The sequence below is a fragment of the Adiantum capillus-veneris genome, chromosome 29 (assembly GCF_014529385.1).
Source record: "Adiantum capillus-veneris isolate H3 chromosome 29, ASM1452938v2, whole genome shotgun sequence".
Lineage (NCBI taxonomy): Eukaryota > Viridiplantae > Streptophyta > Polypodiopsida > Polypodiales > Pteridaceae > Adiantum > Adiantum capillus-veneris.
Genome location: NC_140959.1, coordinates 26,757,062 through 26,901,240, shown reverse-complemented (window position 1 = coordinate 26,901,240; position 144,179 = coordinate 26,757,062). Strand labels below are relative to the sequence as shown.

The window sequence follows — 144,179 nt, the reverse complement described above, 5'->3', positions numbered from 1 at the left end:
TCTGCATGCACCCCATAGAGAGTAGTAGCTTGATGCTCGTCTGGCACCACCTCAGCGGCTTCTAACAGAGCATCCTCTCCGATCTCCTCCATGGGTGCCGCTGTGATTGGCACATGGTAGCCCTCATACGTCCGTGCACTACGAGGGGCTACCTCTATGACGTACCACCAGTTTGATGCAAACTTTGTAGGATGAAATATCACCTGCCAGAGCCACCATAACTTACATAAGTGCTTCCAGGCACATAACTTCTAAAATTGAATGTTAAATATTTACAGACTTACTTGTTCACAATGCTCGGGTAGTACGAAAGTGTCTCTCAGGTTGGTCCATTTTTTAGTTGAATCTACCTCAAGGAAACCAGACTCTCCTCTACGCACAGTAGGGTTGCAACCCTCCATGTTTATCTTGAACCATTGCACGTCAAACAAGTCAACAAAAAATCCTCTATAATTGATCCTCAAAATATCTTCAAGCATGCCGAAGTAAGTGAGTTCCGCCACCACAGGATCTGCATCAGAGGACCGTCGTCGACTAGACTATTCAAATTTTGCCATGATTCCACAATCTTGTGTAAAATGCTTTTTGTCGATCCGTTCCACCCTAAAATGTTGACCTTTACACCATGCTGCTGTGTACGACTTATACTACAACCAACAAAGATTATGAGTGGTCGTTCAAACATCTAGAAAGTCTCTAGTCGTACATTGCAAACTTACCTTAGTCACGCAACCTCATTGGAATGTGGTCTGCATGATCATCCTCCGAGCTGTCAGAGGCTACATCTTGTGGCCTCACGTATACTGCTTGACCAAAGCGCCTGCGAACACGTCTATTGGGTTGCAAGATTGCTGCCTATTGGCCAACGTCAGAGTCCAACGAGTTATAATTGGCAACAACTCGATCTATAATAGATGGATCAAACTCACCAAATTTGCGAACATGCTGCAAAGAAACACGTCTTGTCCGTCGCACAACATGTTTGCATTGATTACAAGGACATAAGATCCTTGTTGAGCGATAGGTGTTTCGGTTGGACGGCCCCACATCGTCGTCACTACTCATAATGAATGTAAAAACCTTATGACCTGGACATAAATTTAATCTTCTATTGGCATCCTCCATCTTATCTCTCTCTCTCTCTCTCTCTCTCTCTCTCTCTCTCTCTCTCTCTCTCTCTCTCTCTCTCTCTCTCTCTCTCTCTCTCTCTGTTCACACTATAAACTACCTCACATTCTCTAGTCATGTTCGATCCCCACACACCTCGGTCTAGAGGTGCATGGAGATCAAAAACATTGGGCTATAATCTCATCTTTATTGGTCAATGGGTACAAGAAATCTACACACCCATGTCTACATGACAGTGCATGTAGTGGACAAAACCCCTTTGCCTCTTCTCTAGCTATAGCAATTCACCACAGTAAATCCTTCTTTAAGGGATTACTTAGCACATTACATGTTGGCCTCCAATCTGATTATCATGCTGTTGAAAGCTTTCCAACTTAAGGTCGCATCCATAGAGAGGAAGAGAGGGATCACCATTCGCCTAACTCTATTTTTTTTTTCGTAATCCTGAAGGTAGACTTTAATATAATAACTAAATCCAAAATCTAATCTTAAATCTAACCTAATTGAACATATGGTGATTCTGAGCTAATTGAACATGGTTAGTGGGTGAGTTAATAGGTGTCAGATTCGGATGGGAATATACATATTGTTGTGTACCTAGTGTTTGCTCTTTGGGCCTTCATTGACATGCCCTAAAATCTAACTTAAATCTAATCTTATCTAATCTTAAATCTAGATCTAATCTAATCTTAAACTCAACATAAACCTAAATCTAATCTAATCTTAAAAACTCACAAGCACATATATGTACACACACATACATACACTACACGCATAAGTGCACGCACACAGTCACACACGCACCAACAATGTACACACACAGCACGCACAGGAAGCAGAAAAAGCTAAAAGAATGGACATCAACGCATCGACAAACGGACCCAAAACACGCAATGGCGACAACAAATCAAAGAATGACGCCGAAGGCATGCCTCAGACGGCATGGAAATCGACGGTGAGCGCGCTACACCAACGCCCAGTAAAGCCTGCGATTCGTCAACATCTCATCCATGACGCATTTCCTCAGTAAAAATTCATAGGGTAATATATTTTCCGTTTTCCCAGCCAAACTTTGTAAAAAAACCTTTTGTATATTCCACCTCTTTAGGTGATGGTCACAAAGGCCCACCTAGGAGAATATCATTTCTTATTTCTCCCAAAACAAAGCACCAGTCAACCATCCGAGACGCGGCTCCTTGCTTTGTCTCTCCAACTTAGGGCCCTAAACCTAATCACTTTATACTAAACTAATGCATCCTGCACGTATAAAAGAGCACTAAGAGGTCACTATCAAGGGAGAGCACTTGAAAGAGAAGTCATGCACACACGCTGACTCCAATGGTCAGTATGCACAGGAGTAGGATCTCCGTCCACATGAGGTTTCCCTGGAGAACGCACTATAGGATCTCTCTCTCTCTCTCTCTCTCTCTCTCTCTCTCTCTCTCTCTCTCTCTCTCTCTCTCTCTCTCTCTCTCTCTCTCTCTCACCGCGGTCTCCATATCACTGAGACAAGGGGTCTTGTAAATACCATCTTGAATCAAGTTTATCCGCACATTCCAAAGGGTCTTCATCTCCTCCGTCTACACCTCCATCTCTCTCTCTCTCTCTCTCTCTCTCTCTCTCTCTCTCTCTCTCTCTCTCTCTCTCTCTCTCTCTCTCTCTCTCTCTCTCTCTCTCTCTCTCTCTCTCTCTCTCTCTCTCTCTCTATGATGCATTTTGTTGTTGTCTTTCAAATGTCTGTTGTACGTGTCCTAGTCGCTCGAAGCTAGGTGGTCCCCTGTTCAGTTCCCATGTGACGAGTTCTGTGTGAACGGGACCAAGGTAGAGACCGGGGTAGAGACCGTTGAGGTTCGTTTTGCACTTACGCTTGTCATTCGGTGCCCCCACTGAGGAGGGCTACTCAAAATCCTTTAGTCGATGCACGTCATCGACCATGGACGAGTGGCTATGAGAATTATCCAATTGGAGGACGGAGGAGGAAGAAATTGAAGAAACACTAAGAGCCTTCATTGAAGTGCTGCTGTCGGAATACACCATCGTCAAAATCTAGGAAGTAAGTTCTCCATCTCGCATCTCTCAATCTAACTGTGAATCAAGAGCCACGCGAGGGAGGACAGCAGGCTGCTCTCATTGCCGTCACCCATCGCACTCTATCAATGAGTGCCATCAACGGAAGTAAAGGAGAAGAAAAAATTCTCTACAGCGTTGTCTACCACGAAGAAATCATCCATATGAAGGAAGGAAAGAGATTAGTAAAGCATCTCTTCCCCAAGGAATTTGAAAATAGAAGTGTAGCCTCTACTCCTAAGTGGCCCAAAGGGGCTGCTCGTGCCAAGGAAAAATGAGGGCTAGGCCAATTCTAAATCACATGACCCCCAAGGAAGGAGAAACACCTGCCCACGCGAGCGCTTCAAGTTTGAAAAGTAGAATTGTGCCTAGGTTGCCAAAAAGAAAGTCATCCAAGGCAAAGTGGCGAAAGATTGCCTATCTGTTTGCAGCGCACATACGAGTGCTGCCAGCTCACTTTGACAACACCAAAGCAGAGGTGATAAGGAGGTTCCCATGCCCTAGACAGCAGTGGTTTGGCTATTGTCCTCACGCTGTTTTGGAAGGGGAGTAGAGGGACTTCCTCCTCTCCCCATACAACTCATACTAAAGAAACTGTCTACCACGGGTGAAACCCAGTGGGCCAAAGATGAGCTACAATTAAATGGTGTGGAATCCATGCAACGAGCCGATTATGGTAACTACTTGCAATTGTTTCTAGCTAAAAGGCTAGGAGTGGTCAAACACGTCGCCATCACTCCATACGTGCTGAGCAATGAAGGGAAGGTGGAGCCTATGAAGGGCGATGACCTCCTGTGGATGTGCTGACTTGTCAACACCGGTATGGTAAGGGTATAAGTGAGTACTCTACACTCTGGGTATCATGGATAAAGGACCAGCTTCTTTTTCCTTTAGATATTTGCAACACATACACGTACATATATATGTAGATAGAAATATCTTCTATCAGCAAAAGATTGTGTTTTTGTTTGGTGTTGCAGTGCTAAGAGAGATCCTTAGCTCTCCAAATCCCATTATCCTTCCCATGTTGGATTACCATCACTCCTTTAATGTTTCAATTTTCATCCTGTTTTGATCTATCCACCCAACCTTGTAAGAAGCCGCTATAAGCTACTTGTGTTTTTTTTTTTTTTAGAGTTTGAAAATCGTGTTTTGTAATGGCAAACGTTCCCTTCCCAACCTTCATGGGTAAGGTGGGAGAAGATGCTTCGGATTTCCTAATCTTGAAATAGCATGTGAGATTTCCCTAGAGAATGCACTATAGGCTCTCTCTCTCTCTCTCTCTCTCTCTCTCTCTCTCTCTCTCTCTCTCTCTCTCTCTCTCTCTCTCTCTCACACACACACACACACACACACACACACACACCACGGTCTCTCACCGCGGTCTCCATCTTGCCGAGACGAGGGGTCTTGTAAATACCATCTTGAATCAAGTTTACCCGCACATTCCAAAGGGTCTTCATCTCCTCCGTCTACGTCTACATCTCTCTCTCTCTCTCTCTCTCTCTCTCTCTCTCTCTCTCTCTCTCTCTCTCTCTCTCTCTCTCTCTCTCTCTCTCTCTCTCTCTCTCTCTCTCTCTCTCTCTCTCTCTCTCTCTCTCTCTGATGCACTATGTTGTTATCATTCGAATCGCAGATGTCCACGTCCTAGCCCCTCAAATCTAGGTGGTGCCCCCTGTTCACTTCCCATGATGAGTTCTGCATGAACGGGTCTGGTGTAGAGGCCGCTAAGGTTTTTTTTGCGCTTGCGCTTGTCAGCATGTATATCCTCCCTTGCTATTTTTGAACTCACCTTAGCTTGATTTTGCATGTGCGAGCACCCACTTCTATATATTGTTGCCTTCGGGCTCAAACCTGGCGTAGAGGCCGCTAAGGTCCTTTTTGCGCTTGTGCTTGTCAGCATGTATATCCTCCCCTGCTATTTTTGGACTCACCTTAGCTTGCTTTTGCATGTGCGAGCACCCACTTCTATATATTGTTGCCTTCGGGCTCAAGTCTCATATGAGAGTCCCCTAGACGGTTTCCACGGTGCCGTAATAACCCCTCATGGGTTTCGACTCCTCAATAAAAGGGATGGCCTATTTTGGCTTGCGTGGGAACAGCCCCGTAGGGTGCTCAATTGCCACGTCAACATCGCAGTCAAGGGCATGCCGTCAACGGCCAATGCCACCATTAACGCCTGCAACAACAACTCCAATATCACACCGCGGACAATGTTGCTAACAACAACCACCCGCCATAGCCACGAGAGCTCCAAAGCTCTTCTCAACTCGCTGACTTTTGAGTGTCTCTCACGCAGCATATATATACCAAATTCCTTTAATCGTTTTTTCCATGTGGGATTTTATCCCCCCCTTTTCCGCCACATGGCTTCCTTGGCCCTTAAAGGCCTTGAAAAAAATCTCCCAGATTATTACTAAAAAAACCCAATTTCCTCCCCACTTCACTGCCTTTTGTTCGATTGCCTTAAAGTCGGTTCACCGAGCCGTCGATTTTCATTGAAAGCTCCACAAACCGACTTTAGACCATGCCGACCCTACCGTTGTTGGACATTGTCAAGCCCTCCAACCGAGGTGACAATACCCAAAAAAGTCATCTGATGCATCCCCATCGATAACTAACATCAACTTCTAATAGCACATTAACCAAGGCAACCAATCTAGTGCAGAATTGGCCCTCGATGAAAATTAAACTCGCAGTATCTTGGCAACCAGAACTCCGCTTGTCAATCTAAAAAGATTGACGTGCTCCACAAGACGAGCACTTCAGGCCCATGCACTTATTTCATCCCTGATCCCTCATGTGCAGTTTCTCAATCCGGTACATATCCCCAAACCGCTTAAATTTCAAACTGGCATAACTTCCTCACCGTATCTCCAATCAACGAGCCATAAAGACAATCCCGTAGAGCACCTCTAGTACTACAAGTCTAATCTATAAACTCCCATTTATGATCACTTCAAGAATACTCTCTTTTAGCATTAACAAAATAACTTTTGGCCCTTTAAAGCCGCAACTGGCATACATTTAGTATAAAATTAGCTTGCTATAAAGCCCTGACCACTGATCAACAATCATGTAGACTTCAATAAAGCACAATGTGCATCCTTCTAATCTTTTTTCCATCATGGAAGCAGAGTTGCACGACGTCCACCCCCTCTGAACCTACACAGCCTCTGGCTTCTGCCAATTGCACTTAATCAGCATTACCAAAAGCATCATCAAACACATCGTCCGATGCATAAAAATCATTGTCTTCTAAAGGTTGATCTCAAATGAGATATTCAAGAACAATCTCTCCTTCTTTCTTCTTGAACAACCTAATCGTTTTTCCTGCAATAGGCACCTTAAGCACAATGTCATCAAGCTCACATAACTTATATGCCACATTATCATAAGCATAAAGTACCATATATAGTCCAAACCATCGTTTGCATAGCAGAATATTGAGTCTCCAGGCTAGTGTCATAAACAAGTACCCAATCCCCATCTTTAATAGCATGAGGTCGTAGTATGTGCTTTCCATTTAATGCTGCTTTATTCTTCAACCTTGCCTCCTTAAGCTTCACTTTAGCTTGCTCGATATCTTCTTGACGCCTCTCAAGTTGGTGAATACATAGAGCAAGTAAATCTTCTATAGACATACCCTCTTCCCATGTGGATTTATAGTCCAAGACATAAATGCCTCCTGGCATAATGGGTTTTTGCCCATACATCAACTCAAACGACATAAAGCCTGTAACAAAAGTGTGTGTAGTGCGATCAACCCATAAAGCAAATGGTAGGAGTTTAGGCCAATCACCAATATGTCCTTGGCATGCCTTTGCTAAAGCTTCAACAATAGGCATATGCCCTCTTTCACTTTTTTGTTACCCTCTGGATTGTATGTTGTAGTAAGAGCCTTTTTAATGCCCAAACGAGCAAAGAAATCACGAGCTTCATCTGCAAAGCTCTACCTTCAACCTGATTAGTAAGATCTTCTCTGGCAAGAACAATGTATCTTATTTTGCCAAACACCTACTGGCATTGCAATTAGGTCCACCACCCACTTGTAGTCCATAGCCAATGGAATAGGTAGGATGCAATCCATCTCAATGTCGCACATTAGAATATTGTTGGCATACTAAGCAGGTCTCCAAAAATTGAGCCACATCTTTATACATACCTTTCCATCAGTATCGGGGTCCTTGATCTTGACAAAGGTTGCCCACACTCCTTTGTGTCTAGCCCATAAGCTCTCATGAAACTCTTTTATAACCTGTTGTTGAGTCGCTTTGTCACAAAAAACTTGATGTGGTACGCCTCTTGGACGATCTGACTGCTTCCATAGATGCCCATCCTTTAGAAAATAGCCGTAGGCCTTTTTCCTGATCCTGTTATAATCTTGGTCACTCCATCCTTCTTGTCTAGTGAGAGTGCTAAGGTAGCAGCCAATCATAAGCCACTATCCCTTCTAGAATTGTTCAAAAAATACTTCCAAAACATGAGCAGTAACACCACAATCTACATGTAAATAAGATGAAGTATGGAACATCAAGCCAACGTCATCACTCATGGTAAGCATCTCTTCTTCATCCTCAAACTTGGACCTTGATAACATATCTAAAACACGATTATCTCTACCTACAATATGACAAAGTTCAGGGTTAAGAGACTTAATATAAGCTATCCATCATAGCATGGCAATGTCCAAAGTAGAGCAGTTTGCAATCATCCCTATCATTGGCAAGCAATGTGTCTCTACCAATACTGAAGCTCCAATAAAATATTCTTTATCAAACCTTAGAGCACTAGCAATGTCCCAAAGTTCTCTCTTAAGTTGTGGGTAACCTCGTTGATGAGCATTGAGCACCTTTGCTCCAAATCGAATTGCATACCTGTGTCCTTCTGCATCATCTTGACCTATAGCCCACCCAATACTTGTCGGGCTAGTTTCAACTATTAAGATTACTGGCCTTCCACATTTGTAATCAACCTTCCTCAAGGTAGGAGCCTCCAAAAGCATCTTCTTTAGCTTCTTGATACCCTTCATGTGAACTTCTTCCCAAACAACCCTCTTTCCTTTCCTTAGCAATTGATAAAGCACCTCTACAACATGAGCAAAATGTGGCAACCAAATAAGGTAGAATACACACGCACCCAAAAACGAACAAACTTTTATAATTGAACAAGATGTTTCCTTCATCTTTGGATAGCTTCAATTTTAGTTGGACTTGGCCTTCTGCCCTCTGAACTGCACATATGCCCCACAATTAGAACCTCTTTAGCACCAAAAGTTAACTTATTCAAGCCTGCATAAAATAGCATCACAAACAACAATATGTTGAGCAACAAACCACCCGCACCCCCTCTGATCTTTTACCTCCCTTTGGAAGCTTCTTCACATCCTTTAATTGGTAGATCATCAATGAAAGGCATAGTCATGTGAGGGATAAAGTCCCTTAATACCTTATTCATGTCGTTCATCATATGAGCTACTGAATTAGTTGCACCATGTGGCAAGGTGCACATCCTTACCAAACCAAGAGGAGTGCACATTGTAGTAAGATCCCTACTCTCCAAAGCTAACTGAAATTGATTGTATCCAGAGTAAAGATCACCCATGGAGTAAATACATCTACCTGCAAAGGCCTCAACAAATCGATAAGCTTTGGCAAGTGAGCTTTAGGAACTGGAATGGGATGTAAGCTCCATGGCATGTAAGGAACAATGAATATAACCATAGGTGAAACAACACTTGGATCCACACACCCAATCTCACCCGAATCAAAAGAAAAAGATTTATCGTGTTTTTTGAGCATACCTTGAAAGCAATTTGATCTCATCTTCATTGAGGAAACCATCTTCCTCAATCTTCAGTTGTGCGTGCGACACCTTGCTTCCCCCCCACATTCCGCAGATAGCAATGTCTCTGTTGTGCAACAAAAAGAAGACAAGAGCAATTTTCTGTGCGAGCAGTGTTGCATGGACAAACAACAATAGCCGACCGCGGCCGCCCCATCTACGCCCTCCACAACAGGCGACCAAGGCAAACTCGACCGACAACTCGACGGAGCCGAGGCTCCGAAGGCTTCCGTTGGCACCGTTGGTTGCACGTGTAGGAAGGCCCGGTTAACCCTTGCGTAAAGGAGGGTTGAACCCACCCCATGAGGGTAAGAGGCCAACACTTTACCATCAAGCTATTGGCCCTTGTTGTGTATAACAAGGAAAGATAGTCTACTTGTGTTGAAAGGAAAACTAGAAGAAAAGGGAAAGCTTCAAACTTCAAGGAAGTAGCTTTACCCTTCTTTTTCACTTCTTGGAGTAAGGCAAGTTTTCCTCCAAAAATTCTTTTTTCTTCAAAGAGATAGCTTCAAAGTGAAGAAAAGCCTTCACAAAAACAACGAGTTTTTGTGAAGAATCATCAAAGGTGTTCTTACAAGGAATAACAAGTGAAGCGCTCAACTTCCCACAAGGCGAGGTTCGCATGCAACGCAAATCGCGGAGCATACAAAACACAAAGACTTCAATTTCTCAAGGTACAAGTTGTCGTTTCTTTTTCTCTCTTTGCATTAGTGTGTGTTTACCATGGCCAGTGAAGATATCCCACCTACACACACGTTTGATTTTGAGCACGTAGATCAAAATCAGGGCACCACGGGTGCTGCTGACACTAATATGCATGATGAAGATGATCTAGGAGATCATGGGCTTGTAGACATAGCTTCTTTCAAGACTTTGGAACATCGCCAAAGCGTACTTAAAAGAAACCTCTCTGCACTCAATGCAAATGTTACCAATCTTACAGAGTTACTTGTGAAATTTATGAATTCACAGACAACTGAAGGAGCCACAAGTGGCACGGTTCAAGGGAACCAAGCTCGCACGACTCGAGGAGTCCAAGAGACAAGTGCTGTAGAAGATGCAGAAGGTAGCAATGCATTACTTAAGAATATCACCATTCTTGAGTTTCACAGGGAAGAGCGTGATCGCAACAAGGATGCGATCAATACGTTCTTACACAAATGGAGTGATATTCATAAATTGAGACACACCCCGGATATAAAGACGGCTGTGGAAACAAGTCTATCTCTTAAAGGCAAGGTCTATAAGTGGTGGATGACATTTCCAATAGATGCTCATCCTCCGTGTTGGGCTGCGTTCCAAGCTTCTTTCTCCAAAGAGTTTTTGGACTCTAATGAAGAAGATAAGAATAATTGGTTAGCATGGGATGCATGCCGCATTTCTGGCCTCTCTCTCACACAGTACCTTTCAAAGTATTGGGAAATCATATTAAAACTAGAAGGTCTAGATGAATTCCAAAAGATACGGGGTTTTAATAGGGGTCTTGACAAAGACTATCGTCTTCATATTAAGACCGAACATCCAAAAACTTTGGAAGAAGCCATTAGTCATGCACAAAGATATGATGATGACCAAGAGAGGAAAGGAAATCTTCCCTACTCTAGGAATACTTTTGCTAAGAGCAATGTGGCTAAGAGCCAATAGCGAGGTAGATTTCCCACACGTTCCAAGAGAAATAAGAGATAATCTACCTCTCCATGCCCACAAGAGGCTAAGAAGCCTAAGCAATCACGAGATACTCCACGTGGGTCTCTCAGCACTGCTGATTTTGAGCATGCAAAGAAACACAATTTGTGTTTAAGATGTCTTTCGGACCAACATAACAAGAAAGGCTGTCCTCTTAAGCAAGGCAAAGAAAAGGCCATGCACACTATGCAACGCCTCACATTAGATTCATCTCCTAAATATTGTGATGTAGAGGTTCTTCATATGGAAGAAAAGCACAAGTGTTGTGTGTCTGCTTCAATGTGGAAGCCCACCTTTGGCCCCCATGATTTGATTCGCATGCATGGCACTATTAACGGACAACGTGTTCGTATTTTAGTGGAATGGTGGAGTTTATAACTTCTTGAACTATAAGCTAGTCAAGAAATTGAAGCTTACACGGACTCCCTGCTCTCACAAGTATGCGGTGGAGCAGATGTCTGGGAATGATGAATAAGTATGGGACGCGGTAGTTCAAGGGGTTGAGCTTATTGTTCAAGATCATACGATGACCCTTGACTTCCAAGTTATGAACATGGACCGTGCTGATGTAGTTTTAGGACGGGAGTGGCTGCATGGTTTAGGAAACACATTGCAAACTAGTTATGAACATAACTCCTTATCCTTTATGGCCAATGGTAAACATGTTCTTTTGCTTGGTGAGAAAAATATACCATCTGCACCTCTTATATGTACAGCCGAGCTTTCTATTTTGCAAAAAGCAAATTTAATAAATGAAGTTTTTTTGTGTTACTGCTTGTCTCCAAGTCTTGTGAATTCTCAAGAGCAAAGTGCACTGAATTCTAGTAATGGTATGCAAAGTGCAATGAATTCTATTGATAAACAAAGTGTTAACAAATCTAACGAGCAAAGTGCTCTCAATTTTAACTCTATAGAGCAACGTGCAACTGTTGTAAAACAAACATTACAGGAATTACAAGATTCTCCATCCCAGCATAACTTTAGTTTACTTTCTCCTTTTGCACGGCAAAAGTTGACTCACTTACTCACGGAGTATAGTGATGTGTTCTCAAGTGATTTACCACCGGGTTTACCCCCTATACGTGATATGCAGCATGGCATACATGTCTTGCCAAGCACTAAACCGGTGAGTAAACCACCTTATCGTATGAGTGCTAAAGAAGCCAAGGAGGTTGAGATTCAGTTGGCTGACTACCTCGCTCGTGGTTTCATTAGACCTAGCACTTCGCCTTGGGCATCACCAATTCTATTGGTAAAAAAGAAAGATGGTACTATGCGCATGTGCGTAGATTATCGCGGATTAAATGCGATAACCATCAAGAACAAGTATCCTTTGCCTCGAGTGGATGAGTTATTTGATCAACTCCACGAGGCAAGATACTATACAAAGATAGATCTTCGTTCAGGATACCACCAGGTACGTATCCTACTGCAAGATATCTCCAAAACTGCCTTTAGAACACGGTTCGGGCATTTTGAATTTTTGGTTATGCTTTTTGGTCTAGCCAATGCTCCAACTACATTTATGACACTCATGGATAGTGTCTTACGTCCCTATCTTGGAAAATTTGTTGTGGTTTTCCTTGATGATATTCTCATTTACAGTAAGACTGAAGATGAACACATAGAATACTTACGATTAGTGTTTGAACAGCTACGAGCTCACGCACTGTATGCTAAGCAAAGCAAGTGCGATTTCTTTAAAACAAAGATACATTACCTCGGTCATGTGATCTCTTATTCTGGCATCAAGATGGACACTGACAAGGTCGCTGCCATTCTTCGATGGCCACATCCCAACACGGTTGAGGAGCTTCAAATATTTTTAGGCATGGCTAGATTTTACCGACATTATATCCGTGACTATGCCAAAATCACTGTTCCTATGACAGATTAACTTAAAGCAAAAGGTAAGACCTTTTCTTGGAAAGAAGCCCAAAAACGCAGTTTCAAACAGCTCAAGGTAGCTATAGTCATTGCTCCCATCCTAGCAATCGTCGACCCACTTAAGCCGTTTGTGGTAGAGACTGATGCTAGTGATAAAGCCATTGGTGTGGTACTTCTCTAGGAGGGAAGACCTGTAGCCTTTGAAAATAAAAAGTTACATAGAGCTCAAGAATTATTATGTCTATGAGAGAGAGCTCTATGCCATAATTCACGCTTTACGAAAGTGGCGACACTATTTATATGGTGTCGAGTTTGAAGTAGTTTTTGACCATGAGAGTATCAAATGGTTTACTACTCAAACAGACTTGAAGGGCCGTAAAGCTATATAGGCAAAAATTCTTCAATATTATGATTGTAAGCTACGATATTGCAAGGGGCGATATAATGTAGTAGCGGATGCACTAAATCGGATGCCTCATATTAATTCACTTGCTTTCACGGAACTAAAGAGTGGATATTTGGAGTCATTACGTGGCAAGTGTGCACAAGATCACTCATATGCTAAAGTGTGGAGTGTAGTTTTAAAAAGGGATCCCTCACACTCACATGTCTCTGAACAGCCAGACCAACATGTCTCTGCACGTGCAGATAGAAACTCCAACACACAGAGCTCCACCCCTACTCAGGAAGAGCTTAAGCGATGGAAGAATTTTTCCATTGATGATGGCTACTTACTCCACAAAGGTAGAGTATGTGTGCCAAAGGACTCAGACACTAGGCGCCAAATCTTATTTGAGTGTCACGATAGTCCAAGTGCTGGTCATCCTAGTATCCGTAAGACGTATGCCTTAGTTCGACGGCAATTTTATTGGTCGGGCTTACATCATGATGTTCAAGAGTACGTACTAAACTGCCAACAGTGCCAAGTTAATAAGGCAGAGCGCCTCAAGGTAGGTGGCCTTTTACATCCTTTAGAGATTCGACAAGGTAAGTGGGAGAGTATCTCTATGGATTTTATAGTAGGACTACCTACTACAAATCATGGCCATGATGCCATTTGGGTAATTGTAGACCGTCTCACAAACATGGGTCGATTCATTCCCACTAAGACTACGATTAAGACACCGAAATTAGCACGGCTATTTGTAGAGTATATATATAGACTCTATGGTCTTCCAGCTAGTATCATTAGGGACAGAGATCGAAAGTTTGATAATAACTCATGGAGAGCTGTGTTCCAAAAGTTGGAAACTAAACTTAATCTAAGTATGACTGATCATCCAGAAATGGATGGTCAAACAGAAAGAGTTAATCAAGTGCTAGAGGATATGCTACGAGCATACGTTAGCAAGAAGCAAACCAATTGGGAATACTTCTTACCTATATTGGAATTTGCTTATAATAGTTCAAAGCATGTGACTACAGGGTTTAGTCCATTTATGCTTTTGTATGGATTTCAAACTAGATCACCCGTTACGGTGGGGTTGGCTAAGGAGAAGATACAACAAGCGAAGGATTTTCTCCAACACCATTTTGACATGCTTCGAGTTGCTTGAGAGAATGTTAAGCAAGCTCAAGATCGATATAAGAAGTACGCAGATGAGCATCGACGTCTTGCTACTTTCGAAGAAGGAGACAAGGTTTTCCTCAAAGTTTCGGAGCATTCAAAAAGTCTGAAGATGTGAAAAGTTGCTAAACTTTCACCATGCTATTGTGGACCGTTTACCATTCTCAAACGTATAGGTCAAGTGGCCTATAAGTTAGCTCTTCCAGAGCACTCACGAGTTCATCCTGTTTTCCATGTTAGCCGTTTACGAAAATAGCTAGGACAGAATGATAATGTCATTAACACAGGTGTGTTGGTTGACCTTATCGAACCACTAAGCATTCCTCATGAGCCCGAATAGATTCTCATGAGCTTCGCACCAGACATCATGTCAGACGACAGGTGTTGGTAAAATGGCTAGATAGACCTGAAGAAGGTTCTACATGGGAGAATGTCTCCGCACTTAAGAAACGTTTTCCTATGTTCGTTTTCGAGGACAAAAACGATTCTCCAAGGGGGGTAATGTAAGGACATGGGTCCTATGGGCAAGGCCACCGGCATGGCCGGATAGTGTGTACACTAGGGGGAGGCTATAAGATAGCACGGTTGGGTGGGGACTAGCACACGCATTACCACCGCCCTTTCAGTTTCTCTTTGTGACAACTTCTCCTCACTTGTACCACCATAGTTCTGCTTTATTGTGGCACCCCAAGAAAATCCTTTGCAAACCTATGTTCTTTGAATTCTTTGCATATCTTTGGCATTGGACGATCACCTAAATTGTCCTTGTTCCTGGCATGGTCAACACATATAGTCAAAAATTGAACCGTTTTCTTACCATCTCAGCTACGAACCCTTACATAGTCCGATCCATCATCTAGCACCTTGGTTTACATTCACACAGTTGTACTGTAGGGTTGTCCCAAAATCAATGGGTAGGAGGAATGCTCCTGTATAAAAAAGTTTTGCTCATCACAGACATCCCCATCAGATACCTTGACACTTGCACATGCACCATAAAGATCGCCTGGAAGCATGTTGGCAACTTGTATCTGCCAACCGTGGTTCACATCACTAGACCACTTCCCCTTTTGGTGCAAGATCTTTGCCAAAAGATTGATTTATGAACCATGCTACAACCGGCTTCTCAATTTTGCCAAGATTTACCACAGTTTCAGTCATCAATCTTGCCCAATGAGTCCTTGAAAAATGACTCCTGGGTATAATTTCACTATCTCCCTCATCATTAAAACGTACGTTTCTTACCTCGGGTACAATTAGGTTTGAAACCACAACAAGCCTTGACTCTTCATCTTCAAGGTCTTCAAATGCTTCTTCTAATCATCCAAAATTGCTTCAATGTGTTGAATCATCTGGCTCTTAGCTGATTCTAGCTCTTGTTCACTTGGTATATGTTGCTTCCTCTTGATAAGATCAATGATCTCCTCATGGAACTCACACTTGGAAATTCCCAGAATATCACCCAATGTGAGCTCCACTTTACTATTCAGGATGCACTCTCCAAAAACCTTCTTTAGCTCTGTAGCCAATTCAATAACAGATTTAAGCTTATACAAGGGTCCCCTGAGCTTACCTTGATTTTTGTCCTTTGGTGCCTCCTCCACAACCACTCTAGGAACGAGCTTAGGAGAAGGCCCTTCCTCTTTCTTGCTGTTGGATCTCGTTGCCCTTTTTGATGTCCCTGCAACTTCTTCATCCCTTTTTCGCTTTTCTTCCACCATAGCCTCATTAGCTTGAGACCTAGCAGTAAATGCATATAATGAGAGAGAATCCATTGGATTAGTCCACCCTATGGTTTCTCAAATAGAATTCCCTATTTGTCATAGTTTCCCATAAGTTACCTTACCTGCTTCTGTTGTCTTCAAAACATAAGGCCACAGTTGGCCCTTTGCACCTGCACCATCATCATCTCCCTTTTTGTAAACCTGCAGCCCATATGTAGCTGCTTCCATAAGAGAAACATTATGTTTTATTTCTTCTCCTAGATTTTTCGTGCCACCCCTACCAAAGTTCAAGCGGAGCATCTCACATGTTGCCCTGAGGTGAATCTTCTTGTCTTTCTAGAAAATCACATTCCTTTTATAAGCTTCATCAAACTCAGCACACTCCTTAACATATCTATGGTCTTGACTATCGCACCACATGCATCGATCCCAATTTTTGCGTGGAGGTTGCTGCTTAGGCTCATAAGTAGACCCCTTTGCAGCTAATCCTTCAAATTTTACAGTTTTGAAATTCAAATTTAACACTTTAATACCTTTCACCAGTTCGTTGAGAACCGGCTCCTCCACTTTGGGTATTGTTGAGGATGAATTCTCCTTAGTTTCCTCTTCCACAACATCCATGACATCGGGCACAATCAACTTGTCAACCCTCATCTGCCATTTCACGATCATATTCACCACTTCAGTGTGACTATCTTCCAATCAGATGCTAATCCCAATTCACTTGTTGAATCCTCCAACAGTTGTACCAAACTCTTCTAAAATTGTGGATCAACAGCCTGAATAAACAAATCAACCTTTTGATCCTTCCTTTAATTCGAGCCCTAAGTTCAGGCACTGCAATTATGTGAAACCCTTCAATCGCATTTTGATCCTCGATCCCATTACCTTCCATAGATTGCTCATAGGGATTGCAAAATTTTGAAATATCTCGACCTTCAAACCGTTGCAATTTATCTGTAACCGTTTGTCGAGCTTTACAAATCCGCTCTTGCAGATTATATTATTGTTGGGTAGCGTATTGTTGTTGCATGTACGCTGCAAACTGCTACATCATTTGTTGCATGGCTGCCTCCTGTGGTGTAGACATCTTCTTCAACAAAAATTTCCCCTCGACTCGACGGGTTCACCAAGTTGTCGAGGAATATAGGTATGAAAAGGCTAACCCAGGCTTATGCTTCTCCACCATTGCACACGTTTCTGGCTTCACAAAAAGAAAGCTCTATCCGCTCGAGAGCGCTCTTCCCTTTTCTTCTACTTTCAACCTTGCTCTTCTTGTCCGCAAAAACTCCCTTGATCGCCAAAAGAAACCCCCCCCCCCCCCCCCCCCCCCCCCCCCCCCCCCCTTTGCTCTAGAGAGGGACACCTCCTTTCCTCCCAAATTATTGTTCCCAAAAAAAAAACTCAAAATTTTTCCTTCTTCTCTCCTCTCCGGCGTGTATATCCTCCCTTGCTATTTTTGCAATCACCTTAGCTTGCTTTTTCATGTGCAAGCACTCACTTCTATATATGGTTTCCTTTTGGGCTCAAGTCTCATATGAGAGTCCCCTAGAGGGTTGTCACATGGTGCCGTGACAACCCCTCATGGGTTTCGACTTCTCAATAAAAAGGGCTCCACAAGGAGATCAATTGCCACGTCAACATCCCAGCCAAGGGCACATTGTCGATGATCAACGCCGTCGTTAACACCTACAACAACAAGTCCAATATCACACCGTGGCCAATGTTTTCAAAACGACTTCCTACGCGCAAGCAAGCCCTGTAGGGACACCCGCTGTTATGAGTTTTTTATAAGAAGTGATTGCGCATATGTACATACCCATGAATCAGATGGCATCCAGTGGTGTCAAGAGGTCGAATGGGGTCAATACTTGCACGTGGATAAGTACGGACACATCGTGGGTGTTTTCTTGTGATAATTATGTAGAAAGGTCATCATGAGGACTATATTTGGGGGCCACTTCAAGTGGTTGCGGGATGCATTATTGGAAAAAGTTGAGTGCCAGGTGTGTGGATGATGCAAAAAAGGTAACAAAAATGTACTGCGTGGCCAGTTTTTGCCTGTTCGGGGTCCGTTTGAGGTCAACTAAGGCCAAAGGTGCCCAAGGGATAAAGTGAAGTGTGGACATTGAAAAACCTGAGAGAAGACCAGAAAAAATGTGGAGAGAAGAGGAGGAACGGCCGCAACTGTGTTTTTGCTGTTTTTGGAGCCTATTTTGGCCATAAACTACTCATCCGAGGTTGGATTTGAGCACTGTGATATTGTAGACTAGGGCTTTTGGCCGCTCCGGACGCAATGCGCTGTCCATTTTGCCAAATTTCTCACTTTTTCGTGCTATTTTGGCTTTGTAAGTTTCTCCTGTGAGCAAAGTCTCTGCTCCAATTTGTGATTGTATCTGGCATATTTCATCCATATTGTGTTAGCTATTTGCCCCATTGGTGTTGGCCCAAGCTCAATTGTATCTAAACATAAAAAATTCTCCTCTTTTGAGCTGAGTTTTTTGGGTGTGTGTGTGTGTGTGTGTGTGTGTGTCTGTGTTGAGTGGGTAAATGGATAGTCTCTCTCCTCTCACTCCATCGATGTGTTCCCTGTCTCGGCCAGGTGGGTTGTGTAAGCCGAGTGGTTCCCCATAGTGTGTGCGTGTATCATCCCAAGAGTGTGTGTCAGGTGATTATAGAGGCGTTGTGTGTGTTTCCATCCCGCTCACATTCTTTTGGTGCCCCCACTGAGGATCTTCTTTCGTACCTTCAGCTTCAGGATTACAGGTTGCAGATTACAGGTTATAGGTACATGTGTTTCACACAGGTACAGGTAGCTGGAGTAGAGTGTTATACTGGCAAGTGGAAGTCACTTGCACTTGTCATGGGTATGCATCATTTGACGCCTGTTTGAGCGCATTGTCTGCTTGTATTGTATGTTACTTGTGGAAATTTCCATTGTACGCCTTTGTGGATCCATACTTAGTTTTATTTGGTAGTCGCAGCCATTTTTGAGACTTGGTCTGGAAGATAGTCATTTTTGAGACTTGACTATACGAGATTTGCATAAGATTTTGTGAGAGGATAGATAGCGTGAGGTTTTATTGAGCTGGGGGATTCTCAAATGTGAGATCCTTTCGGTGATACAGGTGGCTGGAGCACCCTTTTTGTGACCTCCCCATAGTCTTTGTACTACTGATTCCTACTTGATGCTCGAGTTCTATTGTTGGCAGGGTATGCATACATATATAGTCTATATTTTGCATTAATCTTATTACTCTACTTCTGGGAAAACTCTGCCAAAATTTTTCCAAGTTGTGATGGCTGGTTTTTTGGTCTTTTGAGCCATTTATGCTATTATGCTACTGAAATTCTGGCAAAATCAGAGGATAAGTCAGGTGTGCCTTCTTGGGAGCTGCATGGTTGGCTTTAATGGATGATTAAAATGGACCTCAATTCAGTCCTTTTCATTTAACACAAAGAATTTAAATAAATGTTCATGTGTCCAGGAAGATTTTTTTCCAGCTGCGCATAGTCGTTATGTTCGGGCCAAGAAGATTAAGAGAGATACTGGAATGCCTTTTGCCTGTTGTAATTCTAATGATTAACTATGAAAACTCATTTGATGTGCAGGTCTTTGTCCTTATCTAAAGTCGATCTCCGTTGAAGTTTTTGGGGATTGAGTCAATCAAAAGTTTTGGATTCTTGCTCGTGTGTTTGAAGGGGTTCTCAAAGCATCAAAACTTGAGTAGCCATGGCTTTCTCTTATCCGGTTTCATGGAAGAAGTGATGAAGATGTGGAAGAATTTTTGGAAAAGATGGAGGTTGCCTGCATTAGCAATCAGATTCATGATCCTGCATAGATGTTACGTCTTCTCCATATCTGTTTGAAGAGTGATGCATGAGTTTGGTCCAAAGCATTTGATTGCGTGCGGCGGATCCACCTGTGAGATTAAGTTGGGGAAATCTAAGGCATGGATTGCAAGTGGAGTTTGTGAAGATAGAAGATCCTGACAAAGTGTGGCAAGAAGTACAGGGTTTGGTGCAAAGGGAAGGTGAGCCAGTAGATGCTTACATACGTAAGTTTTCAATGGCATGGGAGAGGATGTGCAAGGCCTTAGCACCACAAGTACACGCACCTGACATAATGAAGAAGGATAGGTTCTAGGGTGGTCTTTGGGAGAATATACATTGGAGATTGGAGCTAAATAAGCCTAGGACATATGAAGATACACTAGAGGTAGCGAGGAACAAAGAGTGGAAGCTGGGAAGAATGAGTCAGCTAGGAGTAGAGTCTTTGCCAATGAGGTCTGAATTTCAGCCTATGGATTCTTTGCAAGGTCGCATACCAGGGGTTCATCATGAACCAGTGGTTTCTGTTACTCCTCAAGTTATGCCAACAGTGGTCACTACAGTAGTGCAAGATGATGCGCTAAGGCAAGACATGAAGCAAGTGGTAGATTAACTGAAGAATCTCAGCCTAAACATGTTAGGTAATGTGGGAAATAATCAAGGTCGAGGGAGGTTTGCAAATCAACCAGGACGTGAAAAAAGACCCAGGAATGGTGTTGGACAAAGCAATGGTAGAGTCTGGAGGCAGACGCCCACGTGTTATAATTGTGGAGAGTTGGGCCACATCTGCCCACAATGTGATAAGCCACTGATAGCCGTTTTTCGGCTCTCTGTAATTGCCATAGTGAGTTATCTCACCCTATCAAATCACTCAAACACTGTGGTTACCCTCACCCTTTCACTGTATATAGGTGCGTGTGAGTTAGGGGACTTTTCCCATATCTCCTTACTGAAATAAAAAACCCTCAATTAGCTAGTCATTGGGCTAGTTGAGCCAAAAAAAATAAAAAATATAAAAAATATAAGTATATTATGGCCCATGCGTATGTAAATATTTCTTTGTATATAGGGCCTAAATAAAAGATTTTTTCATAATTATTTTGGTATTTATTTAAATATTTCTACCTAGGTGTGTGTTATTTATGCTCTGTACATTGCCTCACCATTACCACAATTTTTCTTACCATTTTTCATACTCTTTATTCCATATAGAAATATTTTCATGTAAGCTTCTCTTATATTTGGTGTAACTCCACCCCAACAAAAATCCAAAAAAACTAGTTTTATTTATGTGTATATTTTTTCACTATTGTGATTTTTCCCTTCCTACATCTATTTTGTTTTTTTTCTAAAAAATTAGAACACCAAAAATATTTATCTTTTTATGATAGCCTCATAATGAGAGAGATTTCTTTTGACCCCTTTATATTTTTTCCACTTATATTATTTATATTTGACATGTACATATTTTTTAGACCCCTCAATATTTGATTTTCTTAGTTGTACTATTCACTTATATCATGATCTCAACAATATCTTCAATTATAGACCTACCAAATAAGGTCAAGGGTAGGTGGCATGCATACATGCACTATGGAAGGCTCACTCTTGGAGGTATTCAAAAGAGTCATCCAAAGAAGGACCCCACAAGGACCTTGTGCAGTGGAAAAAAACGGTCGGTTTTGCTGAATTTGAAAAGGTGATACAAACAAAAGTTGTAGCTTGTGGGCTGAACTTTTGCCTCAAATTTTTTCATATTTTTTTGAGCTACGAGCTGTGAGCTATGATTTTATTAGTGGACCCCAGTTTTCCCATGCTATGCAGCCACACTCTCTCTCCCACTTTATCATTTTCCTCTTTCACACACACTTCTCCACTCATCATCCCCACCTCTCTCACCACTCCTCTCTGCACCCTACTCACCTTCTCCTCAACCTTGAAGAATAAGAGAAACCATGGTGAACTCATACCTCCCACACACAATTCCATTCCAAAATTGACCACCTAGTCTCATTTTTCCTCCTCCAAATTACCCATATCTATCAAAAAACCACAAAATTCAGCCTCTTCTCTTAAAAGACAGCATCATGATGGTTGATTACTCAGCTTCAATTATCTTGTCTCTCAAGGAAGGTCAAGAGTGGAGAAAAAATGTACCGTCAAAGCTAGTGGACCGTCAACAAGCGTCAAAATTGGCCCTACTCAAGACACTTGGAGCATCAACCTTGTAAGAAATCCACCTTTTCTTACCTCTTAAGAGTTTTTCTTCCTTATTTGTATCCTACATGGATACTCCCATTGTAAATATCAAATTCCATTTGTAAATTAATACTAACTCTACTAACACTAACCCACTATGAAAAGTCCTATCACCTCCATTTCTCTCCTCTCTCTTTCCCCACCAACTTCTTGATAATTCCAAGCAAAAGAAATTAGATAAATTGCTAAAAATCTAACCCAACCATGGTTAGAGGAGTAACCCTAGCCTTCAAAATTGCTATAAAAGGAGGGTGTAGCTAGCACAAAAAGGGGGGAGAAGAAAGAGCACTATGCTATAGCTTGAGAAGCCAAGCTCAACCACTTGAGAAGGAGCTCTTGAGTGGAATCTCATTGGCATTAGGCATATGTATGTGTTGTATTAGGGGTGATTAGCAAGGGAACTCTATGCCATTGTAAGAGAGAGTGATCATTAAATTGAGAGTAGGAAATCTATCATTTCTCCTACTAGAGTAAGCCCAACATTTGCTGAATCAAGGAGGGTGAATTTGGACTAAGCATGGATACCTTGTCTCCCTTCCAACGTGAAGTCATGGACGATAATGATGTGTAAGTGTCTTGGTGTTTTATTTAAGTTCTTGATAGCTTGTCTCCGGGTATTGTTATCAATTTAGCCATAAATCCCACATGCTGTAAGAGGGCGACAGGGTGGAGAGGACTCCCCTGGCCTTAAGACAGTGATTGGGGTGGCTTTTTTTCTTGTGATGTGTTGTGGTGTAATTTACTCAGGCTATGTTGAACAAATACTAATCTCACTTTGATTGGTCATGACAGATTTGTAAGAAGGCATTAGTGCAACAAGCACCCCCTTCCCCCTTCTCTCTCTTTCTTACATATATATATTTATGTTTGCTTGATCATTAACGATACACTTCAAAGCAGCCCGAGCACCATCTCTCTCTCTCTCTCTCTCTCTCTCTCTCTCTCTCTCTCTCTCTCTCTCTCTCTCTCTCTCTCTCTCTCTCTCGTATTTTAGTGTATGAGAGTGTTCCATTGGTATTAGGGTTAGTGTAAATTCCTTGCTTGTTTGTGGGTTGCTCTAACGATTCTCCTCTTTTGCGTCCTAGTTCGCTCTTAAACTAGGTGGTGCCCCTTGTGTAGTTGGGATTTGGTTGGGGGTTTGTTGTTTTTGTTTGTGTTGTGTTGTGCCCCAGCCCCATTGAGCAGCACGGGAGCCTTGAAGGGTGTCTAGAGGTTGCTCTTCTTGTTGCCCGCCCCGGACCGCTTCACCACCAAGGATGGGGGGAAACATGTATCCATTTCCAAGGTAGGTGCTCACTAGGTCCAATGAATATGGCATTGAAATTAAGGGAGGAGAAGGAACCAGTGGATTAACCCAGGAGGAAAAGGGAAAGACAAAAGTGATAAGTGTGGGCACTTTGGAGAAGGCAGCAAAGCTTTAGGATACATTAGTGATGCCTATTGGGAAGAGGACCACACAGGATAAGGAAGGAAGAAAGGCCCCAAGTCCTAGTAAGAAGAAGGGAAAGAGCCATGAAGACGAGGATGTCAAGGCCAAAAGGAAAAGAAGGGCTCGTCACAAGTTTCATGTTTTAGATTTTCCACTAGGGAATGGGCAATTAAGCTATGACTTGAATTAGGATTTGACAAGTAGGAAAGCAGATGTTACTTTTGGGCAGCTTATAGAGATGGTGCCTAAGCTAAAGTGACAGTGGAAGAGGATGGTTAACCCAATGGAGAAAGAACTAGAGAGAGGTTCAGTGAATGTGTTCGCAATGGATGAGCTACCAGACATTTGTCCATTAGTACTGTGTGGCATAAAAGAAAAAATATGGGACAAGGTTATGTGGATAGTGGAGCCCAAATATGTGTCATAACACACTCATGTGTTGAGAAGATGGGTCTTACAATGACTGGGGTGTCAGGCTTTTGTATCAGATTGGCAAACCATCAAAAAGTAAAATGTTTGGGTGTTGTAAAGAGCTTAGAAGTGGAGGCGTATGATGCAAAGGCGGTGGTTGATTTTCATGTGATGCCAACGGGGTTGGGAGCATATCATATTATACTGGGTAGACCATGGTTACGTGTAGTGGGAGCTCTTCAAGATTGGAGACGTGGTACGATTAGCCTCTATGGAAGGACAGGTGCCAAGAAGCTATATAATATGGACACAAGGAAAGTATTGGAAGAGATTTATGAAGATGAATACGAGTCTAGTGATGAAGACTATTCCACAATGACTGATGAGGACAGTGATAGTACTACCATCAGTGATGAGGATGTTGATGTTGCATTCTTTTGATGGACAAAGAAATCCAAGAGTCTGGTCTAGTTGCATTTGCAAATGAGATTGAAGATAAAAGTGAAGTGCCTTATGAAGTGATTGAAGGGCTGATGCAAACCAAGGTTGAATTGTCAAAGAAGCAGGAATTGATGACACAAATGATCATTGGAAACCTCTCAGCTATGGAGAAGGAGATATATTTGCACATGCTGGCTAGTTTTCCTGATTTGTTCATTACTTCATATGAAGAGATCAGAGGGTTCAAGGGTGAAGAGATGCATATAGAGCTAAAAGAAGGTGCTAAGCCAGTACGGCAAAGGCTAAGAAGATGGGTCAAGAGCAAATGGAAGCCTTGCGGGAAGAGGTGGACAAGTTATTGAAGGAAGGGTTCATAGTCCTAGTGGAAACCATAGAATGGGTGAGTCCAGTAGTAGTCAGCCCAAAGAAGGATGAAAAGTGGAGGATTTGTGTAGATTTTAAACCCTTAAATGCAGCCACTAAGAAGAACCCATATCCTCTTCCATTCATCGATCAAATCTTGGATTCAATGAACAGGTTATGAGAGGTACAATGTGTGTCATGGTTTTCAGGCTATTTCAATTGAAGATTGCTCTTAAAGACCGAACAAAGATAACTTTCATTACACCATGGGGCTGTTATTGCTACACGGTATTGCCAATTGGGTTATCAAATGGACCATCTTTCTATCAAGAGAGAGCAAATTGGGTATTGGAACCATTCACTGGTAGTTGTGTTAAAGTTTATGGACGACTTCTGTGTCTACCAGCAATAGGACTGAACACCATGAGAAGTTGCAGATGGTATTGGCTCGATATGATGAATGTGGAGGAAAACTAAATCCAAAGAAATGTCATCTAGCACAGCCAAGGGTGAAGTTATTGGGCCACATGGTGTCAGAAAATGGCATTGAGGCTGATCCAGACAAGGTCAAGTCTATTATTCTTCTTCCATCACCTACGTGTACAAAGCAATTGGCAACCTTTATACACAAAGTAAAGTAATGGTGTGGTTTATTCCATTGTCTTCACAGCTTCTTTATCCAGTACAACAAGTGGCAAAGCATGATTCATTGCAATGGGATGACAAGTGTGAAGAAGTGTTTCAAGAGGTGAAAGAAGTGTAAGGGGGGTTGTCAGCCATGCAGGCTCCTGATTGGGAGAAATTTTTTTATGTAAATCCATCAGTAGGGGATGATGCCATTGGAGCCATGTTATTGCAAAAGGGGAAGGGCAGCCATTATATGAGGCCAGTGTATTGTGCAAGCCAAGTGAAGTTGGTAGCAAAGAGAAAATTCTCGGAAGTAGAGCTAGTGATGGCGAGTGTAATATTTGCTTGCGATTTCGTCATTACTTGCTACCACGACCTTTTGTTTTCTTAATGGGTTACGCATTTTTGCCACAGTTAATTAATGGCACTAGCATGTCAAATGTGGTCAAGAAATGGGTAATTGAGCTACAAGAGTTTGAGTTCTCTTTTTTAGTGGAAGACAGTACAAGAGATACCCTAGCTGATTTGTTGACTTACAAGGAGAATCCCCTTCTTGTTAAGGAAGAGGTGGTGAGGAGGGTAGTTGAAGAAGTGCCACATATCAGCAATGCACATGTGTTGTTCTTTGATGGCTCATACAGAAAGAGCCATGATGCGGCTTCAGGGGGTATAGCACTTTATGATCCAAAGGGGAAGCTAGTATGCAAGAGAGGGTTCAAATTGGATGCACATAGTAACAATGAGGTTGAATATGCTACTTTGGAAGCCAAATTACACACTTGTTTGAAGCATGGGATTAGAAGGTTGAGCATAAAAGGTGATGCCTTGTTAGTTGTGAAGCAAGTGTGTTGGGTGTGAGGAAGAGAAAGAACACCTCATTGAAGGAAATGTGTTTCAGAATTAAAGGCCTGTTAAAAAAGTTCGAAGCATGGAGCATTAGACACATTGAATGTTCTCTAAATGGAGAGGCACATGAAGCAGCTCAAAGCATGATTGGGGAGCTATTTGTGTTGAGGACCAATTTACCTCTTTATCATGGCCAGGAAAGTTTGGCTCAAGAAGAGGAGTTTTTGCTAACAGGAATCATTCCAAAGGACATTCACAAGTCTAAGAAGTATGGTTTTATGCGTAGAGCATCCAGGTACAAATTGATTGGTGATGTCTTGTACATGAAAGGGGCTGATCTCGTGTTAAGACATGTACCTTGGCGGGAGGAGCTTTATAGAATGTTGGAAGAGAATCATGAAGGCGCATATGGCGGACATTTTGCTCTAAAGATCACCTTGCATAAGATCTTGCAAGAGGGGTATGTATGGCCTAGTTTTCACAGGGATGTTCACCATTGGTGTAGGTCTTGCAATAGGTGTCAAGCATTTGGGAAGAGAGTGTTGAAGCCAGAGCTACCAAAAACCATTATGGCGTTTGATGTGTTTGAAAAGTGGGGGATTGATGCAATAGGCCCGCTACCTATCACAAGTAGGGGCAAAAGCTATATTTTGACTGCAATGGACTATCTCTCTAGATGGGCAGAGGCTATAGCAGTAAAACAAATCACTGCAAAGGATGTGGCAAAATTTGTGTATGATGAAATATGTTGCAAGTTTGGGGTGCCATTGGAGCTACTTTCAGATAAGGGGCCAGGATTTAGCGCTAAACTGCTAGACTTTTTATGCGCAAAGATGAAGATTAGGCACCAGCATACCACTCCTTATTATCCCCAATGTAATGGCTTAAATCAAAGATTCAATGTTGAGTTGGTACAAATTCTTTCAAAAGTGACAGAGCACCAAGGAAAGAATTGGGATTTGGAATTTCCTAGTGCATTATGGGCTTACCGTACTTCGGTAAAGATAGGTACAGGGTTTACTCCATTTCATTTGGTATATGGAAAGGAAGCACTATTGCCTATGGAAGTAGAGTTTCCTACGGTCAAGATGTTAGAGAAGTTGCCTCGGCAGCCCAATGATGCATTCAAAGAGAGGCTCTTACAATTACAAGAGGTTTAGCTGGATAAGATGAGCGCATTGGAGCATTAGGGGCAGATGCAAGATAGGGCTTTAGCAAAGATAAATGAAAAGGTCAAAAATAAGGGTATCAAGAAACATGACTTGGTTTTGTGCTACAATAGTAAGTTGGACAAGACATTCCAAAAGAAGTTTCAAATTAAGTGGGAAGGCCCTTTCAAGGTAGTGGAGTGTTTTCCGAATGGTACATATCAGCAGGCTAACCTGAATGGGATTTTACATAAGTCAAGGGTAAATGGATTGCGTCTTAAATTGTATCATGCTAGATTGATGATGGTGGAGCAAGATGAGCTGTCTGCAGAACAAGTAATGTATGTGACGGATGAGGAGACCTGTGACACGGCGAGTCTCATATCTCTTTTTGCTGCTGTTGATCATGAATGATCTAGCAGGCTAGGGGATGGGCAAATTATGTTAGGAGTTTTTTGGAAGAAGTGATTGCACATATGTACATACCCATGCATGGTGCATCGAATAAAGAATTGCCCATTTTCCAGAGCTAGGTGGTTACGTGGGGCCCACATGTGTACAGGTAGGACATCATGTACATAGTGCATCGATTTTCACTATCACCAGTACCAATGTGTTTTTTCTATAATAATGAGCAGTTGGTAGCGCGTAAAACTTCTCGAGGAAGCTATCCACGGGTCGAAGACATGAGGTAAGCAGGTGCGTCAGATGGCATCTAGTGGCGTCAGGAGGTCGAATGGGGTCAATACTTGCACGTGGATAAGTATGGACACAACGTGGGTGTTGTGATAATTATGCAGAAAGGTCATCATGAGGACTATATTTGGGGGCCACTTCACGTGGTTGTGGGATGCATGATTGGAAAAAGTTGAGTGCCAGGTGTGTGGATGATGCAAAAAGGTAACAAAAATGTATTGTGTGGCCAGTTTTTGGCATGTTCGGGGTCCGTTTGAGGTCATAAAAGGCCAAAGGTGCCCGAGGAATAAAGTGAAGTGTGGACACACTGAAAAACCTGAGAGAAGAATAGAAAGAACATGGAGAGAAGAAGAGGAATAGCTGCAACTGTGTTTTTGCTGTTTTTGGAGCTTGTTTCGGCCATAAACTGCTCATATCCGAGGTCGGATTTGAGCACTGTGATATTGTAGACTAGGGTTTTTGGCCACTCTGGACGAAATGGCGCTGTCCATTTTGCCAAATTCCTCACTTTTTCCTGCTGTTTTGGCTGTGTAAGTTTCTCTTGTGATGAGCGAAGTCTCTGCTCCAATTTGTGGTTGTATCTGGCATATTTCATCCATATTGTGTGAGCTATTTGCCCCATTGGTGCTGGCCCAAGATCAATGGTATCTAAACATTAAAATTTCTCCTCTTTTGAGCTGAGTTTTTTGGGTGTGTGTGTGTCTGTGTGTGTGTCTCTGTGTTGAGTGGGTAAATGGATAGTCTCTCTCCTCTCACTCCATTGGTGTGTTCCCTGTCTCGGCCAGGTGGGTTGTGTAAGCCGAGTGGTGCCCCATAGTGTGTGCGTGTATCATCCCAAGAGTGTGTGTCGGGTGATTATATAGGTGTTGTATGTGTTTCCATCCCACTCACACCGCCATAGTCACGAGAGCTCCAAAGCTCTTCTCAACTTGCTAACTTTTGAGTGTCTCTCATGCAGCATATGTATACCGAATTCCTTAAACCATTTTTTCCATGTGGGATTTTATCCCACCCTTTTTTGCCATGTGGTGGCCTGGCTTCCTTGGCCCTCAAAGGCCTTGAAAGAAAATCTCTCAAAGTATTATAAAAAACCCAATTTCCTCTCCACTTCACTGCCTTTTGTTCAATTGCCTAAAAGTTGGTTCACCGAGCCATTGATTTTCATTGAAAGCTCCACTAACCGGCTTTAGACCGTGTTGACCCTACCGCTGTTGGACATTTTCGAGCCCTCCAATGAAGGTGACAATACCGAGAAAAGTTGTATGATGCATCCTCATCGGTAACTAACGTCGACTTCAACCTTCATTATCTTGCCGATCCGCACTCCGATTGAGAAGCCGTAAATTCCTATGGCCTTCACTTTCCACATACTTTGCATACAAACTGTGAAGTGGCTACAAAACCTTCAAATGGCACATTAGCCGAGGTGATCATTCTCGTGCAGAGTTGGCCCCCGATGAAAATTAAACTGGTAGTAGCTTGGCAACCAGAACTCCGATTGTCAAACTAAAAAGACCGACGTGCTCCACAAGATGAGCACTTCAGACCCATGCACTTACTTCATCCCTGATCCCTCATCTGCAGTTGCTCAATCCGATACAAATTTTCAAACTACTTTTATTTCAGACTGGCATAACTTCCTCACCATGGCTCCAATCAACAAGCTGTAAAGACATGCTCGTAGAGCACCTCTAGTACTGCAATTCTAGTCTATAAACTCCCATCTATGATCTCTTCAAGGGTACTCTCTTGTAGCATAACAAAACAACTTTTGGCCCTTTAAAGCAGCATCTGCTGGCATACATCTAGCTTGCTATCAAGCCCTGACCACTGATCAATAATCATGTAGACTTCAATCAAGCACAATGTGCATCCTTCTTATCTTTTTCCCATCATGGAAGCGAAGCTACACACGACAAAGTGTTTGACTACCTTCCGTGTTGGAGGTTAAACGGCTTAAATTTCTTCTGCAATTGATACCTCCGCTTGAGCTACGATTGGAGTAGTTGATACCTTCCTTTGCACCTTTCTTGGGTGCCGAACGGCAGGAGCATCCTTGGAGCTTTGTGTCACTTGCTTTGGGGCCATAACGGAAGAGAGGAGGGGGAGAGAAAAAGAGAGCTATAAATTTCGAGGGACAGCACGATGGCGGTAGAGAAGGAGTTGGAGATGGAGATGGAGATGGGTTGAGGGTAAGATCTTGAGAGAGAGAGGTTAAGGGGGGTTGAGGGTGAGAGCTTGAGGGAGAGAAGATACCTCAGATGTCAAGGCAAGAGAGCTTCCACTTCTAAGAACTTGTGTGTGTGTGTGTGTGTGTGTGTGTGTGTGTGTTCTTGAAAGTGAGATGAGAGGGGTCTTTATGCAAGAGCTAAAAATATAAAAAAGCCATTTGTGGCTATTAAAAAAAAATTAAAAAATTATTTATTTATGTGGCTTTGCTAGCACGATCTCGATGTGCAATTTTTGAGACTCTAGTTTTAGGAGAAGCTTGGCTTCCAAGAAAAGAAGCTCCAATCTTGACTTACTTATTTAAAACACTCTTTCTTTCAACTCTTTCTTTCAGAAAACTACTCCTCCTTTTCTAAAACTACTCCTTGTTTCCTAAAACTTAGCCAAAAAATTATCCTTCTTCCTTAAGGTCAACTCTCATCTTTGATCCCATAGCAACATATTGTTTCCACGTAAGTAAGGGCCATAATTAATAGTCCAAGAGTCTATTTTTTGATCCAATCATTCCGTTGAAGTACTCTATGACTTAACAAAAATGTGAAACTTAAATACTTTTGCAAAGTAATTGAAATAGTTTTTATTAAAGAATAGTGGGTACATTACAATTTTCTTCACAGCTAGTTTGCCTCTTTCAAGTGATGGAGTGATTAGATGGAAAAACTTTTCCATTGAAGATGGGCACCTATTCCACAAGTGCAGAGTTTGTGTACCAATAAACGTAGAAATTAGGCATCAGATTCTTTATGAATGTGATGATAGTCCACATGCTGGACACCCAAGCATAAAGAAGACTTATGCACTTGTTTAACAATAGTTTTACTGGCCAAGATTACATGGGCACGCTCAAAACTATGTCTTACATTGCCAAAAAATGTTGACAGAGTAGAGCGCCTACAGGTAAGAGGTCTCTTGAATTCTTTGGACATTCTTGATGGCAAACGAGAAAGTATCTCTATGGATATTACTGTGGGTCTACCAACCATCGTATGAGAGGTAATAAGTCGGTACGGGTGATAGTAGATAGGTTGAGTAAACTTTGTAAGTTTATTCCAATCAAGTCCACCATCAAAACTAATGAGTTATCCAAGATATTTGTTAACAATATTTATAGAGTATATGGATTGTGTAGCAATAATTTTAGTGATCGTGATCCCAAGTTTAACAGCTGCTTCTAAAGGACCATCTTTAAATAGTTGGGAACATAATTCAATCTCAATACTACAGATCATCTAGACATGGATCGTCAAATTGAACTATAAATTTTGTAATGCACCCCCTTCTTCTGTTGTAGAAGCTGAGTACTCTTGTCCTTGATACTTTTTCTTGTTTGTATAGGGTTGATACTATCTAAGATCCAACTATGTCATGGCAAGCACTCTGAGAGAAGCCTTAACAAACAATATAGCCCTTTTGTGAGTCAATAAAAGCCTACTTCTTGCAACAAACAATGAGGACATTAGATTTTGGGCCTATTATTAGAGCTCAAAGTACCTTCATTGCATTTAACTACTTATTCTCTGCTTGAAACCATGAACTGAGGTGCTTTTTATGCTATCGCTTCCTTTACTTAGTCTTTTTCTTTTGTGTGGAGGTGCGGGGGGGGGGGGGGTAAGGAGGAGGATGTACTTTAAATATGGCTAAGGAAATACTACAAAGCACAAAGGCAACAGTTTCTTACTCTCAAGGTAAACAAAAATATGTAAAAGGGTCATTTGTTGGAGAGACTCAAGGAGAGAGTTCCCCCTAGTACTGCAAACATGATAAGAGTAATCAATGAGGGTACATATAGAACAACCATGTATAGAGCTTGCACACCTTTTAAAGGAGACAAAAAAACTATTTGGCAAAAGCGAGGGCCATCAATTGTGATTGATGTTGAGGATGACTCCATGCATAGACCAGAGTACAATGCAAAAACACGTGATCGTACGTTCCATGGAATGCTGAGGAAGATCAATTTTAGGGAGGATTCAAGGATTGGAGATGGAGTGAGAGTTCTAAAGACAGTGTAATGCTTTGTGTTTTGTAACAAAAGGTCAATGAAGCTATGTGGAAATCTCCTCTCGATAGTTATGTAACATGTAGTGGCACACCAAGTGGTTGAAAAAGACGTGGACAAAGTATAGTGGCATGTAGCAAAGGGACTCCTATACCACCATTTGAGGGATATAGAAAACATCCAAATAGTCTACTTAGGCAATGGTATTGCCAACCATGGTATTCATTGTTGTGTGGGGGACCATAACATAGAACCAAGGCCAACTCCTCCACTGACAATTTGACCAACATGCAAGCACTTGTAATAAATTTTCTTGAGAGTTCTTGGAATGAGTCAAAATTAAAACATGTTCATACATTAGCCAATGCTAATAAGCAAGGTGGATGTTTACAATGCTCTTAGCTGTGAACACACATATCCAAACTTAGAGTAAAGCCAATGACGGGATAATTTTTGACTCCTTTTTTCTCTATGTATTGACTCTGGAGAAGTTGGTTTGGATTATTTTGGTTTTCAAACCCTTCTCTTTTTCTTGTTTATGAATAGTAATCTTGGTGTTAAATGATTTGGGTGTATCCTTGTCCTTATGTATGAGTGTGCACGAGAGAGAGAGAGAGAGAGAGAGAGAGAGAGAGAGAGAGAGAGAGAATTCAAAAAAAGGAAGGTTTGCAAAAGAGAGAGAGGGAGAGAGAGTCATTTATTGCTCAAGGGATCACAATATTTGAGAGAGATGTGTTGGATTTCTTGCTAATGCTCTCCTCTTTTTTCTTGATTGTCTCCTTTCTATTTAGCAAAAACTGGACCCAATGTTGACCTACTACCATATCCCAACTTATTTCAGGCCATGTTTGACAAGACGCTGCAACATAATTGCATTTCTTAGCATGTCCCTTTTTTTAAAACTAGCCTATGGTGGTTGTCTAACTAGATTCCCCTTTGTCCTTGGATTCATTCAGGGGCTCGCCCCTAGCTTCCCCATATTGGTCATCTCCCTGAGCAGCTACACCTATGCTTATTTCTCCTAAGAGCCCCTTGTCCCAACACCATTGGCATCATTGCCCTCCTCATCGTCCCATGCTCGATCATCCTCACTTTTCTCTTCCTCCTTATCTTGCTTCCCTTATCCTTCATCACCCTCTATGGTGCTATTGCCTTTATCCTCTTCAAACCAACTTGCATGATCTTGAGCTTGGAGCTTGCAATAGCCCTTACCATGCCATATAGAAGAACTACAGCATGTTCTTGGAAAAAAAAGGCTCTATGTCCTTGCATGCCATCTCTATCTCATCGGCATTCATGACTTGGGTGTCTCCTCTATGTTGATTGAAGAGGCTCTATATGGCCCTAGTAACTACAACCTAATTAACGATGGTGTGATAGGATGTTATGCGGTCTTAGAGGGCTTCATTGTTGGCTTGGAGACTTCATACTTGCTCCTCCAAGTGCAAGACTTGCTTCTTGCCTCCTTTTGGGTTGTAGCTATGACCATTTGTGTGTTGCAATGCAATGGTCATCGTCTTCAAGTTGTGCGAGACAATATTCAAGATAATCATGGCTGACTATGATTTCTACTTTAGGCATTTCTTAAGGTGATCAACATGTGCAATGGGCCATAAAATAGGAACTTCTATGAATGGCACCTTGACTTGAGAGAATTCCAATGCCTGTGGAATGGGTTCGCATTTAGATCGTGTGACAAGTTGTCATTTGTTTCCTCCAAGCCACTACTAAAGGGAGTGCGGAATGTAGCTTGTCCAATGTATAGTCTTTCTTTTCCCTTGATCATGTTTAAAGCTTGTTCCCTTTTGGGTGACATCCCCTAAGTGATCAAGGTACAATCTTGACCAATGTGCCTATTTTTGTTGAGGTATCTGTCTTATATGATTTGAGTGTCGTTAGTAATAGATTTATGCTTTCAAAATGACCCTCTTGGGTGAAAATGGTCTTCAAAGACTCAATCACATCTGAAGTTTGAATCATGCTTGTAGATCTAGGCTTGTGTTGTTATGATGCACGCTTAGATTGCTCCTCACTACATCTTCTTGGGTGTTTGCTAGACATAGCTAGTTTGGCTAAGGCATTGGCTCCACTAGTTGGCCAATGTAAGGCTTTGAAGATATGTCCCCCACTATAGATGCATTGGCCCTTTAGAACTCCTAGCTTACGATTGTGAAAATTCTTTGCCAAAGTGTGTGCCACATCCCACTTATTTCCATTGATAAGCTTGGACATCTTCATGAATTGATCATATGAAATGTGCTTGTCATGATTTTTCAAGGCAATGGCATGAGCAAAAAATGATGCCAACCACCCAAAATTGTTCAAGTTGTTTACATATTCCCCTCTACAACCTTCTTGCAAGCATCCAGGTCGTCCTCAGCCTCTCCCAAGAAGGCATTCATATGATACTTAGGCGAAGTGGAGCCTATGTTTTCCTATAAGAGAGAGAGCTCTTACTAAGTTCTCTTTGTCAACCTTGATGATGGATCCTCAGATGGAGGTTTTCTCTTCATTGGAAGACACATAGTCATGCAATGCCTATCGAGCCAGACTTGCATCCAAAGGTTGTTGCAAGGTTGCATAGAGTGTGTGAAGCAAGAATGATGTATCACGAGTGCACAAGGGAATTCATAAGATGATGGTAATATGGTCCAAAGAATCATTAACACTAGTAGTGTAATGATAGAAATTAGTGGGTGGTGAAAAGCATTTGATGCGGGACTATTTCTTGATGCAAATGTGACTACTACTGATGGGGTTACTCAAATGCATGTATGATGAGTGGTTGTTGATTTAGAGGTTTGCGGTGGGAATTTTACTAACTTAGCTTTGGCATTGATTTGTGGCAAGGTGTAATGGCTTGTCATGAGGGTCTACTTGACCTCTAGTTTCTATGTTATGAATTTCCACTGGGGTGCTATAAAGTTTTGACTTGGATCCATTAACCATTTTATCTCCTAGCCTCACGAATCCTGTATATGCACTAATCAATACGGGACACTTGATGCACTTTGTAGGGACCTTCCCATTCAATTGTGAGGTTGGGTTTCTTATACTTCCATTTTCATGTGTATCATAGAACTAAATCTCCTTTGTTAAAAGTATTTTTCAGCCCATGATCATGATGCTTCTTGGTCTTCTACTACATGATTTTGTATGCCCAAATTACATATCGGTGTGCCTCTTCCTCTTGGCTTAATTTATCTAGATATTCTATGACCATGTGAGTGCTAGGCTTGGTTGTTGTATTAAATTACAGATCTCGGATTGGGCACATATAATTCAATAGAGACAATGGCTTCTTGCTAACCTAACTCAAGGGGCGTAACTATATGTAAGCCTATATATCACGTGTGCTCAAGGAATTTTATAGAACCTCTTAACTAAGAAATTTTCACTAATAAAAGGGACCCTTCTCTTATACAATGTTTTTTCAAGATCATTTTGTCAACACCTCTTTGTATGTGAAAATGTGAGAAAATATAGAAAAAAATAATCCCTATTAATAAATCAAAGTGGTATGCATTTGTTTTATTGCAATGACCCCCTGAAAGGTGTCTGTTCGGTGGAAGTGGTCCTAAAAGCCCATAGTGCTAATGGTAGACATGTATCTAAGGTGGTTCCCTTCTTTCGCACCTTAGAATCTAGTTTGTGTTTCACTATTTTGTTGGAGCTTTCAACCTGGCCATTACCTTTGGGGTAGTACGTAGTGGATTGTTGATGCTTGATAGAAAATTCATCATTGAACTGCTCAATCACGTCATCAATGAATTCAAAACCATTAGTAAAAACCAATTCCAATGGGCATCTTTACTTGGTTATGATATTTTTGTATAGGAATTTTGTGGTGCATCTTGCTATCTTGTCTAGTAATGCCCAAGCCACGAACCATTGGGTGACATAATTTGTTGCAACAACAATGTCCTTGTTCTTTCCTCTAGTTGTTTTGAAAGTGCCCACAAAGTCCATGCCCTATTCATGAAATGTTCTAAGAGTTCCACTGAGTGAAGTGGCATCATGTCGTTGGTACTTGGTCAACTTAAACATTGGCAAGCATCACATTTCTTGGCTACCTTTGTGGCATCTTTAAATAAAGAGTCCCACCATAACCCACCTTGAAGGATTTTCAACCAGATGTCTTTCTTGAGTAGTTCCCACCCGAATCTCCTTCATGAGCTACTAAGAGAATGTTGGCCCTTTGAGCTTTGTAGATGCATCTTCTAAGTACCCTTGTCTTTGCCTAGTCAATATAATTGGGCATCAATTAGGGATAATTTCAAGGATAGTAGCACGAGGACCTTTCTTTTGGCTGATGGCCATCCCTTGGGGCATGTGAAAGATTTCAAGAGGTTAACAATGTTGTCCCATGGAATGTTCCCATAGATAATGAATAGGATAGCATTCAAAAATAGATATTGAGTGCCGAAGACACCATTGATTGATTCAAGAGTGGCCCTCGACAAGAAATTTGTCCCAATTTAATGTTTGTTTCCTAGGTTGTGCTTAATTTGGAAGTCAATGTCTTGGGGAAAGAGCGTCCATCATAGTAACAACCCCTTGATTTCCATTTTGTTTATTAAAAATAGAAGGGCATGTTGATCTACAAAGAATATGAATTTACTGCCCAACACAATGGAAAAAATTTTATCCACAGCATACACCATGCCCAATGCTTCTCATTCTATGGTAGTATAACATTTTCTACATCTAAAAATTGCATGCTAATGTAGTAGAACTGTAGTAGATGGGGATCCTCAAATGTATTCTCTAGTGGGGTGTCTTTTGCTTTTGTTTGTTTGGGTGTTGCTAATTGTCTGACCCCCTCCAAGCATTCTGTGAAATGAGCTAGAAATCTCTATTATTGATTCTCCAGCTTCAAATGAGTAGCTATTGATATAAATCCAATGTAGCCATTGGATATATGTTCAGTGCCCCGAGCTCTTTAAGAGCTTGCTTGGTGGACTTGGTTGAGAAGACTTATTTAGGTCACTTTACTTGTCATAAAATCTAATATCTACCTTTATCCAAATGATTTTCTCATGTTAAACTAATCATTTAATATGGGAAGGAAAAAGGGAAACAAGAGCTAGAACATAGATATGTGTTTTTAGACCAAGCTCAGCACGAGATTCCACACATATCGACAAGCCTAAGCATGGCTTGTGCGACCATAAGTTTTTACCATCAGCCACATCATTTCTCTTTTTCTAGCTTGGAAAACACTAAATGCGACTCCATGACAAAATTAGTTTTGAAAATTTGAAAAAGTTCTAGAAACTAACCTTATGTGAAATCAAACTTGAATAGGATTTTAGTTGTGTTCCTTTACTTGTAAGCCTTTTGAAGCCTTATACAAGCAAGCCACCCAAAGATTTAGTGATTGAAGATCCACACAAGTTTGAAGGTCGACAAGAGATCCTGCAGCTCGAAAGCATCCTACGACATGAAGACAAGGTTTTAAGAAGTGGTAAGACTATACAACAATATTTTATAATCATCCTTTTAAAGATGCAAGGTGGCAAGGCATCCAATTAAAGGATATTTCAAACCTTGTAAATGCTTACAATGACTCGTATCAAAGGTAAAAACCGAGTATGAAAAAATATTTTTTATAAAGAGTTTTCTCTTGTTTTGACTCTAGGTAAGATTTCTTTTAAATGTTCATAAGTTTTCAAGTGTATGCATACAATGAATCATGCTTGTGATAGCATAGTCCAAGTAGACTTTGCCAATATACTCTAGAAGATGGCAGGGCTACGTAAAAACAATCTTGCAATATCGAAGTCTTCCAAAGCACCAAGTGGAATTAGTCACCACTGTGGAAGGATGTCGATGGGTAAAAATGGATCGTCTCCCCAAAGTAAAAGGACTAGCTATGACTTTATTTTCCTTGCTCCATAATTGAATATGACTATGATTTCAAGGGAGAGGTAAAAATGTTATGAAAATTCATTTCTAACCTTTTATAAGTATTTTCCATCTTAAATTGGCCACTTAAGTTTGGGGAAAATAAAAGAGAACACGATGAATTGATTAAAGTGCTTATAGACTTATTTAGGTCGAAGGCTTGGGACCAAAGGAAAGAAGTCTATAAAAGAGAAAGGATGATTGCTATTCAATTATCTCAAGTCAAAGGTACAAATCGAGGAAAAATAAACCTATCCCAAGAAACCTTGATCAAAGGCTTCTGACAAAGGAGGTTATTTAGAGCAATTATAGGAGTCTAAAGAAAAGAAACTAGCTATGTGAATTCAAGTAAGAAAATTACTCAGTGGACTCCAAGTATGAAGTCTAGGAAGCCTTAGGATAAATTTTAAATTTACAAGAAAAAGTATGAATTTAGCAAGTCTAAATTTAACAAGTTTTGGGACCAGCTTCGTGGTACTTCCAAGGACAATGCTAAGGTTTTGCACAAGAGGTGAAGCTTTAAAGCCCAAAGGAAAGTTTAAACTTACTAAAATCCATCGTAATTTAGCAGGTCCTCAATTGGCAGGTAGATTGTAGCCCGGGTCAACTTCATAAAGGCTCCAAAGGATACTGCAAAGGTCTTTTTTTAATAAAAGGGAAAAGCAAAGGACTAAGGTTAGATCAACCCTATCAAATTTAGAAAGCTATTTGTTGTCATTCCCTTCTAAGTTTGGCTAGGTCACATGTCCAAAGTAGCTTGCACTTGCTTTATGGGAATTTGGGTAAGAGTGTGTGTGTGTGTGTGTGTGTGTGTGTGTGTGTGTGTGTGTGTGTGTGTGTGTGTGTGTGTGTGTGTGTGTGTGTGTGTGTCCTTGCCAAATTCAAGGCAAAAGGGAAGACGGGGCTAGTTATACAAGATTAGCAAGGAAGGGAGGGGACATGTGTTAGCATATGCACTTAATTGCATTTTTAAATGTTCACTTGTCATTGGTCCATGCAATAGCATTCCACTTAGTCTAAAATAAGATTTTGAAATTAAATTTTAAATTTAAATTTAAAGGTGGAAAAAGTGGACCCTTGAGCACTGGGGACGAGAAAAAAGGAAGGGGGCTCGTGGAACTCTCTCTCTCTCTCCCCCCCCCCCCCCCCCCCTCCCCCCCAAATTCTCACACACATTCTCAAGAACTTGGCTATGGTTGCAAATCCAATCATGTGAAAGTACTTCTTCTCCTTCTCTATTATGCTAGATATTCTAAGAACTTGCTTATGGAGTAAGCATATAAGTATTACTAGCTCTTTGCTTGCAAAATACTTCTTTCTCATCACCCTCATCTACCTCCATCCCCGCAGTTCTTTCTTCCCAATGAGATGTTTAGGGCTTGGGAAGGAGGGTTACACCATCAAATCATGAATTTCATCATCTTCTTGGTTCAAGGAAAGATCCATAGTAGCACAAACTTGTATTATAGTCAAATCTCTCATTGAGAGAATTATAATACAAAGCCCTTTTGCATGGGGACCTAACTCCAAGAAAACCCGGTCCTCAATAACTTGTCAATCTTAATTGTGTGATTATCTTCAAGTTATTTGCATGAACTAATGCTCTATTGTGTAAAATGTGCAATACAAATAGCCTAGCACAATCTAAAGTTTTTATCTAACGAATCCTCTTAAAGAAAAACTCCCCTTTCATAATTTAACTATGTTGTGTTTGTAAGAAAGTACTAGATTCTCTGACACCTCCTCCTCGGTGACTCTTGTATACACCTATTGAATGCCTTTGTCTTGTTCCCATCCTTCCCTCCTCAAGTCTCGTTCATTTGCCTGATCCAACATTTCCTGGTCATCAGCCTAAAAAATTCAACATTAATAACCAATTCAAATGTGTACCTTGTTGAAGTTCCCCTTTGCTTATGAACCAATATGATCGCCAAATGTTGACTCCAGGTCGTGTACATGAAGGAATCAACCCAGGGGAGTTCATAATTGACTCAAACGCTGACACAAAATCTTGTGAAGCATGGGAAAATGAAAAAACTTCTAGCGATCTAGGATAAGTGCACACAATTATCTACCATTTGAGATTGTGTAGTGCTTCAAGACTAATATAAACCACAAAGTAGATCATAAGGTACTTTGAGACATAAAACATAGCAAGTAAAGGAGATGAAAAACATGATACAACAAAGATTAGATATTGTATTCATCACGTACAAATTTCCAATGTCTTCTCACGTATGAGTTAAGTACATAAGCAATCCATACAAGTGGTGAACAAACCTTTTTCCCTCAAATCCTCCCTATTTATCGTCATTCCACCGTTATATTGGCCCCTTTGCCTTGCCTTCCATTTCATGGAACCAGCCTTCAAGTGGCCAATAGATACGGATCATGGATAGAAACTAGGGACTACTAATGCTATACTAGGAGATCTGTATGGTGCATGTTTGAATGTTAGAGTTACAATAGGATATCTTAGTTATAAACATGATTTCTTTCTATAGGAACACTTTTCTACCATCCTCTTATTTTGGGACAACACTTTATTATGGTGCTGTAAATAGAAACTAAGGTTTTAGATGGCAGATCTACTTATGCAAGGATTTGGAGTAAGGATGATAAGGGAGAAGTTCAATTTTGAATCGTATGTGTAGATCATGTGAGAAACAAAGACATTCTTTAGGGTCAACCATCATCACAATTGATAAGTGAATATAAAGAGTACATAGACATAAACTAATTTTTTTAGTGCCATTATAAAGTGGGACTATGATTGTACTAAAAAGAAAATTTCTCACTGATTGTTGATGGACAAGATGCTTTTTCTTCACAATTTTTGGAGTTAACTTTTAAAGGTTTGGTAACTTTGACGATTTATGTGAATGGGAAAACTAGTATGTGTGCAATGTTCAAAGATAGTTTCAAAATGTGAAGTGTTGGATCTAGATGAACTTATCTTATGAGTTTTCACATAAATTTTTCTTTTTTGTGGATTTGATTGAAGAACTTGTAGCTATTGCTCACTTGAGCACTTAGACTAGGATTGATTATGTGAAGATAAATTTAGTGGACATGTACTGTTGGGGTTAAGGCCTATATGCCTTGACCGGTCGCCCAGGTCATGGGCGCCCGCCCACTATTACCCTATACTTATAGCGAGTATACTGTATAGGGGGAGCTGCCACTTCACAGTCTCCCCACCCACATCGTGTGTGTCTCCTTCTCTCTCTCTCTCACTCTCCGTCTGTGGTGCTCCCCGATCCCCTTCAATTGGTATCAGAGCTATGGTGACCGCGGAGAGCACGACGGTTTTGAGAGCTTCGAGGCGATAGCTCGCTCGCTCTCGACGGTGGAGTTCGATCGCGGAGTTTCACGGAGAGCGATTTTAGCTTGAGGATCATTGTCTTTGGAGCTTAGGAGCTTGGTGTGGTCAAGCTTGGTCGAGGAGGCGGTTGCGGCTTCCTTGGTGAGAGGAGCTTTTGAGCTCAGTGGAGCTCGTTAGATAAGTGCTCGGCAGAGGAGAGCTTGACATTCGAGTGCTTGGATGCTGTTGTGGCAGAGCTCTTGCGTTGGAGCTTGCATTTAGAGGACATTGCATCACGCAGAGTGGAGCAGAGGAGGTTCAAGACTGTGTGCAGCTCGTTTTTGCCATTTTCGGGCTCTAAAACGCAGTTTTTTGCGTAGCTCCGTCATACAGAGTCAGATCTACATGATCCAGGAGTCTAGGTCAGGGTTTTGGCACGCTCCGGACGCGATGGTGATGACTATTTTCTAAAATTCTGCTTTGAATTATAGCAGGTACAGCAGCAGGTTTATTTGTGCATTTTCGGGTCCCAAAAACACTGTTTTTGGTATATCTCACACACGGAGTATTTACTGCAACAACCAGCAAATTCATAGGTGTACACAGGTTTTTGGATATGCATTTGTCCAGAGAGACACTCATGCGAGAGTGAGCTATGTTGCCATGGTCTTGGCGGTCTATGTATGCCATATATGGATTTGTGTATTTGTTTGTGGCTGAGATTATTTGAGATTTGGCTCAATTTATAGAAGAAACTCTGTTGGATTTTATCCAGGTTCTCGCCATAGCTTCTACGTATCCGTAGGTTGCTCTTTGACAGTTTAGTGGTTGAGTTTACTCCCACTTTGACAGGTGATTTTCAGTCATCATTTGGTTGGAGTTTGGAGTCACTTGTGTATGCCCTTGTGTGCGGTATTTCGCATTGCGCATAGCGACAGATCTTGCAAGGTTTTGCGAAATGTTGCTATAGTTATCTGGCAGACATTTGGTCATCGATTGAAAGGTATTTTGGCAGCAATCATCACTCACATGTATGTCATTTGAGGTGCCGTTGAGTGGTACTCCGACAAGAGCGGGTATGCTCATATGTATGACTTTGTGAGGTGATTCCGGTCGAGTTTATTCCCAGATTGGCCATTGTGGCATGTATTATTGTCTCTTTGAGGTTTACTGTTGAGATTTTGCTCCAGTTACAAAGGAGACTCTGCCAAAATTTTGTCAGCTATTTATGCGCGATTGAGTCATATTGACTTGTGATTTTGTGCAAGGTTTTGCACGGTTATTGGTGCAACTTTGCATCAGGTTTTGAGCCATATTTGCAGACTTTTGTTGATGCGATTCGAGCCAGTTTAGGGCTGACTTGTATTGACATTGCGGGAGCTCTATTTTGGAGTGTGTCTCACAGGTTTTACATTGTGTTTCTGGCCATATTGGTAGACAATTTCCAGGTGTTGTTGGTGAGGTGGTTTTGCTTTCTAGTTTGCTACATTGTGCTCATGGCAGAGACAGGTGATCGATCAGATTGTGACCTCTCACAGATGCGCGTGTTTGATGGGTCAGACTTTGCGGCATGGAGAGAGTGTATGCTTGACGCATTGACACAGCGAGGGTTGCATGGACCATTGAGTGGTGATGCAGGTAGACCTTCATGCTTGTCTGACGATCAGTGGCAGGAGCTAGAGGAGATGGCACTATCTACACTCTCTTTGCACCTTGCGGAATCTGTATATGCTCTTGTTATGTATGAGACTACTTCGAGAGCACTTTGGCGCAGATTACATGATATGTATGATAGATATGAGTCATCACGGACTCGTGTGAGACATGTACATTCACGAGCACGCCGACAGGTGACATGTTGGTATTGTGGTCATTCTGGAAACGTTAGACGGCGTTGTTTTAGTCGTATGCGACATCGTAGGAGACATAGGAGTCTCAGAGATGTATGTAGTGATGCCATGGACTCAGTTGCTTTGACAGTTGAGGCAGATGTAGTGTCGGAGTATACTAGTGACGGGGATGTCACTTTTACCTCGAGCTATGCACGAGATGCTATACATGTGGATAGTGCACTCCCTTCGTAGTGGTTGCTAGACGCAGATGCTATGTTTCATGTCACGCCGCATCGTGCATGGTTTTGTAGCTATTCTAGCGGGATGCTTGGCAGTGTACGTTTGACCGATGGATCGGTGCATGCGATAGCAGGTGCAGGAGATGTGAGACTGTCATTATCGATTGGTGCATCTTACTTGTTATGACATGTGCGCTATGTACTAGATTTGACAGTGAGTTTGATCTTAATTGGTCAGCTTAGAGATTGTGGATGTCAAATTTCGCTATGAGAGCGAGATTTTGTGATGCATTTGGGTTCGCTAGTGATCGCGAGAGGTGCCAAGAGTGGTACAAGTTACCCATTGCATGTGGATCACGCGAGAGATGGTGTTGTCTCTGTGATCATGCAGCCAGGTAGAGAGCGAGAGAGCAAGCGAGTCTCTTTTGCTTGTGGGTTGCAGGATGCTTTGCATGGAGTGCAGAGCAGTGACCTTGTTGTGCAGGTTGCGTCTACGGATGCACAGGTAGAGCGGGATAGCTCTAGTGAGTCACAGCAGGATGAGTCATCAGAGGTGATGACAGAGATGACTCACATGGATGCTGAGATGTCGACTATTGTGGAGTCATTTCTTGATATGCTTATGCCAGAGCTTGATGCAGATTCAGGACAGATGGATACTCTTGGTACACATGTGATATGTGGTGGGCACGAGGAGTCACTCCAGAGCTCGGAGTCAGAGTGCCATGGTCTCTATGATAGGGGACAGGATTGCCATGAGTTGAGTTCTGAGTTGGAGGTGGCAGATGTTGCCAGGGTTGCATCAACGTTTGGTGTCCTCATGTACAAGATGCTGATCTCGAGGCCCGACATAGCAGCTGCAGTGGGAGCATTTGCAGCAGGGTTGATTAGTTGTTCGATGACTGATCTCGGCATAGAGCATAGGGGAGGTTTGCAGGTATTGGACCGATACTTGCAGGAGTGCATGAGCTCTTGTAGACTCTTTGCAGAGCTTGGAGCTAGCTCTGTGTGGCTTCCGCAGCGAGATGTTTGTCTATCAGTAGAGCCGGATGCACTAGCTCATCGAGAGTCAGTGGGCATAGGTTGAGAGAATATCTCACCTTCTATTAGTTGTACACTAGTAGATCTTGCTTAAAGGCACATTGGCCTTTAAGTGGGAGGTTGTTGGGGTTAAGGCCTATGTGCCTTGACCGGTCGCCCAGGTCATGGGCGCCCGCCCACTGTTACCCTATACTTATAGTGAGTATACTGTATAGGGGGAGCCGCCACTTCACAGTCTCCCCACCCACATCGTGTGTGTCTCCTTCTCTCTCTCTCACTCTCCGTCTGTGGTGCTCCCCGATCCCCTTCATGTACAAAGTCCTTATGAAATTCAAGAAGATGTGGAAGATGTAGATGAGGTGCATTATTACAAGACACAAAATGGTAGCAAAGAAGGTCAGACCTGTAGCATCTCCTCTACCAAAGAAAAGTGACAAGATATTATGGAGAAGGCTTCTCAATAGCTTACTCTTAGATATCCAAGGAAACAGCACACAAATTTACCAAAAAGACAATTCAAGAATGGAAGATTAGAGATGAGGATTCTCTACCATAGGAGGAAATAAATTGTTTTCAAGATATGTTACAAAGGTATGGGAAAGCTTTTGATTTCCAACTAGGTGAGATTGGATTGCATATCCTCATATTGTAGCACCAATGGATATTTTCATTTTTTTGCACATATCTTGAAATATATAGCCTACTCCAATGATAAAGGCTCATCTTTCAAAGTGAATTGATTTTCTTAATGAAAAGATTAGGATGGATTTTGGACGTATCTTGTGTATCTTATTCTAACAGGTGGTTTCCATTTCTTAAAAGAATGGTGCATTGAGGTTCTTTTGGGTGGATAGTACTATGATAAAGTATATGCCAATCAAGTTGATGTATTGTCAAAAGCCAATAATACCTACTCAAGAAGAATTTTAAACTTGGAGTAATTTAACCTTGGGATGTAGGTTTGAGCAACGAGGATCTACTTGTTTTGAGAATATGGCAATTGGAGAGAAGGGATGAAGCCCACGGGATCCACTTTTTATAGAAAAGGACACATGCCACTTGCGAGCGGAGAGTCTTAGAAATCTCTAATTTATGATCAATATATTTTTATTATAACACCTCTTCTTATTCTTATAAGAGCTATAGTAAACAAAATTATTAACCCTATCTTATGTATAAGGTTTAGTATGGTTCTTTGAAAACACACTATGGCTAAATCTTTTTAATTTGTAAGACTCTCTTTGGTGTCTTTTTGGTATTACTTTACATCAATATACCTTGATTGGGATTCTCCTTATTCTTAAGCCGTGACTTACCCTAACACCATAAGAAAGAAGAAAAACAAAGAGTGCTCCATTAGGTAACCCTCGATGATTGCATGTAAGTATTGATAACCTTGAGTTAATTTTTCTAAAAAATATTCTTGTGATATCAAAGAGTAACTTACAATTGACATTAGATGGGAATTACAATCCTTGTGCTAGTAATGTTGGTGTCTAATGTCATCATCAAACTCTATATCTATACATCTCAATGGAGATATAAGTTATCAATAAAATCCATAGAGAGAAGATATGTTTCTTTCCTTCCAATACATCTCTATCTCTTTTTGTTGAGTGAAAAATCAAGGAGCATTTGACAAGAAACATAGATTAAAACTGAGTGGTGCAAGTAAAGAGGGAGATTGCGTGGTAGTTTATGACACCACTCCTCATAATCAGTATACAACTTTGTGTAAATTTATGATTAAGTGAAGGTTTGGTCCTTATATGGTCAAATATGCTCATGGAAATGTTACTCATTTATTCTACGAGCTCGATGGTTTGGAAATAAAGATGTGTATTGCTAGAAAAAGGGTGAAACTATTAAAGAAGCAGAATTCAAACATGCAGGTCGAGGATGAAACCTTGGAATCATATGATGATCAGGAATTAGATGATGGAGACGATGCATCTAGTGATATTGTTGATTTGGACTAATTGTTAGATTGGTACATGCCAGAGGTTATGCATGTTTAGAGGGTGAATGTAGTGCCATATTGTGTGCACAAGGAGAAAATCAAAAAAAGAAATTTAGTGTTTTAATGTTTTTTTGTGCTATTTCATTGGTCTCTTGGAATTGGTGGTGTTATGATTGATATACATGCCACATATTATTGGACGGGATTTTGTTTGAGTTCAAGACCAAAATTGTTTGATAGTTATGCCGAACGTGGTACTTTTTGTGGAACGCATTTATGAAAAGGTGATGGATCAATTTCTATTGTATGCTAAATGTTGATAGGTTTGATTTCATGCAGCACCGGCGTTGAGGTTCCGGGGCTTAGGGCTCAATTGGCTCCAAAAAGAGCCAAAAATCAAGCTTTTTGTGAAGTTTTTTAAGCCCGGGGGGGGGGGGGAGGGGCGAAGGCTTGGGAGGTTGCCACATGGTAGAGCATTGAGCCCATATGCAATGTGGAAATCTAGAGAGGGAGGGTATATATACACGAGGAAAACCCTTTTGTTGGTATCAAAGGGAAGATGCATGACCCCTCTTGGGGAAGATCCCTCATTGGGTAGCTATGGTTTGCTGCTTGTGGTGACCACACAAGCATGGGGACCGCTTTATGTGGGTGATGGTTGGTTGCTCTTCGTCGTCGTCGACATTGTGCTGGTTATTGGAATTGTTGGTTTCATATTGGGTGACTGCCTTAGACGACCATTATAGTTGGCCATATTGTAAGAGGGTTCGCCCAACCTACTAGGGGAACATTTATGGTGTTATTGCTATTCGATTGAGGCTGGGTTGGGGATGTTGCATGCAAGATTTGGAGCATGCTAAAATTATAGAAGTAGAATTTTGTTTTGTTATTCTTGGAAAAAAGAAGGGAACGTGTGGAGAAAGAGAGGAGGATAAGTTTTTTTGGGGGGTATTCATAACTTGTGTGTGCAAAGAGAAGAAGAGGAGAGAGGAAGAAGAAGAGGGTTTTGTAGAGCCAAAAAAAATGCTTGGTCATTAGCATCTTTGCTATGAGCTCTTAGAGAAACTTTGCAAGATGGACTTCATCAAGCATCTCATCATCTTCCTCAGTTAGCATAGGTGGATAGAGTTAGAGGAAGAGTCAACATCTATTAGATTTTTTGAAACTTAGTTCAAGTTGTCCAAGCTTGTCAATTATTTTTGCTACAGCCGGAGACGTGGAGTTTCCTGCAAAATACCTGAAATAGCATACCACAAACCATAAAATAGACTAATCAACATACCTGGCAATCATATAAACACATAATCGCAAGATACATGAACAGAGAGTGACAGAGTGCGAGAGAGAGCAATAGCGCGCGTGCAAACGCACCTCCTAGAATGGAGTACTACGCCGGCATGGCAAGAGAGAAGAGAGAAGAGGTGAGAAGAATAATGCAGACACCGGGTGCAATCTCCCCCGTGCATGAGTGACCATTTCCCTCTTGCACGTATTTCATTTATAGATTTCTTGAATGGTCAAAAATGAGTGCAAATTGGCCGGCCATACATAAATGGCCAAAGCTCCTAAAGAGCACTTGAAAACATAATTTATAATATCCTTTTTGCAATAGCCTAGCTCGATCAAGTCTTTTCCACCTCTCAGCTGCAATAAATTGTAAAATATGAATTCCATAACATACCGCTCCATTGGAAAGCAACTATCTCAATTGCGAAGAGAAAAATCCGCAAACAATACTTATAAAAAACAATGATTAGAAAACTTTATCAAATATTAAAAGAAAAATCCATAACATTAAACACATTGGTTATGCCTGCCGTCATCCATATACTACCTATCCTAGTGTCCCATACCACTAGAATAAGCAGTATATGTCATACCCTGATGAATCAGGATATCATTGGTCACACTCATCATTAATCACATAATGGTAAGTCTCATCACATAAACACTTCCGTGATAAAATAATCATCAGATACCAAATCCCAATCCAAGTCCAATTCCGCAATATAAGTTCAAATCCAAATCACTTTCATTATGTACCCGGGTAGCAAAATCATACCAGTTGCAGTGGTGGCTAGCCATTGCAGCATGATTTTGTGATTGGTGTTGCCTCATCCAGCAAGTCTACACCAATAAAGCGTGCTGCCTAAATCGGCGAATCTGCACTAATGTTGCCTAAATCGGCAAATCTACATTGGATATTGTTTAAAAATCATAAACCTAAAGTTTATCAATGTGCTGCCTAAATCGGTGGATCTGCACCAAGATGAGTATTTTCACACTGCCTAAATCGGCGAATCTGTGTGTTGGTGACCAATGGACTAGGCTAGACATTTTTTTTTTTAAAAAAAAAATATATATATATATATATACCTGTGTCCAACCACATTGGAGTAAGTTGAGTAGCAGAGTATTTTCAAATTGTTGTTCACGAAGTCAAAGCACCGTAGCTCATATGAGTAGTTGCATAGCTTAATGCAAAATCGTCTCAATAGAAATTACATGCAGTGCAAGCACAAGCCAGAACTTTAGGGATGGTTAATTTCATATCCTTAAGAAAATGCAAAGAAGCAAAAGATGTATTCCCTTTCAAATTTTCCAAAGATATTATCTCTATTGAAAACTGCTTTTGTTTCCTTAAATATATGCACCAACAAAAAAGATAAACTTCCAAGGAAGTAGAGAAAGTGAGTATTATCCTAATAGTGTATTAAGAGAGTATATTTGAGTATAGGCAGATGAGATACGGTTGTGTAATTGATAAGATCTTATGAAATATGATAGCCATAGATATATATAGTAATGGATTCATTAAGGAGAATTAAAATACCATGGAAAACAACAATAAATTACGTACCTAGAGGTGGTTTGAAGAAATAACTAGTATCCAAATCATCAAATGCTAAACAATTTTTTGAAGCAAGGGTCAACAGCAAAATTCATCATTTGAGTAATGTTATGCAAGTTAGAACAAACCAAGTGTTGGGGTATAAAGCCCAATGTGGTCGCCCAGGTAAGTGGGCGGGCCGCCAGGTATGTACACATATTCTTTTGTAAAAACCTAATAAGAACTCACTATGCTCTACACATTACAGTAGAGCGAGTTCACCATATCGTCGTGCTCTTCTTCTCGCACTCTCTCTCGCGTCGCACTTCCGCTCGTACTCCTTCAATTGGTATCAGAGCTCAGATCGAGGCTCGGGGCAGCACTACAGGAGGCTAGAGTCACCAACTCAGATTGGAGTGCAATTCGACAGGCGAAGACACGGCCCCAAATCTCGTGGGCAAGGCCGAAGGGCTTGGTGTTGTCAGAATTTCATTCTGAGGTCATCTCGGTCACCGTTCGGCTTCGACAAAGGTCTGCGCAGGCCATTTTCGACTACGTGGTCTCGACGCGTGCAGATCCGACTCTGCAAATTTGGGGTTTTCGACCTACGACTGCAGGTGTTGAGGATATCGACACTCCCAGAGTGTTGATTTGTGGCTGTCTACACATCGAAGGATGGCTCACAGTTCTTGGAGGCGTGTCACATACGACACGGGCGCATCTACACACAAACTGTAGGCGACATCCACTAGTTCATCAGGTAGCTTGTGTTTGTTGCTTGATATTCCAGATTTCATCCTGACATTGCAGGTTCTTCCACATAGGATGTATTGTCAGAGATGATGTATGTATGTTGAGGGTTTGCTGGCTATGAGTCACGCAGCAAACAACCGCCGCAGCGGTTACAGCATACAGTGGGAAATTTGTGGATGTATGACTTTGTGGGAAGTCTATGTACTGTCAGATTTATTGCAGCCTTTGTCGAGGGTCGAGGGTCGAGTGAGGTTTTATTAAGCTGGGGGATTCTCGAATGTTGAGATCCTTTCGGTGATACAGGTCTTGGAGTGATCCCTCGAGCACCCTTAGATAGGCAGCTAGGATGTATTGAATGTGAGTTAGACAGTTGGGATTGCATCTTTGCTTTACTGCCATTGAGGCATTGTCGCAGTCTATGCTTATAGGACAGTGACAGGACAGTGAGAGACAGTACAGGTGCAGGACAGGTTTACCCGCAGCTTACAGTGTCAGAGAGACGGTGTTTTTTGAGCTGTTTTTTGGTCTGTTTTTAGTACACCAGAGCCATTTTACAAAGGAGACTCTACCAAAATTTCTGCAGAATCTGAAGCTTTCTTGGTTCATTTGACAGGTTGATATTGGTTCAGAGGTCAGTTTACAGGGGAAACTCTGCCGAATTTTTCCCAGAAAAGTAAACTACTGTGAAGCGTAGCTATGGCTGGATCACAGGACACTGCTCTTTACAATATCAAGAAGCTGGATGGAACCAATTTCCCATTGTGGAAGAAGTAGATTTGGCACGTGTTGGTACAAAAGAAGCAGATAAAACCTATAAAGCTCAAGGGGATAAAACCAGAAGATATGGACGAAGATGAATGGAGCGAAATGGATGAATTGGCACTTTCTACCATTATGATGACTTTGGCAGAAAGAGTTTACTTCAATGTAGCAGACGAGATGTCGGCTTATCAAGCATGGTTAAAGCTGAGTGATCTTTATGAGAAGCAGAGTGCAGCTTCACAAGTATATTGGCTTAAGAAGCTTGTTCACTTGAAGATGAAAGAAGGGACACCTATGTCCAATCATCTGAATGAATTCAACACAATCTATAGTCAGTTGTCAGCTCAAGGTGTCAAGTTTGATGAACCTGTTAGAGCTATGTTCCTAGTGATCACATTGCCGGAAAGTTGGGACACTTTTCGCACAGCTTTGAGTAATTCTGCACCTCCAGATGGTTTGAACATAGCAGGTGTAGAAGGAAGTCTGCTTACTGAAGAAACCAATAGAAAGACAATGGACAAAGGCAAAGGAACAGCCTTAGTTGTCAGGGGAAGGACCAAAGAAAAGTACAAAGGTGGAAAGAGGAATTAGTCTCGTAGCAAGTCCCCCAGTGCTAAAGGCAAGAGTGACATAGAATGCTACCATTGTGGCAAGAAGGGTCACATGAAAAGAGACTGTAGAGAATGGAAAGCAGAAAAAGGCAAAGAGAAAGCTGAAGACCATGGTGAGAAGAATAAGTCCTCAGTGAAGATTCAAGAAATAAATGTGAGAAACACTATTGCAGAGGATGACAGTCTAGTGTCAGGAGACATGTACTTCTTGAAGAATACAATGGACTCAGCTCTTCTTACATCATCTGATGGAAATGCACTGAGTGACTGGATTATAGACTCAGGGGCATCACTTCATGTGTCTCCAAACAAGGAGTGGTTTACTTCTTATGTGACCACTAAAGATCATGTTCGGCTAGGCAATGGGCAGACATGTGAGATCTTAGGTGTTGGAGATGTTCAATTGAAGTTTCAGAATGGCTCTTCTTTCACGCTGAAGAATGTGAGACATGTTTTCGCAATTACAAAGAGCTTGATCAGCACAGGTTTACTTGATGATGCTGGCTACGTCACCATTTTTGGACAGAACATGTGGAAGATATCCAAGGGTTCTATGACAGTAGCACATGGAGTAAAGTCTGGAGGACTTTACATGATCTATGTATCAATGTCTCTAAAAATGTAATCAATGTAACCGAGCAGCCAAATGTTTCTTTGTGGCATAGCCAGTTAGGACATATGTCCAAGAAGGGAATGGAAATCTTGTCTCGTTCTGGTTATTTGCCTGGATTTTCATTTAATGATTTTGAATTCCGTGAACATTGTCTGTATGGTAAGCAAACACAGCAGCCACATAAGCATAGACGCAGTAGAAGAGATACACAGTTGGCACTTGTTCATAGTGATTTGTGTGGACCTATGCCTAGCCTATCTCTAGGGGGAGCTTCTTACTTTATGACATTTATAGATGATTACTCGAGGAAAGTATGGGTTTACTTTCTCAAGCACAAGGATGAAGCGTTTAGTGTTTTCAAAACGTTTGTGACACTTGTGGAGAATCAGAGTGGCAAGAAGCTTAAATGCTTACGCACTGACAATGGTGGAGAGTATGTTTCAAAGGCCTTTCAGGACTTTTGTGAGTCAAAAGGTATACAACGTGAACTTACTGCTCCTTACAATCCTCCTCAAAATGGTGTTGCTGAGAGGATGAATAGGACCATACAAGAGAAGGTCAGAAGTATGTTGTCTAATGCACAGCTGCCAAATGGGTTTTGGGCTGAAGCTGTATCAACAGCTGTTCATCTTGTAAATAGATCTCCTAGCAAGGTTTTGATGAAGGATTCAGTGCCAGAGATGGTATGGTCAGGCAAAATGCCCTCATACAAGCATCTCAGAGTCTTTGGCTGTGAGGCATATACTCACGTTCCAAAGGAATTTAGGAACAAACTTGAGCCAAAGAGTAGAAAGTGCATCTTTCTAGGCTATGGTAATTCTGGTGAGATGGGGTACAGACTTTGGGATCCCGAATCCAGAAAGGTTGTCCGCAACAATGATGTTCACTTTAATGAATCCAAATATCATTCTAAACCAGAGAGGGTTGAGGAGATTAGAAGAGTTGTCTTCCAAGAAGATGGACCTGCACGTGCAAGACAAAATGTCAGGGCTCAAGAGGAGCAAGGACAGGATAGAGTGGAACCACAGGTTGTGGCTGAGCCTGAGCCACCTATTGTGCGTAGATCTGGACTTGTCACGCGACCTCCTGATAGGTTTGTTCCATCTATGAACTATGTCATGTTGACTGATTTTAATGAGCCTTCATGTTACAAGGAAGCAGTGCAAATGAAGGACTCCGGGAATTGGCAATTGGCCATGCAGTCAGAGATGACAGCTCTGCATAAAAACCAGACATGGAAGCTAGTTAAATTACCACGGGGCAAAAAGGCTCTACCCTGTAAATGGGTTTACAGGTATAAGATCACCGCTCATGATAGTCAGCCAAAGTACAAAGCAAGGCTTGTTGCCAAGGGCTTTAAGCAAGAACAAGGCATTGACTTTGATGAAGTCTTCTCTCCGGTGGTCAAGATGACTACATTGAGATGCTTTCTTGCATTGGTTGCCATATTAGATTTGGTGTTGCACCATATGGATGTCAAGACAGAGTTCTTGCATGGTGATTTAGATGTGGAAATTTACATGCAGCAGCCAGAAGGGTTTGTTGAGAAAGGCAAGGAAGATTGGGTATGCCATTTGTTAAAGAGTCTTTATGGCTTAAAACAATCACCGAGGGCATGGTACCATAAATTCCACAAGTTTATGATTTCTCAAGGCTACAAACGTAGTGAGTTCGATCACTGTCTATATACAAAGAAGGCTAAGGATGGCAGTTGGCTGATCCTTATTTTGTATGTGGATGACATGTTGATTGCTGGCAAGCACTTGGAAGAAATTTCAGCTTTGAAGTCAAAGATGGCAAAATCATTTGACATGAAAGACATGGGTGAGGCAAGTCATATACTTGGTATGCGCATTGAGAGAGACAGATCAAAGAAGTTGATTTGGTTATCTCAAACAGAGTATATTGACAAGGTTTTGCAACGTTTCAATATGGAGAAGGGAAAGGCATTGAGTGTTCCATTTCCACCATATGTGAAACTTAGCAAACAAGATTGTCCTGTGTCTGAGGAAGAACAGGCTGAAATGGATAAGATTCCATATGCGTCTGCAGTGGGTAGTTTGATGTATGCAATGATTGCTACTCGCCCAGACATTGCATTTGCAGTGGGAGTAGTAAGTCGATACATGTCAAACCCAGGCAAGAAACATTGGGAGGCAGTGAAAGGAATATTGAGATACCTGAAAGCTACAAAGAGTATGCGTATACGCTATGGGAGTCAGGAGCTAAGTGTAAAGGGTTTTACAGACTCAGATTATGCAAGTGACTTAGACAACAGAAGGTCTACGTCAGGGTATGTCTTTACATTGGCTGGTGGAGCAGTATCATGGCGTTCTAGATTACAAGATTGTGTTACTCAGTCTACTACAGAGGCTGAATATGTTGTAGCATCAGAGGCATGCAAAGAATCAATTTGGCTTAATCGACTAGTAACAGATTTGGGAATCAAAGAAGAGATGCCTGTGTTATATTGTGATAGTCAAAGTGCTATACAATTGGCTCGCAATCCAGTTTATCACTCAAAGACAAAGCATGTGGATGTGAAGTATCATTTCATCAGGGAAATGCTCGAGGATAAGCAACTTCAGCTTGTCAAAGTTCACACCACAGAAAATCCTGTTGATCTACTTACAAAAGGACTTCCCTCAGAGAGCTTTGTGCATTTTCGCAAGCAGTTAGGTGTAGGGTAGTACATCACTTCTCTACATCTCTTGTATATTAGCTTGTATAGTAGCTTCTCTCACACTTAAAGTACCACATTGGACTTTAAGTGGGAGGTTGTTGGGGTATAAAGCCCAATGTGGTTGCCCAAGTAAGTGGGCGGGCCGCCAGGTATGTACACATATTCTTTTGTAAAAACCTAATAAGAACTCACTATGCTCTACACATTACAGTAGAGCGAGTTCACCATATCGTCGTGCTCTTCTTTTCGCACTCTCTCTCTCTCTCGCGTCGCACTTCCGCTCGTACTCCTTCACCAAGTACAGATGCCATAAAGTTCAAATCGTACAGATGGGTGGTAGATATTGGTGAGGTGGATTGTATATGTGAGTAAGTTTTTAAACCATTGATTGTTGTCACAAGAAAATTAGAAGCTAGTAAAAATTTCACCAGTGGTATTGAAACTAGCTAAAATAGCAAAACATCGGCTAGATTCCATGCTTTCCTTAAGTAAATCGGCAAAGTTGTAACAAGTTCTGGTGTGAATACTTGAAAATATATGAGGTTTGACCTAAAAACAAAAGAGCTTTAGGTGTGCCCTTATTGTCTGCAGTTAGGAAAAATGTTTGGCAAGCCCTAACTCAATTAACTCAGTTGGGGACAATCGAATACAAAGATAGGGTCCGCAACGTGGTTGTATTATTGATGTCAATGAAGGTCCAAAAGGGAAGGGGAAGAGGGGGGAGAAAGAGAGAGAGAAATGAAATGAAAAGTTATGTTAAACGTCTTCAAAATGCAAAAAATTTATATAGGAGACCAAATTGATGCAATCCTGGTAGATCTAAACTAATGCCTAGCTATAAAATGAGGTAAAATAAAGGTTAAAATGAACTCAATGTCTGAGGATGGTTGGCATCGGGCGTTGTGTGTGAAAGTATTGCCATGGCACTGCAGAGCTTCGTCAATGTGCGCTTATGTACGCAGTGATACTGGGGGATAATAATAATAATAATACTTTGGTTCCAGTCGCTGAAGAAGGTAGTGTAACTGGGAGGGGGAGAGACAATACAAAGTAGAGCTACCGAAGTTCGCTATACAGGGATGAACAAACATTGGGGATCATCCTTACAGTTTTAAACAACAACTTTGTTCACAATACAAAATAGAGCTACCCAAAGGGATGAACAAACATTGGAGCCTTATGGATAGGCTGAGATCAATTGTTACACAAATGGTTTGTTTACTATGGAGTCATACAAAAGTTCTCTTATGTCCAAAACATGCAGAGGTGCTATTAACACAACTCAATGCAAAGTTCTAAGTTCATGTCATGCATGCGTTACATCAATGTTGTAATCTACAGATTGTGCATGCTAATTGTAAATTCTGAAAATGATGCTCACGAATTGAAACGACATCAATAGAACAAGTAGCTATATTCAGTCAATATATAGGTGCGCTGAGAAAATTGAGCACATTCAGGGCTTATTAGTAGTCTCAACTCTGCAACCGATAACGACATATATATACCCTACCTCTATCTTTATATTCTAGCAACAATGCCTAAAACAGTCAAGTTTGAACACTGCCAAAGTTTTTTGTATCTAAAGGTGCACAAGTTGTATGGTTGTCTTCCTTGTAAACAATATTCTCGGCATGCTAAAACATGCCTTTCAGGAGAAGCGAGAAATGCATACAAACTTTTGTGTGCCTCTTTTAGATAGTGAATGGGACCCTTCATTTAAGGGCCTGCCATCGTTTTTATTTTGTTTTAGAATGCCCATGTCAAGAAGAACAAAGTGTAATAATGATGATGAAGGGCTACTGATATGAACATACAGCTACCCGTAAGTAGAGAATTGGGTCGGTCTTCTCTTGCTTTGAAAAATTGACAAGAATTGTACAAGGCTAATTGCATCATGAAAAGAGCACTATATTGCAAGTGGCCATGGCTTTGCCCGCCATAACTGCCTCAACATCATCAATCTCACGCAGACAATTTGTCCAGTGTGTCAAGTTTGTCCGCTGTAACCATCTGTAAGGAGATCAAATATGCATTTTCCAATATGGAGGCCCCAGTTACAAGCATGATAAATATTCATCCTCAGTGTAGATAGACACACGTTAGAGAGAGAGAGAGAGAGAGATTGTTGGTAGCGGCCCTGGGGGAGAGGGAAAAAAAAAGAAAAAAAAAAGAGGGATTATGGATCGAGAGCCTGAAGCGCTGCTTCAATGTATGTCTCTGCAAATAGCCGTACTGAGAGAGGCGCCACTGGTGTGTGGGTAGCAGAAGCAGTAGACGAGGGGGTGCAGTTTCACAGGACCATAGAGAGAGAGAGGGATGACGGCTTCGTACTGAACTGAGAGAGTGGGGGTTTGGTTGCAGGTAGAGTACTGAACTTATACTGATGATAACGCCACGTGATGAGAGAGATAGAGAGTGGCAATGGGCGACTGGCAATTAGCCGGGACGGGGAAGAGAGAGAGAGAGAGAGAGATAAACTGGGACTGTTTTGCATTGGAGTGAAGTTTGATTAGTTGATGGTGGGTGTAAGAGAGGGTTGACAACTGTTAAGAGTGGCTTGGAACAGTGGGTGCAGCGATGCATGCACAGGTGAGTAGTGAGGGCGGCTCGGGTAAGAGGGGACAGTCAAAGACTACATGTTCAACTAGAAAGAGAGAGAAAGGTGGTTGAAGCCCTGGGAGGCTGAAAATGCATGCTGCGGGCTTGTGAGGGAGAGAATGTCACTGGTTTGTGTGTGTGGACTAGAAGAAGTCGCTCGTTAAGTGGGAGTAGAGGAGAAAAGCGAGAGAGAGAGGGAGTTTGATGGCGGTCCGCCACAGCATGAGAGAGAGAGAGAGAAAAAAAAAACTGGTTGGCTCTTTGAGTCTAGCAATTGTGCAACCTGCATATGGGGATAGCGAATCGAGTAGGGTTCCCTACATGCTACTATGGTCTACAACACCTAGTTGTCTCTGCCACCACAGAATCGCCAAGTGGGCCTGGACAATGTCTACCATTGATAGGCAATGTCTGCCATCAAGTGATGCTCCAATTTGGTGGTCACCGACTATACGGCATGCAGGTGCTACTCAGAAATCATCAACTGCGGAGATAACCATCGTTTGGAAATCACCATATATATATATATATATATATATATAATTATTTTTTTTCTGAGTGGGTTGTTTCCCACACGAATTAAGAATACTCATCTCGACTCACGCCTGTTTGTGAGAGATGAACCTCTTCTTTGTATGAGTATTCCCATGACGTTAAGTTTTAATATGTTATTAAGTTTAATTATCATAATTATATTGCTAATCACGATATTATGACAACGAAGAAGGGATTCTCTTTCATTTCCAAGACCCTTAGCTGTCTTGTTCAATCACACTAATTACTACAAATGAAAGCAAATAACAAACTCTACAAACATTAAAAAAAAACAAGGTACTTAGCTGTTGATTATCTTTAATCTTTGGAGCATAGCCTACGGGCTGATACCACTGCTACAGCCAGAGATGTGGAGTTTCGTGCAAAATACCTGAAATAGCATACCACAAACCATAAAATAGACTAATCGACATACCTGGCAATCATATAGACGCATAATCGCGAGATACACGAACAGAGAGAGACAGAGTGCAAGAGAGAGCAATAGCGCGCGTGCAGGCGCACCTCCTAGAATGGAGTGCTACGTTGGCACGGTGAGGGAGAAGAGAGAAGAGGTGAGAAGAATAACGCAGACACTAAGTGCAATCTCCCCCCGTGCAAGAGTGACCATTTCCCTCTTGCACGTATTTCATTTATAGATTTCTTGAATGGTCAAAAATGAGTACAAACTAACCGGCCAGACATAAATGGCCAAGGCTCCTAAAGAGCACTTGAATACATAAAATATAATATCCTTTTTTCAATAGCCTAGCTCGGTCAAGCCTTTTCCACCTGCCAGCTGCAATAAATAGTAAAATATGAATTCCATAACAATTTTGGGTGGTCCACTCAAGGTGTATGCCAACTGAATTTTGACCATACAGTTGATTGGAAATTTGGATTGTGGTTTGAATTACTCTGCATCTTTGGTTTCCAAATTTTTCTCAACTCAACTGCAATAATTTATAGCTAGTTAAACTCTACTCAAAATATCATCTTTTATACTCTTAATTATTCTAGCTTAACTTCTTTCATAGCCAGAGGCCCGATTGTTTCTTTACCTTTCCTTGAGCAACAACTTTCATGGCATTGCAAAAAGACACTTGGCTTTGAGCATGTGTGCTCATCTTCACTTGTTGTTGCACTAGATAATTATGCCCCCACACTTGTCCCAAATTGTGGCATCTAAAAGCTACTATTGTTATTAGCTACTAGCAACTCCAACTTGTACTATACGAAACTCATCCAAGATAAATTTTTGGTTTCTACAATATCGAGTTTACAATCCTCCATATCATGTGCTCAAGATGGATTCCCCTAATGCATGCAAATAGCCGACTTTCTCTCCATAGAGCATAGTTTCTTCAAAGACAATAAAGTTCACGGTGGCCCCAATGTGGGTTTGTCTAGGGAAGGAGAAGCTCAAAAATCCAGTCTCACAACAAGAGACATCTCTCAAGATACAAATACTGAAAAACTTTTGAACTCCAAAATAGGTTACAAAGATTTTGAGGCACCCAATACCTCTCTTGATTTTACACATAAACTAAAGCAAAATTTATTTGTTATGATTGGCCACTCAGGCATACTAGCCTTCTTTATCGCTTTCATTTCTATAGTGTGAAGGTGACAAGAATTGATGGCATGCTTGGAGCTTTTCAATCCCATGGGGGAAACAACATGATGGGACAATTGCTGTTTTTGAGTGCCACCTAATGTCCTTGGATCTGATTACATGTGCTTTTTATTATGTCCACTGCTTCCAAAAGATCAGCAAACATGTGTTGTTTGATGAAACAATATCAAGGAAGCTCCAAGAAAGCAAAGGAATCCATCATGATCATGGTCTCTAGTGGATTGAAAAGGCACCTATCCAACATAATAGTAAAAATGAAGAAATTTCCTTGCTCATTAACAATTAGATAAGTAGATCTTCTTAGCATTTTCTTAAAAATTTTAAGATGCACAAACACATTGTCACACAAAAACAAGGACAAAGATTGGAAAAGCATGGACATTTGGCTTTCCTAGGGGTCATATGCCAATTATAATGCGTCGAAGACTACTCCAACAAAATTCACAGTTGAGCAAAACAAAGAGAAAAAAAACTTGTCTAGCCTTGAGTGATGGAATCCCGTGTATGTAATCATTTCAAGAATGGCTAAATGATTTGAAAATAACCTGGAAAGAGTACACTTTACATCTTTGAACAATGATAAGCACACCGATTCTTTTTCTACCACGAATTCCAAGCAACATAAAAACAAAGAACTTCCAAGCTTACAATTTGTAAATACAGACATCGAACTCATTCACACCATGATGCAAGCTATTGCACATCTTTTATAACAAAGCTGCACAATATATTGGCACGATTAATTAAGCAAGAATTCCAATGGTGCTTTGAAAATAAAATTAGCGATGCAAAGCAACTCAAAAAATTTGACTCAGTAAATTTGAATAACAATTAAGTTCACAACAAGCTATCTACATAGCTTGTGAATGCCTCTTAGCACCCCTTTTAGGGATTGTTTGTTTGTCAATAAAGCGCTTGCAAAAGAGCAAACACTAGTCTTAAATTGTCCACAAACTTTGAACGCTTGCCAAAAAATAGTTTAAATATTCTTTTTCTCCAACTCCATCAAATTACTAAGCGATCTTTTTGTGATATCTGATATCTCAAACAAAGCTATCAAAGAAAGAAAAAAGACATAAATCTCACGCTTTATAGGTTACAAGAAATAAAAAAATTGCAAAAAATCACAATTATGAGCAATGTTTGTTGTCTTCTACATACCAAGAAAGTGAGGTTTTGAGTTTTGTTGTATGAGTCTTGGCGACATGATGTTTACAATGCAATGCCATTTTAAGAAATGTGAAAAAAAGTAACAAATTAACAATAGCATAAACCAAAAAAAACTTGAATCCATCTATCTCAATCAAGTTGTTCCCACTTAAGTTGTGTCCAAACTAATCTTGAGCGAGATAGAAGAAACGATTTTGACATTTCAATTGACGTCTCTATCAATGCAAAGAAAGATAAATCTCCCATGCCTAACACTACATTTTACAATGAGTTTGAAAAATTGAATGAAGAGCAACATCTAATCTTCAATGATACCATGCTTCCCAAGAGACTCAACCAATAAATCACTCAATCTTTTTTTGACTACTGATGTAGACAAAAGAAAAACATTCACCTTCATGCTCATTGTCCAAGGCCTCCTTTTCAACTATTCTAGCTACGATGATGTGGTCCAATTGTTAATAGCTCTTCTCATGGCATACAATAGTAAGGAAGTAGTCAACACAGGTGGTGCAACAACCCATTCAGCATTGCACTACTATTGCTCATAGATGCACCAACAAGCTTGTCATTAAAAAAAAAATGGAAACACTTTTAAGCCATTACAAGAATCTTACATTGGTCTTTTTAATGAGATTTTGTGGATTAAAGCAAAAATAATTATGAGCTAGGTTCAAATCATGGCACATGTACATATAAGTAGCACATCATCGATGGGTACCATATGCATAGTAGCAAAAAGAATTACAAAGAGGTAAATATTCACTAAATACAATGACACAAAAGCAATTTCAAATTCAACCTACTTCATATATGAACAATGAACAATACATAGGTCATAAATATTCACTAAATACAATGACACAAAAGCAATTTGAAATACAACCTACTTCGTATATGAACAATGAACAATAGATAGGTCATAAAGATTAACCAAGAAAAGCCTCACTTTTAGTTGAAAAAAGATTCATGGCCATGGTTTGGTGTACATAGCTCTATCCCAGAATTAGAGGTCCTACAAACTTATTATTGTTGCAACCCATACAAGACTCGCATATTAGAATGGACTCAAGCGTTCTCTTGGAGTCCCAATGTTTGCAAATAGAGAAAAAATTGGATATTCTTGCGAAAATCAATTGCAACGTCTTATTGGCTAACACAAAATTATTCAATACTTGAGAGCATACATATAGAGAATCATGACTAAAAAATGCTTGATGTTACACATTCTGTGCTTCCAAGAAACAAGATTACATGAACATGAGCATATCACCCGTGTAAACTTTTTTATTCTTGGATCACAAGGAAGCACACCCTTGCAATCTACTATATTCCCACTTTGAGAACCAAAAACACTACAACCACATATAGGATAATGATGAGCTCTTAGTAGCTCATTTCATTGGTGCCAAGAACAAAATCACTCCTCATACACATTGAGTAGAATATTTTGCACTCAATTTCTTTCACTCCATGAGTAAATCTATCATCTTGGTAGGAATCATCAGCTATTTCAGTTAGCAAGAAGTAACCACTACGAAACCTCTTCAATAGAAGCCAAGTGTAGAACTACTTGCTTTACAACTTGTGAAGTAGCTTAGCCCAAGATATTTCTCATAGACTTGGGGGTTCTAGAAAAGAAAAACATATCACTTCAATGCCACAACAAAGTTTTATCACCATAATCAAAAACTTGTCTTTGATGCACACACAAAGAACATCAATGCCTAAAAGTTTAAGAGCGTTTCACGAATGGGATTGTAGAGATTAAGGATGGATCTACTAAAATATTGTGCAATATTTTTATCCTAAAAATATTTGTGCAAATATGTTCTCTAATGGTATCCAAGTCCATCTACTGTGACACCATCATTAACATGAAGGTGACCCTAAGCCAACATAATACATCTAAACATAATCATTTTTAGTGTGTACTTAGTTACCACCTCTTAGCTTTGCCTACCTTGACCGTATATGGTTAGAAGATGCCTTCAATTGATTTTGGCACTTGCTAAGCATGATCATGGGGAATGCAGCTTAAGAAAACTCATCTTAACTTGTCGGCCTCAATTATGGGGACAACAAGTGGGAGAAAGAATCTTGCGTGGTTACTGTAACTTGCAGGATCAATGAATCTTGGGTGGCTACTATAAGTTTAATGGTGTTGGTTACTATGGTTTGAAAATGTAGGCAATGCATAAATCCATTGTGGTTTAAACACGCGAGTGGTGGGTGAATTCAACATTGATTCAATGCGCCAAGGATACAAGGTAAATGCAACATGTTGAGTTCTGAACATGCTTTCTATACACTTTGCACACTACGCTCAAAACTATATACATATGCCACCACTATTAGTGAAGCAATCAATTGCTAATGTGTAAAAGTTGCACCTTGCTTCTTATTGGTTATGAGTTATTAAATTCTCACTAGTGTGCACTTTGCTAAGTTTCTCTACTACCCAATATATCTAAATCCTCACTTAGATATGAACAAGATGTTGCATAAAATAATTAAAAATTGTATCAATATCCATTAAGGACATCTACATTGCATACTTTTAAAATATGTTAATGTACCATTAAGTCTCCCCAATCTCAAAAAATTAAAGAAACTTTCAAAACATATTAAGTGTATAAGTAAAGGGTGAGAGATCAGGAAATGAAAAGACAGATGAAAGTGAAAAGTCAAAAGACAGATGAAGGTGGAAAGTCAAAAGACCTTTTGTGTCCATATAAAGAGGTGTTTCTCTTTTCCCTTTAGCGTTTTCTTCCCTTTAAATTTCTCTCTCTCTCTCTCTCTCTCTCTCTCTCTCTATGTTATATCCGTCCTTCCCAACTAATACTATTGCAAATCTACGTGTCTTGTCATTGCCCGTTGCTACGTGCTATAGACAAGCGCATCGTTTTTGTTGTTGTCGAGAGAATCTTTGAATTAGGAAAGAAAAAAGAATACCTTTAGGTCTCCCTAATCTTGAAAATTAAAAGTCCTTTCAGATCTTCTTGAGTGAATAAGTGAAGGATGAGTTTAGGAAACGAAAGACCATGGAGGTGGAAAGTCAAAAACCGTTTCGTGTACATATATATAGAGGAGTTGGTTGAATGTACCTTATACATTTGTGTTATTCTCGCCGATTTTCTTTCCTCTAACGTTTTCAACCATTAGTAAAGATTTTTTTTAAAGAGCCATTAGAAAAGCTTTATAATCATTAGTAATACCTTTTAAGTTTTTTGAAGCCATTAGTAATACCTTTTAATGTTTTTTGAAGCCATATGGATTCACCAAGAGGGGATACTTTATCCAGAAGTAAGAGACTAACGTTCACAAGAGGGATTTTTTTTTTTGTTGGAAAATGTTTATAGTTTATATAGAAAGAGGGGTTAATTCATGACCATGTGTAGTTTTTTTTTTGGGAAGAAGGGGGGGGGGGGGGGGGGGGGCTGTTTGGACACTGGCTTATAATATCCCATGATATAGACAATGTGTTAATAGTCGATCCCTCAGAAGGGCATCCTCACTACTCCTTTGTTGATTGAAAAGAGAAACAAACCAAGCTGTTTTGTCACAAGGGGGTGTTTCTTGCATACTTTAGTTTATTTTTTGCAAAGGGTATGTTTCACATGCATACACGTGAAAAATCATAGGACAAGAATTAAATCATACTACATTTAAGGCATACCACATCTTTGCGTTGGGGTATGACCACGTTGAAATTAGTTATTTATAATGGATAACTATGGTGAACTATGCATGCCAAACAGAACTATGCATTGCGATGCCACTGTTTATGGTCATGTGAAGCCATCGTGCAATGGAAACGAGACGGTGGATAGTTAGACGACAGCCAATGATGCCATGGAGAGATGAGAGAGAGTGTGTGTACCCTCACGTTGGGGGTAGTGAAAGAGGTACATAACTACCATCACATTGTGCCAAAAGACATAGTAGTCGCTCAATTCCAAACATACCGCCAAAACGGCTAATTTCGTGTAATGGTGTTCCCTTGCATAGTTGTGCAGCCATGCCAAAATTGACATATTTGCAAAAGGGTCTACATAGTTCTATTGTGGTACCTTTCATACTTCATGTGACCATGAGTCTAGCATAGTCATCTTTCAGCATTACTGAGAGCTATGCACCGTGTGACCACCACCTTAAGGCTTAGTCCTTGGTGTATTTCCCTGGTTACAATGTGAACTTTGAAGACAGCCAGACTTTCAACTGAAGAAAACCGTTTTGTCTTTCTTTCTTGGGTGCTCACCCACCCATGCAGCCCCTTCACTCTGCTGTGCGGACGACGATGGCAAACGCCCTCTTCGCCTTGGAGGCCCCTGGCTGATAGAGTTCTTTGCACGAAGCACTCACAGAGAAATAGCCGGTAGAGGGGCTGATTGTCTCCTCTGACTTTTGAAGAATGGGGCCTACGTTTCTCGCCTTTAGCGTGAGTTCTTGACCGTCTTTTGTCCAGGGATGTCTAAAGACGCAGACGCAGAAGCTCTGGCTATGGATTACTCTCCCAGAGCTTTCAACAGGGGTGCGGATGTGCACGGGTCAGATGCACAACCTGAAGCTCTGGCTATGGGTATACAGCGAGCTCCAGGTCTGCCTGACCAACCTACTACTGTGGCTGCAGCGGGGGCAGTATCTTTTAAGAATAACTTGCCTGTGCTGGACCTTCTTCATTGGTCAGATTCTCCCTCCCCCAACCCAAGTCGAGCTCGCATCTCTGCAACAAACGATAGCAGTGCCTTTATCAATGCATCAGATGAAAGCCCCCTTATCCAGCGCCCTATCCGTTCTGAGGTTCGCACAAGCCAGGTACCTTTCTACTTGCCATTTGGATTTTGTTGTTTGCTATTTTTAACGTCCACAACTGTGGTATTTGACAATCGAAGTTCCGTGACTATTCAAAGGTGCTCACATGCAAACGCAATCAAGTTGAATGGAGTGACAACATTGTGTCACTCTCTGTCTGAATGATTCTTCATCATCTGGTGTTTAGGGTATTTTGGGATTACTTATCACGTTGTGCATTGACAATTTTGTTCCGAAAAGCAATGCTGTTAAGCAGTACTTTAAAAAAAACCTTCTTTACTGCAGGCAATGTTATGAAGCACTATTTGTAAAGAAGCTTTCTTTGCTGAAACTTCTCTATAATGAAATCTCTGAAAACTTAATTAAAATTACAATACTAAGTTACAAACCACCAATCTTTACATTTGTTTCCAAACTAAGCAATTTTGATTTGCTCTTCCTTCGTAAGCTTTTCTACAGGTTGTTATGGCATGATTACCATGAGTGGCCTGCATATGAAGCCAAATTAAAATCTATTTAGTTCACTAGGGTGATAGAATGATGAACGAATCCGTTGAGATAACCATTTTTCTAATATCTTGATTGTCTAGTAAATGAGTTAAGTAATTCTCTTGTGGTGCTCTAATTTTATTAACCATTATGTTTCTTAAGATCTTACCAGTAGCAGTTTGAATTATAAGGCCCTATAAGGGTTAGTTTAGATTACAGTGATAGATTAAGCTCTCCACATTTCAGAACCTAAGAAACTAATCTGGGGTTTTTTTGCAGTATATTAACATAAGCCCAACCCAACAATCCTCTGGCCTTCGAATTTAACTTTACAGGAGACTCACATTGTATACACCGTATTCCATGAGGTCAACCTTATTTCTTAAACTACCTCAAGATGACCTGGGCTACGGTAGCTATTGTGGCTATACTCTTATTGCTTTAGTGTGATCATTATTTGCCGTAAGGCAATTCATTTGAGTGATGTTCTTAAATTGGTTCAAGGTGACCTGGGCTATGCTCTCATGGCTGTAGGCTGTAGCTAGTGGGGCTCTTTCTTAGACAAAAAAATTGGACTGCCTTTGGTAGATGAATTTTCTCATTTACTGCCTTCTCATTGGTGCTTGCCCAGACTTGAACCTTAAGTTATGCATTGGGCTAGGTACCCTTTCCCAATCTATAAACGAGATACCCTTGCGAAGTGACCATATGGACTGCAGTATCTTCTTTTAGAATGACTAGAAGGTAAAACATCTTACATTACATGCGTTCCTTGCGGTATTTCTTTTTGTGTTAAGGGTAAAGTTTATTGTGTACTATCGCTCAGTGAACCCACTCACATAATTTGAGGTACGATTTGTTGGTTCCTCGCCGGATCCATCGTGTACACATGACATGACACAAGCCACACTCACGCATAGAGAGCGGACATCAGGCTCACCTCCCAGCCATAGAGCCAATATGGGCTCACTCCGAAGCCTGGGAGCTTGTAGCCAACAGGCTAGCCTCTACCACAAGGGCGGCAGATTTCCATAAAGCGCGCTGGGCTGCTGATGTGGCAGTACGTACAGATCTCCGCAAATTATGCTGGCTGAATTTGACAGCTTTTGGGAATAAAGCTTTTGAGTTTGAGAAGCTTTTGAGTTTAAAAGATTTTTGGAGCTTTGCTTTTGGGCATCCCTTGTAAGAATAAATAAGCCTCAGGGGCCGAGTTCTCTCGGCATCTGGACGCAGAGATTGAGAGTGAGCACCCGCGGGCTCTTGTACTTTGCACATAGATTAATATAGAAAGAAATTCCGAAAGGGGCGCCAGTCTTTGGGGCCAATACCTCTTGGCACGGAACTATGCCGGGCCGAGTTGTCGTTTGTGAACCGTTTCAAAGTGAATCTCTGCTCTGTCGCGGTAGAAGTTGGGGTGTTCAAGATTGTTACAACTCACACACACTGAAGTTCACTTAATGAAGAAGAAACAGCCTCCTCTCTCATTTTTGGACGCCCTCAGTTGAGGTGTACTTCCAGATTAGCTTGGTGTCCACTTTGCCTCTTTTGAGTTAATTTCCTAGTACCCACCAACTTTTAAGTGTCGCGTGGGGCCTAAATGACTTTGCAATGAGCCTCTAGATACACTTTTACTACTCGGATTTCAGAGCCGACTGGCCCGACCATCTCGTGGCGACCTGCCCTTCACTGTTGCGGGTGAAATTCTTGGGCGTCGCCCGTTTCACACTAGCCATACCATGTCCGGTCATTCGTGACTTCAAAAAGAGGGTCCCAAAAATCAAATGGAAAGAAACCAACAACTAAGGTTAGTGGTTGCCACAACCTCGTGACATACCACTCTTTTGAAATTGCAAACGTCCTCGATTGCACATGTATCCGCAAGAAAGGTTATGTAACATAAATACAAATGACTTAATGAAACCTTCATACTTTTTTCCATTTCTATCTATGATAGAAGTTAACATTATACGTTTAGTATTTTAGAGCAGTGTCCACTTCTATTGCGTTGAATCCGTACGTACATTTGATGTACTAGCTCCATTATTACCCCTCTTTCGAACACATTGAGTTGGGGCATATGTAGGTCGTAACCCAAAGGCCTCAAGGTAAAGCTGCAATACATTCGGTGACTCTAGCAGTTCATACTCTTCCATCCACTTTGCATCCATAGGTGGATAGTTCCTGAACTTCACCAAATACCGTCGTGCAACTTTTCCCTTAACCTTTCTTTCCTTATGTGCCAAAATCTGCTCAGGTACCAAGATCTCATGTAGTTCCTCAACTTCTGGTTGATCCTCATCTGGCATATCTCCCACGAAGGGTCTTGGAGGACTCACGTGAAACACATTATGAATCTTCCAAGTATCAGGTATAGCAAGGTTGCATCCGGCTGTACTGTATGGATCCGTACATACGGATAGGATCCATACACTTTTTTTTTTTTGGGGGGGGGGGGGCGGGGGCTGGGTGGGCTGCTCTATTTCAGCCGATTAGGCCTCTCTTTGCAAGAAATACCTTGCTGCAGCAGAGAGCGACTGGTTTTAGCAGAGAAACAGGTATAGTGCAGTGTGTGCTCCTCTCTTGCAGGTGCCAGCTTTGAGTGCAACGTGTGGTTTGTATTAGTTACTACTTATAAGAGTCAGGACTTCAGACTTCAGTCTTGGATTATCATGATTCATTATGTATTTATTTTGATGCTCTTAGTTTCATGCGACCATGGCAGCAGACATCTGATACTATTTGGTTAGCTAAGCTCACGTTTGTGTTTTCATTGTTCGGTTAGAGTCGTGGACTCTAGTTTTTGGCATTTGCAATGGTCTATTGTTGATTTGCTATGCTTTATGTAAGGTGCAACGGAATGAATGTTTGCGCTTTGCTCAAGATGAGAGCTCCGAACTGTGCTCAAGGTTCCTTTTGTTCTTATGGAAGGTAGAGCCTTCCGTTCTTAATGAGATAATGCTATGATCACAAACAATGTGAATGGACATTGTGCGTGCAAGTGTATGAGACTGAGAGATAGAGAGAGAAGAGAGATACGACACCAGAGACGTTGTCAAACCCTCCTCCGAAGGCCCCACTCTTGTCGGCGAGAGTGGTCTACTTATGATTGCACAAAATGGTACAATCTGTATGCATGAGACTGATGCAAGTCTAAGCTATGTCGACGATGATGACGGGGATGACGAAGTCGACCTAAGGGCTGAAATTTGCAATCTTTCTACTGCTGTCCAAAAACACTATGGGCTGAAATTTGCTGCGGGTCCAAAAACGTTGATTTTTGGGGCTGTTTCTATGGGTCCTTGTCGCTGAAATTCTGCAGGTTTTGGGCTGAAAACAGAGACTTCTTAAGGCTGAAAACTGAGGTTCTTACCGGGCTGAATCTGCTACACTTTAGGGCTGATCGTGCAGGTCTGCTAATGCTGAAAAACGCTGCCTTGCTGAATCTGAAAACGCTGAATCTGGGACCAAAAACGCTAGGCTGATGTTTCTGCTGGTGAGGATGCTGATGCAAAAACGCTATATGCCGTGACTTGCTGGCGATGGTGTTGATGCAAAACGCCAGGCTAGTGCAGTTCCAAAAACGCTAGTGGAAGGGGGTTTCTAGCGATGGTCTTCTTGCTTGGTGGAGGAAACCGCCAAGGTCTTGATGAGAAGTTGCTTGCTGAGCTTGGCTCCTGTTGCCTCTTCTGCCAAATAGTGCTAGCTCTAGTCTGCTTATATACAAACTTAGCAAAATTGCCCTATCTACTTTTGTTGGAAAGTCATTTAAATTAATAAGTGAAAAATGCCAAAAATAGGTAAAATAGGCTAAATGCACTGGAAAATTCCTCTGACTGATTCTGATGGGAATGCTTATGATCATGCTGTGTGCAATCAGAGGATATGCATCTACACTAAGTGACTGGGCATGTATGGTCTACGAATAGACTCACAAAAAGTGCAAGATCACTTCTAATCTAGACTGACTGGACTGACTGAACCCTTGTCGTGCTGTAGCTTGTCCACGGATACACAGGGTTGGATGTGTCACGTGACATCCCCTCCTTTTCAAAGTGAGGTACTGGTACCGAACTGTATGGTGTCGAGGGAGATTGCCAATAGCATCCGGAATTCTGGAAGGGACTCTTCGCTGGCCCACTGTGATGTGTGGGTCGTGCGGTACTTGAACTTCATAAAGGTCTGCAACGCTTGCTTCTTTGGGCCACGCCGAAAGCGACACAAAGTTATCTTCAATGCTTCAACTTCGTCGAGAGTCATGCTTCTTTCTTCGTCAAGAATCTCCATGGCTGAAAATTCATGAACCCATTTCCAACACAAAACCATGAACATACCTATTCCATGTAAAGTGAGTGGAAAAAATCTTGTCGTCCTAATAGACTGTGCATGCAATGTGGATGAACAAAGAGACGGAGTGCCAAACTGTTCACCACACACACGCAAACAATGAGATCGAATCTTTCTCTTATGATCTAAATCAATCAACTGTGGCAATTCACAACGGAAATGCCCATGCTTTGTGCTCATACTTTCATGTGCTCGTTCTATGAATGTGTTATGCCAAGGAAGAGACATGGAATGTGACTCCCTTACATGCATACTTTTCAGCTTTTCATGAACAATCCGCATATATTCGTGCTCATTCATGAGTGAAACGTGCTCAACGTACAATATGTCATGCCTAGGAAAAGGGATCACATAAAGATGCTGACTAAAATATAGGAAACGATCACGAATGAAACACTCGAACAATGCGTGCGTATCAATCATGCAAACACATAATACTTCCTGTGAGGGTTCTTTGGACCTAGGCTCTAGAGCCAAGATCGATCCTTCGTGATTGATCGAATATGCAACGTGGTTAGCTTCGCTAGAAAAAGCATCAACTAACACATCATCCTTGTGAACAATCGCATCTTCTTCATGCAACTCTTTATGCTTGTGAGAAATCACATCTTGATCATGCAAATCATCATGCTTGTATTTATCATCCAAATCATCATGCTGATCATTGTTAATCAAATCGTCATCATGCAAATCATTGTCATTCAAATCATCATGTTGCTCACAATCATGCAAATCCTCTGTGTCATGCTTTGGAGAAAAAGAGACTGAGAGAGTCCCCTTCTCATGAATCCGTTCAATCTTGTCCTGCATATTAGCAATGAGAGATATAGAATGAACAATGTCCTCTCCATTAATGACAATGGGAGAATCACTTTTGGCATTGAGAGTGAAAGTGTTAGCCTCCCAATCAATGAGAGGGTTAGCATCACGAAACCATCGAATGCCCAAAATCATATCACATTTTGAGAGAGGAGAGACAACAAATCTTCTAGTGAAGGCAGCTTGTTGAATTGCAAACAACACATCAAGGCACTCCTCCGTGATGAGAGCGTCCATATCGGGAACAAAGCCAGAGACCTCGATAGGAGATCTCTGACTAACTTCTAGGCGGGATCTCTCAACAAGAGAGGGACTGATCACATCATGCATACTACTTGGGTCAAACAATGTGACAAAACGCTACCCCATCATATGACCATAACATTTAATGAGAGAATTATCAATGGGAGGGTCATGAGAGACTTGGGGCACACTCGTGTTATCATTAATTGCATTGATAGAGGAAGTGGGTTCTGTGGATTCTTTAGATTCATTCGATTCAAGCTTAGGACATGTTCTTTTTATGTGACTCTTAATGTGACAATGAAAACAACGACCTTCCTTAGAATAAGTGCTTTGCTCTTCCGACGTGATGTATCCTCCTACAATTTCTTGTGCTACCTTTTCATCTGAAGTAAGCTTAGGTTTAGCAATTGTGTTAGCCTTACCCTTAGATTCATTGGAAGAATTCTTTTCTGAGAGACTGTTGGAAGATTGGTTAGAAGAGTTACCATTCTTACCAATCTTACCGTTCTTACCGTTTTGAGGGTTCTGAGAAGTCTGCGAGGGACTTGTGGAAGTCTTGCTCTCCTTAGGCTTTCCCTTGTTGTGCTTCATGTCCTGTGCGAGAGCAATCGCTACCGCCTTGTTGAGATCGATTGGGTTGAAGACTTCTACATCAAACTTGATATAGTCGTCTAACCCAAAAAGGAATGCCTCTTTGCGTTCATCATCCGACTTGCGTAATTGGGTACCTAGCTGCAAAACACGATTAGAAAAAGACATAACCGGCATACCATTTTGCTTGAGAGCGCGCCAATCGTCCTTCAATCGTGCGAGGTACTGAGGTGGCATAAACCGTGCCTTGAGCTTGTCTTGGAAATTAGCCCAATTGAAGGAAAGGGGCGTTAGTTCGTCGGCTTCCTCTAGGTGCACGGCTAACTGTGCCTCTTGCCATGCGTGGTACCAATTAATGGCATCACCGACAAGGTACATGGATGCCGTCAAAACTTTGCTATTTCCTGTCTTCTTAGTTGTCGCAAAATAAGCATTAAATTGATGCAACCAAGAATGAATAACCGTAGCATCCATCTTACCATCATACTTACTGAAAGTCAACTTCTCTGTGACTGGATGGTTGGAATCCGCATCATGGCTTGCACCACTTGAGGAACTCCCACGATCTTTGGCTGGTTAGGACTTCGAGGCAAGCACTTGTCGAACCAATTCTTGAGTGCGTAGTTCTCTTTGAGCCTCACGCTCGATCTCCAAGGCCACTCTTTGAGCTTCACGCTCGGCCTTTCTTTCTGTTTTTCTTTCGTTTCGTTCATCGCGCTCGCGTTCTAAAGCAAGGCGATTCGCTTCTTGTTGTGCGGCAATTCTTTCGTTTCTTTCCTCGCGCTCGCGGTCCTTAGCTGCCTGTTGTGCGGCAATTCTTTCGTTTCTTTCGTCGCGCTCGCGGTCCTTAGGTTCTTGTTGTTCTGCTTTTCTTGCTAGTTGTGCCAACGCAACTCGATTCGTTTCTTGTTGTTGTGCCATCATTTCCAACATCGACTTGACCATCTCCTCCATAGAAGTTGGTACAACTTGTGGCGTAGATGGCGAAGGGGGAGGGTCGGAATAATCTCTTGGTGGGGAAAATTCTTCGTCGCCTCTCTCATGCTCATCACCTGTATGCGAAGTATCCATTCTGCTTTGGGTGACGACCATGCACTAGGGTCTTGGGTTCTTGGGTTCTTGAGGGTCTTGAGGTTTTCTTTCGCTTGCAAACCGCGTTTGAGAAGGATCTTCTCTTTACCCAAGTTCTACTCTTTTCCACGGACACACCCCTTGGCGGCCTTGCGCTCACACCAAGGTTGCTTTTTCCCACCTCACGTCGATTGGCCGGCCGCTAAGTGCACGGTCCGCTCTCAATGAGTGAAAAGAGACACAAGGGGAGGCTAGACAAGCCCTTCTTTCTTGGGATTCCTGTCACTCTTCAAAACACAATTAGGAATCGACACGCCCAAGTGAACTTGGGTTTGTGCGACCCCAACAAGCAAAAAAAATTCTTGTGATTCTTGTGGTTCTTTCCTTGAGTGATACAGAACACTGCCAAAGCTCTGATACCAATGTTAGGTGCAGCGGAATGAATGTTTGCGCTTTCCTCAAGATGAGTGCTCCGAACTGTGCTCAAGGCTCCTTTTGTTCTTATGGAAGGTAGAGCCTTCCGTTCTTAATGAGATAATGCTATGATCACAAACAAAGTGAATGGACACTGTGCGTGCAAGTGTATGAGACTGAGAGATAGAGAGAGAAGAGAGATACGACACCAGAGACGTTGTCAAACCCTCCTCCGAAGGCCCCACTCTCGTTGGCGAGAGTGGTCTACTTATGATTGCACAAACTGGTACGATATGTATGCATGAGACTGATGCAAGTCTAGGCTATGTTGACGATGACGACGGGGATGATGAAGTGGACGTAAGGGCTGAAATCTGCAATCTTTCTACTGCTGTCGAAAAATGCTATGGGCTGAAATCTGCTGCGGGTCCAAAAACGCTGATTTTTGGGGCTGTTTCTGTGGGTCCTTGTCGCTGAAATTCTGCAGGTTTAGGGCTGAAAACAAAGACTTCTTAAGGCTGAAAACTGAGGTTCTTACCGGGCTGAATTTGCTACACTTTAGGGCTGATCTTGCAGGTCTACTAATGCTGAAAAACGCTGCCTTATTGAATCTGAAAACGCTGAATCTGGGACCAAAAACGCTAGGCTGATGTTTTTGCTGGCGAGGATGCTGATGCAAAAACGCTATATGCTATGACTTGCTGGCGATGGTGCTGATGTTTTTGCTGCCGAGGATGCTGATGCAAAAACGCTATATGCTATGACTTGCTGGCGATGGTGCTGATGCAAAACGCCAGGCTGGTGCAGTTTCAAAAACGCTAGTGGAAGGGGGTTTCTGGCGATGGTCTTCTTGCTTGCTGGGGGAAACTGTCAAGGTCTTGATGAGAAGTTGCCTGCTGAGCTTGGCTCCTGTTACCTCTTCTGCCAAATAGTGCTAGCTCTAGTTTGCTTATATATAAACTTAGCAAAATTGCCCTACCTACTTTTGTTGGAAAGTCACTTAAATTAATAAGTGAAAAATGCCAAAAATAGGCTAAATGCACTGAAAATTCCTCTGATTGATTCTGATGGATTCTGATGGGAATGCTTATGATCATGCTGTGTGCAATCAGAGGATATGCATCTACACTAAGTGACTGGGCATGCACGGTCGACGAATAGACTCACAACAAGTGCCAGATCAATTCTAATCTAGATTGATTGGACTGACTGAACCCTTGTTGTGCTGTAGCTTGTCCACGGACACACAGGGTTGGATGTGTCACGTGACACTTTATTAGAAGTCTTGGTGAATGATACATAAATGTATGAAGTACTCTCAGTTTTAGGCTTTGTGAAAAAAAGTATGAATTTTTACGTACGTAAAAACTCAATCCATTTTGTACTACTTACCTTACGAACCGAATTTGTACCGAACACTACGTACCTAACTACCTTGGGCAATAGTCTATAAGCAACATTGTTGATCTTGTCAAGTATTTGAAAAGGCCCATAGTAACACATGCTGAGCTTGGGAAATAACCTTGCCGTTCATCTTCTTGCCTGCCGACGAATACAGTGTATTATTGTAAGCATACTCAAGCATGGGTAGATATTGATCCCAGTTGCCCTTATATCTGACACATAGCTTTTCAGCAGATCTAAGACAATAGAATTTGCTTCTTCTGACTGTCCATCAGTTTGTGGATGAAATGAGGAGGAAAACTTGAGCGTGATGCCCATGTTTTCAAATAAGCCTCTCCATACCATGGTACTTGAAAGCATTGTACATAAACAATCGTGCCATCTGATCAAATTTTATCTTCTTCCTGACAAGAATAAATGCACCTGTTTGCTGAACCTGCAAATAATGGTCCATATACCATCATTCCTCGTCAGCATACGTGGAAGATCAAAGATAAAATCCATAGCAATACTTTTTCATGGCTTATTTGGAATAGGCAGTGGCTATAACAACCCTGATGTCTTTTGCCTGTCAAACTTGACCTTTTAGCAAATCAGCATGCTCGCACAAAGGCATCTACATCTCTCCTCAAAGTAGGCCAATAAAAGAATGTCTCGACCGCTTTCACTATTGCATCTATATCCCACGATGCCTTGCATACGGTGGGACATGGCTGAATATGCAGACGCAGCTTTCCAATGATAGGTGTAGCACACTCTTGAGTGGCCAAGACATGCCAACCCTGCCTTTGCTGTGTACTCCATCTCTTCAGCTTTGATGCCCAACTTGAGGGCCAACTCTGGTGAGATAAAGTTTGCTTTAGCACCTGGATCAAGGAAGATAAGTGTTGTTTGGTCTCTGACTTTACCCCACACTTTGCATAACTCACCGGCATCTAAGTTTGGCCTATCGCCCACCATATCTGACACTAACCCAGCTTTGGGTTTGGGCTTCTTCCCTTTCCTGTGTCACAAAGTGATGACGTGGCTACCGACAGCAGAAACCCTAATTTCTGCCAAAAACCCTAAAAATCCTGCAAACCCTAATTTCTACCAAAAACCCTAATTTTGCAAAAACCCTAATTTCTGGAAACCCTAACCCTAACTGTTGGCTGAAACCCTAAGTGGCTGGAAACCCTAAAAGCTGGCGCCAGTGCCACATGGCAACAGTGTACGGATATTTTCGGAAATCACGAAAGTGGAAAAAAGTAGCTAGTGATGCAAATTGGCTAATTTTTGGCTACGCAAGGGAATTTGAGAGAGAGAATTTGCTTTATTTTGGCTCTCATTGAGAGAGAGAGAGAGAGAAATTGCTTTTGAACTGAAAGCTTTTGGGGCTCTGCTTTTGGGCATCCCTTTTAATCTTTATATACGCGGTGAGGGCCTCACTTCTCAGAGCATCTGGATGCAGAGTCTGAGAGTGAAACCCTAACCGCTCTTTGTACTTTGACATTAATTTAATGCATAGCGAGTCTTTGGAGCCAATATCTCTGGGCATGTAACTCTGCCTGGCCAGTGCAAATCTATTGTGATCTGTGAATTGTTTTGAAGTGGTTATTTGGTGCTGTCGCGATCGATTCTTGACTTGGAGTGTCCAAGTCTGTTATAGTGGTATCAGAGCACGACCGATTTCTCTTCTACGAGAAATCCGATCCCCAATTGTTTTTCGGCGGCACCTATGGCTTCACGCAAGGACCAGTCGACTCCCTCTGCATCTGGAGATGCGGGCAGGGATAACAACGAAGATTCCGGCAAAGAGTATTGTCCGCCTCGGCCTACTCAAGCGGAGCAAAGAGAGATGAAGCGTCGTCAATTGATCGGCGATGCAACAAAGATGATACTCAGTTTTGCGAAGGATCCGAAATTGGCAAAATATATGAGCGAGACTTCTTTTCGGGAAGTGCATGCGCAGTGGTAGAAAACCACTACACCACCCCTGAAACCCGCTCTCAAGAAACCTTCTGATCACAAACAGTATTCAGAGAAGAAATTACAAGAGGTGGTTGATGCACGGTGTCAGGAGTTTTTTGGAGCAAGTGATTGCGCATATGTACATACCCATGCATGGTGCATAAAATAAAGAATTGCCCATTCTCCAGAGCCAGGTGGTTACGTGGGGCCCACATGTGTACAGGTAGGACATCATGTACATAGTGCATCGATTTTCACTATCACCAGTACCAATGTGTTTTTTCTATAATAATGAGCAGTTGGTAGCGCGTAAAACTTCTCGAGGAAGCTATCCGCGGGTCGAAGACATGAGGTAAGCAGGTGCGTCAGATGGCATCTAGTGGCGTCAGGAGGTCGAATGGGGTCAATATTTACACGTGGATAAGTACGGACACAACGTCAGTGTTTTCTTGTGATAATTATGCAGAAAGGTCATCATGAGAACTGTATCTGGGGGCCACTTCACGTGATTGCGGGATGCATTATTGGAAAAAGTTGAGTGCCAGGTGTGCGGATGGATACAGCAGGGTGACAACTATGCACTGTGAGGCCACTTTTTGGCATGTTAGGGGTCCGCTTGAGGTCAACTAAAAGGCCAAGGGTGCCCAAGTAATAAAGCTAAGTGTGGGAACTGAAAAAATTGAGAGAAGACCAGAAAAAACGTGGAGAGAAGAGGAGAAACAGCCGCAACTGTGTTTTTGCTGTTTTTGGAGTCTGTTTTGGCCGTAAATTGCTCATTCGAGGTCGGATTTGAGCACTTTGACATTGTCGACTGGGGATTTGGGCCGTTCCGGACGCGATGGCGCTGTTCATTTTGCCAAATTCCTCACTGTTTTTCTGTTGTTTTTGTTGTGTAAGTTTCTCTTGTGAGCGAAGCTTCTGCTCCAATTTGTGATTGTATCTGGCATATTTTACCCATATTGTGTGAGCTATTTGCCCCATTGGTGCTGGGCCAAGCTCAATCGTATATAAACATCAGAAATTCTCCTCTTTTGAGCTAATTTTTTTGGGTGTGTGTGTGTGGGTGTGTCTCTCTGTGTGGAGTGGGTAAATGGGTAGTCTCTCTCCTCTCACTCCATAGGTGTGTTCCCTGTCTCGGCCAGGTGGGTTGTGTAAGCCGAGTGGTGCCCCATAGTGTGTATATATATCATCCCAAGAGTGTGTGTCGGGTCATTATAGAGGCGTTCTGTGTGTTTCCATCCCGCTCAAGGGTCCAATTTACCACAACACTCATATGGCACAAGGTTTAGACTGGGAGGAAGTTTGCTGCAAGGGGAAGACAGGAAGAATAGTCGAGTAGTGATGACCACTCAATCAGGTTTGATACTTTTTCAGGATACTCAAATGCTTCGAAGGCTTTGTCTTTTATACAGCAGTTTGACATCGCTTTCGCGAGAGGACGCTATTCAGAGCACTCCAAGATTCAGAGAGCTGCCTCTTACTTTAAGGGGAATGCTCGCACTTGGGTCCACGCTTCTTTTAAACAAGACTGCGCCAGTTAAATGGCTGAAATTTAAGAAGCTTTTTATTTCTTCTTGGTTGATGCAAGAGTATGAATGAGATATACGAGCTACTTGGAACTATCTTCGGATGACCAAGAAAGATACAATCAATGCTAACTGTGAGAGATTCTGAAGCTCTTTTCTACCCGCCTCTTTATTCAAGATCTCGCTCAGAGAACAGATTGAGCGGTTCACCTACAGAGATCCGAGATCACTGCTTGGAACAAAAGTCAGCTTCTATTCAGGAGTTGATGAGTCATGCGAAGCGGGGCTTTGCCATTCACTTTGGCAGTCTGACCTACCCCACAGATGAGGCCATGACACAACGAGCCGAACAGACTTCTGGGAATGAAAGTGGAAAGAAAAAGAGCAACCCAGAGAAAAAGGATGCAAGACCCAAGCTTACTCCTGAGGAGAGAGCTTGCTTCATCAGAGAGGGGAAGTGCTTTGGATGCGGAGTGACGTTCTACTCGGAATCTCTTGGTACCACAAGAACTATGCCGTGGTTGACTACCAGGCCGAGAAAGCGACTTTGATAAATGAAGCGCTGAGAGATTGTACTTGATGAACTTCAATTTCTTTACTCATTCTTTTGGGAGAGAACTGAACGATGGATAAAGGTTGAATATGTTTTGACCTGAACAAAAGAACGCCAAGATTTTCTGCACACTCATACCGATTGCTTTTTAGAGGGCCTGAAGATCATACCATTGATCTAATACCTGGAAGCACACCACCGAATCGGCCACCTTACCGTGTGAGCCGAGTACAGAATGAAAAGATTATGAACCAAGTGAAAGACCTCTTGGAAAAGGTTCTTGTCCAGCCTAGTACTTCACCGTATTGCTCTCCAGTGTTGTTGGTTTTGAAGAAAGACGGATCTTGGAGAATGTGCATCGATTATAGAGCTCTCAAGAAAATCACCATGAAGAACAGATTTTCGATTCCTAGAATCGATGATATACTCGACAAGTTACAGGGATCCTCGTGCTTTAGCAGGATTGACTTGAAGAGTGGATATCATCAGATCCGAATCGCGCCGGGAGACGCCTACAAGACAGCCTTTCGGACTACTTTGGGTTATTTGAGTTTTTGGTGATGCCTTTTGGCTTAACCAATGCCCCTGCGACATTTAACTAGATGATGGACAAGATTTTTCGAGAGTACAGGCTATTTGTTGGCATTTTCTTTGACGTCATTGTTTTCTCCAAGAATGAGGCAAAACACAGAGATCATCTGCTTCAGGTCTTTCGGGCATTACGAGATCACAAGTTAGTGATTAATGCAAAGAAAAGTGAATTTTTCCTACCAGAGATCTTTTGCTTCAGAGATACACTTTTTGGGACACTTTGTCTCAGCAGCAGGAGTGCAAATGGATCCGGCCAAGATAGACGCTATTAGTGATTGGCGTGATTTGAAGAATGTCCATGAAGTTGAAAGCTTCTTGGGACTGTGTTCGTAGTACAGACGGTTCATTCGAAAGTTTGCAGAGGTTGCTTCCCCTTTGCATATCTAGATACAGAAAGGAGTCCCCTTTCTCGTGGGGATCCACAGAGGTGACTGCCTTTCAGACATTGAAAGAGAAATTGACTACGGGACCAATATTGACTTTGCCGGACTTGCACAAGTCATTTGAAGTATATTGTGATGCTTGTTGTCGTAGTCTGGGTGCGGTCTTAATGCAAGAAGGCCATGTCATTGCTTACGAGAGCCGATTGTTCTCTAGGCCGGAGATGATAGCACAGATATATGAGAAAGAGATTTTGGCGGTTATCCATGCTCTTACTCAGTGGCGGCATTACCTACTCGGAGCGGATTTTACTGTCTTTACAGACCATCAGAGTTTGCGCTACTTCTTGTCACAGAAGCAGCTTTCGGAAAAGCAAATGCGGTGGGCGAACATCTTGTCACAGTTTCACTTCCAGATTGTCCATGTGCAAGGTCAGAAGAATGTGGTGGCAGATGCTTTGTCTCGGAAGCCGTTGGTTCTGGCTATTTCAGCGTTACATCATAGGAGCTTCGAGGATATGGTCGATCAGTATGCCACAGATACAGATTTTGCAGATATTTTCACACGGATACGGGATGGGGAGACAGTAGCAGGATACTCCATTCGGGAAGGCTACTTGATGCAAAAGACTATGTTGTGCGTACATAGCCGTTGAGGGAAAAGGTTATGATTGAATGCCACTGTCCACCTTTTACGGGTCACCGCAGCATGGCTACCACCATGAAGGGGGTAGAGAGAGACTTCTTTTGGCCAAGATTCAAAAAGGATGTCAGAGTTTGTGCACAGTTGCTTAGTATGCCAGAAGGTCAAGTTTGATAGGCATAAGGCACAGGGATTGTTGCAGCCTTTACCCATACCCACCCGCCCCTGGGAAAGTATTGCAATGGATTTCATTTTTGATCTCCCGAAAACATAGAATGATCATGATGATTTTCCGATTACATGGCACGTCTGAGACGATTGTCTCCTACAGAGACCCCAGATTTATGAGTTTGTTTGGAAGGCAATTTGGGAGAACATTGGCAGGCGTTTGCAGTTCTCCTCATCGTTCCACTTGCAGACTGACGGGCAATTTGAGATTGCCAATTTAGTGGTTTTAGATTTATTGAAGTCTTGTATCTCGGATCAGAAGACTCAATGGGAAAAGTACTTACCTTTGGTGGAATTTTCCTACAATAACACGATACACTCTTCGACGGGGAAGACGCCATTTGAGATTGTTGAAAGTGCTGCGAAGGTTCCATCCTTCCTGAGCACGAAAGATTAGATTTTTGAAGCGGATGAATATACGTGAGCCTTGGATACTACTTTTGCCAAGGTTCGCGAGACTTTGCAGAAGTCTCAAGAACGACAGAAAAAGGCAGCGGATCGCCATCGTCGCGATTTGAAATTGAAGGAGGATGATTGGGTGCTCTTACGTTTTGAGAAGGCACGCCTAAGAAAGAAAAAAGGAAAGGAGAGGCTTTTTCCAAAGCTTAGTATGCGATACTATGGACCTTTCCAGATCACTGAAAAGATAAATGATGTCTTCTTTCGATTGAAACTGCCAGATACTTGGAGGATTCACAATGCATTCCATGTGAGTCTCTTGAAACCTTTTAAGGGTGATGTGCCTGATGATGGGGAGCTTGATGAGCAACCCGAAGTGGAAGAGCACGAGGAGATCCTTGTTCCTGAACAGATTTTGGCACATAAGGATACGAAGAATAAAGGTAAAGTCCGAAGGCGGTTCTTGGTTAAGTTCAAGAACTATCCTGCATTGGATGCAAAGTGGATGGAGGAGGAGGACCTAGCAGATACTCCTCAGATTGTGAAACTTTACCTCGATGCTTTGGTTTAGCATAGTCTACTCCAAACGGAACCCAGAAATTCAGCTTGGTCGAAGATCTGGTGCAGTGGGATGCACAAGAGGGGAGTTACGCCGCTCCTTTGTCAACAGATGCCTTGATTTTGATACTAAAGTCACTGATGTCTCTTTGAGCTTCAGGGATACTGAGAGTTGACAGTATTCTGCTGGATGACTTTATGAAATGGAATTCTTGATTATGATACTGATTTGTTCTTGACTTCTTTTGAGTGCAAGAACTGATAGATGAAATGACTGCAGCATTTTGGTATGATTGATCTCGAATAGACATGGTTGCAATAATAGACAAAATGGCTACATCATTTTGGTTTGATTGATCTCGAATAGACATGGTTGCAATAGGGGTTAGTCAATCGGACATCGATGAGGTCCCGATTGGACCTAGATGTGATTGCTAGCTACATTGCAGATAAATCATGGTCTAAGATCCGAATGAATGTTGAATGTCATGTGATGTCCTGTGATGTCTTGTGATGTCGTGTGATGTGATTGTCGATTTGGTACATGTGCTAGATGTGTGTTCCTAGTACGTAGGTACTAGCAGTCAGTGTCTGCTAAGACGGTTTATGGCTTTTGTCAGTTTTGCACGGGTAATCGCGGTCGATTACAATGCTTTCAAGAGGGGGTTATGTTACAAAGTGATGACGTGGCTATCGACAGCAGAAACCCTAAAAATCCTGCAAACCCTAATTTCTGCCAAAAACCCTAATTTTGCAGAAACACTAATTTCTGGAAACCCTAACCCTAACTGCTGGCTGAAACCCTAAGTGGCTGGAAACCCTAAAAGCTGGTGCCAATGCCACGTGGCAGCAGCGTACGGATATTTTCGGAAATCAACGGAAGTGGAAAAAAGCAGCTAGCGATGCAAATTGGCTGATTTTTGGTTGCGCAAGGGAATTTGAGAGAGAGAATTTGCTTTATTTTGGCTCTCATTGAGAGAGAGAGAGAGAGAGAGAGAGAGAGAGAGAGAGAGAGAGAGAAATTGCTTTTAAACTGAAAGCTTTTGGGGCTCTGCTTTTGGGCATCCCTTGTTAATCTTTATATATGCGGTGAGGGCCTCACTTCTCAGAGCATCTGGACGCAGAGTCTGAGAGTGAAACGCTAACCGCTCTTTGTACTTTGACATTGATTTAATACATAAAGAAATACGGAAAGGGGCGCCAGTCTTTGGGGCCAATATCTCTAGGCACGGAACTCCTCCGGGTCAGTGCAAATCTATTGTGATCTGTGAATTGTTTTGAAGTGGTTATTTAGTGCTGTCGCGATTGATTCTTGACTTGGAGTGTCCAAGTCTGTTACATCCTGTCCTCTGAGTCAGCTGGCCGCCTCCTCTTGGGACAATCTGCAACAAATAACAAGGTTGTTCGCATATAAAGCATTTGTTCTCATCCATTAAAGCCTTCTTTTCCTCGAATGACTTGCGCACAAAAGGCTTCCTTTTCCCTTTTTATTGGCCTGTCCTTTAGACGTCTCGGTTGAGTCCTTAACTTTCCCTGTCTATCTGACCCCTGGGACGCTTCAGGAGTCACTTTCACAACATGCTTGTTTGCTGAATTTTTCTTTTGCTGACTCCCTTTCGCGTTGCCTTGAAACCCATTGTCCTCTCCCTTCAACAAGACATGACCAGTGTTGGCAACTTCCATAAGCTAAGTAAGGGTGGCCACTAGGTTCTTTGTACAATAGTCTCGAAGCCCTTTAGGCAGCCCACAATAATACTCCTCAATCTGCTCTGTCAGTGGCACCAACCTGGAGGAGGTTACTGAGAGCAACGTTTCACAGAACCTCCGATTGTACTCCTGTAGGCTCTTGCAAGTTTGAAGTAAGCGCAGAAAGTTGGTGCCAATCCATCATGACATTGGCTTCAAATTCATTTGACAGCCACTCAAATGCAAACATTTTCTTTAAATATAGCCATGTGGCTGATGCCTATATCAAACTGCTGGAGGAAAGTAAGAGCCTTTGTCTTATCCTCAAAGCTGCTGAAAATATCAAACTTCACAGCTGCACCACCTTCTTTGTATGCTTGGCTTTTCCAGTGCTCCCAAATTATCATAAGGAATTGTCGGCAACATAGGCACTGTAATAGGGATCATCATTGCCCCTTGGCCATTGACATTATGAATCATTGGTGCCATATGTGTGCTGATCGGAAAAACTAGCCGTGCCAAAATTGCCTTGTGGTACCCCCCCAAACTAGCCCTGGTTGCATTGAAATCCTTACTGCATGCCAATATTACCATACATGGGGTTTGGCATCATTCCTTGCATACCCCCAAAGATTGTTCCTGGCATATATTCCTGGTCTCCAGGCGCATAACCAGCCATGCTTTGAAACACAGATCCACCCTCGAAATACCTAGGATGTACAGTGGGTGGTGGAAAAACCTGTTGCATAGCTTGGAAACTAGTTTCTTGTTCATTTAATGTAACATTTGGACTCTGAAAGGTGGTTGGCTGAAATGGTAAAGCCTGTGGAATAGGCGTCCTAACCACCTGTTCATGGACAAAAGGAATTTGTCTTGGAGTCCCAAGTGACTCTGCAACATGCGAGCGCTCGCTGCCCTGTTGAGACGCATAAGGGACCTGGGCTTGAGCCTCAATGGGCTCTCCTGCATGAGAAAGTTGCCTTGTTTGCTGTGACACTGGTGGCGCTTGCAGAAATTCCATAAACCTAGGATTCTGCACCAACTGAGAAAACACATTCACAGTAGCAATCAACTGTGTCCTGAATGCATCTCTTCTAGCTGCCCAGTCATATAGGCAAACTCCACCAAGGGCAAATACTTTTTCCATTGAGTCTTTTGGTCCGAAATATAAGACTTCAACAAATTCAAAACCACTGAATTGGCTATCTCAAATTGCCCATCTGTCTGCGGGTGGAACGAGGAGGAGAACTGTAATGTGTGCCAATGTTCTTCCAGATTGCCCTCCAAAACAAAGTAGTAAACCGGGGATCTTTGTCCGAAACAATGGACTTAGGCATGCCATGTAATCAGAAAATATGTGAGACAAATAGTTTCGCCAAATGATCGAGCTTAACTGTATTCTTTACAGGATGAAGTCGGCTTGTTTACTGAATTTGTCGATGACTGTCCAAATGCCATCTTGCCCACTTTGAGTCTTGGGAAGATCAAAAATAAAATATATGGCAATTTTTTCCCAAGGACGGGAGGGTATGGGTAAAGGCTGTAGAAATCCTTGTGCCTTATGCTTGTCGAAATGGACCTTATGACATACTAAGCAATTGCGAACAAACTCATCCACATCTTTGTTTAGCCTCGGCCAGTAAAAGTAACGCTCAACACCCTTCAAGGTGGTATCTATGCCGCGGTGGCATGAAAAAGGTAGACAATGGCACTTTGTTAAAACCTTTTTCCTCAAAGGTTGTGTAACACAACATCATTTTCCGTATCAAATAGCCGACCTGTCTGGAATAGCCTACGACTGTCTCTCCACCTTGTATCCGGTGAAAGATATTTGCAAAATCAGGATCTGTGGCGTACCGATCTACCATATCCTCGAAGCTTCGAGGATGTATCGTAGAAATAGCCAGAACCAAGGGCTTCTAGACAATGCATCTGCCACTAAATTCTTCTGTCCTTGAACGTGGACTATGTGAAAATGAAACTGTGACAGGATGTTAGCCCACCTCATCTGCTTTTCCGAAAGCTTCTTGCGACAAGAAGTAACGTAAACTCTGATGGTCTGTAAAGACGGTAAAATCAGCTTCGAGTAGAAAGTGTCGCCATTGTGTAAGAGCATGGATAAATGCCAAGAGCCCTTTCTTGTAAATCTATGCAACCATTTCAAAACGTGAAAACATCTTGCTCTCGTAAGCAATGACATGGCCTTCTTGCATCAAGATGGCTCCCAAACTACGACCACAAGCATCACAGTAACCTTCAAATCATAATTACCAGGAACGGGGAACGCGGAACGACAACTGCCACAAAATGCCATTCCCTGTTACGGGTACTCACGTTTGAAACACGGAACGGGAACTTAGAATGGGAATGGGGAACGGAGACCTGAAAACGGCCATTCCCTGTTATTATGCTTCACAAATGGCTTTTGCAAGTTTGGCAAGGACAACATTGGTCCCGTAGTCAACTTTTCTTTGAGAGTCTGAAAGGTTGCAATCTTTATCCGGCCCCAAGTAAAAGGAACCCCTTTCTGAGTCAATACATGCAAAGGAGAAGCTATCTCTGCAAATTTCCGAATGAACCGCCGATAATATGAGTGCAAGCCCAGAAAGCTTCGAACCTCATGAACTTTCTTGAAATCAGGCGAATCACGAATAGTCTCAATTTTGATCGGGTCCATCTTTACACCTTCCGTTTTTGAGACGATGTGTCCCAAAAGGTGTATCTCTTGCAAGAAAAACTCACCCTTTTTCGCATTTACAACCAGTATATGTTGCCGCAGTGTCTGTAAAGTGTGTAACAGATGGTGTCTGTGCTCTGCCTCACTCTTGGAGGAGACGATGATGTTGTCAAAGAAAGTGCTCACAAATGATCGATACTCTCTAAAAATCCTATCCATCATGCGGTTAAATGTGGCCGAAGCATTTGTAAGGCCAAATGGCATCACCAAATATTCGTACAAACCAAAAGTCGTTCTGAAAGTTGTCTTGTGGATGTCTTGAGGAGCAATTCAGATCTGATGATAACCACTCTTCGGATGTATTCGGCTAAAGCAAGTAGATTCCTGAAGCTCGTTGAGTTTATCACCGATTCTCAGAATGGAAATCTATTGTGGTTCGTTATTTCTTTATTTTGGGCTCCGCTAACTCGGTAAGGTGGCCGGTTCGGTGGTGTACTACCGGAATCAAATCGATTGTATGATCTTTTGTATGTGTAGAAGGTAACTTTCTTGGTAAGCCTTCAAGGAAACAATGAGCTTGAGCTTGCAGAAATTCTTGTCATTCCTTTTTGAGGTCAGACATATTTGTCCTTTGGACATCATTCAGTTCTTTCAAGAAGATTGAATAAACAAAAAAACTAGATTTCATCAAGTGGAACGGACTCACCTTTCAGTTTTCCATCAAATACAATCTCTTTGTCCTTCTTATTCTTTCGTTGCCTTGTAATCGACCACGACGCTGTTCTTGTGGAACCAAGGGATTCCTAGGAGGACGTCGTATCCTTCCACATGCATGATGTAAAAGTCCTTGTGCCCTAAATACCCCTGACAATGCAAACATAGTTTGCCAATGACAGGTGTAATGGCAACATCCCGTCCGGGTGCCGCTAGAACAGCCTCGGCATGTGGCCCCATTTCCTCGGGCGTAATTCCAAGTTGAGCCACCAATTCGGTTGACATAAAGTTGGCCTTGGCTCCTCCATCAAAGAGAATAAGGTTTTTCTGGTATAGTACTTTGCCCCATGCTCTGCAAAGTTTAGTGATTTCGTTCATCTGATCAGGGTCGCCAGGGCCCAGTCCCCACAAAATCTGGTACCAGTCTTGCTTTCGTCTTTCCTTTTCTTCTGCAGCTTGGCTGCTGCTCTATAATACGCCAGCTTATCTTCTGGTTGTCCTCTGGTTCATCTTCTTTTCAAGAGTTTTGTCTAGCTCTTTTTGCGAGTCCAGGTTCCGCTTTTTTGCACTCGTCTGTCCTTTCAACTTTCCTCCTGACTAGAGACGAGAATCAATGGCCTCATGCCATCTTGAGTAAATCTCATCAATTGTCACGTGCACATCTAACCCTATGTGTACGTGGACAAGCTACTTCATGACAGGGGTTCAGTTCAGTTAGATTAGGAAGTGTTCAGGCACTTTTGTGAGTCTGTTCGCAGACCATGCATGACCAGGCACTTAGAGTAGATGCATATCCTCTGGTTGCACACAGCATGATCATCAGATTACCATTAGAACCCATCAGGAGCATTTTTACAGTGCATAGACCTATTTTCCCTATTTAGCCAATTTTCACTTATTATTTTTAAGTGACTTTTGTTGGGAACTAGGTAGGGCAATTTGAGACCGCAAGTATATAAGAAACCCTAGCGCTAGCATTTCTGGCAGAAGAGGCAGCAGGAACCAAGGTTCAACAAGCACCTTCTCAACAAGATCCACCCCCAATAGCAACCTAGCGTTTTCAACCATCCCAAGCCAGCGTTTTTGCATTGCAGCAGCCTGGCGACAGCACGACCAGCAGATTCGTCTGGTACCAGTCGTACTTTCGTCTTTCCTTTTCTTCCGCAGCTCAGCTGCTGCTCTGTAATACGCCAGCTTATCTTCTGGTTGTCCTTTGGTTCATCTTCTTTTCAAGATTTTTGTCTAGCTCTTTTTGCGAGTCCAGGTTCCGCTTTTTTGCACTCGTCTGTCCTATCAACTTTCCTCCTGACTAGAGACGAGAATCAATGGCCTCATGCCATCTTGAGTAATGCCATCTTGAGTAAATCTCATCAATTGTCACGTGCACATCTAACCCTATGTGTACGTGGACAAGCTACTTCATGACAGGGGTTCAGTTCAGTTAGATTAGGAAGTGTTCAGGCACTTTTGTGAGTCTGTTCGCAGACCATGCATGACTAGGCACTTAGAGTAGATGCATATCCTCTGGTTGCACACAGCATGATCATCAGATTACCATCATAACCCATCAGGAGCATTTTTATAGTGCATAGACCTATTTTCCCTATTTTAGCCAATTTTCACTTATTATTTTTAAGTGACTTTTGTTGGGAACTAGGTAGGGCAATTTGTGACCGCAAGTATATAAGAAACCCTAGCGCTAGCATTTCTGGCAGAAGAGGAGTAGGAACCAAGGTTCAACAGGCACCTTCTCAGCAAGATCCACCCCCAACAACAACCTAGCGTTTTCAACCATCCCAAGCCAGCGTTTTTGCATTGCAGCAGCCTGGCGACAGCAGGACCAGTAGATTCCCTAGCGTTTTTGCATCAAGACGAAATTTAGCCCTAGCGTTTTTGCATCAGCATGACCTACCAGCGTTTTGCATATTCATCGCGACAAGACCACAGATAGCCTCAGCGTTTTCAGTTTTCAGCATTTAGACATGGCAGTAGAATTCTCGAACCTAGCAGATCTCACCTTCCCGCAGCAGATCCTCGCCGCACGGTCAGATTCGTCGAAGTTTGCAGTTTCATCCCGGAAAACACAGATTTCAGCATCTGTGTTTTTAGCGCTCGTCGTTGCATCGTCGTCATCGACATCGTCACCGACATAGAGTCAGAATTCAGCAAATAAAGATTTTCAGATTTCAGCCATTAGTATTTTCAGATTTCAGCCCGTCTCATCGTCATCGACATCATCGGCAAGTCCAAAGCATTTGTAGAGATTTGTGCAATCAATAGTAGACCGCTCTCGCCAGAGAGAGTGGGGCCTTCGGAGAAGAGTTTGACAACATTCTGGTGTTGTATTCTTCTCTCTCTATCTCTCAGTCTCATGCACCTTCATTCACAGTGTTCACCACTTTGTTTGTGTCCATTGCACTCTCTCACTAAAGGAACGGAAGGCTCTCCCTTCCGTAAGTAAAAGGAACCTTGAGCATAGTTTGGAGAACTCATCTTGAGCAAAGTTCAACATTCACTTCCGCTGCACCTTACATCTGTAGCAGAGCTTTGGCAGTGTTCTGTATCACTCAAGGAAAGAACCACATAATTTTTTTTGCTTGTTGCGGTCGCACGTAACCCAAGTCCACTTGATCGTGTCGATTCTTAATCGTGTTTTCAAGAGTGACAGGAAACCCAAGAAAGAAGGGCTTGTCCAGCCTCCCCTTGCTTCTCTTTTCACTCATTGAGAGCGCACTGTGCACTTAGCGGCCGGCCAATCGACATGAGGTGGGAAAAAGCAACCTTGTTGTGAGCGCAAGGCCGCAAAGGGGTGCGCCCGCGGAAAAGAGAAGAGCTCGGGTGAAGAGAAGATCCTTCTCTAACACAGATTGCAAGCTAAAGAAGAACCTCAAGAACCTCAAGACCCCCAAGCACCCAAGAACCCAAGACGCACAAGAACCAAAGTTCCTCGTGAACTTAGGAACCCAAGTCTTCAGTGTATGGTCATCACCCGAAGCGGAATGGATACTTTGCATGGAGGTGATGAGCATGGAAGAGGCGAAGAAGAATTTTTCCCACCATGAGGTTTTTCTGACCTCCCCCTTCCCCATCTACGCCAAGGATTGCACTAACTCCTATGGAGGCTTTCGACAAGATGATGATGGACGGGAAGTTAGAACGCGAAGAAAGAACAACAGAAAGAAAGGCAGCAATTGATCGTAAGTACCGAGAAAGAATGGAAGCCATAGCACGTGAACGCGATGAAAGAATGACAGCCCTAGAGCGTGAGCGCGAGCAAGCGCGCTTGGCGGCCGAAGAAAGAAGGGCAGCCATAAAGCATGAGCGCGAGCAAGCACGCTTGGCGGCCAAAGAAAGAAGAGCCGAAATGGAGGGTGAGCACAACGAAAGAAGAGCCGAATTGGGTCACGAGTGCGAGCAAGCGTGCTTGGCGGCCGAACAGAGAGCCCAACACATGCAAGAGTTGTTCCGACTCTTTTCTAGCGTGCAGGCATAGATTGCAAAGGATCAGGAGAAGGAGACTCTCTCAGTCTCGTCTTCTCCAAAGCACGACACACATGATTTGCATGATTATGATAAGCATGATGAATTGCATGATCAGGATAAGCATAATGACTTGCTTGATAATGATAAGCATGATGATTTGCATGATTAAGATGTGATTATTCACGAGCATGATGATTTGCAGGATAATGATGTGATTGTTCACAAGGATGATGGTTTAGTCGATACTTTGTCTAGTGAAGCTAACCTCATTGCAGATTCGATCAGTCACGAAGAATCGATCTTGGCTCTCGAGTCGAGGTCCAAAGAACCCCCACAGGAAGATTCGATAGATCACAAAGAACCGATCTTGGCTGTCGAGTCGAGGTCCAAAGAACCCTCTCAGGAAGTATTATGTGTTCGAATGATTAGTCAGTATGCATTGTTCGAGTGTTTCATTCGTGATGCTTTCTTGTATTTTAGTCACCGTCCTTATGTGATCCCTTTTCACAGGCATGCCATATGGTCCGATGAACACGATTCGCTCATGAATGAGCACGGATGTATGCGGATTACTCTTGAAAAGATGAAATGTTTACAGCCAAGAAATTCACATTCCATGTCTCTTCCTTGGCATGATACAGTATCAGAAAGAGCACAAGAAGGATTGAGCATCAAGCATCAGCATGTCCATTGTGATTTGCCACAGTTGATAGATTTAGATAAGAAAGACAAGTTTCGATTCCATTGTTTGCGTGTGTTTGATGAACGGTTTGGCACGCCGTCTATATGTTCATCTACATTGCATGCACAATCTTTAAAGAAGACTAGAATTTTTCCAGTCACTTTACATGATGTTTTTGTGTTGGAAGTGGTTTCAGGAATTTTCATCCTCGGAGATTCTTGACGAAGGTAGACGCATGACTATAGATGAAGTTGAAGCATTGAAGGAGCTACAAATGACTTTCTCTCGCTTTCGGCGCGGCCCAAAGAAGCAAGCGTTGCAGACCTTTATGAAGTTCAAGTATTGCATGACCCACGTACCAGAGTGGGCCCACGAAGAGTCCTTTCCAGGATTCCAGACACTGTTGGCGATCTCCCTCGACGCCATACAGTTCGGTACCAGTACCTCATTTTGAAAAGGAGGGGATGTCACGTGCACATCTAACCCTATGTGTACGCCCTATGTTACGTGGACAAGCTACTTCATGACAATGGTTCAATTCAGCTAGATTAGGAAGTGTTCTGGCACTTTTGTGAGTCTGTTCGCAGACCGTGCATGACCAGGCACTTAGAGTAGATGCATATCCTCTGGTTGCACACAGCATGATCATCAGATTACCATCAGAACCCATCAGAAGCATTTTTACAGTGCATAGACCTATTTTTCCTATTTTAGCCAATTTTCACTTATTATTTTTAAGTGACTTTTGTTGGGAACTAGGTAGGGCAATTTGAGACCGCGAGTATATAAGAAACCCTAGTGCTAACATTTCTTGCAGAAGAGGCAGCAGGATTCAAGGTTCAACAGGCATCTTCTCAGCAAGATCCACCCCCAATAGCAACCTAGCGTTTTGCAACTTGCAGGCCTAGCGTTTTCAGCCATCCCAAGCCAGCGTTTTTGCATTGCAGCAGCCTGGCGATAGCAAGACCAGCAGATCCCTTAGCGTTTTTGCATCAGCATGACCCACCAGCGTTTTGCAGATTCATCGCGACAAGACCACAGATAGCCTCAGCGTTTTCAGTTTTCAGCATTCAGACATCGCAGTAGAAGTCCCGAACCTCGCAGATCTCACCTTCCCGTAGCAGATCCTCGCCGCACGGTCATATCCTTCGAAGTTTGCAGTTTCAGCCCGGAAAACGCAGATTTCAGCATCTGCGTTTTCAGCACGTCATCGTTGCATCGCCGTCATCGACACCGTCACCGACATAGAGTCAGAATTCAGCAAATAAAGATTTACAGATTTCAGCCATTAGCATTTTCAGATTTCAGCCCGTCTCGTCGTCGTCCTCATCATCGTCGACATCGCCGGCAAGTCCAAAGCATTGTAGAGATTTGTGCAATCAATAGTAGACCGCTCTTGCCATAGAGAGTGGGGCCTTTGGAGAAGGGTTTGACAACATTCTGGTGTCTTATTCTTCTCTCTCTATCTCTCAGTCTCATGCACCTTCATTCACAGTGTTCACCACTTTGTTTGTGTCCATTGCACTCTCTCACTAAAAGAACAGAAGGCTCTCCCTTCTGTAAGTAAAAGGAACCTTGAGCACAGTTCGGAGCACTCATCTTGAGCAAAGTTCAACATTCACTTCCGCTGTACCTTACATCAATTGGGTAATCCTTTAGGTGTTTCTCAAATTTGGGGTCTTTAGAGTACTTGATCAATCTTTTCACACACATGTCAACCTGCAGTTGACGCTTGTACTCCGCTTTGGCAAAGTTCTCTATCGAAAAGTTGCCCAAATCTTCATTCTTTTCTTCAGTTCCCGCGCTGGATTTCAACTTTTCTTTGCTCCCTCCCCACCCCCCGCGAGAGGTGTTATCTTTGTTAAATTCTCCGCAAGAACCCATGTGTAATCTGGGATTCTTTATGGCTTATGCCCTGTAGTAAGACAGAGCGATGAAGACAGGAGTGCATCCAATGTGCGATGAAGTAAGAGTGGGAGTGGCTAATAAGTCAGGGTCCGGGTACGAAGATTCTTTCAGGATAAAATCTCGACTGTTCTATAATATTCTCCTCGAGAATATGCGTTTGCTACAAAAAGGATCGGATCCTCCGTAGAAGAACAATCTTTTTGAGCTCTGATACCATTGTAATAGGCTTGGACACTCCAAGCGAGAAATCAATAGCAACACACGAATAGAAACTTCAAAATCGCTGAACTTTAATAGAGAGAGAGAGAGAGAGAGAGAGAGAGAGAGAGAGAGAGAGAGAGAGAGAGAGAGAGAGAGAGAGAGAGAGAGAGAGAGAGAGAGAGAGAGAGAGAGAGAGAGTCAACACAGCCCGACGTAGTTCCGTGCCGAGAGGTATTGGCCCCAAAGTCTGGCGCCCCTTTCGGTATTTCTTTATCATTAATCATTGCAAAGTATATCGAGGGACCTCTGCTCTCAAAATCGGCGTCCCAATGCTCTTCAGAGTGAAACCCCAAGGGCTCTTTTATTCTTACAAGGGATTCCCCAAAAGCAATAAGTTCAAAAGTATCTTGGACCCAAAATCTAGCGCCAAAAGTTGGCAGCACCAAATCGTGGAAGTCAGCCACGTCAGTAGTCAGCGCGATTTGCGAGCTGTCCTTACAGCTTTGCCACATCAGCATCCTTACGTAATTAAAAGTCTCTTTTGTCCCTTGGCCCCCGTCAAATGGGATACCATAAGTTGGTACAACTTTGGCTTTAAAAATCTTTATTTTAGGCCCCTCGAAAAGGTTCTGCAAGTTGGTAAAACATCTTCATCTTTCTCTGGGGGTTGGACCTCCCTCTATCCGGAGTGCGTCCAGTCGTCCATGCCACGTCATCACTTTGTGACAATAAGTATGTCATCGATCCTGATTTTGCAGACATCTTTAATCGGTTGCAAAGTTGGGAGACAGTTGCAGGCTATTCTATACAGGAAGGCTATTTGATGCGGAAAACGATGACACAGCCGTTGAGGGAAAAGGTTATGATAGAGTGCCATTGCCCACCTTTTTCGGGCAACCGCGACACAAACACCACCATGAAAGGTATGGACTGTTACTTCTATTGGCCGAGGCACAAAAAGGATGTGGACGAGTTTGTTCGCAGTTCTTTAGAATCTGTTATATGTGCTCTCTCATGTGTGCATTGTTTGAGTGCATGTTTGAAAGGCAAAACGACTGCAACGTTTCGGTCTTGGCCACCAGAGAGGTGATGTGGATATGATAGTAACAAGATTTAGTTAATCAAGACATCCGCGAGAGATTGGTGAGATTTGGACGTGATTGCTAAATACGTTTCAATAGATCATCATTCTCATCTAAGATCTCGACAGGGATAGTGATGTGAATGTAATTTGAATGTACGGTGACTGTCATCTTTGTGCAAGTGCTGGATACGTGTTGTCTAGTGCGTCCGTACTTAGAGTCAATGTCTACTAGACTAGTTTTTGGCTTATGTTGGTTTTGCAGGCATAATCGAGGACGATTACAATTCTTTCAAGAGGGGGGTATGTCACAAAGTGATGACATGGCATGACTGCTTGGCGGACGTACTTTGGACAGAGGGCTGTCCAAACCTAGTGAGAGATGCAAATAAAGTTATAACAACTTGCAAAACCAATTCCGAGAGGCCAAAAATGAAAGATTCAATTCTATAAGTTGTTCCAACCTATAGGGTTTTGTCCGATGTGTGTGGTCGTTGAGTAGCTTCATACCGCAAACCGTTTGTTTTGGGGGAGTGCTCATCAGCGGTGCTATTTGTTGTGTCTTGTAACATGCATATGTGAGCATTTGTGTTGCATTGTGATGTGCAAACCACTGAATATTCCTAATTGGATGAGATTGCCTGGCTATGTAATTTTAATGCATCAAGACACGCGTTAGAGATCAGTGTGGTCTAGTTGTGATGGCTGATCTTACTACGCCAAAATATCAAGAGCTTTTGGAATGAGAATATACTCCTTATTGGATGAGATTTTTCTGGGAAGCCAACGACCTAGGATATCAAGAGCTCCAATCTGGAATAAGAAAACTGATTGTCCCTCGGAAATTTTTGAGCTAACTTGAGTTGTTTTGCAGATATACGGTAATCGCGGACGATTACTTTCTTTCAAGAAGGGTTGATATCACAAACTACTGACGTGCAAATCCCAGCCAAGGAGCCTAAACTCTAGAAGCAACAAAAGAAGCAGAAGCAGGCTAAGAAGTTTTACCAACTTATGGGACCCCGTTCGAGGGGGGCCCAAGTCACTAGAAGTAAAGCCAGCACACATACACACTCAAAGACGATGACGTGGCAATTGTACGAACTGCCACAATTTGCACTAGATTGCTGACGTGGCAGTTGTACGAATTTCCACAAAACGCGCAGGTTGCTTTTGGGCGCTAACTTTTGTGCTAGATGCTTTTAATGTAAACTGCTTTTCATAGGCCAAGGGCCTTTAATTATGAGCCAAGGGCTCATTCTCTGGCACGCTTCTAGGGAAAGGTGCGGAGCGTGGAGTACTGGCATTGTATTGAGTTCAAGCAATACAAAGAAATACCGAAAGGGGCGCCAAGGTTTGGGGCCAATGCTCTCTTGGGGTGAAACTCCGCCACTCCATGTCTCGTGTATGTACATCTCTTTCAGTTCAGTTGTTATTTGAAGTGCTTAAAGTTGTTCAGTTTGTTCCTTTCCGTTGGCACATGGTACCCGTCCTGTGACACGATGGGGCCCAGGGGACACAAGAACCTTAAAATAAAGCAAGGATTCCAATTTGCGTAGAATTACTGGTGTGGTAGCGCTGTATGGATATTCGTGATTCGCGTTGGCTGCTAATGTGGCACCTGTACAGATTTCCGCTTGCAACTTTTGGCGCTAGGCTTTGGGACCAGATTCATTTAGACGGAAGCTTTTCATATACATTGCTTTTGGAAGGCCCATGGCCTTTAAATAAGTTGCCAGGGCCTCAATCTTAGGTAGATGAGCTTGGGAGCACTGCTCAGACGACCCTCGGACATTGTACTTTGTGAAGCATCAATAATAAAGAAATACCGAAAGAGGCGCCAGTCTTTGGGGCCAATTTCTCTAGGCACGGAACTTCACCATGCCGTGTCGTCTCTCTCTCTCTCTCTCTCAGTTTTGTTCAACTGTTATTTTCAGTTACTCTAACGAGTGTTGCATCGGATTCTTGGCTTGGGGTGCCCAAGTCTATTACATCTTCTCGCAACTATGTGCCCCCATTGAAAAATGTTCCTATGAAAAAACTCCCTTGTAATGACAACACTTCTTTGGTTGAGGCTGGGGATAAGGTTGTTCGCTCCTACTGGGAAGTAGTTACAACAGAAGCCTCTTCATCTCAAGGTGCCCCTCTCTTTAGTCCTCTTGGTCCAGGTTATGTGTTACAAGCTTGGACACTAAGCGAAAATCAGCAGTAGCACACGAACAAACTTCAAAATCACTGAACTTTTATATATATATATATATATATATATATGTATATATATATATATATATATATATATATATATATATATATATATATATATATATGTATATATATATATATATATATATATATATATATATATATATATATATATATATATATATATATATATATATATAGAGAGAGAGAGAGAGAGAGAGAGAGAGAGAGAGAGAGAGAGTTGACACGGCATGGCAAAGTTCTGCGCCTAGGAGCACTGGCCCCAAAGATTGGCGTCCCTTTCGGTATTTCTTTATTTATTGAGCACAACAAGGTACAACTCTGGAGGGTCCTCTGCTCTCAGACTCTGCATCTAGATGCTCTGCAGAGTGAGGCCCCAAGGGCTCTTATAAACAATACAAGGGATGCCCAAAAGCAGAATCCAAAAGCAATTAGTTCAAAAGCATTTTCCGCAAAAGCATCTGCTCTCAAAAACTAGCGCTAGGCTCTCCAAAAGCAACCAGCGTAATTTGCGGAAATAAGCCTCATGCCACGTGGCATCAACAACGCAAAATGTGGAAATCCGTATAGCCCTCCCACGTCAGCATCCGTACGATCTTCCAAGTCAGCATGTTAGCGCATTTTACAGAAATCTCTTTCAGGGTTCGAGCTGTTGTCTATTAGGGTTTCGGCCTCACAGCCGGTGCTTTATAAGTTCTTCAAGTTAGTCCGTGCAGTGTGTCTCGTCCACTCGGCCATTTCTCTACCAGTTGGCCATGCCACGTCATCACTTTGTGACATTTTCCCTATCACGAGGACGTGGCAATTTCTAATTCGAGTTATTGGTTTCTTTCCGATGATTTTTGTTTAATTTTTGGGACCCTCTTTTTGAAGTTGCAAATGGTTGGACATTGTATGGACATTGTGAAACAATAGTTTCACTCGCAGATGGGAAGTTGGTGGGCACTGGAATTCCAGTAGTAAAAGGGTGTCTAGGCTCAGTTCAAAGTCATCTAGGTCCCCTCGCCGCACTTAATAAGTTGGTGGATACTAGGAAATGAACTCCATAGAGGCAAGTGACAAGGTGGGGTCACCCAGAGAAAATCACCCGAGAACTGGGCTACATTGCATTTTTGGATGTGGTCCCAGCGGTGAAAGATGGTCGATTGACCAGTGAGAATCCAATGGAAGCTTTTTCTAAAATTTAGAGAATTGCTATTTTGGGCCACAAAATCTGTTCGCGTCATTAGCTTCAGAATGACAAGGGGAATATTTTATTACTCTGTTGCAAAGTCAATTGATGCACTAGTTGAGAGATTTTTAAGCGGGAAGCCCAATGCAGGGAAATTGCATGCATGAGTGCCAAGTGACACTTTTTGGCCAATTTCCCGAGTTTAGGAGAACAGAACTCGTAACTGACTTTTTGGAGTAGTTTTGGAAGCTGATAACTCTGATTTTCAGCCATTTCTGTGCAATTTTGAGCTTCCCATGACTTTACCTAGGACCAAGGAGCTCATTTTCAGCATTAGAAGGCATCAGATGCATGTTTACGGGGCTCTTTTGCTGTGTTTTCAGCGATACGCAGGTTTTGGCAGCCATGGAACTCTTCCCCTTTTGCATCTATTTGTTCACAAATGCATTATAGGTCAAGCGCAAAAGAGGGGGCGCTTGATTTATGCTGGGGGGATGCTTCATTGAGAACCTGTCACAGGTTAAGAGCTATTGTATGCAAGCTTTTCCTCTCATGTACAGTGTAGTGCAAGAAGTGATGTCCTGCATGCTCTACATTGCGCTCTCTCTCTCTCTCTCTCTCTCTCTCTCTCTCTCTCTCTCTACCCTCCGTGCAGTTATGTGATGCCCCACAAGAGGGCTTTTCATTTGACCCATGTACAATTGTGTGGTCTTATGCTTCTGTGCAGAGGCAAGAGCCTCTTTGAGCAGGAACAGAAGTAGCTAATTGCTACTCCAATAATAGGCATCAGTGAGGGTGATAACCTCACCTTACAAATGCATTTTCAGTGCTGGTTATGCACTGTTTTTAGACTGTTTTATAGCTGTATGGATGCAAGAAGCATTGATAATAGTGCCCCACTTTTAGAGGACTGTTTCGGGACTGTTTAGGGCTGAAAACAAGGTAAAAACCAGTAAACAGAACAAGATGTAACTACTATTTTTTGGGCTAAAAACAGAGGGTTAAAGTCTTTGGAAGTGAGTTCCAGCAGGGGGATTTGTTCAGGGCGAGTTTTGGGGCCGTTATGTAGCCGAAATTTTGCCAGAACAGGTGTAATGTAGTTGGATACAGGTGAAGATCCCCAGGACTCTAGTTTTGTTACTTTACCCTCTAAAGGAGTAAAGAAATACCGAAAGAGGTGCCAGTTTTTGGGGCCTATAGGTTGTCGGCGTCTACTCGGAACATTCTAGCTTCCGAGCCGTTTGTGCTTTAAAGTGTTAACTCCCGTTACAAGTTTTCTTTTGCAAAGTTTCTCTGTGTCCTAAAGTCTAAAGTAAAGTTTCGGGTGTGAGCCTACGTCTACTGCCCTACGGGCCGGTTTCATCCCCCTCTTGAAGGAATTGTAATCGCTCTCGATTACGCCTGTAAAAACAGCCAAAGGAGAAAAACTTTCTTCAGTAGACACTAACTCTATGTACTCACGCACCAGACCCCACCAATTCAGCACTTCTACAAAGAGATCAGACTGATTAATCACATTCCGTCGAGGGTCTCATATACAAATCCTAATCATTGTAACCATTTAGCAATCACATCCAGATTTGTCAATAATCTTTTCATGGATGTCTTGATCTACTAAATCTTGGTACTGTCAGTTTCATATCTTTCATTTCACATTTCCATCAAGCAAACCATGCCCATGACCAACCCCACAAGACAATACATCCACATAGCATGCAGTCCACAAATCACACACTTAGTTCACATTGAACATTCAAACCACATTCACATCACTATCCCCGTTGAGATCTTGGATGATCTATTGTAACGTATTTAGCAATCTTATCTAGATCTGTTACTGATCTCTTGCAGATGTCTTGATTGACTAAATCTTTTTACTATCATGTCCATCTCATCTCTCTGGAGAACAAGACTGAAATGCTGCAGTGATTTCGTCTTTCAAATATGCACTCAAAACACTACTCACATGAGAGAGCATATATAACATATTCATTTCCTAGTTCAAAGTACTTCTTTCATAAAGTCATTCAATGAAGTACTGTCAGTCCCATCAGTATCCTTGAAATCCAAAGGAGATCTGTGACTTTATTCCATGTAGGTAATTTGTGACAAAAGAGCAGAGTAACTCTTCTCTTGGAATAGTCGAATCTAGACTAAAAGCGTCAAGGTAAAGTTCCAAATCCGAGGAGTATCTACTAGTTCCTTTGTCATATACTTCGCATCAAATGCCGGATTGTTCTTAAACTAAGAACCGTATCACTTTACCTTTCACTTTTCTTTCCATGTGAGCCATTATCTGTTCTGGAATGAGAATCTTCTCGATTTCTTCCACTTCAAGTTGCTCCTCACGCTCCGTGTCCACAAGCACCTCACCTAGATCTAGGTAATCTGATATACCACCTGATTCCCTTTTCCTTTCTTTCCTTGTGCCCTAGGACCTGTGGGTAGCTTCTGTGAGAGTGCGCGTGCGGGGGAGAGAGAGAGAGAGAGAGAGAGAGAGAGAGAGAGAGAGAGAGAGAGAGAGAGAGAGAGAGAGAGAGAGAGAGAGAGAGAGAGAGAGCACAAATCGCTAGAGATGGGGAAAGGGGGCGATCAACCCCCCATTGACTACCTGTACAATGATCAGATGATGTGTGGAAGTGGGTACCCCCCTGGCTCTATAAATAGGTGCCCAAGGGGAAGTAGGGCAAAGCCTGGAAAAATCCCCCATGACCCAACAAGAAATAAATGAAATATGAGATATATGAGGGCGCTCGGACAAGGTGGGCGGCTGGCCCAGAAGTGGGCGATCGGGACAGTGCAGTCTATACACATATGCAAAGGGTGGCCAGCCCAGAGGCACACAAGCCGTACATGCATGTCCTAGACCTGTGAAGCAGCAGAGTGGTATAAGTCTTAACACCCCCTCTCGGCACCTGATGCTGAACAAACTGCATGAAGCTGAAGATGTGAGGCAAATGATGAAGACGTTTGCTACGATGTCCACTGAAGGATACTCCGGCGAACTCCGCGAGTGTAGTAGCATTTTGGGGTGTCCCAACCTTCAAGAGATCTTTATGGGATAGTGTCGTCATGAGTAGTGTAGCAAACTGCTGTACTTCGTCAAAAGTGTGAAGATACTGCGTGAAGGTCCCGAACTCAGTGTGAAAACAACTCCTTGTCGTGAAAGAAGTGCCAAATAGACCTACAAGTGTCATGCTCAATAGGATTTGTGGTGTCTGTAGTCAAACCGTATGGAGAAAATGGGGAAACCCAGGAACCGTCATGAGAATGACCAGAAGCCTGTAAATGCTTAGACCTGTAACCCACTGTGGCCAGGTGGCTAAGCTGTGAAACTCCAGGAAGTCCAGATGTAGCAATCCTACATGGACTTAGGGAGAGGATCTTGGATCTCTTCTTGGACAAGTTCACTGCTTGGATCTACAGAGTGGAGTGGGACTTCAATTCTTTAGACTCTCTTGGAGAGTTTACTCGCGAGATGCGGGAGATCAGGCATCATCCCGCTACTACATCCGGAGTCACTTGGAGCTTGGCTTGGATGGTAGTGCACTTGCTCTTCTACACTCCTGATCATTTGGATTGCTACCTTCAGAGTTGCTTACACTCATCGTCGGTAACCTACAACAGTCTCTATCCCCCGACCTGGGCAATAGGCCACTCCCAGCTCATTCACATTGAGAGCCACACTGAGATGTGATTTGGTGGCGTTGTTGGCGCGGATTTTGTTTTGATCGACACCAGGGGATTGGAGGCAGCAGATACAGGCAAGATGGCGCAGAGAGATTGGTATGGCCTTTCCTCTTCTCAGAGGATCTTCACAGCGCAGACTGTTCAGTCTGCCTTCCCTTCTTCATAGAGGATGATTATGGTGCAGACAGCTTGGTCTGACCACACCTCTTCTGAGAGGCCCTTCACAACGAAAGTGTTGAGTCTGGCTTTCCCCTCATCTTGGATTACCCTACCTACTGAGAGGACACCATCCAGTGGTGACCGGTGCAGTCTACCAGTGACTGCTGCAGCTTACGGTAGCTTCTACAGTGCATACTACTTAGTTTGGCTTTCCTTGATTCGAAGGACGTTTACAGCGCACTTGGTGATCTGACGTGTTGAGGTCAAGTGCCAAGTGTCGGTCCACCAAAGATGGTGGTGTCTTCTCTGGAATGTCGGAATCCCATATGCCATGAGCATGTCCTTATCTCGTGTGAACTCCTTTGATGAGTGCATAGGTATGTCCAAAGCAAACCACAAGTCACCACCCCCTCTGGAGTGCGCAACCGCCGAATGATGGCTGGAATGAATGGATCTCCCAAGGATCGTACGCCCGTAGATGACCATGCCAATGTCGAAGATACCGTGTACTGTAGCAGTCACTGAGAGATTGCACGGACCGCCATCGGATGGTGTCCTGGCAGGAGGTAACTTCATCCTCTATGAAAAACACAAGCCGAGAGGCTGCTGTCCACCCAAAAATGCAACTGCGAAGTGATGAAAACGCTGCTGTCCAGCGATTTTCAGCGTGCTCGAACGCTCCCAGCAGGGTCTGCAGCGGTGCAGAGGGTGTAGGGAGGATGGTGAATCCTTGGCACAACCCTAGGTGGGCTGAAAACAAAGAAAACAGTAGGTGCATATGGCTGAAATCTGGTGGAAACGGAGAGGATACGGGTCGGCAAGGCACTGGATGCCGAGATGGTGGGGTAAAGATCTGAGTTGGCTGATGCTGGCGTTGCCCCCCTCCGCTGAAAACACAACGTCCACCAAAAACGCAAGGGGTAGCAAAAAACGCAAGTAATCTGGAGTTCCGCGACAAAAATGTCCAGAAATGGTTGGCGCTAGCAGTCAGCAGGTGATCGCCAATGGAGGAAGCAAAAAACGCAGGTGGAAATATGGATTCCCGCTGTCAGGAGTTTTTTGGAAGAAGTGATTATGCATATGTAGATACACATGCATGGTGCATCAAATTAAGGATTGCCCATTTTCCAAAGCCAGGTGGTTACGTGGGGCCCACATGTGTACAGGTAGGACAACATGTACATAGTGCATCGATTTTCACTGTCACCAGTATTAGTGTGTTTTTTTCTACAATAACGAGGAGTTGGTAGCGCGTAAAACTTCTCGAGGAAGCTATCCGCGGGCCGACGGCATGAGGTAAGCAGGTGCGTCAGATGGCACCTAGTGGCGTCAGGAGGTCGAATGGGTCAATACTTACACGTAGGTAAGTACGGACACAACGTGGCTGTTTTTTTGTGATGAATTATGCAAAATGTCATCATAGGGACCATCTTTTGGGGCCACTTCACGTGGTGGCGGGATGCATTATTGGAAAAAGGTGAGTGCCAGGTGTGCGGATGGACGCAGCAAGGTGACAACTATGCACTGCGAGGCCACTTTTTGGCCTGTTCGGGGTCCGTTTGAGGTCAACTAAAAGGCCAAAGGTGCCCAATTAAAAAAGCTAAGTGTGGGAACTGAAAAACATGAGAGAAGACCAGAAAAAACGTGGAGAGAAGACGAGGAACAGCCGCAACTGTGGTTTTGCTGTTTTTGGAGCCTGTTTTGGCCATAAACTGCTCATCCTAGGTCGGATTTGAGCACTTTGACATTGTAGACTGGGGTTTTGGGCCGTTCCGGACGGGATGGCGCTATCCATTTTGCCAAATTCCTCACTGTTTTTCTGCTATTTTGGCTGCGTAAGTTTCTCCTATGAGCGAAGCTTTTGCTCCAATTTGTGATTGTATCTGGCATACTTTACCCATATTGTGTGAGCTATTTGCCCCATTGGTGTTGGCCCAAGCTCAATTGTATCTAAACATCAGAAATTCTCCTCTTTTGAGCTGAGTTTTTTGGGTGTGTGTGTGTGTGTATCTCTCTGTGTGGAGTGGATAAATGGGTAGTCTCTCTCCTCTCACTCCATCGGTGTGTTCCCTGTCTCGGCCAAGTGGGTTGTATAAGCCGTGTGGTGCCCCATAGTGTGTGTGTGTGTGTATCATCCCAAGAGTGTGTCGGGTCATTATAGAGGCGTTGTGTGTGTTTCCATCCCGCTCACATTCTATTGGCGCCCCCACGGAGGACCTTCTTCGAGTACCTTCTGCTTCGAGCTTCGAGCTTCAAGCTTCGAGATTCGAGATTACAGGTGGCAAATTGCAGATTACAGGTCTCCTCTCACTCCATCGGTGTGTTCCCTGTCTCGGCCAGGTGGGTTGTATAAGCCGAGTGGTGCCCCATAGTGTGTGTGTGTATCATCCCAAGAGTGTGTGTCGGGTCATTATAGAGGCGTTGTGTGTGTTTCCATCCCGCTCACATTCTATTGGCGCCCCCACGGAGAACGACCTTCGAGTACCTTCTGCTTCGAGCTTCAAGCTTCGAGATTCGAGATTACAGGTGGCAGATTGCAGATTACAGGTTACAAGGATAGGTACAGGTGATTTACACATGTACAGGTAGCTGGAGTAGAGTGTTACACTGACAGTGGGAGTCACTTGCAGTTGCCGTGGGTATACATCTTTTGGCGCCTGTTTGAACGCATTGTCTGTTGGTATTGTACGTTACTTGTGGAAACTGCCATTGTACGCCTTTGTGGAGCCATACTTGGTTTTATTTGGCAGTCCCAGCCATTTCTGGGACTTGGTCTGGAAGATAGTCATTTATGAGACTTGACTATACGAGATTTGCATAAGCCTTCGTGAGAGGGTCGATAGCGTGAGGTTTTATTGAGCTGGGGGATTCTCAAATGTGAGATCCTTTCTGTGATACAGGTGGCTAGAGCACCCTTTTCGTGACCTCGCCATAGGCTATGTACTAGTGATTTCTACTTGATGCTCGGGTTCTATTGTTGGCAGTTTATATATACATATACAGTTTATATTTTGGGTTCTTACTGGTCTACTTCTGGGGAAACTCTGCCAAAATTTTTCTAAGTTATGATGGTTGGTTTTTGGTCTTTTAAGCCATTTATGTTGTTATGTTGCTGAAATTTTGGCAAAATCAGAGGATAAGACAGGTGTGCTTTTTTGGGAGCTTCATGGTTGACTTTAATGGATGATCAAAATGGCCCTTAATTCACCCCTTTTCATTTAACTCAAAGAATTCAGATAAATGTTCATGTGTCCAAGAAGATTTTTTTCCAGCAACGCATAGTCTTTATGTTCGGGCCAAGAAGATTAAGAGGGATACGGGAATGTCCATTGCCTGTTGTAATTCCGATGATTAACTATGAAAACTCATTTGATGTGCATGTGTTTGTCCTTATCTAAAGTTGAGCTCCATTGAAGTTTCTGGGAATTGAGTCAGTCAAAAGTTTTGGGTTCTTGCACGTGTGCTCGAAGGGGTTCTCAAAGCATCATAACTTGGGTAGCCATGGCTTTCTCTTATCCGGAGTTTCATGGAAGAAGTGATGAAGATGTGGAAGACTTTTTGGAAAAGATGGAGGTTGCCTGTATTAGCAACCAGATTCATGACCTGGCGCAGATATTACGTCTTCTCCAAATTTGTTTAAAGAGTGATGCACGAGTTTGGTCCAAAGCATTTGAAGAGGAGTTGTGTGTGGCTGATCCACCTGTAAGATTGAGTTGAGACAATCTAAGGCATGGATTGGAAGTGGAGTTTGTGAAGATAGAAGATCCTGACAAAGTGTGGCAACAAGTACAAGGTTTGGTGCAAAAGGAAGGTAAGCCAGTAGATGCGTACATACGTAAGTTTTCATTGGCATGGGAGCGGATGTGCAAGGCCTTAGCACCACAAGTACCCCCGCTTGACATGATGAAGAGGGACAGGTTCTTGACTGGTCTTTGGGAGAATATACGTTGGAGAGTGGAGTTAAAGAAACCTAGGACATATGAAGATGCACTAAAGGTAGCAAGGAACAAAGAGTGGAAGCTGAGGAAAATGAGCTAGCTAGGAGTAGAGTCTTTGTCCATGAGGTCTGAATTTCAGCTTATGGATTCTTTATTCTTTGCAAAGTCGCATGCCAGGGGTTCATCATGAACCAGTGGTTCCTGTTATTCCTCAAGTTATGCCAACAGTGGTCACTACAGCAGTGGAAGATGATGGGCTAAGGCAAGACATGAGGCAAGTGGTAGATTTAATGAAGAATCTCAGCGTAAACATGCTAGGTCAAGTGGGAAATAATCGAGGTCGAGGGAGGCTTGCAAATCAGCCAGGAGGTTAAGAAAAACCTAGGAATGGTGTTGGACAAAGCATTGGTAGGTTCTGGAGGCAAACGCCCATATGTTATAATTTTGGAGAGTTGGGCCACATCAGCCCACAATGTGATAAGCCACCAAGGATGGGTGGAGACATGTATCCATTGCCAAGACAGGTGCTAACTAGGTCAAATGATTATGGCATCGAAATCAAGGGAGAAGAAGGAACCAATGGATTAACCCATGAGGAAAAGGGAAAGACAAAAGTGATCAGTGTAGTCACCTTGGAGAAGGCATCAAAGCTAGAGGATACATTAGTGATGCCTATTGGGAAGAGGACCACAGAGGACAAGGAAGGAAGAAGTGCCTCAGGTCCTAGTAAGAAGAAGGAAAAGAGCCATGAAGGCGAGGATGTCAAGGCCAAGAGAAAAAGGAGGGCTCGTCGCAAGTCTCATGTTTCAGATTTTCCACTAGGGGATGGGCAATTAAGCTATGACTTGAAGGAGGATTTGACAAGCAGGAAGGCAGATGTTACTCTTGGCTAGCTTATAGAGATGGTGCCTAAGCTAAAGCGACAGTGAAAGAGGATGGTTAACCCAATGGAGAAAGAGCCAGAGAGAGGTTCAGTACAGGTGTTGGCATAAAAGAAAAAATTTGGGACAAGGTTATGTTGATAGCGGAGCCCAAATATGTGTCATAACACACTCATGCGTTGAGAAGATGTGTCTTACAGTGACTGGGGTGTCAGGCTTCCGGATTAGATTGACAAACCATCAAAAAGTAAAATGTTTGGGTGTTGTAAAGAGCTTAAAAGTGGAAGCATATGATGCAAAGGCAGTGATTGATTTTCATGTAATGCCAGCGGGGTTGGGAGCATATCCTATTATACAGGGCAGACCATGGTTACGTGCAATGGGAGCTGTTTAAGATTGGAGACGTGGTACGATTAGCCTCTATGGAAAGACAGGTGCCAAGAAGCTATTTAATATGGACACAAGGAAACGATTGGAGGAGCTTTATGAAGATAAAAATGAGTCTAGTGATGAAGACTATTCCACAGTGACTGATGCGGACAGTGATAGTACTACCAGCAGTGATGAGGATGCTGATGTTGCATTTCTTTTGATGGACAAAGAAATCCAGGAGTCTGGTTTAGTTGCATTTGCAAATGGGATTGAAAATGAAAGTGAAGGGCCTTATGAAGCGATCGAAGGGCTGATGCAAACCAAGGTTGAATTGTCAAAGAAGCAAGAATTGATGACACAAATGATCAGTGGAGACCTCTCAGCTATGGAGAAGGAGATATATTTGGACAGGCAGGTCTATACCACACTAATTTATGGTTTTCTTAATGCAAAATTGATATATGGCATCTCTACATGTTTTCCTTGGGAACCAGGTGGAAGCTGTCACAAAGTGATGACGTGGCCGACAGCAAAAACCCTAATTTTTGCCAGAAACCCTAAAATTCCTGCAAACCCTAATTTTTGCCAAAAACCCTAAATTCCGGAAATCGCTGAGGCGGATTATTAAAAAAAAAAGATTTTTTTTTTTTTTGAAAAATGATGAGCGACGCGAATTTTGCTTTTGCTTTTTTTTATAAAAAAAAGAGAAAAGACTCTCTAAGAGAGAGAGAGAACTGATGCTTTTGATTTTAAAAGCTTTTGGGGCTCTGCTTTTGGGCATCCCTTGTAACCTTTAAATTAGTGGTGAGGGCCTCACTTCTCAGAGCATCTGGACGCAGAGTCTGAGAGTGAAACCCTAACCGCTCTCTTGTACTTTGATAATTGATTAATACAAAAAGAAATACCGAAAGGGGCGCCAGTCTTTGGGGCCAATATCTCTAGGCATGGAACTCCGCCGGGCCAGTGCAAATCTATTGTGATCTGTGAATTGTTTTGAAGTGGTTATTTGGTGCTGTCGCGGTTGATTCTTGACTTGGAGTGTCGAAGTTTGTTACAGAAGCTTGATTAAGCTTTTGATATAGGGAATGCCAAGTGTTTTTGTGTGGAATCCAGGTGGAATGAGCATCTACTAGTGTTGCTGCTATTGAGCATGAATGCTCTAGCAGGCTAGGGGATGGGCAAATTATGTTAGGAGTTTTTGGGAAGAAGTGATTATGCATATGTACATACACATGCATGGTGCATCAAATAAAGGATTGCCCATTTTCCAGAGCCAGGTGGTTACGTGGGGCCCACATGTGTACAGGTAGGACAGCATGTACATAGTGCACGATTTTCACTGTCACCAGTATTAGTGTGTTTTTTTCTATAATAATGAGGAGTTGGTAGCGCGTAAAACTTCTCGACAAAGCTATCCGCGGGCCGACGACATGAGGTAAGCAAGTGCGTCAGACATAGTAACAGGGGACGCCCTTTTTCGGGCTTCGCGTCCCCACTTGCCGTCCCGCCCTCTTTTTTACACTAAAAATCCATTTGAGCCCCGTCCCCCGTTCCCCGTCCCGGAATGCGTCTCTTGTCACTATGGCGTCAGATGGCACCTAGTGGCGTCAGGAGGTCGAATGGGTCAATACTTGCACGTAGGTAAGTACAAACACAACGTGGCTGTTTTTTTGTGATGAATTATGCAAAAGGTCATCATGAGGACCATCTTTTGGGGCCACTTCACGTGGTGGCGGGATGCATTATTGGAAAAAGGTGAGTGCCAGGTGTGCGGATGGACGCAGCAGGGTGACAACTATGCATTGCGAGGCCACTTTTTGGCCTGTTCGGGATCCGTTTGAGGTCAACTAAAAGGCCAAAGGTGCCCAAGTAAAAAAGCTAAGTGTGGGAACTGAAAAACCTGAGAGAAGACCAGAAAAAACGTGGAGAGAAGAGGAGGAACAGTCGCAACTGTGTTTTTGTTGTTTTTGGAGCCTGTTTTGGCCATAAACTGCTCATCCGAGGTCGGATTTGAGCACTTTGACATTGTAGACTGGGGTTTTGGGCCGTTCTGGACGCGATGACGCTGTCCATTTTGCCAAATTCCTCACTGTTTTTCTGCTATTTTGGCTTTGTAAGTTTCTCCTATGAGCGAAGCTTCTGCTCCAATTTGTGATTGTATCTGGCATACTTTACCCATATTGTGTGAGCTATTTGCCCCATTGGTGTTGGCCCAAGCTCAATTGTATCTAAACATCGGAAATGCTCCTCTTTTGAGCTGAGTTTTTTGGGTGTGTGTGTGTGTGTGTATCTCTTGGTGTGGAGTGGGTAAATGGGTAGTCTCTCTCCTCTCACTCCATCGGTGTGTTCCTTGTCTCGGCCAGGTGGGTTGTATAAGCCGAGTGGTGCCCCATAGTGTGTGTGTGTGTGTGTGTGTATCATCCCAAGAGTGTGTCGGGTCATTATAGAGGCGTTGTGTGTGTTTCCATCCCGCTCACACCGCGACAGAAACCCTACAGGAATCTTCGCTTGCCTGGCAAAATGTTGATCGCTGGCTGATGTAAAAAACGCTGGCTGAAATCATCTTGCGAAGAGGAACCTCATGTTTAAATGCACCTTGGAGATGGAGAGCTTGAAGCTCTGATACCATGTGAGAGTGAGCGTGTGCGGAGCGTGAGAGGAAAGGGGAGGAGAGAGAGAGAGAGAGAGAGAGAGTAGACAAAAACGCGAGGTATGGTGAAGAGGGGGCGATCAACCCCCCATGACTACCATGAGCAAGAAGACCCAATACACAATAACCAAATACGATGGAAGTGGGTACCCCCTGGCCCCATAAATAGGTGCCCAAGGGGAGGTAGGGCAATGCCTGGAAAAATCCCCCACGACCCAACAAGAAATAAATGAAATATGAGGGCGCCCGGACAAAGCGGGCGGCCGGCCCCAAACTCGGGCAGCCGAACCAGGTACAACCTAGACTATGGGTGGCCAGCCCGGAGACATACTAGCCGTACAAGTATGCCCTAGACCTATTTGAAGCAGCAGTGGTGTGAGTCTAACAGTTGTGCCTGGCCTATGTAAGGATTTTGGCTTGTTCCTATCATTGATTTGCCCTGTTTTATTGGCAGTGTCATATAGTTTGCCTCTTGGTCCTCCCAAAATGAGGGTGTTTTCATCTTGAGGTAAGAGGGTATTTTTTCCCTGAACCCTGTCATTAGTTTCTCGAATCCCATCTATGGGCCTGTTCATATGTTTACAGTTTTTGCCCCAATTATCTATGTCATGGGGTATTTGGAATGGTCACACAATCTGGCTGACTCCCTATACAGAGAGGCGGGCTACCCGCCCCTTGTACCATCAGTTCAGTCATCATCAGCGTGTGCCAACATTTTGGGTCACTCTCTCTGCCAGTTTCTCTCTGCCAACGTTTCTAATCTTTCTAGCATTATTGCCATATCGCCTTCCCCCCCTTTTTCTCTTTGTGCCTTTGCATTTTTGCAGGTCCTCTCCTATTCCATCTAAGCCCTAAGAAACCCTTCTACCTGCAGATCCTTTGCGGTTGAGGGCTTGTACAGATCTGAGAGGTTGCTGCTGTCCACCATCATAGACGAGAGGTTGTGCACCTGTTGCCACTATTTTCTGCCATACCCGTGCATCTTCTGCTGCCACTTCCGTCATGGTATGAAAGCTCCAGTTGTTAGATTCAATCTTCAAGCATGTTTCGCAGCGTTTTTCAGTGTTTTTCTGGGGTTTTCGGAGAGAAGATAGTTTGCATTTTTTTTTGCAATGTAGATATGATATCATCACATCCAATGCGCATTTTTGAGGATCTAGTACAAGTTTTGCAAGGACAGAGAGGTTGTCTAAAAGCATGCAACAAATTTCACACGCAGAACGATCATTTTGATCAAGAGGTCCAGACGGGAGAAAGTTAGCTGGCTGGTCATTTGTGTCTCAGATTTGGTACTGACTTGGAGTCGTACGGGCTGATTTGGAGCAGTTTCTTCTTCCGAGTACCAAAGCCTATCCCCTTCAACATCCATACGCTTCCTGTCGAAATATCAGAAGGTGACACAATTGGGGATGGTGTTGGATCTTGTATAAGTGCCATAGGGGAGCCAAGACGGTAAAGACACTAGCCCTACCAACTTTTCCAGCAAATCCTCAGTTGGATGGTAACCAACTACAATACTTGAAGGATGCCAATGTTGGCGGTGTTTGATTCGTATGATCGCAGGTTCTTTGTGATCAAGAAGGTTGAGAAGCCGTCTTAGACCGAAGAGGGGGCACCTTGGGAGTGTGTCAATGCTCGAGTGCAGTCCTTTATCGTCTCAAATTGTACCCCACAAATCTTGGAGCATGTGAAGGCAATGACGAGTGCCAAGCTGATTTGGGATCACTTTTGGAGTCTATCCATCAGCAAGTTACTCTTGCGAAGAGTGTTGCTTTGCAAGTGCACTTAATCAACCTCAATGCAGCCCGTGATTCTACCGTGAGGGCCCATATGAACAAGATGCATTGGGACACGAGATATACTTCAGATGGAGAAGACCATTGCTTTGTAGGACATGGCCATTTACTTGATGTCCCGATTACCACCGTCGTACTCAGGTTCATGAAGGTGACCGAATACTTTCATGTGGGAGGAAGGGCTTCTAATACAACTGAGGCTTTGGCAAGAGATTCCGCCACCTTACACAGTTAGCCGAGCCCATAATAAAGAAACAATGAACCAAAAAGATGAAGCTTGGAGCATGAGCATTGATTATAGAGCTCTCAATAAAATCACTATCAAGAATGGATTCGCTATCCCACGGATCGATGATATACTTGACTGACTTCAGGGGTCTACTTGCTTTAGCAGAATCGATCTGAAGACGGTTATCATCAGATCCGAATTGCTTCTGGGAGACGTCTACAAAACAGCTTTCAGGATGACTTTTCGATTGCATGAATATTTGGTGACGCCTTTTGGTCTTATGAATGCTCCGGCTACATTCAATCGCTTGATGGATAGGCCGTATAAAGCCATGATCCCCCATATGATCTGTGTGGGTACTCCCAACTTCGGTAGCCTACGCATCAATCTGGCCCTCGGCACTGTGTCAAATGCTTTGCAGAAGTCCACAAAGCAACAATACGTCCGTCTTCCATGTGCCCGACCCTCCTCAATAATGGCTCTGAGTGTAAGAATATGGTCCAAAGTGGAGAAACCCCTCCTAAATCCAGCATGTCCTGCTGCTCATATGCCCTCATTTTCTGCCCATTTACTCAGTTGTTGTTCAAGAATGGATGTATACAACTGTGCCAATGTGTGCCCTATCATAATAGTACGGTAGTTTCCTGGCACCGTGGGGTCCCTTGCCTTGAAGAGAGGTACAATAGTAGATAATCTCCAAGACTCGGGTAGTCCCTCAGACATGACACGGTTAAACAACCGCACAAGAACCTCTGACAGTAAATCTCTAGCATGTATCAAGTGCTCTGCCACCAAACCCTCATGATCATATGCTCTCCTAGTCCTCATCCTGTCAATGGCGTTCTTCACCATCTCAGTGGTAAAGAAGGTACTAGTGGCTGGACATGGTTCTAGAGGGTCTGGTAATGGTGGTTGCCCAGGTACTGTATATAATGATGTTGCATACTGACCCCAAATCTCGGGAGAAGTAATCACTGGAGGAGGTGAGTGTTCATGGAAGAGACGCCAAGCCTCACCTGAATCTCGACTCAAAAAGAGCTGATACAAATCACGTTCCATTTGGGCTAAAAAGGGCCGCTTCTTTCGGCGCACTAAACGTCGAAGGGCGATCCGAGACTGTCTATATGTAATGACTCCAAGTATAAGCTTGCTCTGAATCTGAACTCTCATCTCTCTGCACTCCTCATCATACCAACTATTCTGAGGCATGTTCCCAGAACGTCTTCTCTGTTCTGGTTGAGTGTGTGGGTATGCCTCTACTGCTGCCCCATGCAAGATCTCTGTCAATAGAGTGGTGATCTCCTCCACGGTATATACAGGCTTGGCTGCCCACATCTGCCTGTAAATCTCCTCCACATAGACTGAGACCGTCTCTGGTGTAAAAGTATACCGTGTGTGTGCAATCCTCCGTGGTGTCTGAAAGGCACTATACTGGAAAGAGACTGAAAAATTCAGGAGAGCATGGTCCACTGCTACTCCAATAGGTCTAGGTCCCACATTGAGATCCTGAATACTAGAGATGAAGCTCGGTGAAGTCATGACATGGTCCACTGTACTGGCCCCATGTCTGTGTGGAAAGCATGTGAATCCCCCATACGAAGGAAAAATCTCTAGACCATTAAGTATGGCCAAACCATGCGTAGTCGTCATCTCCATAAGATATCTCCCATACTCTGTGTGCTCTCTGTCCTGTGAGTGTCTGTCAACCCCCATCTCCGATATATCCATCTTTCTAAGCATCTCCTCCGAGGTATCATAAAATACCGTTTGGGAGTTGGCCGTCCTGGCATTAAAGTCTCCCAAGAGAACCATATCTCCATCTCTAGAAAACTCCCATATGTCATCATCAAGTATAGAGAAAGGGGATTGCCCTCTAGGTGAGGTATAGATTGAGGTGCTAGGGGGAAAGTAGCACACAGCAATGTATAAGAATCTGCCCGTCTCAGCTCTCAGTCTCACCCACATGTATCTCGCCTGGTCATCTCTCCGGACAATCTGTAATAGCGGCTGCAACTCCTCCCTGAATAAGACTGCTACCCCTCTTGAACCTGGACTCCCATGCTGGGATCTAGTGTCTGGCCGACAAGCTGTCTCCTATGAATAACCAATCACACTTGGCATCAACTGTCCAGATTTCTGATGTGTCTCTGAGCAAAGACAATGTCTCTATCTCTGAAGCTATCCTCAAAGGCACCCACATCCAGCCTATATGATCTATTACAATTCCATGCCGCCATTCGGAGTGTGGTCCCATACGTCTCGCACCGTCATGTTGTGCGTCTTTCCAAAACCACTACTTTCCCTCCTCTATAAAAGGCAATTTTTCCCTTCTCCCTTGCTGCTTTGATCTCTGGCGTCAACTCTTGCATATGTGCTATTTGTGCTAAAGTAAGGTCATCCCCCATAAATATCCCAGTTTTCTGAAGTGCTGGTCTCTTCTTCAAGAATTCCTTCCTTGTTTCCAAAGTCGGGAAACGCAAAATAAGTGCTCTCTCTTTGACGTTTCCCTTATCATCTACTCCCTTCTTTCCTACTCTCCAAGCACCTGTGTGCATAGGTTCCGGGATGCCCATTCGCTGCAAGAGATCCTTCACTTCTTCTTCTACATTTTCAGTGTCTTTGATACCAATAATACGCACATGGAGGGCTCTATTCCTCCTCAATGGTCATATTGATGATGGTAGAAGTCTGTGCGGCTTCTGGCATCCGGGCCTTCCCTTTCTTTGCACCTTCAATCCATTTTTCTGCTTCAACCTGATGAGCGTGCGGCGGTGTGTGCAAGTGATAGAGCACGCGAAGATGTGCAGGCCTTGAGGCTTGAAGCGGAGGCACTGTGCTGCAGAAGGGAAGCGCTAGCAGAACGAAGAGGGAGAGGGAGAGAGCTCACGTTTTTTTGGGGAAAACTCAATAAGTGAGTTTTGGGTTTTCCCACTTTTATTATAAGTGACCTTTAAAAAATGTGTCGAGGTTCAATATGAATCTGAACAAAGTATAAAAATGTACAAAAAGGGGTTATTTTAGGCCTTTAACCCAACAACCTCCCACTTAAAGGCATAAATGATGCCTTTAAGTTAACCAACTCCCACCAGCTGTATGCAATGCTCATGTTGAGCCTTAGCAAGACTTTTGGTGAGAACATCTGCAAGGTTATCCTGTGAGTGAATCTTAGTCAAGGTGACTAGACCATCCTCCAATACTTGTCGTATGAAGTGATATCGCACATCAATGTGCTTTGTCCGTGCATGAAACATGGCATTCTTGGCCAAATAGACAGCACTCTGGCTATCACATCCCAAGACAGGAGTACTAGCAGGCATACCAAGCTCTTTGACAAGTCTGCCCAACCATATGGCCTCTTTAGAAGCCTCAGTGGCTGAAATATATTCAGCCTCAGTAGTACTCAATGCCACAATTTTCTGCAATCGTGAACACCAAGAGACAGCACCACCAGCAATAGCAAACACATAGCCACTAGTGGACTTCCTGGTATCCAAGTCACGTGCCATATCTGCATCACAATAGCCCTACAACTTCAGGTCACTTTTGCCATAGCATATACACCTAGATTGTGTACCTGATAAGTATCTCAAAATGCATTTCATAGCTTCTCAATGTGCTTTGCCGGGATTGGACGTGTATCTACTAACAACTCCCACCGCATGGGCAATGTTAGGACGAGTGGCAACCATAGCATACATAAGAGAACCACAAGCTGATGAATAAGGGATTCCCTTCATAGCATTCACTGCCACGTCATCCTTTGGGCAATCGGCTTTGCTAAGTTTTGTGTGTGGAGGTAAAGGTACTCCAAGTGACTTAGCTTCAACCATGTTAAACCTGTCAAGTACTTTAGCAATGTACTTTTCTTGAGATAAGAAGAGCAATTTCAGCTTTCTATCCCTCTTGATTCTCATGCCCAAGATGTGCTCAGCATCACCTAAATCCTTCATTGCAAAAGCTGAATTCAGCTAACGTTTAAGAGCATCAATGGTAGACTTATGCTTCCCAGCAATCAACATATCATCTACATATAGCACAAGGATTATAGGACTTCCATCATTATCCTTCTTTATACAAACAATGGTCTGAATGGCTGCGTTTAAAGCCTTGAGACAGCATAAAAGTATCAAACTTTTTGTACCACTGACGTGATGACTGCCTCAAACCATACAGTGCCCTTCTTAGTTTGCATACAAGTTTCTTTCTATCAGGAACTAAAAAACCCTCAGGTTGCTTCATGTAGATATCTTCATCAATAAAGCTTTTTTACATCCATTTTATTCAATTCTAAGTCAAGCACTACAGCGAGAGCAAAAAGGACACGCAATGTCGTAAGCTTTACAACAGGAGAAAAGATCTCTTGAAAGTCAATCCCCTCTTTCTGTGCATACCCTTTGGCAACTAACCTTGCTTTATACTTGGGCTTTCCATCAACACATTTGACTTTGTAAACCCATTTGTTAGGAAGAGCCTTTCTTCCTTTAGGCAATGGCACAAGATCCCAAGTATTGTTTGCATGCAAAGATTTGATTTCCTCTTGCATCGCAAGCTCCCACTTACTGCTTAACTCACATGATTTTGCCTCTTTATATGTAAGAGGCTCACCCTCATCTGTCAACATAACATGATGCAAAGAGGGGTCAAAGCGCTGTATCAACCTTCTGACACGAGTAGACCTGCGTACCCAATGATCTACATTCTCAGGCACAGGTTCTACATGAGGAGGCAACTCATTTTCAGCATGCTCATGCTGCTGAAAATCATTTTCAGCCATGACAGGTGGCTGTCCATCCTCATTTGGAGCATCTAAATCATGTCCTACCTCTTCTGGCTTAAGGTTAACCGGCTGATTATCAATTTCAGCTTGTGGTAAGCATCCTGAGGCTCTTTTTCAACATCAATAGGTGGCAAGAGAGGCTGAAATTTGACCGATTTCTTGTCAATTTCATAAGATGTAGCATTTTTCAGCAATTTAGCCTCATTGAACACTACATCTCGGCTGCGTACAACCCTCTTAAACTGAGGCAACCATATCCTGTAGCCCATTTCACCCTCTTCTCCATAACCTAGGAAGAGTCCTTGGATGGACTTGGCATCTAGCTTTGTCCTCAAGTCATTACGAACATGGACAAAAGCCTCGCAACCAAACACTCTCAAATGATCATAAGAGACAGGTTTGCCAGACCAAACCTCCTCTGGAATGTCATTTTTCAGCGTACTGTTAGGAGAGCGATTGCATACATGAACTGCAGTTTTCAAAGCCTCTCCCCAAAACCCATGAGGGAGATTACCCGTGGACAACATGCAACACACTCTCTCACATAAAGTACGGTTATACCTCTCAGCCACACCATTAGAAGATGGATTATAAGGGGCTGTCAACTCCCTTTTAATCCCATATTCTTCGCAATAACGCTGAAATTCAGCAGACGTATACTCCCTTTCCATTGTCAGATCTCAGACATTTAAGCTTACTACCCTTTTGCGTGCTCACAAAAGCATGAAACCTCTTAAATGCATTAAATGTCTCACTCTTATTCTTTAACAAATATGCCCAACCTTTCCTAGTGCAATCATCAATGAATGTAACAAAGTATAATACACCACCAAAAGACTTAACAGGCATTGAACATACATCGGAGTGAATTAAATCAAGAGCATTAGCTTTGCGCGAGACACTAGAATAATAAGAAGACTTCTTTTGTTTACCATACAAACAATCATTACAAAAATCTAACTTGGTGCCCTTTACATCAACCCTCTTCAAAGAGGAGAGCACATCAAGTCCCTTCTGGCTCATATGGCCAAGTCTTTTGTGCCACAACTCAAAATGAGAAGCAACTTCGGCCACTGCAAGAAACTTGCCAGGCAAAGCTTTGCCATGTAAATAGTACAATGTACCACTCTTGCATCCCTTGACAATGAGCATTGATCCCTTAAGCAACTTCCATGAACCCCCAGCAAAAATGGTTGTATAACCTTGTGCATCCATCTAGCCAACAGACAATAGGCTCTTCTTGATGCCTGGTACATATCTTACATCTTTAAGCATAAACTCTTGGCCATTGTTTAATGCAAAGCGCACAGTGCCCATTCCTTCAATGTCACAAGCATGGTTATCCCCAAGGTAAACCTTGCCATACTTGCCTGCATGATAAGAAGCAAAACACTCCACAGATGGAGTCACATGAAATGAGGCACCCGAGTCTGCTATCCAAGACTGTGTAAGGCCATCATTTGCACTTAGCAATGCATCAATGACATCTCTACATGAGATAAGCATGTCTTCTGCATTTGCTACAACAAAATCTGAGGGGCATGAAGCTGCAACCAAGATCTCCTCACTGTCGGATAACTCTGTGATAACCACACTAGAGGATACATTGACAGTCTCCGAATCCTTGGAGGAGGTACCTGCTGATTTTTCCCCTTTCTTATCCTCTGTCTTCTTCTTCTCCTGTGATTTCTTCTTTCTTTCCTGCTCTTTCTTGAAATACCTGCAATCTGGCTTCTTATGGCCTTTTCTGCCACACTGGTAACAAGTCACATCCTTATCCCTAGACTTGCTTTTGCTCCTGTTTTGAGTCTTGGTACCTGTATTTTGCTTCTGACTTCTGCCTCTCGCATTGTAAGCAGAACTGCCACCTTCCCCACCACTAGACTTGCGTCTAATTTCCTCATTTAAGATGGAGCCTCGCACACCATCATATGTGAGGTTGGGGCTATTACTCTTTAACCACAAGCGTTTCCCAAGAGTCTGGCAAAGTCATCAACAAAAATATGGCTTTCAACTTGTCATTAAAAGGTTGAAACCTAGTATCCTATAGTTGACTCATAACACTGGTGAAAGCACTTAAGTGCTTAGAAGCGGACTTGGCTTCGTCAAGCATCATGTTCACCAGTTTGCGCATCAAATGCACCTGATTCATAGGGGTGGCATTCTCATAAGTGGCCTTCAACTTATGCCAAATTACATGTGCACTGTCCAAGCCCTTTATGTCCACCAGAATGTCATCGGTCACAGCCATTTTGATATAGGCCTTTGCCCTCTTGTTGAGCTTGGCCCAATCCTCATCCGGCATATCCACAGGCTTTACAGCCAAAAGGGCATCCTCACAATCCTTGAGGAACAAAATCCCCTGCATCCTGTCCTGCCATAGGTCGAAACCTGTACCGTCAAATCGCTTGATTTCCATCAAGCTCTTGGCATCAGACGACGAGGAAGTAGAGGCCATTTGCACGGATAAAAATGCAGTAGAAAGTGTCTACACAAAATCTGAAAATTTCCAGTGATCACAATGTACCGCACGTTGCATACAATGTGCTGAAAATTTCAGCAATTAACAAGTATCCCCAATACGTACTTACATAAACCCACAAAAGGCGTACATAAACGTCAATTTGTGTACATAAAAACAGTCCAATTCTGAATTTTCTGCAAATTTACTGTTTTGGCGCATCAATTTGCATCAAATGGACCTGTTTTGAGTGGGAAAAGCAAGGGGCATTCACGGGAATCGATTTAGAACACCTGCGTTTTGCTGTTTTGATCTTTAATTTTTTGGTTTTTACATGTTTTGACCTAATTTCAGCCTGTTTTAGGCTGTTTTGGAAACCCTAATCACCCTAGGTGGCACCGGAAGCAAGGGGCTTCGCGATGAAAGCGGAAATTTGGCGCGAGAGAAACCTTTCGCCTGCTGTCCAGCCACCTGCGCAAAGCTTCTGAAACCCTAATCTGGCTCTGATACCAGTTGATGAGCGCGTGGCGGTGTGTGCAAGTGATAGAGCACGCGAAGATGTGCAGGCCTTGAGGCTTGAAGCGGAGGCACTGTGCTGCAGAAGGGAAGCGCTAGCAGAACGAAGAGGGAGAGAGAGAGAGAGAGCTCACTTTTTTTTTTGGGAAAACTCAATAAGTGAGTTTTGGGTTTTTCCACTTTTATTATAAGTGACCTTTAAAAAATGTGTCCAGGTTCATATTGAACCTGGACAAAGTATAAAAATGTACAAAAAGGGGTTATTTAGGCCTTTAACCCAACAACAACCCAACACAACCTTCTCCCGTGTTTTAAAAAGGCGCTCTGCCCATGAGGAAGCCTCTTTCGAGTTTTGTTCCTCCCCTTCGCGCAGAGTTTTCACCTGCTCCTTAATTTCTTCGAACTCCTTTAGCATTGAGGGCTGATTTCCCCCCTCCATTTTGGGCATTATTTTGCAAGCTGTAAGTTCCCCTTTAAGCTCTTCAATCACTGCATCCTTTTCCTTCATGCACTTTTCCACATTGGTTTTCCAAGATTCAAAGCTTGCAATTGCCTCATCCAGCTTTTTCTGCATAATACATTCCATTACATTCACTTCTGCCCGCATTAGAGCCTGCATCTCCCCTTTCACAGATAGATACATCTCATCATGCTTACCAAGCATCGCTTTATCCAATTCTTTCCTCATATCTGCATACATAGAATTCTTATAACTCTCTGTGTTTGCGTACATCTCTTTCGTGATGTCATCTCTCATAAAGCTGAGCTCCGATTTAATCATCACTTGAACCCTCTCCATCATTAAATCATCTTGGACTCTTGACGGTTTTCCCTTCCCGTAGAGAGCTTGGCGAGAGTATACTATCTTTGTTCCTCCGCTTGAATGTCGCTTTCATTTTTTGTGGGGTGGTGAAGCCACTTGCCTCCCCATCCTCGACTGGTTGGTCCATTCGAGAGAGAAGAACAGAGCAAGCAGTGAGTCAAGGCCCTCACCAGCTGCCATTGGTGTTGATGTGACAGAGCAATGTAAGTTGCTGCAACCTCGCCTTGCAGAGGTCTCGCCCTCGCCCTCGCCCTCGTCACCAAGTCCTCGCCCTTGCCCTGGCTGCCCCTGCCCTTGTCCTGGCTGGCTCTTCTCGCCCTTGCCCTTGCTGGCTCGCCCTCGCCCTTGGCTGGCTCTTCTCCAAGGTGTGCTGTTTATTCTCCGAGAGAGAGAGAGAGAGAGAGAGAGAGAGAGAGAGAGAGAACACAAATCGCTAGAGATGGGGAAAGGGGGCGATCAACCACCCACTGACTACCCGTACAATGATCAAATGATGTGTGGAAGTGGGTACCCCCCAGGTCCTATAAATAGGTGCCCAAGGGGAGGTAGGGCAAATCCTGGAAAAATCCCCCACGACCCAAGAAGAAATACATGAAATATGAGATATATGAGGGCACTCGGACAAGGTGGACGGCCGGCCCAAAAGTGGGCGGTTGGGGCAGTGCAGTCTATATGCATATGCAAAGGGTGGCCAGCGCTGAGGCACACAAGCCGTACATGCATGTCCTAGACCTGTGAAGCAGCAGAGTGGTGTAAGTCTAACACCTCCTCTCAGTAGCTAATGCTGAACAAACTGCATGAAGCCGAAGATGTGAGGCAAATGATGAAGACGTCTGCTGCGATGTCCACTGAAGGATACTCCGGCGAAGTCCGCGAGTGTAGTAGCAGTTTGGGGTGCCCCAACCTTTGAGAGATCTTCATGGGATAGTGTCGTCATGAGCAGTGTAGCAAACTGTTGTACTTCGCCAAAATTGTGAAGATAGTGCCAATAGACCTTCAAGTGTCGTGCCCAATAGGATTTGTGGTGTTTGTAGTCAAACCGTGTGGAGAAATTGGGGAAACCCAGGAACCGTCATGAGAATGACTGGAAGCGTGCGTGTCAATGCATGAACCTGTAACACAGTGTGGCCAGGTGGCTAAGCTGTGTAAAACTCTAGGAAGGCTAGATGTAGCAATCTGCGCCATAAACGTCCTTCAAATCAAGGAAAGCCAAACTAAACAGTTTGCATTGCAGAAGCTACCTTAAGCCGCAGCAGTCACCGAGAGACCGCACGGATCACCACCGGATGGTGTCCTGTGTAACAAACTTGGACACTCCAAGTCAAGATTCTATCGCGACACAACAGAGATCGACTTCAAAACAATTCGCAATTCACAATTGATTCGACACGGCCCGGTGGAGTTCCGTGCCTAGAGATGTTGGCCCCAAAGACTGGCGCCCCTTTCGGTATTTCTTTTTGTATTAATCTATGTTCAAAGTACAAGAGAGTGGGAGGGTTCTCACTCTCAAACTCTGCGTCTAGATGCTTTGAGTTGTGAGGGCCCTGCCCACTAATTTATAGATTACAAGGGATGCCCAAAAGCAGAGTTCCAAAAGCTTTCAGTGAAAAGCATTGAAAAATAAAGCAATTGGACCCCAAAAGCTGCTAATTTCAGCCTACGCAAATCAGGCAGAGCTTAAAGCAAATTTCCGTACAGCGTGTCCACATCAGCAATGCAACCACTTTTTGCGCCGCAGATCGTGGAAGTCTGTACCGTATGCCACGTCAGCATGTCAATGGGTTTTCCGGGCAGGTTGCCACGTGTCATTGCCACCCGTGAGTGTGTCGGGTCTGCTGCTTGTGTGTCTGGGCATGCCACATCACCGGTTTGTGACATCCTGGGAGTAGGTAGGGTATTCCAAGATGAGGGGAAAGCTAGACTCAATAGACTATGCTGTGAAGGGCCTCTAAGAAGAGGTGTGGTCAGACCAAGCTGTCTACACCGTAATCATCCTATATGAAGAAGGGAAGCCAGATTGAGAAGTCTGCGCTGTGAAGATCCTCGGAGAAGAGGAAAGGCCAGACCAATTTGTTTGCGCCCTATTGCCTGTATCTCTTGCCTCCAATCCTCCGGTGTCAACCAAAACAATATCCACGCCAACAATGCCACCAAACCGCAACTCGGTGTGGCTTAGTGCTCAGGTCGGGGGATAAGTCTGTTGTAAGGTTACCGCGGGTGAATGTAAGCAACTCTGAAGTTAGCAATCCAAGTGATCAGGAGTATAGAAGAGCAACTGCACTACCATCCAAGCCAAGCTCCGAGTGACTCCGGATGTAGTCGCGTAATGATGCCTGATCTCCTGCATCTCGCGAGTAAACTCTCTAAGAGAGACCAAAGCACTGAAGTCCCACTCCAGTCTGTAGATCCAAGCAATTAACCTGTTCAAGAAGAGATTTGAGATCCTCTCCCTAAGTCCATGTAGATGCTCCTGTGTAAGCAAGTGATCGGATGTGTCGAAGTCAAGTGGTAAGTGTCTGTCCACCCAAGATGGTGGTGTCTTCTATGGGAATGTCGGAATCCCATATGCCATGAGCATAGCCATATCTCGTGTGAACTCCTGTGATGAGTGCATAGGTGTGTCCATAGCAAACCACAAGTCACCACCCCCCCTAGAGTGCGCAACCGCCGAATGATGGCTGGAATGAATGGATCTCCCAAGGATTGTATGACCGTAGATGATCAAGCCGATGTCGAAGATACCGTGTACTACAGCAGTCACCAAGAGACCGCATGGACCACCATCGGATGATGTCCTGGCAGGAGGTAACTACATCTTGTATGAAAAACACAAGCCAAGAGTCTGCTGTCCACCCAAAAACGCAACTGCGAGGTGATGAAAACACTGCTGTCCAGCGATTTTCAGCGTGCTCATACGCTGCCGGCAGGGTCTGGAGCGGTGCAGAGGGTGTGGGGAGGGTGGGAAATCAAAGTCACAACCCCAGGTGGGCTGAAAACAAAGAAAACAGCAAGTGTATATGGCTGAAAACAGTAGATCTGAAGAGGATTCTCACCGGCAAGGCTCCTGATGCCGAGTCGGTGAGGCAAAGATATGATTGGGCTGATGCTGGTGCTGCCCCCCTCTGGTGAAACACAAGGTTTTCCACTAAAAATGCAGTTGCTCCCCAAAAACGCAAGTGATCTAGAGGGGTTTTCAACAAAAATGTCCAGAAATGGCTGGTGCTGGCAGCCAGCAGGTGATCGCCAATGGAGGAAGCAAAAACGTAGGTGGAAATGGGGATTCCCGCGAGGAAATCGCTCCAGATGTCGTTGCTTGCCTCGCTTTTTGCTGATCGCTGGCTGATGAAAAAACGTTGGCTGTTTCTTGCAGAAAACGCTGCTGATGTAATCGCTTGGGAAGAGTACCTGATGCGGAGATGCGCCTTGGAATACGGCAGAGCCTGAAGTTGCTGATACCATGTGAGTGCGAGAGAGAGAGAGAGAGAGAGAGAGAGAGAGAGAGAGAGAGAGAGAGAGAGAGAGAGAGAGAGAGAGAGAACACAAAACACTAGAGAGGGGAAAGGGGGGGAGAGAGAGAGAGAGAGAGAGAGAGAGAGAGAGAGAGAGAGAGAGAGAGAGAGAGAGAGAGAACACAAAACACTAGAGATGGGGAAAGGGGGCGATCAATCCCCCACTGATTACCATAGCAAAAGACCCGTACAATGCATAGGTGTGTCCATAGCAAACCACATGTCATCACTCCCCCTGGAGTGCATAACCGCCGAAACATGGCTGGAATGAATGGATCTCCCAAGGATCGTATGACCGTAGATGATCAAGCCAATGTTGAAGATACCGTGTACTGCAGCAGTCACTGAGAGACCGCATGGACCACCATCGGATGGTGTCCTGGCAGGAGGTAACTACATCCTGTATGAAAAACACAAGCCAAGAGGCTGCTGTCCACCCAAAAACGCAACTGCGAGGTGATGAAAACGCTGCTGTCCAGCGATTTCAAGCGTGCTCGTACGCTGCCAGCAGGGTCTGGAGCGGTGCAGAGGGTGTGGGGAGGTGGGAAATTGAAGTCACAACCCCAGGTGGGCTGAAAACAGAGAAAACAGCAAGTGTATATGGCTGAAAACGGTAGATCTGAAGAGGATTCTCACCGGCAAGGCTCCTGATGCCGAGTCCATGGGGCAAAGATATGATTGGGCTGATGCTGGTGCTGCCCCCCTCTGGTGAAACACAAGGTTTTCCACTAAAAATGCAGGTGCTCCCCAAAAACTTAAGTGATCTGGAGGGGTTTTCGACAAAAATGTCCAGAAATGGCTGGTGCTGGCAGCCAGCAGGTGATCGCCAATGGAGGAAGCAAATACACAGGTGGAAATGCGGATTCCCATGAGGAAATCGCTCCAGATGTCGTTGCTTGCCTCGCTTTTTGCTGATCGCTGGCTGATAAAAAACGTTGGCTGATTCTTGCAGAAAACGCTGCTAATGTGATCGCTTGGGAAGAGTACCTGATGCGGAGATTCGCCGTGGAATACGGCAGAGCCTGAAGTTGCTGATACCATGTGAGAGTGCGCGTGCAGAAGAGAGAGAGAGAGAGAGAGAGAGAGAGAGAGAGAGAGAGAGAGAGAGAGAGAGAGAGAGAGAGAGAGAGAGAGAGAGAGAACACAAAACGCTAGAGATGGGGAAAGGGGGCGATCAACCCTTCACTGACTACCAGAGCAAAAGACCCGTACAATGATCAGATGATGTGTGGAAGTGGGTACCCCCCTGGCCCTATAAATAGGTGCCCAAGGGGAGGTAGGGCAAACCCTGGAAAAATCCCCCTCGACCCAACAAGAAATAAATGAAATATGAGATATATGAGGGCGCCTGGACAAGGTGGGTGACCGGCCGGCAAGTGGGCGGCCGGACAGTGCAGTCTATATGCAAAGGGTGACCAGCCTAGATGCACACAAGCCGTATATGCATGCCCTAGACCTGTGAAGCAGCAGAGTGGTGTAAGTCTAACAGCTTCACTAGCCTCCCTTGTCCATTGACGCATCTGATCCCCTTTTTTCTCCGGAATCCTCTGATTAACTTGCATCTGGTTCCCTTAGTTCGTCGGAACCCTCGGATGTGCTACCATCTGATTCTCTTACTGCTCCAGAATCTTATGATGAGGTGTCATTTGGTTCCTCTGATTCATTCTCTTCACTAGAATACTTTGCCTTGTTGAGGTGGACACTATTTTGTTCGTAGGAAAAATCAATGAGCCGACATGCATTCCAAATCCTTGCTTAGTATGTCCCGTAAGTCTCTAAATAGAGTCAGACTTTTGGTTTAGACAATACTCTCGAATCTCTTTCGGCAAACCACAGCAAAACAGCTCAATCTGGTCTCTCAAAGTAATTTTTCGAAACAAAGACAGTGATAAATAAGTATCCCAAAACCTCTGGCAGTAGTCGTCCAATTCATCTTTCTTAGTCATTCTCAAGTGATGCCAAGGTGTGATGACATCTCTTTCATATTTGTCTGATATCCAAGTTGACGTGAAAATTTTCTTGAATTTTAACGACGTCACAAGTGCTTCTTTGCGTCGTCACAGGTGCTTCTCTATGTAACAACAGAGTAGAACACCATGTTTGTGCAGTTCCTTTCAAGTAAGATGCCGCCCTTGGCACCTTGGAGTGTTCTATAAACTGACCTCCAGAGAAGGCGACGTCAAACTGTTGTACAGCTCAAGGGCTTGATGGGTCTCCTGGTAGCTTGAAAACATCTCAAACGTGACGGCCTAACCCCCTTCCTTGAACTTATTGGTCTTCTTGCTCATCTGGTCATTATCAGAAGAGGACGAGCTCTCCTTCCGTGAACTGCTAGACGGCCTTCCTTGCCTTCTAGGATTTTGCAAAAATCTGCCTTTCTTGCTTTTTCTCCGCTTCTCTCATCCCCTCTAGAACTAGAGGACGACGAACTGTCAGAACTCTCTGAAGACGAAGAAAAATCTGAGTCATTCTTGAAATGAGCACGCTTCTTGGATTTATTTTCCACCTCGAAACTCGAATTCCGGCCCAAATAACCGGGGAAATCCACCGATTTCCTCTTCTTCCGAGAGTGACCTTTCAGTACCTGGTCAAGAGCTTTGGCAAACTCTTTCTGCGAGTACAGCTTCCGGTTTTCTTCACTCGATTGTCCTTTCAACTTTCCTCCCGACCTAAGAGGAGAATCAATGGCCTCACGCCATCTTGAGTGAATCTCATCAATTGGGCAATTCTTCAGGTGTTTCACAAATCTCGGGTCTCCGGAGTACATGATCAATCTTTTCACACACGTGTCAACGTGCAGTCGACGCTTGTACTCTGTCGTGGCAAACTTCGTTACCGAAAATTTGCCCAATTCTTCATTCTTTTCTTCCGTTTCTACGTTGGATTTCAACTTTCCTTTGCCTTTCTGCCGAGGGGTGTTATCTCTGGCAGATTCTCCACGAGAACCTATGAGTAATCTGTGGTTCTTTATGGCTTATGCCCTCTAAGACAGAGTGATGAAGACGCTCCCGATGCGCGATGGACGAAGGGTGCGAGTGGCTAATGCCCTTTAAGATAGAGTGATGAAGACGGGAGCGCGCCCGATGCGCGATGGACGAAGGGTGCGAGTGGCTAATAAGTCTAAGGTCGGAACAAGATTCTTTTACAAACAAAATCTTGTCTGCTCTATCAGATTCTCCTCCAAAACCTGCATGTGCTGCAAAAGGAATCGGATCCTTTGTAAAAGATGAATCTTTTTGAGCTCTGATACCACTGTTACAATGACACATCAGGCCCTAACATACACTAGTAATTAAAGGATAGAAGTTCTTATTTTTTCGTGATTTTTTAAACCTCAACCCCCCTTCACATTGTTACATTTCCTCCGTAACTTCCCCCTTCTCAAGAACTTGAAAGTGGTATGTGAAGTGTGGCTTTTCTTTCCACTTATGGTTGCATGTGTGCTAGGATGTACTCCTAGGTATATAGATGCACAATTCTTTGCACTAGGATCATGTACTTATATCTTTTCCTATATTATTCATTTGTGTACGTTCTTGTTGCAACTAACATTCAACTGTGTTGAGAGCTGCATGAGAGTTGTTGTGACTTAATTAGAAAACTTAAACTCATTAAGAAATTAAAGAATTTGCTATAAGAGTCTTTACTTAGTTTATAATCATCTTTTGTAAAAAAAATTTGGCTTAACAAAATGGATAGTGCATGAGCTATGCAACACATATTTTTCTCAAAGGTTGAGAATTCTCCCAATGTCTTTTAGACACTCCAAGTGAGAAATCAGCAGCGACACATGAACAAAACTTCAAAATCACCGAACTTTAATATATACACATAGAGAGAGAGAGAGAGTCGCACTGCACGGCGGAGTTCCGCGCCCAGAAGTACTGCCCCAATGACTGGCGCCCCTTTTGGTATTTCTTTTTTTATTGAGCACAACAAGGTACAACTCCCGAGGGTCCTCTGCTCTCAGACTTTGAGTCCAGATGCTCTGCAGAGTGAGGCCCCAAGGGCTCTTATAAACAGTACAAAGGGATGCCCAAAAGCAATCAGTTCAAAAGCACTTCCCCCCAAAAGCTCCTGCTCTCAAAAGCTAGCACAGGAGACTCCCAAAAGCAGCCAGCGTAATATGCGGAAATCCGTACAGCCTGCCACGTGGCACTAGCAACGCAAAACGCGGAAATCCGTACAGCCCTACCACGTCAGCATCCATACGATCTGCCACGTCAGCATATCAGCGCATTTTATGGAAATCTCTATCAGGGTTCGAGCTTCTGTCTTTTAGGGTTTCAGCCACGGCCGGTGCTTCATAAGTTCTTCAAGTTAGTCCGTTCAGTGTCTCTCGTCCACTCGGCCATGCCACATCATCACTTTGTGACATTATGCTACGTCTCGTACAATTTATTGTCTCTTCAATTCAGTTTTCTGTTTTTCGTTCAGTTCAGTGTTGTTGCAGTGGGTTTACCGCCTTGTTAGGTGATCAGCCAATTTCACCTCTCCGAGAAAGTAGGAGTTATGCCCATCCAGAAAAGTTGAATGTATTCTTGGCCACATGTCGTTCTTCACCACTAAGAGGATCGATGACCTTGCTTGTATGAACCTTGTAACTTTTGACAGTTGCCTCGATCTAAGGGCTGGACGGCGCATTATATACTGTTTGAAGAATGTCTTCATAGCCTTACCCTGCATATCTTGAATATATCTGGGACCACTGAAAAACTTTTTAAAGGGATCCGAAAGATCATCCACTTCTGTGAACCATACTTCATCAATCTTTGGAGTGGTCGTGGATTCAGCTTTGCTTGCATGGTCGTCTCATGCATTTTCTTCCTCCCTGAGTTGACTTTTGATGGGCACCCTTGCCCTTGAAACAAGGAGCAACATAGTTGTAGAGCACTCAAGCAGTTTTACAACTAGTTGGGAGGAGAATGGCTCATCAAACATGTACTAGAAGAAGTTTTAGGCTTTTGTGTCAAGTCTCAGGAATCTGAAGGCGGGCAAGTCATGCTCCTTTTCCCCCTTCACCCTCCTACATGTTGCGAACAGATTGCCTCACCACTTTCTTTTTCTCCTGTTTTTACTAATGGTATTGCATGTGAGTATGAGAAGCTCTGATTTAATCAATTTATGTCATGTCATCCAATCTATGTAGAAATAAGTTGGACACTCAGCAATGAATAGACTAATTTTATCCACATAAACATCTAAGATAAAAGATTATGAGGGATATTATGTTGATGAGGGCATAGGAATTCTACAAAATCTGTTTTCTTTGTATACTTTCTAATTGTCACCTATATGAATGCTGCCTGCTTCAAGCATATGCACAACCAATTGTTATGAGCTTTTTGTTTTTCTCTATGGGTTGCATGAATGGAAACAGTATTCGGCTAAGAGCTTTCTGTGGTTCTTCTATATGAGCATGCACTTTGCGTGAAGGTTGGACATATCTTTCAAATGATTGGTCTCTGTGCCTGGTGCTAACATGGCTGTCTTACCTTGAACATTTAGCCTGCAGGTGGGATAAGCACAATATCTTTTGGTGCAAATTTAACACTGGAAGAGTCTGAACAACTTCAAAAGAGGTGACCATCTTACTCCATGGTTTGTTTATTGTTGATTTACATTTCAACCAACTTTAACAATCTTAAGGGTTTTTCCAAATCGGTGAGAAATTTGGTTGCCAAGATTTTTTTATTTCAAACGAGGAGAGGGTGCACACATTGCTGTTGGGAATGGGCTTTAACTATGAACTTCCTGCATGACATGATTACCTCATGAGATGATTTGTCTACTATGTGCTTGAGCCATAATGAAAACATAGAGAGAGTGTCAAAAAGAGGTGAGAACCATGTGTTTATATAAGCCTATTGAAAGAAGTCCTTTGTAACCGCATTTCACAATGAATAATCAAGAGTTTCATTTGAGTGAGTCTACGATGTGTCTCTCTCTTTCTGTCTTTGATTACACACACACATCATGAATGCTACACTCCCTAATCCATCCTAACCCTAATAGCAACCATTGCCTTTACCCATTTTGTCGAATGCAGGCGTCCTGGTTATGACTCCAAGAGAAGAGAAATGCTTGGGAGTAGAATTTTTGACCAAGATGTAATTTCAGAACCGGCACCTACCCATGTTCCAAACAAAACTTTGGTCAGGATGCACTCCACACATTTAAACTCAGCCAATTCCATTATGTTTCATTTGGTCTGTAGATACAGTATAAATTCTAAAAGACGAATGGTTTGCTGAAAGCAAAAATTACCCTAAACCCTAAACCCTAAATCTTCATGCATATATACATAAAGCTTCTTCATCTTTAACTTCTGAGATACTCCAAATGCAGCCTGCAGGGCTGGTGACTCCAATGCAATCTGGAAGCAGAAACAATGCAATTGTCGAGGATGACACACTTTCTCCAAAACGACAAGCCTCTTTAGCAGAGATGTCAAAACAACGAGAGCTTACCGGAACCATTTTTGGGGCTGGAAGAGATACTCCTACTAGTAGACGGCCTAATTCCTCAGCGAAGTCTAAAGAGCTCGAAGGTAGCAACATTTTCGGGCGATCAAGTCAAGGTCAGTTAAACAATGTCACCCCGAAGTGCCTTGCAAATGATCTCTACAACTGTCAAGAGCAAAATGCGCCACCAAGAACGAGTGTCAAAGTTTCTAATGTGAGTTTTGAAAGGGAATAAAAAGCTTTTCTGCAGATAGCTAACGAGTTTTGGTGTTTTACATGTTTCTTTAGTAACTTGAAAAGATTGTTGGTTGCAAGGTTCACATAATATTCAAGGTGCTGATCTATAGTAACATGAGACACATCCTAAAACGCTGGGACGGGGAACTGGGGATGGGGCTTAGAGGGGAATCTTGTTTCCACAAGAATGCTTTGAAACAAGGGGACATTGCTAGGACGAGCGGACACTGGGGACATGAAGCCAAAAAATGGGTGTCCCATGTTACTCTGTGCTGATTCCTTTTGCTTTAGCTGAGGAACCGTGAACTCGACATAGGCATACAGGCTCAATTCGTGCATACAGGTTCATCACTCGTCGGAATGAACCACCGTCGTAATACAATCGCAGTAGCCAATCAAGTGAAGCACTATCCACAGGCTGACGTGAGCATCCTCAAGGACCCACAGTACTCAGTCCTTTAGAAAAATGAAGCATTACCTTCAATCAAGCTCCTTGAGATGGACTAAGGAGCCTTGTAGTTCTTAGCGGCTGTGTGGGCATCACAATTGCATTTGCAATTTTCCGAGACTACATGAGTAGCTTAGTTGATTATTTTGCAAGTCCAAATGGCTCAATGCCGCAAACATGGTGTGTAGCCTAAAAGATGGCTAATTGTGTAGTGGGCAAGGGTCACAAAACCTTAACCCTAAACATGCCATTCCTGGTGTGTTCTGACAACCCATCAAGAAAAACATTCAAGATACTGGGTTTGCTGACACTGATGAACGTTAACTTGCCGGAATAGGACTCCATGTGAATGAGTGTGTGAGAAAGGAGTGGCAAAATATGTACTTGATAAGGTTCCATGTTTGCTTATTAGGTTTTGATGTTGATGATACGTTGTCAGCCATTTTATATTCCTGAATCGATTAAACTCTCATCATCATCACACCCCCCGCCCCCCCCAAAACCCCCAAAAATAAATAAATAAATAAATAGATAAAAATAAAAATGCACATGCTCGTCATTAATTTTATCAAATTAATTCTACTGACTTGTGTCCTTTTATAGCCATGTTTGCATGTATTGTGCTTGCAATATATGCTCATTAAACTGCTACTCATGCACAAAACCCTTAAATAAACAGAAGAATGCCCTGCTACTAAGAAAGTGCATATGCTTGAGCTCATCGATGATCTATCGAGTGCCAACATACTGGCCATTTTTATGGGTATTTTTGAGAGTTTACATGTTTCACACATGATCATGTAGCCTGCGGGTGGCCGAAGCCAGATTATATTTGGTTGCGACGGAGGACAGCAATTAGGGGCGCAATGCAAGAAACAAGGGCATGACCAGAAAGCCGCAGAACTGTCAGGACATAACATCTTCAAGGACGAGGCAAGTATAGCCATCACCAACAACAGCTACAATCAAAATGAGAGGATAATAAGTGCTGCAAAAAAGAGAGAGATGCTTGGAAATGACATATTTTCTGATTCAAGCCCTATCAATGAAGGCCATCCAAGAAGAGTAAGACAACCACCAGGGGGTGCAAGCAACCTCAAGCTCTACTAATTGATCTTTATGGTCATTTTCGTTGTTCATTTTGTATCTTTTCATTTGTGTCAGGACATGTGGCTTGCCCGGATTTTTATCACATCCCACTTGGCATGGGACACTTTCAGTTGTATACAATTTTGAGTTTTGGTGTGCATTAGACCAAGAAAGATTTTCTTGATTTCTTCATATGCATATTCTATTACACAATTTGTACTTGTGCAGTTGTTCAGATAATGATTCTCTCTTTTGCAATCCAAAGACTATTGCCTTTAGCTTTCTGAAACTCGCTCATGAAGTAAAAGCTTCATTTATGTACTAGAATCATACCTCTCATTGCTGATCTTCTGTGTATGTCCGTCGATGGCATAGAAGCGAGGTTCAGCAATTGTTTGCTGAATGTTTTGGTGAGCCACCTTTTTCTTTGTTCCAAGGGAAGCCCTCTTCAACAATGAGATATACTATACTTTCATCAGGCTATCGGTCCCGCTATCAAATAGTGTTTCTTTACTAAAGTGAGCTTTTTAAATTGAAGGTTTAGTTTTACCTTGTATTTATTCAATTTTTAGTTTTATTCTTTGTACTTAAACCATATATATAAATGGATTTTTTATAATGCACCCGTATGCCCATAAAGTATGTTATTCACTTTACTACAAGCACATATTGAGGATTATAAAAAATGCTACATAAGGTAGGGGCTGCACCAATGCTACTCTAAAAGAGTTACACCAATCTATGAAGGCAGCCAATTTATTGATTCTTTTGAAGGCTAATTTATTGCATATCACTACTATATAGATCTTGAAATAACCCTAAATAAAACCACTTTTGCATCATATTTATGACAGGTCCAAAGCAACTAGTGTCCCAACTAATTCTTAAGTCATTTTACTATCACACTACAGATAGAGTAGTGGGGTTTGTAGTAGTGATAGTACACTTGATTCCCAAATATTTTTCGGTTTTCTTTTGGACGCACCAAAGGGCCTACAGGGGAAGGTGCTTATCCTTTCCAAATATTAGCCGTGAAACATGGTTGGGCAAGGGCCGCATACCATCAGGCCAGAGCCACGCGTAGGCATCATCATGACCACCTAAGAAAAGCATTGACCTATCTCTAAACTCTACATACATATTTAGAAAGAACATAAGGTAATTAATTAGACTATGAAGATGTCACATTGGCCAACCTCAATGACAACTATACTTGTCAACAAAGCAAGTAGGTGCCCAAAACGACTTTTTGAGAAACCCATTAATTAGTTTAGGGAGGGAAAGAAAGGAAAAGGGAAGGGTGGGGGAGAATAAGGGAAAGGAGAAGGGGAAGGGGAAGGGGGGGGGGGGGTGTTTATTGTTTTTTTTTAGTAGTTAAGGGCACCCCAAAGGGTACCGTGGGCCTGTAGCCTAATGGTTAAGGTTGAGCTTTATACTCTCTACGTGATGAGGTCAAATCCTACCCATTAGGATTGGTTTTAAATTGTGAGTTGAATGGAGATGCTAATTGGAGATGCTAAAGCATCTTGGGAAGATTCTATGTAATGAAAACTGGAAGTAGACCCAAATAGTAGAGTTACATTGAAAACCAAAGTGGATGTATTCTAAAAACCTTTTGTGAAGGCCAATTTAATGAAGGTATGTTTACCAACTTTTAGCTCCCAATAGTGGCTAAATGTTTGCTAAGGCTTTGTCTCTCAAAAAATATGTATCTGAGTGTGGAAGGGAACCTTAAGCCTTTGGGAAGAAGATACGTTAAGAAAAGCTTCACTACTTGGTCCAAGCAGCCCTCTAGTCTCACAATAGTTGATTGCATTAGCAAGGATCAAAATTTGCATGACTTTGACAAAGCCTTGGGTTTAGCTTTAATTTATTGATTGCTAATATGAAGAAATTTTTTTTTAGAAGCAAAATAACTTTAGCAAAGTTGTGCGTACATTCAAATAAGGTCTTTGACTTCCCCAAGATTTTGTTAAAATTACGTCTCTCTCTCTCTCTCTCTCTCTCTCTCTCTCTGGGGTATGCTTGGCTTATTAACTATCATGGTGCCTAACTATGAGGCTTGCATGAATTTGCTAGATTGGAGATCCTTAAGAATTTAAGGTTTTGGGGTATGGATGGCTAGACCAATTTGTGGAACACCACAATTAAGTGTGTATGCCTACGTAGGAATAGTACTATGATGGGTGCCCTCCCAGTAAGGTATGGCCCCCTTGTACCTTCAGTTGGTATAAGAACCATGGTCCAAAGTCCGACCTCTAAGTCCATAGAAAGGAACTCAAACCATGGTGGTACTCAAGCCAGAGAAGAAGTTTGGCTGAAGAGGGTTGTTGGAACTATTAGTGGTGCCTAGCTATGAGGCTTGGCAAATTGGCTAGACCAAAGTTCGTGACACGTTAAAGTTTTGCGGTTTGGATGGCTAGACCAATTTGTGGAACATCACAATTAAGCGCGTATGTGCAAGAATAGTACTAGGTTAGGTGACCTCTCGAAAAGGTGTGGCACTCATGTATCTTCAACTTGTATCAAATCCATAGAAAAGGACATGTTGAAGCTACATCCTTTGAGCCAAGGACATATCAACCTCGAAGCCAGAAAGACGAAAACGAAGTTCCAAGTTTGGCTTAAGGGGGTGGTTGTTGGGGTAAGCCCAACGTGTGAACTATCAGTGGTGCCTAAGATATGAATCTTGCATACACTGGATAGGCCGATGGTCTCTAACACCTTGAGGTTTTGGGTTTTGAATGGCAGTCAAATTTGTAATAGTTAAGCGCCTATGTGTAGGAATAGTAATGAGATGAGTGACCTCCCGGGAAGGTGTGGCATCCATGTATCTTTGACTAGTGTCGAGGAGGATAAAATAGATAACCGTTCATGGCATTAACATGATAATCACCACTTAATTACATAGAGATTGGAGGAGTAAACACAAAATGATAACTAGATGGAATGAAAGTGAGTACAAAGAGGCTCATTATATAGAGCTAGAGTAGGCATTTCATCTGCATCATACATGACATCACAAGAGAGTCCAAATTAGCCCAAATACACTAGAGAACTCGTGAGTGCTCTTTTAAGACATTTTATGAACCCTTTCACTAATTCTAAGTGAGTCCACACTTAGACTTAGTAAGTCCATTTTATGAACTCTTTTGCTAAGTGTAGGTGAGTCCACACCCTCTAGAAATGCCCCTCATTAAGTACCTACATTCTTAAGGTGTCATTTCCACATGATTCCTACCACCTAGGCATCGAGTAGAAAAGAGGTGATACAAAAAAGCATAGGATAAATTCCACATACCTAACAATCCTCCCTTTGGGATTAAGACTGATATCTAGCAACTTTGACACATTCCAATCTAAGAGCAAAAGAACATCTACATTCCAAGAGATCATCCCCAATCCTAGAAACAAAACATCTCTAATCCAAGAGACATTGTACACCTCCCCTCAAACAAATGTATAAAGACTCAGACCAAGCTAATCCAAGCTATCTTCAACGAAATACACTAAGAGGTAAAGGCAAAAACAAAGCTAGAGAATGTCTTCATAGTTGTAGTCTCAAGAAATGTTGTCGGCTTCTTCTTCATCTTCTTCTTATTGATCTTCTAGGCTTCGAGCTACTATTGATACTACCTTTGTCTTTCTTGAAGCACATGGAAGAAAGAGGATGGCTCTTCTTTCCACAAATGCTACAAGCCTTCAATGCTAAGCAGTCTTTGGATATATGTCCCTCTTTGCCACACTTGAAACAAGTTTTATTAATAGAACTAATTAAAAATGCTATTGAGTTCCTCTCCCTCTACTTCCTCTCCTTGGATTATAAAGTATTTATCACATTTCGCAAGTTGGATGTTGGGTTCTTCTCTTCAATGATGGTAACTATCCGGCCAAAGCTAGTGTCTATCCTCTTACAAAAGCATTACCAAGACTACATCATCTCTATAGATTGATATGCATTGTTTCATGCACTTGGTTGCAAAAGATTTGGATTTTTTCTTGTGTGTGTGTGTGTGTGTGTGTGTGTGTGTGTGTGTGTGTGAGAGAGAGAGAGAGAGAGAGAGAGAGAGAGTTGGCTTTGACTTACTTGAACATCTTTGAAGCTCCTTTGAGAGTACTTTGGTGTTTTGAAAGGTGAAGCTTTGTTGCCCTATAGGAATTGCCTCTTAATAGAGGGATAGCACTAGTTTTTCCCATGAGATTCTTCCCCTAAGAGGACTTGAAGCTTTCCGGTACCACTTGCTCATAGGAACAAGCTCTACACCAAGGGGCTTAATGTTTGTTTTTTTTTTTTTGGAGGGGGGGACAGGATTGAGCCCTAAGCAAAAAGGGGCTAAAGGATTTTGGCCTTGGAGGCTCCATAATCCCTAGTTGTCGTCGAAACGATGGACTGCGGACCCAAAAGGGCTAATTAGCCAAGCTTAAGAGTGCAATGGCATCCATGTTTGAAGCCTCCTCAAAAACACTTCATTGCATGACTTTTGCCCAATGGATCCGTCTTGGGTCTCAAATCAAATTGAGCCAACAAGATTTTGGTGTACACCATTGTTCCCCTAAGAGTGTTGAATCTATTACCCCTTTGGGGCCTCAAATCTTCAATTAGATTAAGCTACACCAAGCCACCAGTGTGCCTTGCTTGTGGGAAGAGGAAGAAAATAGTGTAGTTAAAATTGGCTAGGTAGAGGTGATCCACGCCCCCCCTCCCCACACACACACACACACACAATGCTTGATCCAATAATTAGGGGTGTTAATTAGCTCCAAAATCCAAGCTTGATGGCTCAAAATGAAGCTAGTGCAAAGAGGATTGCGCACATGCAATAAGCCTACTCTATATAAAATAAAAACTATGCGATTTCTTTTCACTAACTTGTAGACTAAATGGAAGAGTACAAGAAGGTTCATTATATAGATCTAGAATAAGCATCTCATTTGGCATCATACATGACATCATAAGAGGCTCCAAATGAGCCCAAATCTACTAAAGAACTCATGGTTTACCTTTCAATCCATTTTATGAACCCTTTTACTAAGTCTATGTGAGCCCACACCCTCTAGAAATTCCCCTCATGGATACTTACACCCTTAGGTGTCTTTTCCACATGCTACCACATGATTCCTACCACCTAGGCATCAACAAGTAGACAAGAGGTGATGCACACAAGCATAGGATAAAGCCCATAAACCTAAAAATGACTTTAACATGTGAGCCAATGAACCTGGACCAATATGGTACTAAGGAGGAAGAAGAAATCCCTAGTTTGGCTTAAGGGAATGACTATTGAGGTGAGCTCAGCTTGTGGACTATTCGTGGTGTCCAACCTTGAGGCTTCTATCAATTGGATAGATTGGAGATCCCTAACACCTAAGGATTTGGGGTCTGGAGACATTGACATGTGTACTTGAGATAAAAGAAGATGTTTCCTATTTGGGTATGTACACATTCATGATGACATCTCCTTTGAGACATATAGGGTGAGGATACAAGAGTATGGGTAGCCATTGATGACACCTAGTCATGGATGGAATGATAGGGATATTTGTTATGATGATGCCAGTGATGTGCTGCTTCCATGTCTGCCATTGAATGGTGATGGTGGACCTCTGGATCTTGGTAAATGTGGTGCAACTAGGCTTGGATAGAAAGCCACATTTTCAATTCACAAGGTGTGTAGGTTTGTGTAGGTATATAGATGTGTTGCTAGGTATGGTCTACATATGCTTCAACATCTCTCTCTCTCTCTCTCTCTCTCTCTCTCTCTCTCTCTCTCTCTCTCTCTCTCTCTCTCTCTCCCGACGCCACTATGCAATGCTCCTGCTCCCACTTTGTCTTCTCCATGCCATAGCCTGTTAGAAAATAAGACATAGCTAAATGGATTTTTGAGTAGATTACTTAATGGAGAGAGATAGATTTCACACACAAGAGATTATAGAGTAGAGAGAGAGAGAGAGAGTACACACGATATACGTGGTTCACCCAATGTGGGCTACGTCCATGGGAAAGCAGCCACTCAATGGCTTTAGCACTTCAAAAGAAGAAGTAGTTTACAAAGGGATTAAACCCTTGATAGAGCTCCCGCCTTGCTTCACTCTCACCACCTCACACTCACCTTGTTGCATCAACTTCACACTATGAAATGTGTGTAGAAATGGCCTCCTTTTATAGGCCAAAAGGGCTGCCCTCTCTTATGAGAGACAGCCATGTGTAGCCGCCCTTGTGCGAATAAGTCCAAATCGGACCCTCCAATCCGCCCATGTGTGGCCGCCCTTGAGAAGACAAGTCCGCTTTTGAATTCGGCCACCGGCCATTGACTTCCGACCACCGGCCATCGGCCATTGACTACCGGCCACCGGCCAACCGGACGGTTGTTTTCCGACCACTTTCCGACCGCCGTCCGGCCATAATATTCCGCTGAAAAGGAATATTGCCTCTAAAGTTGCCCATGATTCTTGTCCGTGAAAATTTTGGTTTCCGGTGAGTGATTTTCCTTCACGCACGATGGCTTCTCCTCATAATGGGGGCATTACAAATGTGCGCTTTTACCACAGAAAATTACAAGGGTAAATCAGGCTCCATACTTAACAATCTCCCACTTGGAGACTGATCTCCAAACCAAACCTGTGACTGCTTTCCATTCTGGCTTCTTATCCTTGAATGCCGATTGAAGATGAGAAAAAGCTCAACTTCTCCTTGTTGACTACCGTTGTAAACATGTCTGCAGGATTTTCACTTGTATGCACCTTTCCTAGCTTTAGTTGTCCCTCTTCCAAAAGAGTGCGTATGAAGTGATATCTCACCTCAATGTGCTTTGTCCTTGAATGAAAGGCTGAGTTCTTTGCAAGATGGATAGCGCTTTGGCTATCACTGTACAAGACACAATTGTCTTGTTTGAATCCAAGCTCTTCTAAGAATTTGTGAAGCCACAGAATTTCTTTGCTTGCCTCCGTCATTGCTACATACTCTGCTTCCGTGGTAGAAAGTGAAACCACTTTCTGCAGCTTTGAAGCCCAGCTTACTGTTGTGCCTCCAACCGTGAACACATAGCCAGTAGTGCTCCTTCGAGTATCTTTGTCACCTGCCATATCTGCATCAGCATTCCCTTCTAGAAAAATATCAGTTCCTCCAAAATACAAAGCATTTGTTGTTGTCCCTTTTAGATACCTAAGTATCCACTTCACAGCTTGCCAATGCTCTTTACCTGGGTTGTCCATGAACCTACTCACAACTCCCACTGCATGTGCAATGTCTGGCCTTGTCCAGACCATAGCATACATTAGAGAACCTACCGCTGCAGCATATGGAACTTTAGACATATAGGCTATCTCCTCTTGTGTCTTTGGACACATATCCTTCGTTAGTTTAAAATGACCAGCCAAAGGTGTAGAAACTGGTTTTGCATTTTGCATTGCAAACCTTTCTAGTACCTTCTTGATGTAATCTTCTTGAGATAGCTTTATTGTCTTCTTCATCCTGTCCCTTGATATTTTCATACCAAGTATCCTCTTTGCAGCACCTAAATCTTTTATTGAAAAAGATTTGGATAGCTCCTCTTTTAGGTCTTTGATGTCATGCATGTTAGCACTTGCAATCAACATGTCATCAACATACAACATTAGGATGATGAATTTCCCATCTCCCAAATTCTTCGTGTAGACGCAGTGATCCGAGTTGCATCTTGTGAATCCATGATCCAACATCCATCGATCAAACTTCAAGTACCATTGTCTTAATGCTTGCTTTAAACCATACAAGCTCTTCTTTAATCTGCAAACCATTTTCTCCTTACCTTTTACTTCATACCCCTTTGGTTGAAGCATGTAGATTTCCTCCTCTAAGTCACCGTGAGGGAATGCCGTATTTACATCCATTTTCTCGAGATTTAGATCATGAGCAGCCACAAGGCTTAAGACAAGCCTAATTGAGTTCATTTTTACAACAGGAGAAAATATTTCATTGAAGTCAATACCTTTCTTTTGAGAAAAACCTTTTACCACAAGCCTAGACTTGTACCTTTTCTTCCCACCGTCTTCTTCCTTCAGCTTGTACACCCATTTGTTTTGAAGTGCACGCTTACCTTTAGGCAACTCAACCAAGTCCCATGTTTGGTTGCGATGTAGTGAGTTCATCTCCACTTGCATGCTCTTCGTCCATTGTTCTTTGGATTCATGTTGCATAGCTTCTTCGTATGATTCCGGCTCTCCAGAATCTGAGATCAAGAGATGGTTGAAGGAAGGAACAAACCTTTCTGGAGGTCTACTTGCTCTTGTAGATCTTCGGGGAATAGGTTGAGGCTCCTCATTTGGTTGACGTTGTTGCACATTGTCACCGTTTGCAGTCCTTGAGTCTTCACCGTCCTCAAGCTCCATGTACTCATCACCTGTTTCTTTTGTTTGTTTTCTTTCCAAGTAATCTTTGTACATATTTTGTTCGTTAAAAATTACATCCCTACTCCTTAAGATTTTACCATCTTCAGGATTCCATAGGCGATACCCAAAGTCTCCTTCTCCATAGCCAATGAAGAAACACTTTTTGGACTTTGCATCTAGCTTTGATCTTAGGCTTCTATCTATATGCATGAAAGCCTCACACCCAAACACTTTAAGAAATGCATAATTCACCTGTTTACCTGTCCATGCCTCTTCTGGAACTCCCCCATCCAATGCCGTTGAGGGTGACTGATTGATTAAGTACACAGATGTACTTACAGCTTCCGCCCAAAGCTCAAGCGGTAGACATGGATGTAGACGCATGCTTCGTGCTCGTTCCATGATTGTCCTGTTCATCCTTTCCGAAATCCCATTTTGTTGAGGTGTCCTTGGGGTTGTCCTTTGCCTCTGAATGCCATTGCTAGCACAAAAGCTTGGCTGCAATATTCGCCTCCATTGTCGGATCTGAGGCATTTAACCTTGGTACCTGTTTCATTTTCCACAAAGGCTTTCCACCTTTGAAATATGAAAAATACATCGGATTTATTCTTCATGACATAAACCCATGTTTTTCTACTCGCATCGTCTATGAATGTTACATAGTACAATGAGCCACCAAGTGATGGTGTACTTGCAGGACCCCAAACATCAGAATGAAACAACTCAAGTTTTTTTTTTTTTCTTTCATTTCCTGATTTTTGAAATTTTACCTTCTTTTGTTTACCATAAACACAATCTTCACAGAACTCTAAGTCCACTTCTTTCAAACCTGGTAGAAGCTTCTTTGTTTGAAGGATTTGCATTCCTTTGGCACGCATATGCCCAAGTCGGTAGTGCCACACCGCACTGTCAACTTATGTAGTTGCTGCACAAGCTGAAGGTTGCGTGCTAACAGTACACAAGTAAAGTGTACCGACTTTTTCTCCCTTGGCAACTACCAAAGATCCCTTTGAGATCTTCCACCGTTTGTTTCCGAATGCAATGTTGTGACCTTCATCGTCCAATTGTCCTGTAGAGATCAAATTTTTGCGAAGAGAAGGAACATGCCTAACATCTTTAAGCTTCCATTCATTTCCGTTAGCAGTTTTGACAGAAACTGTACCTTTGCCGACAATCTCACAAGCTTCATCATCTCCCAAGTATACATACCCAAAATTACCTTTGGTGTAGTCTTGGAAATGTTGCTTGTGTGGTGTCGCATGGAATGAAGCCCCGGAATCTACTATCCAGGAATTAGACACATTGTCTAATGAGAGAATTAGAGCATCTTGCTCTACTTTACCTGCCACATTGGCCTCCGATGTTGGCTTGTTGTCTCGAGACTCTGTCTCCTTCTTCTTCTTGGACCAGCAATCCTTCTTGACGTGGCCCTTCTTGCCACAGTTCCAACATTCAAGAACTGACTTTGTGCGTGACTTTCTCCGCCTTGAGTGATCACGACCCTTTTGGTTTTTGAACCTCTCCTTAGGCCTTCCTCTTGTTTCCACTGATAGTGCAGTACTTGATGATTCTCCTGTGCTTCTCCTTCGCATTTCCTCGCTTAGGAGAACACCCACAACATCATCAAACTTAAGAGTATTTGTGCCAGAGATAGAATTACTTACAGCCATCACAAGGCTGTCCCAACTATCCGGTAGAGATGATAGTATAAGGAGAGCTCGCACTTTGTCATCGAAATTGATTTTCACTAATCGAAGCTGACTTATGTTTGTGTTAAAGTCATTTAGGTGTTCTGCAACTGAACCATTCTCTGCCATCTTTAGATTGAACAAGCGCTTCATAAGAAATACCTTATTGGATGCCGATGGTTTCTCGTAGAAGTCGTCAAGTGACTTCATCAAGTCCTCCGTGGTCTTCATCTCTGAAACATTAAAGGCCACCGTTGACGCCAAGCTTAACCGGATTGTTCCCAATGCCTTTCGATCAAGGACAATCCATGCTTCATCTGCCATTGTTGCGGGCTTCTTCGCAAGACCGCCTAGTGGCAAATAGAGGTCCTTTTGGTAGAGATAGTCTTCAATCTGCATCTTCCAATGTTGGTAGTTTTTGCCATTGAACTTCTCAATCTTGAGCTTCCCTTCCTCCGCCATAACTCCCACTCAATTCAAGGAATCCTTTCCTTGAGATAATTTAGCTACGAGCAAACCTTGCTCCGATACTAGTTGTTAGAAAATAAGACGTAGCTAAATGGATTTTTGAGTAGATTACTTAATGGAGAGAGATAGATTTCACACACAAGAGATTATAGAGTAGAGAGAGAGAGAGAGAGAGAGAGAGAGAGAGAGAGAGAGAGAGTACACACGATATACGTGGTTCACCCAATGTGGGCTACGTCCACGGGAAAGCAGCCACTCAATGGCTTTAGCACTTCAAAAGAAGAAGTAGTTTACAAAGGGATTAAACCCTTGATAGAGCTCCTGCCTTGCTTCACTCTCACCACCTCACACTCACCTTGTTACATCAACTTCACACTATGAAATGTGTGTAGAAATGGCCTCCTTTTATAGGCCAAAAGGGCTGCCCTCTCTTATGAGAGACAGCCATGTGTAGCCGCCCTTGTGCGAATAAGTCCAAATCGGACCCTCCAATCCGCCCATGTGTGGCCGCCCTTGAGAATACAAGTCCGCTTTTGAATTCGGCCACCGGCCACCGGCCATTGACTTTCGACCACCGGCCATCGGCCATTGACTACCGGCCACCGGACAACCGACCGGTTGTTTTCCGACCACTTTCCGACCGCCGTCCGGCCATAATATTCCGGCGAAAAGGAATATTTCGGCGAAAAAAAAAGGCCTCTAAAGTTGCCCCTGATTCTTGTCCGTGAAAATTTTGGTTTCCGGTGAGTGATTTTCCTTCACGCACGATGGCTTCTCCTCATAATGGGGACGTTACAAATGTGTGCTTTTACCACAGAAAATTACAAGGGTAAATCAGGCTCCATACTTAACATAGCCATCACATCAAATCACTCTTTGATCCTGATGGGAGCGACGCCATCAGTAAGGGGGGTCGACAAGTTGTTAGGGATGCCACATGTGGTGGTACTACCATTGCCAAATGTGCAAGGCCACATTGACCCCATGATGAAGCTGACTCATCACCATTGAGCATGCAGTGGTGTGGCTGCTGTCTGCAAGCGGCAGGCTGAGAAGGAGGAGGGGATGATCAGGCTGATCAAGTTTTTGGACATCCTGTCGGCAGACGTGGAGCTTTGTGTGGTGAATGAGGAGTACGTGCGGGGTGATGGTCACCTTCATCACTATCGACCATGTGGTGGCACGACTGATGTAGGCCGGAGCAGATCAAGCTCAAAAGGAGGAGGGGATGATCAGGCTAATCAGGGTTTTGACATCCTATCTCTCTCTATGCACGACATTAGTATGCAGTGTGCTTGCTCCCACTTTGTCTTCTCCATGCCATAGCCATCACATCACATTACTCTTCGATCTTGATGGCAATGATGCAAGCAACAAGGTGGGCATAGGAGTTACCTTGATGCCATATGTGGTAATATTACCATTACCAATGTGCAGGGACACATGAACCTCATGATGGAGCTCGCCAAGCGATTGACGAGCCGGGGGTGATGGTCACCTTTAACACCATTGAGCATGGCTACTACATGCAGGTGTGGGATCAGGCTGAGAAGGAGAAGAGGATGATGAGGCTGAATGGGGTTCTAGACGGCTTGCCAGCGGACGTCAAGCGCCATGTGGTGAGTGAGGAGTATGCACGGAGTGATGGTCACCTTCACCACCATTGAGCACAATAGTTGCAAGCGAATGTGGATCAAGCTAAGAAGGAGGATGGGATGCTCAGGCTGATCAAGTTCCAGATGGCCTTCCAGCGAACGTCGAGCGTTGTGTGGTGAGTGAGGAGTACGTGTGAATGTTGGAGAGGGTGGGCCACGAGACGGAGGCTCGCCTATGCTCTCTGCTTGTTCATCTCTCCAGGGACCAAGGTGAACATCTTATGCCTTTGTTTAACCTCTCTTTTGAAATACATTCAAGTGAATTTAACATCGTTTAAGAGTGCACATACATTTTGGCAAGTGCTCAATCCGCAACATGTTTGACAATGTAGCAATGGGGATGTGTGATCATGTGTCTAATTGACAAACTTGCCTAACAGATGCAAAATTTAGAGAGAGAGAGAGAGAGAGAAGAAGAAGAAGAAGCGAATTTTTTACATTGTAGGAACAATCCCAA

General features: G+C 42.9%; 1 protein-coding gene across 2 annotated transcripts; it reads left to right on the top strand.

Annotated features, from left to right (window-relative positions):
- The first annotated feature begins 64,868 nt into the window (after positions 1 to 64,868).
- Positions 64,869 to 131,784, top strand: LOC147418937 (uncharacterized). 2 transcript variants are annotated; one of them, XM_086506017.1, is made up of 5 exons: positions 64,869 to 65,476; positions 128,815 to 128,888; positions 129,356 to 129,461; positions 129,655 to 129,886; positions 131,260 to 131,486. In XM_086506017.1, exons 1-5 carry the CDS (start codon positions 65,129 to 65,131, stop codon positions 131,340 to 131,342), a joined length of 843 nt encoding a protein of 280 aa, XP_086362143.1. In that variant the 5' UTR covers positions 64,869 to 65,128; the 3' UTR covers positions 131,343 to 131,486. The 2 variants fall into 2 exon arrangements, with proteins under 2 accessions (XP_086362143.1, XP_086362142.1); XM_086506016.1 differs by having other exon boundaries at positions 64,876 to 65,476; positions 129,655 to 129,984; positions 131,260 to 131,784.
- The last annotated feature ends 12,395 nt before the right edge of the window (positions 131,785 to 144,179 follow it).

Bases quoted from the DNA above. Each gene is read 5' to 3' on its own strand.
- LOC147418937 (XM_086506016.1), top strand. From the start codon at position 65,129: ATGTCTAAAGACGCAGACGCAGAAGCTCTGGCTATGGATTACTCTCCC. The intron at 129,462-129,654 runs GTCAGGATGCAC...CTCCAAATGCAG, and splicing joins ATGTTCCAAACAAAACTTTG to CCTGCAGGGCTGGTGACTCC. The intron at 129,985-131,259 runs GTGAGTTTTGAA...ATGATCATGTAG, and splicing joins CGAGTGTCAAAGTTTCTAAT to CCTGCGGGTGGCCGAAGCCA.